Source organism: Amia ocellicauda, chromosome 13 (genome assembly GCF_036373705.1).
Source record: "Amia ocellicauda isolate fAmiCal2 chromosome 13, fAmiCal2.hap1, whole genome shotgun sequence".
In the NCBI taxonomy this organism is placed as follows: Eukaryota; Metazoa; Chordata; class Actinopteri; order Amiiformes; family Amiidae; genus Amia; species Amia ocellicauda.
This window is the reverse complement of record NC_089862.1, coordinates 13,012,851-13,134,746: the sequence shown is the minus strand read 5'-3', so window position 1 is coordinate 13,134,746 and position 121,896 is coordinate 13,012,851. Positions and strand designations below refer to the sequence as shown.

At 37.9% G+C, this 121,896-nt stretch overlaps 5 protein-coding genes across 14 annotated transcripts; 1 reads left to right on the top strand and 4 right to left on the bottom strand.

Annotated features, from left to right (window-relative positions):
• Window positions 1–2,818: 2,818 nt before the first annotated feature.
• Window positions 2,819–10,631, bottom strand: chst14 (carbohydrate (N-acetylgalactosamine 4-0) sulfotransferase 14). Of its 3 annotated transcripts, XR_010821744.1 has the most exons (3): window positions 10,059–10,145; window positions 7,643–7,806; window positions 6,686–6,825 (listed from the first exon to the last, which is right to left on the bottom strand). XR_010821744.1 is itself a non-coding variant. In XM_066719920.1 (2 exons), exons 1-2 carry the CDS (start codon window positions 10,327–10,329, stop codon window positions 6,007–6,009), a joined length of 1,086 nt encoding a protein of 361 aa, XP_066576017.1. In that variant the 5' UTR covers window positions 10,330–10,631; the 3' UTR covers window positions 2,819–6,006. The 3 variants fall into 3 exon arrangements, 1 of the variants encoding a protein (XP_066576017.1); XM_066719920.1 differs by lacking the exon at window positions 7,643–7,806 and having other exon boundaries at window positions 2,819–6,825; window positions 10,063–10,631; XR_010821743.1 differs by lacking the exon at window positions 10,059–10,145 and having other exon boundaries at window positions 7,643–10,050.
• Window positions 10,632–12,585: 1,954 nt separating this feature from the next.
• On the top strand, window positions 12,586–52,804 carry cracd (capping protein inhibiting regulator of actin dynamics). Of its 2 annotated transcripts, none has more exons than XM_066719917.1 (10): window positions 12,586–12,695; window positions 36,940–37,105; window positions 38,833–38,965; window positions 41,143–41,298; window positions 41,661–41,726; window positions 41,980–42,156; window positions 43,023–45,612; window positions 48,828–49,018; window positions 49,482–49,644; window positions 51,099–52,804. In XM_066719917.1, the coding sequence occupies exons 3-10, from the start codon at window positions 38,846–38,848 to the stop codon at window positions 51,257–51,259; spliced, it is 3,624 nt and encodes a 1,207-aa protein (XP_066576014.1). In that variant the 5' UTR covers window positions 12,586–12,695; window positions 36,940–37,105; window positions 38,833–38,845; the 3' UTR covers window positions 51,260–52,804. The 2 variants fall into 2 exon arrangements, with proteins under 2 accessions (XP_066576014.1, XP_066576015.1); XM_066719918.1 differs by lacking the exon at window positions 12,586–12,695 and adding an exon at window positions 30,828–30,903.
• Window positions 52,805–55,474: 2,670 nt separating this feature from the next.
• On the bottom strand, window positions 55,475–65,969 carry aasdh (aminoadipate-semialdehyde dehydrogenase). Its single transcript, XM_066719919.1, has 14 exons — window positions 65,311–65,969; window positions 64,873–64,993; window positions 63,094–63,419; window positions 62,374–62,566; window positions 61,664–61,905; window positions 60,839–60,945; window positions 60,587–60,759; window positions 60,043–60,241; window positions 59,458–59,576; window positions 58,548–59,319; window positions 58,262–58,425; window positions 57,429–57,554; window positions 56,391–56,522; window positions 55,475–56,082 (listed from the first exon to the last, which is right to left on the bottom strand). The coding sequence occupies exons 1-14, from the start codon at window positions 65,538–65,540 to the stop codon at window positions 55,702–55,704; spliced, it is 3,285 nt and encodes a 1,094-aa protein (XP_066576016.1). The 5' UTR covers window positions 65,541–65,969; the 3' UTR covers window positions 55,475–55,701.
• A 4,599-nt stretch (window positions 65,970–70,568) lies between these two features.
• On the bottom strand, window positions 70,569–91,000 carry exoc1 (exocyst complex component 1). Of its 7 annotated transcripts, none has more exons than XM_066719910.1 (20): window positions 90,824–91,000; window positions 89,361–89,492; window positions 88,744–88,874; window positions 88,278–88,437; window positions 87,558–87,575; window positions 86,703–86,890; window positions 86,183–86,410; window positions 85,524–85,656; window positions 85,092–85,201; window positions 80,540–80,689; window positions 80,116–80,221; window positions 78,626–78,670; window positions 77,791–77,981; window positions 77,196–77,297; window positions 76,806–76,885; window positions 73,838–74,066; window positions 73,452–73,635; window positions 72,951–73,153; window positions 72,545–72,739; window positions 70,569–72,394 (listed from the first exon to the last, which is right to left on the bottom strand). In XM_066719910.1, the coding sequence occupies exons 2-20, from the start codon at window positions 89,482–89,484 to the stop codon at window positions 72,242–72,244; spliced, it is 2,730 nt and encodes a 909-aa protein (XP_066576007.1). In that variant the 5' UTR covers window positions 89,485–89,492; window positions 90,824–91,000; the 3' UTR covers window positions 70,569–72,241. The 7 variants fall into 7 exon arrangements, with proteins under 7 accessions (XP_066576007.1, XP_066576010.1, XP_066576008.1 ...); XM_066719913.1 differs by having other exon boundaries at window positions 77,791–77,954; XM_066719911.1 differs by having other exon boundaries at window positions 89,361–89,489.
• Window positions 91,001–91,585: 585 nt separating this feature from the next.
• Window positions 91,586–98,644, bottom strand: exoc1l (exocyst complex component 1 like). The gene is made up of 3 exons (XM_066720970.1): window positions 98,431–98,644; window positions 95,434–95,564; window positions 91,586–93,032 (listed from the first exon to the last, which is right to left on the bottom strand). Exons 1-3 carry the CDS (start codon window positions 98,549–98,551, stop codon window positions 92,772–92,774), a joined length of 513 nt encoding a protein of 170 aa, XP_066577067.1. The 5' UTR covers window positions 98,552–98,644; the 3' UTR covers window positions 91,586–92,771.
• Window positions 98,645–121,896: the final 23,252 nt, after the last annotated feature.

Sequence of the window (121,896 nt, the reverse complement as noted above, 5' to 3'; positions counted from 1 at the left end):
AATCATTGGACACCTATTTGGAAGTTGAAAACAAACATTTTAGCACTTTGTCAACAATTATTAAATGATCAATATGTTTTGATTTTAAATGTAGCCAGAAATGTAATCAGAAAGTAGCAACAGAACTTGTCAAGGACTTTTAACCCAACTCCAACCACTGAATCTATTGAGAGCCTCAGAATATAGGTATAGAGGACACATACACATTAATAGTGTAGTAAGAACATTAAACTACACTATTAAACTCCAATAGAGATTACTACAATAGAGAATACTACAGACCAGGTATTCCAAAACACTTCAAAAGTTCTACCAAAAACAGTCAAACTTATGTGTGAGTGTGGGTGAGAGAGTAAGTGTGTGAGAGAGGGAGTGTGTGGGTGTGTGTGAGAGAGGGAGTGTATTGAATGAGTGTGTGCCCTGTGGCATACATTGCAGAGGTCTCTTTAGCTACCGATGTCTTTAAGCACAACTAACTTTTCAAAAAGTGTGGGATTGAAACGTCGTCGATGGGGCCGGTTGATCAGTCCAGCAAAGGAAAATAAACGCTCTACTGGAGCTGAGGATGGGATGATTGTGTTAAACCTCACAAGAAGGTGCTTGATTAGGGGATACTGCTCCAAAGATGGCAAGTCCCTCCTATGATCCTCAAAGTGCAAAGACTCCAGCTCTGCCTTGCTCTGAGTTGGCTTCTGGAAAACATCCACATCCTCTGTGACATGAACTGTTAAAAATTGTAGCAATTTATGCTAGAAATCGATGGAAAGCTGGCAACCTACACGTTTCTCACTTTGACCTTCTTCTTCAGGTATGGATGAATTTTCTGTTCTGATCTCAACAAGTCTGGGCAAATTACTGAGTAGGCACCAATCAGAGGCAGCATTTTTATGATGTCATCATGTAGACATCTCACAAAGTATCTTACAGTATTTTTAAACTACAAAATACAAAACACTAAAGTATTTTGATACAAAATATGAAGCCCTTTTCATCAACCCTATCAAATACAAATTTCAAAATCCTATTTTGTATTTGAAATACATGTATCATAAATACTGCCCATCCCTGGCTATTAGTCCTAAATTGCCCCTGTCCCAACTTTTTTGGAACGTGTTGCATGCATCAATTTCAAAATAAACGTTTACCTTCAAAAAACTATGCAGTTGATTAGGTAAAACATCAAATACCTTGTCTTTATATGTTTTTTGTTTAAATACAAGTCAAAGTACATTTACAAATCACTCCTCTTTGTTTTCATTAGCATTTTCCATACTGTCCCAACTTTTTCTGAATTTTTCTTATAATAGAATCATATTCTTTCTTATTTCTGATGCCTTAGGCACTCTGTATACAGTTAAAGATCCTCATGGTTAGATCCTCATGAATCTGATAAATCTGTTACATTTTTAAATATAATTCTGAAATTATTTGTTACTTCTGTTCTTAGCCTTATTCTGGTCTATGGACAATATTAAAAATGCAATACATACAAATCAGACATTTACCTTATATGACCTTCAGACGATACTGTACATATACATAAACACACAAAGCACATACACATTGATATCCAAAGATAATTCACATATCAGATTTGTGGCATATTGTATTGACCATGCAGTGTCTCAAACAGCCCTTATCATTTATTTTATTTTATTTTTATTATGCATTTTATTTATTTATGAAGCTTCATATTATTTAGAATAAAATCTAATCTCTCAATTATTTAACTACTACCGTTTTCTTGATCCATGGTGTTCAGGTTCTCTAAATTCTTAATATTCTGACAAAGACTTGTCGTTTTATCTTGTGTTTCCTTGATTCCACTGCTCTGAGTCTCCATCAAGACCTCGTGCCCCAAGTGCAGCTGCACATCGGGCACCCACTCTCTTTACCTTTTCACTCCACTTGTCCTGTCCTACTAACTTGTCTTTTAAAGAACAATTGCTTATGCTGTTCGTCTTTCAACACTTGACTTCTATCCTTCAGATTTTCATTCACATTCATATTATTATGATTCCTTTATCTGTTTTATCAAATTTCTCCTAATTCCAACAATCTCTATGAGTCTGTGTAGACCATTCCCTTTTCCAAGCATTATCTAACATTTTCTTATCCACTTTCTGATTTTTGTCCCGGTGGAACTCAATAATGCTTTTGTCCGACATTTATTTCTATTATTCTTAAACAAATTATTAGAAATATATTAATATTTGTTTAAATCACTTAAAATATATACTCCAGTAAGGAAATCCTCCTACAGAGTAAACAACCCGTATGAGACTGTGATCACAAACACCCATTCACACAGTCCATAGACAATTCTTAAACCCACGTTAGTCACGGACACCCGTCTATACAACGGACCGAAAACACCACCCGGGGACACATACTGAATATCGGTTCTATCACCCGCAGACCCTCCACGACAGTCTGATATTTTAGTTTTCATACTGCTTTCTAGTAAGAGTTTAGGCGTTCTTCCAAACACTGCATTCTAATTCTGTTGGGTGGTAAATGGAACCTACTCACCCATGGTTTAAGCAGTATTCAGGGGACTTCCTTTCCTCCAGCAGTATCCTGTTCACAACGCCAATTGTAGAACCTGATTTAAAATTTCTGTCAGGAGTTTCCCTTAATCCACTGCTTTAGAATGCACTTGATGAATGGTGTGTGTATATATGTATGTATTTAAAATAAATCTATGAAGAAAACTCCAATATCTTTGTCTTTAACCAAATATAAGGTGCATCTGTGTAGAACCTGATGTAAAGTTCTGTCAGGAGTTTCCCTTCAATAAGTCAGACAGAGAGAGTAGTAAGCATTGATCAGACACATTTATTCACATAAGCAGCTTGGGGAGGAAAGATGCACAAGGGCAGGCTCTGTCGGTTTCTCTCCAAAGTCACATTCTACAGTGAGGCATACAGTGGGGGAAAAAAGTATTTGATCCCCTGCTGATTTTGTACGTTTGCCCACTGACAAAGAAATGATCAGTCTATAATTTTAATGGTAGGTGTATTTTAACAGTGAGAGACAGAATAACAATAAGAATAACACTCTTAAAGAGAGTGCTCCTAATCTCAGCTCGTTACCTGTATAAAAGACACCTGGGAGCCAGAAATCTTGCGCATTGATAGGGGATCAAATACTTATTTCCCTCATTAACATGCAAATCAATTTATAACTTTTTTGAAATGTGTTTTTCTGGATTTTGTTGTTGTTATTCTGTCTCTCACTGTTAAAATACACCTACCATTAAAATTATAGACTGATCATTTCTTTGTCAGTGGGCAAACGGATGTTTCAGCTCTGTTCCTGGGGTACAGACAGTTTTAGGCAGACTTGACCTACGTTGAAAATACACGGGGCATAACACATTTATATAATTATGACATATTGATCCCTCTTTCCACAGTGGCTGTGGCAGGTTCACTCGTCATCTGTTGCTTGGGAGATGACAGCTTTTGGCGGTTTGGCTGCCGTTGCACAGACATGAGAGACATTTTTCACAGCACAGGGCTTAACCACATTCTTATCATATAGCTTGCAGGCTTGTTACACTCAGGTTACTCAAAGAAAAACAACTCCTTATATGACATTTCTCATCTCTCACTTCCAGTTAGGACATTTAATTAATGTCCTAACAAAAGGTCTTTTCATTCAGCCTTCTTCAATCTGCAAATGTAAAGCTTGTTTTTTTGTTTGTAATCGATGTATATGCCCGATTTTATGAAATGCCCTTTTACGATCTGTGAGAAACTTGCATATTAATATGCTTGCTAATTAGAATCGCAATCCTCATCACCGCATGCCTATAACCAGTGATGCATAAATCCCTATAATCCTGCTTTTGAAGAGAAAGCCTACTGGGTTTATTCAGATCTAATTTGCTAGATTGAGAACATAATAAATATAGAAGTAGCCTGCCAACACAGGTAACCTACTGGGCCACGCGCATGGGTGGTGAATGGCAAGCCAGTATTTCACTATTTGGTATAAGGTAAAAGAAGTTGATGCGTGGGAGAGCTGCCTTTTGCTACAGTTAGTATTATTATTGTTGTTGTATTTTGGTTAATAATAATTTATTTACATTACATTATGTACATTGGGCATAGACATGGTACTGGAACAGCTGAGTAATTACTGCAAAAGCAATTCCTGACAATTACAACTGTGCTTGGCTGTAAAAATGAGAGAGAGGAATTGATTTTAGATAAACGTCTGCAGGCAATGTTAAACTAATGGACATGTGCGTACTAACCATACATTCACCATTCAATTTTTTCTTTATAGAAACCTCTGGTTTTGTGGAATGTATATTTTACGGAGATGATTGCTCCTCTTGTATGGGATTAAGCTACATTGGGTTTCAGAGATGAATTAGGGTGAAGATGAGGGCAAGAAGAAACTGCAAGATCTGCTTTCCAATTACTGAATTACAGCAGTGGCACAAAAAGAGTCACTTCAGAATTTAAAGTTGTTTCAGACGATGTAGAATGAGTTAAGTACTAAAAAGAATCTGACATACTTTAGATTTATTACAATTGTTATAACTTGATGACATCTTTCAGTGGTTTAAACATTTAACTTTACAGCACAAAGACACGAATAACAAGGCAAGGTAAGACTATTAAGTACTTTTTCCCCACTGGATGTAAATGAATAAACTGCCATGTTTTCAAGTGGAGAACATTCCCTTTCCCACTGCCCATCTGAACCCCAAAAAATTAGACATCTTAATCATAATTTTTGATTTTAATATACTACTACCAATACTAATAATAATAAAAAACCTGTCAAGTAAATAAAACCCCACCTGGTGCATATGGTTTTCATCCCTATTCATATAATTTGTATTATCATGGGTAAGCCTGTTTACAGAGTGAAATAGGCTATTTATGACATATGTTTTATGACATTAAAGAAATTATGTTCCCATCACCTGTATATTAAAAAGAAAATACATATCAATTCTAGATTACTATAAAGCAACTTCCACCTTTCAGCAAAAAAATATCAATATACCTAAATATTTCAATGTCACCCTTTATCAGATTAAAATGAAAAAGTTGCTTTCTCGTATCTTTCATGAATTGCTAAATTGTCAAATGAGTTCTGCGTTTTAAATCGCATACTTAAAAGAAAAAAAAAGTATCAAGTATCAAGTATCAAGTTTATGAGGCTCTTCAATTCCAAATACAGATAGTCTAGTAACCCTGGGGAAATCTGACTTTTGTTTGCAATCCGATTGGAGGTAGGGTGGGTGGGCTGCCTGGGAAACACAGGGATCAGACTAATATTATTTCTTCAATGTGCACGTGTACTAAACTCTGTGAATTCTAAACACAGGGGAATCAGATTACTTCACGCTCGGATTATGAGACCGAATCTTCTGGTAATTGTAGTTAGATTACATATTTGTGCATTTTATGATTTTATCGTTGACTTTAGGCATGTGTAAAATATTAGCATCACTGTCTTATGAATTCAAACCTGTTTGGGCACTTGACACCATACAAAAACAAAACGCAATATCCGAGCAACATTCTGCAATGCATGGAGCATTGATGTTGTGACAAATTGTGATCGAACATTGTAGAGGCACGAAATTGAAAACTATTGCCAGCATTTCCCATCTATGCAACTGGTTGTGTTGTGTTGAACCTTAGGCACACCTGCATTTCACAAGTGCAATAAAAACATTCTTCCTTGAGGCATAAGGCAGCAACTGTACTGAAAACACCCACCTTCGGTATTCTCTGTACACGGAAAGGTTTCATACTTAAATACCAAGAAATCCGAACCATATTGGGAAACGGCACACCACTGAGAAGACCTGCTGGTATGAATAGCTCCCAAGTCTCTTTGCAGCTTTATGTACAAATATTTTTCCACCTTGTAAAAAATATTTCTCATAAATGTAACATTTCATATAAAGACACAGCTATCCACCAGGGATAAGAAAAAACAGGCATTTTCCAGTTTCCTTTATAAAACCCATTATTAATGTCTACAAAATTCACTTGTTGTATTGGGAAGAGAATAGGCAAAGAGGGAAAAATCCATTATATATTTTGGCAGCAGATCTCTAATAAGTTTTTGGGGCATGCTACACAGGAAGTAATGCAAGGTTTGTTTTGTTACTGGTTTGTACCAACTTTGTCTTTCCGGAAACTGGATGTGGGGAGGGGCTCCTATTTGCTGAAGCACATAATGCGCATCTGCTTGAAGTTTTTCATAGGAACCAATAAAATCGTATTTGACGGCACATGGCTGGCACAAATGGTATATGGGCATCCAGTGTTCGTTCATGCGCTCCACGTCTTCATCCACCAAATAGTGCATGAACTCTACAAACGTCACATCGTCTCCGGTGCTCTCCTTGGAGCTGGGCCTGTACCTCTTAATGATCTCCACTCCATACTTCTTCTGGTACGATTCAATCTCCCCAAACTTGTTTCTGTAAGCCGACAGCAGTCTCTCCATAGGGTCTCTCACAAATAAAAACTTGAAGTAGGTCTTAAGCCGGTATTTGATTTCTTCTGGTTTCAGGTCTGCAAGGAAAACCAAATCACTCTTGTGATCCATTTTTATATTCACCTCAACATTTTCCAAGGCGCCACTTAAGACTTTCATTACTCTCTTCCAATTAGAGCAGGCCACTTTAGGCACATAGCAATAGAGAAACTTGTGCTTGTCGTTCACTAAGATGTGTTGCAAGACGTTCTTCCTCTGGAGGGGGGATAAAGTCCAAACACTGTGAGGCATATTCTTCTGACTGCAGACTGTGTGAATGGTATGATTACGAATTTCTTGAAGAATCTGAAATGAAGGAAAGAAAGAAAAACAAATGTATGGTAAGAGTTCAGACTTTCCAAAAACTTTCCAAATATCACACAAACTCTTCCAGGAGTTACTGAACATTATATGAGGCACAGATCTCAGTCTTATCCTGTCCACCATATATGATCATTGGTGATTTATATAAGAGCTTAATTAAATTGATTAACAAAAGCAAAAGCAGTAATTTTTCATATCATCAAACAGCTTTCACAAAGTAAATACATGAACACAGGAAGAAATTAAAACATTGTATTAATCATTTGTAAATCAAAATGGCAATGCAATCTTCAAAGGTCTTTCCTTCAAATGGAAATGGACCCCTCTCCATTTTATAGTTATCTGGCTTAGTGTATGTGTTCAAAAACTAAAAACATCATAACATTTACAGCCTAGGTGGTTGCAGTCAAGATTAAGTGGGTTGATATTACTTTTAAAGCCCATCCTCTGTTGCCCCTGTTAAGGCAATCCTTCACAGCTCTTTTCCTATGGATGCTGTTCATTATATTTCTATACTAATTGTAGAGGGAGTGAATACTAGTGCAAAGGCATGGATTTTCTCATAATCTGTTGGCTAGGTTTGTCCTTGAGAAGTACCTCACTAAAGAGCAACATTAAGCCTTTTTATTTCAGTTGTGAAGCTAACCATCAGTGGCTTGGGAACAGTATTTTCTGCAGCTGCTTTCAAAGCTTCAAGCTATAATAGTTTAAGAATATTGCTCACCACATGCCCTTCATTTCATCCTTCACTTACCCAGTCAACACTCTGCATTTACAGCATTATATAAAGGCTCCCTACCCTGTCGTAGAGATCATATCTGCTTGTCTTCTCTGCTGGCCCAGTACCCTCAAATCAGATTCTTATGGTCTGTACAAGCTGCCACATCCGACAGCAATGGGCACTGAACTCCCAGGAAGCAGATTCATCACTTTGTCCGACTTGCTGCGACCAGGTATCTTGCTCTCACGTAAAACACAAAACCAATCATAAAGACCACTGTCAGATCTATACATACACTTCCCTTTAGGCATGAGAAGAGCAGGGCTATTAAAGGCGGATTTGTACGGAGAACAATGTACTGCTAGGCAAAGCTGGGGTTGGGTGATCACTACTGTTAAGCTCTATTCAGGCTCTTCAAAATTAGTTATCCAAAACATGACAGTCGCCTCCACCCCGTAAAAAAAAAAAAAACAGACACGGGCAGAATGCCACTGAGCTGCAGCAGTCCTGACATCTGATATGCTTAAATGTAAATTATCTAAAATTTGGAGTTCAAAAGGAGTGTGTTTACCTGACTGGACAGTTGGTGAAGCTATACGAAGCAAAGCATTGTGGACGATCCTATTCTGTAGAGTATTGAGTAACACTTAAAATTGCAGGCTATAGATTTAGCTCTTAACTCTAGCCACACATATTCTTTCCCAAAAAGATTATAAATATGCAGGTTCCATTTTTTCTCACAGGCTATTGTGAATTTAAAAATATAGAAAAGCAATAGTAATAGCACTTCACTAGCTCAATCATTTTTGGAATACGTCCCTTTTTATTTTGAACAATGAGCATCTTTAATCCTCATTCAAATGAAATCAACCAATCTTAATTGTATATAGTGGAACACTGTGCCAAAGAATATCACAACATTAAAGAATAAGTGCATCATACAATGAATACGTCATTCAAATGTTGCAGTATTGCTACAGTGCAGTACAATGCATGAATCACATTTCATCACGATTTAAGTTTGAGAATTATAATGCTAAAGTACATTTAAAACCCCCATTAAAATCAAGCTCCCACAGGTTCTCCCATTGCCCTACCGTTACATACAAAAAGTAGGAGTTTGTTCATTTGGCTGCATTAGTAACACTTCCATATTGTTTTGTTTGCACTTGCACTCAATCATTACCAATGTGCCTTCGTTGTTTTCAACATACATTTACTTAATATCTACTGCTTTTACATTTTGTAAAATAACTAAAACTGGTAAATTAATATGCATTTTGTGGCACTTATGTTTTAAGACAAAAATAATACAGTAGTATCAATCTACCGTGAGTATGAGTGTGCACACATGTACTCTACAAATCAAAGGCATCATTTATTTATTTTTGAGAATTTACAGCTTTCTTTTGCCAACTTTATGAAGTTTTTAAATGGTCGGAGTGATAAAAATGAATGATTGTGACCTTTTCTCCATGTCATACAGGAGATGACGGTAAACACAATGCTTTCCCCCGCGTGTTCAACAAACACGTCCATTGCTGACACTAACATCTCGTTCATGAAGTGCAGATTTCCGCAGTTCTGCGTGGATCTGCGCAGCTCCACCCGACTGCTTTTTGTTTGAGTGCCAACCAGTCTAGTCAATTGAGGGGCGGGCTGGCAATTAACTAACAATAAATAAACGCAGACAGTCGCTGAAGGATGTGCGTGCCACAAGTTAGCCATCCCTGGTATATATGGTGTTTGATTAGCTTTAGCTATTTATGTTTCTCTTTAATTTTACTCATGTATCCATGTCACACAGGTTTTACTCTTGCTGCATGAATATGATCTTGTTTTTCTTGGCTACCGTTTAGGCTTCCCTGCAAGAGCTGGGAAACAGCTTTCATACACATTGAAAAGTGCAATCAGCTCATCAACTCACAGCTGTATAACGGTGTATAGCTTTTCTTGTACGATCACTCGTGTGTGTGACCTTTAATAGCAAAAATAAATGAATAAGTAAATAAATAAATAAATAAATACACAATTTGCAGGTTGATTAAGTTAAGACAAAGGAGAATGAAGTGGCAAAGCAGTACACTGCAGCACATTTTCATGCTACATTTTGACATTACAAAACGCTGTCATGTTTTTTTATCAGAAATAGTAGTATACGGTCATTGAATCTCATCTTCAAATGTAGCTAAATAAATGTGGTGTGTTGTATTTCAAGTGTTGAGGCTTTCCGTGCCCAAGGACAGCGTGGAAAAGTCTTGAGATTCACTATGACAGATTTAGTGATAAAGTATGAGCTGTTACTGTTCTAGAGTTTAACATGCTTTATGCGTCACAGTGCTGCAGCGCAGATGTCCGCAGGTCTGCGCGGCTGCACCAATGGGGTCGGTGGGATTCTGCAAACCAGCGCAGAGCTGCGGACATCTGCGCTGCAAGAGACGCGACCAATACTGATGGTGAAGTCACACCAAAGTCGCTGGGCACAAACACTTACTTACCTGAGACTCCGCGTCCATCTCAACCCCTCGCCGCCTCTCGCTTCTCAATCCTGCCCACTTGCCGGCGCCCCCGGGCTGCGGGTTTTGCAGGTTGTTGAGCATGCCCTTCTCAATCATGAGCAGCAGGCCGCCGGACGCCACGATCACCGCAAACGTCAGCACGGACGGCAGCACCGCCGAGCCGTGCCTCAGAGAGATGGGGTGCATCAGCGGCCTCCAGCCCAGGACGGCAGCCCCTCTGCTCCTCTTTTGATTTCGAGGCAACATGGTTGAGACTAGAGGCTCTTTCTGCGGTTTCTCGTTTCTTTAGGTTTGGTTTTCTTGAGAACTAACATGTCAGGGGCTCAAACTAGCGCCATAGCAATGCATTCAAAGTCAAAAATAGTGTAAACAACTGAAATAAAGTTGAGAAAAAGTTGATGTCGAGATCAAAAATGAAATCAAATGTACAGAATTATAAGCAAAACGATATGTGAAAGTAAATGATGTTAAGGGAGAGCAGAACCCGTCTCTCCGGCTGCAGCGCAGGATATCACCGCCAGTTTCTCGGCTTTATTCCGTTTATTGGTTTTGGCACCGTTTTATTGTGAGGGCGGGGCTTAGAGGGAGGGCGTGGGTTTCCATTGGTCCACTGGGCTTGAGTGACGGTTCTTCCTAACCCAATCAGTGAGCGGAGTGGGCTGTGGTCGGCGTTGGCATTCACGGTTCAGGTCTGACACTACAGTGCAGCACATCTGACTTCACCCCCGACTGACCCAGAGACTGAGGGGGTGCAGCTACAGGGCATGGATTTAATTATATGCACGCACACAGGGGGTTTAATGAGTCGCTGAATCGGCGCTGCTGTTGAAACCGAGACAGTCGATTCACATCCCACACAGAAACCACCCAGACCAGCCCACCCTGCTCCCTGATTGGGTTAGGAACCGTCACTCAAACCTGCTGGACCAATGACCTACGCCTCCCTCGAAGCCCCGCCCTCGTGTTTTTCGCTCAACCAGTCCAGTCCGCTAACTTCTTTTCGGCTTTATAGCTGTGCGTGTCCAAGTTGGTGCGGGTATTTCTGGGTATTGTAGTTTTGCAAGAAATGGAGAGAATTACAATTTCCACATCTTTGTTAAAAAAAGAAAATAAAAAAGACATAAGGGGAAGCAGAGATGCGCTGAGGGAAGTGGCAATGGCAATTTAAACGTTATAGTCAAAACGTTGTTTGTTTACACAGCAAATCCCACTAGGGTTTATTTTACTGTCTGTCTTTTTTCAGTAAAATATTCCCTCTTTTCAGAATTATGTGACACTGTCCATTCACAAGTAAAAGTAAACACAAACAAGCTACCCTTGATGAGGATTAAGATTATGAATAATAATAACAGTACTAAAAAACAATTAACCAACAATCATACATAAAGATGCACAATATGACAGTGACAAAATCAACTACATAAAAACAGAAACTCTACTAAACCCACATTATACTATGATTAATTATAGAACAACATAAATACAATTTATTAACCATATTTAAATTGTTCAGGTGATGACATGCTTTGACAGGATGAGCTTTCTATTGTATACACTATTTTACTCCAGTTTGTGCTAGGAAATATACAGAATGACTGTGTGTTGCGGTTACATTACATTGGCTGTTGAAGCCAGTGACTAGCTTTATTATTTATGTATTTATTTAGTTTTTCTAGAGGCAGGCAAAAAAATTAAACACTCTGAGAATGATATGATCCCACTTGTCAACTTCAAGATGAAACTTTTATGGGATTGTATACAAATGCCAGGGCTGTGAGACTCTGCAATAAGGTGCATAAACTTGTACCAAAATTGTATGACAATGGGCATAATTGTGTAATGCTAAAACATATGAATCATCTGCTGATTCATATGTATGTACTCTATGTTGTTTTCTGTGACACCAACTATTTAAAATCCAAACTCTCCTCCCCAGAGCTTATTGAATTTTGAAAATCAGCACCAATCAATGATCCAAATTGAATTGGTGAATGAATATCTTATATTCTGTTGTTAATTATTTGTATATCAATGTTAGGGTTACAGACTCATACATTCATTAAGAATTGGTGGCCATTATTGTAAAGTGTTACCCTGAATTGCATCACATTTCCATTCAGGGGGTTGTGAGGTGAAATGCCCTGCCACCCCTCCTCTAACGACCCCAGAGGGACACTTAAACTCTGCCATGTGAGCATCCTAGTCAGAGTTGATGTTGGTGAATGACAATACACTCCGCTTCTCTCCAATTAACAAGGATACAAATGCACATTATTAATAAAGAACAGAAGTACATTATGAACAATTACAATTAAACGCCGCTATGGGAATTGAACTCAAAAGCAAGAGATGTCAGATATAAAGCCACACTACCGACTCCGCGCCGCCGCACACGGAGCTGATGCTGTGAATGCGCGCGCCGGCCGGCCCCGCCCTGCGCACTGGCGCTCGCGCAGCATCAGCAGCAGCAGCGCGCGGGACACGCACACGGCCCGCGCGGAGAGACGGCGGTGCGGGGCGGTGCGGGGCGGTGCGGTGCGGAGGCGCTCTGGAGAGGTGGGCACTGTTGTGGCTCAGATGATGCTATAGACTGTATTTCAGTAACAATGAAGGTAAGCAATGCCGTGGCGAGCGGTGCGGGAGCGCAGCCCGCACTGTTTTGAATGCCGACCGTGCCTGTGGGCTTTATTCTGTATGTCTCTGCATTAAGACAATTGACAGCTATGCGTCCGGCTGCTTGGCAATCCACACAATCCACTGGTTTTTAAACGGGCTTAAGGGACAGTATGGCATGCAGGAATAATAATAATAATAATAATAATAATAATAATAATGAAGGGAATCGTTTTCAGCCCAGGATTACGAACAAGATTGGTTAACTTCGATACATACATACATAATTTACAGAATATATATATATATATATATATATATATATATATATATATATATATATATTCTGTAAATTAAGAGTTCAAGCTGGAGCGTTTGTTTGCAATAGCCATGTATGCTGTTTATTGATAACTGCAGCACCCCATAAAATGTATTTATTATTGTATGGCCAGACGTGTTTTATTTCTTCATTTGTCGCTTTTCTTCGTTTCTTTTTCTAGTTCTCTCCTCGTCGAGCTTTAAGAGTGTGCATATCAAAGTAGACGTCTAGGATTCTGTACATTTATTTTTAAACATATTAAAGGCTATATATAGGTTGGTTGTTGTTTTTTGCAGAGTAGCGCATTTCCTACTAAATCATTTAATAATGGAAATTAAAAGCGTAATGATTCTGTCCCATGGGGACTTTCATTCATCACGTCGTCTATATCCCATTCGTTTATTACTTATTTTGGCATTTTTTCCATGTTTTTTAAAGCGTTAGTATAATAATAACAATTATTATTATTATTATTATTATTATTATTATTATTATTATTATTATTATTATGTCTACAGTTTGCTTTCATCACAATGGAATGCTTAACTCACGGCGTGAAGTCCATGCTGACTCACCTATGGAGTTAATTAGATTCAGTTACTGATCTTATTTAATTATGTGTATGATTCTTTATTTATAATTTCAGGTCGGTTGATTAATTTAGGAAAGAATAATATTAATAATATTAGATGTCTTATGCTCGTCTAGCAATCCTTTTGAAATATGGTGGTCAAAGAAAATAAAAGAGGTGAACAAAAAAGCTATAGAATTGAACACTTGCTTGTTCTTGAAGTAATGAATAGGACTAGTTTGCAGAAACCCCAAGTCCACATGCGATGGTGCCTTGTGAAAGTTTAATACGGATGACAATAGGCGTAGTGAAAATTGATCGTCTTGAGGTTGTGGGGGATGGGTAGGGCCACTGAGGGTACAGCAATTTACAACAAATGGCTTGCATACATTTCCCAATGCTGGGGTTACAATTCATTAGGCTGTCAGAGGAGACAGTGCGGTGTGTGAAAATAATGTAGTGTTATAGTGCTTTAACTGTACTTAAAACCTAACCAGACTTCATTATGCGGTGCGGAATATAAGAAAACCTAACAAAGAATACAACAAATGAAATTGATCAATTTCAAGCCTGGACAAAATGCTTTCTTCCTCATCACAGTGTTTGCATTTTGCGAATAAAATGACGTAATGATGGAATTATTTGCAATCAGGCAGCCAAGGTAATGGAATAAGTATTGCAGTTTCGTCAGTTTTTACTGTAGGCGCTTGCAACAATCCGTATTGCATTTGAATATCACTTCTATTCAGAATACATACTTACCAGGAAGTACACTCAATAACCTCTAGACATCCTTCTCAAATATAAAGGAGAAATACTAATAAATGTTAGATCTAAAGTCAAACACATAATTGTGTTACAAGACAATATTGTATAGTTGATTTGTTAATCTATATTATAGATCTTGTGTAGGGAATTTCACATGCAAAAACTTGCATATAGTAAATAAACGTTTGCATAGTATTATAAACGTTTGAATGACAAATATTGTCTTAAGTATTTTTAAATGTAACACAATTTATCTTGTTTTTAACACTATTTAATGTTCAAATGGGGCCAATAAAGTTAGGTACCAAAACGGAAAAATAATAGCAAAATAACGTTTTGTTAAGTAACTATAAATTACAATGACAAATGCCTTTTCCCCACAAAGCTGGAGGCTTATGCCTGAGCACAGACCTGTTTTTCTGTTGTTGTTTTTTTGGCTATTTTAATTGATAGGAAACGTTCAGTACTAAAGCATTTGTCTGCATTCATTAGAAACCAGGATCTGTTATATGGTACAATAGACCCACTTTCATTAATATGTTTAACACTATCACAAATATATTTAATTGAAGTTCAAATAGGGGAGCATTTAGTTTTAAAAAACTGCCAATTTGAATCAATAATAATCTAATCGTTCTAAAATAACATTTTAAGAAGTGCATCTCCATAAGCATTGTTGAGTAATCAAGTTTAACTGATCTGTGTACCGTATACCCACTTAATCTTGTACTGTGTGTATAATTTCAAGTATTAAGGTTTGTAAACCCTTGGTAAATTTAGATTTTGTAGAAACCTGAAGCTTCAAAACACTGTTATATTCAAACAGTTTCTTAGTCTATTTTTATAACATTCTCACATTTTCTGATGAAATATCAATGTCAGTTATTTTAGGAAGCTGCATGGCCTTTACAGATTCTCCAAGTTCTCCTAATATTTCAAGCATTTGAATGTTTTGTATATTTTCTGCATGTCTTCTACCTCCCAGTATATGAAAACAAAAGCCACTTTTGGAAACACAATTACTTTGTTGCATGATATTTTTAGCCACCTACTGTTAAAAGGAAAGTCAATGACAAGATCATTTATTTTCCTCTTTCTTGTTAAATTCATATTAAATTAACAATTTAATCATCCGTCAGTCCAGACTCACTATTCTAGAGAATCTTGAGGAACAAGAAAATATCTTGTGACGGTCCATTTTAGCCCTTTCACACTGGCATTTTTCTTGGGTCAGACCCCATGTCCTGCCTAACCAGGTGTGATCCTTCTTGGGTTTTGGATGTGGTTTATACACAGATACACTATGATAAATGCTTTGACAATAAGATGTATTTTAAACCTATAATAATAAGCTGTTTTCCTTCCCAAGCTGAAATGGGCCCATATCTACACAAATTGAGGTAGTTGTCTGTGATATTTCACTCTAATATACTTTACTAGTATAATACACAAGTAAAGTACCAAAAGGTTGTTAGATGGCAGAGCTGAAATAGCTCAAACTAATGTTAATATGTAGGTTCCCAGCCTTTTGCTGGATACATGTACATCAGTAACTAAAATGGTGTTCTACACATGGATGAAATTGCATTTTGGGTTGTAAAATACAAGGCATCAAGACAATGTGATGCAATAAACTGAAGAAGTGACTTTTAATGTATACAGTGAAAAGTCTCAGACAGGGTGGTTAATCAGCATTTTCCCACAAAAAAAACCATGTACTTATTGCTCGCTACCCAGTGTTGACATGGTCCAAACAGCTAGTGTGAAAGGGACTTTTTACTGACCTGATTCTCTGGTTGATTTTCAAATATGAACATTAAACTATAAATCTATTGTTGATATGTTTTATATATTTTAAAAATAATAAAATACAAGAACTGAAAATAACAACCAGTTGTATCCCATAGAAAACAATGATAATGGATGCATGAGTAGCATATATGCATCGGTCTCAGCAGTCAGACCCCAGACCCCAACTTCTGTCTCTGACACCGCTTAGCACCCAATCTACACTGTCAATAACAAAGTAAAAGCATCTGTCTGTATCACAAAAAATAAGAAAGAAAGTGGGAGAGATGTTTTGTTATGGTGGGAGCACTGCTTGGTTTTGCACAATTTCAATCATGTTTTACATTTTGAAAATGGCACAGGCAGTTGAGTTTGAAAATGTAGGTCCTTGTTTCTGTTTGCAAACTCTGTAAAATTTAACATCATATTTGAAACATATACTTTCTCAGTGTAATGTAATTTAGGAACCAAAACCTTAGATTGAGTAGTTACTTTCAAGTGACCCATTTTGTTTTCAATGTGTTGGTTATAATAACTGCGTAAAGATTTAAGATATTTTATGATATTTGAAGAAAATATGGTGTGTAAGCAGAGATAAGCAGACATTTTCATGGGGGTCAGGGCAAACACTCCACCTGGCATGCTCGTAAACTGTATATTGCCCCCCCTGCCTGGCTGTCCACTTGCACAGCTGTCAGATGTCTGTTTGCCCACAGAGTCCAGCAAATCCTTTGTCTTCAAGGTTGCATGGATCTGTAAAATGTAAAAAAGACAAGAAAATTAGTCTAATGTCTGATTTATTATATTAAATGGAGAAAGGTTCTGGAACTATGCCATTTGCACCAACACTCATTGTCTTAGTTGATCATTTATACCAAGACACAGCACAGTTTTGTATCTTTTGCTTTAGTGTCAGCTGTTATTTTTGTGGAGGCAAGTATCTCCATCTGTGTAAGACTTTAGAAGCTGACGCATACAGTAACCTGATTTTCCCGTCCTCAGTGTTTTTTGTATGCCGTTAGCAGCCTAGTCCCATGGACAATCTGGTCAAGTCATAAAAACTCCCAGGGAAAAATAGGGAGGGGTGGTGTTTTTGCCTGCCTTCAAAAATCCTGTTATTTGATTAAATTTCATGTCAGTGTTAAATTCCAAAAATGTATAGGCTGAAATGCTACAGGCTTTACAAGGAAAATGTAAACAAATCTGGGATCAGATGGATATTTTCATGAAAGCAAACACTTCAATATAATATCCTCCCCCTCCCAGATCTCAAGGATTGCATTATTGTAATTTGAATTAGTAGCATGCAAAACTATGGAGATAGATATATGGTGATATGAATATTTGTTTTTATTTACATTACCATTTTTCTTCATTACATTTTCTATTACTCACTGGGGAAGAGTCACAATTCACAGAGCAAACATAAAGTTTCACTTCTGAATGTTTAAGACCAGTCTGCCTCAATTCCTGCCCTTGGTGTTATTGAACCAGTGCAGTGTATAATGTCACTCCCACATAATTACTACCACAGACACAAGTCTAAATGTAGGAGTACCATATTTTTTCATTTGTAATATAAACTAATCCCGATTGAGGCAGTTCTGTTTACAATGAATATGCCTCCACTTATGCACATTTTCTCACTTTTTCTAGGTTTCAGTAAATGTGTTTGCAGTGAGGCATTTAAATCTGGATGTTAAGAAATAAACTTTTTTTTTTAACAGATGCTTTCTCCACAGAACTTGCTATGAATATTTGGCAGATATAGCCTATTCAGTTTTTACTGACTCAGATTAAGCCAGGGTAGTGTGTGTAGGCTGACTTCAGAGGAAACCGATCTGTGATCAAAGCTTGTGTCTGTACTGTATTATTTAACTATGTTTCTAAGCATTTAAAAATAAATAAAGGGCATTTATTGGATTTATATTAGTCAATGTGTAAGAGTAATGTAATGAACACTAATTTAATGTTCAGCAACATTAACAAGATGCATTGCAAAATGGTAGTGTTTCTCTGGACTTTTCTTAACTGGCTAAATGAAAAAATCAAACAGACAATGAATAGAACACTATTTGGTGTTCAAATGTGCCCTTTGAAGCTATGGATTAGCGAGCGCTATAGAACACAAAATACACTTAATGCACTGAAATGCTGCATGTATAGGATTGCCAGCTTTTTCTCTGCACCACTACAGTATGAGTTAAAAACACTTTTATAAAAAACATTTTCTAATAAGGATCATAAGTGAAAATGTTAATCTTCCATTTTACAAATGCGGATTGTGGAATTGGATGGAAATTCTGGTATAAAAGGTAAACAGAAAATAAAAACTTCTAGGAGTGAAACATCAAATGTATCTCAAATATACTGTGTAAATAATGTGCTTTAATTCCTTTTGGTCCATCAAAAATAAAATACTTAATAGTAAATATAGATATACTCTTTCTCAGCTGTTTCACACTCTTTGCTATAAATTAGGTCACTATTCATTACAATGTGCAATGTACTATAACATGCAAATATCACATCTGATGTTGTTGTATTCACATTAGCAGAGCTGTTTTCATTGTGCATTCATTATATAATAAGCACGGCTGCATGCAGTGTTTTTCAAAAGGAATGTAGTTCATAAATTTCCCACCTGGGGAATCTCTAGAAATTAATATTCTACTCTCCTTTTTGGTATGATTGCCCAGGTGCAAGACAAAATGTATACGTCTTTTACCATAGTACATATTTGAGAATATTTTGTTGTTTTTCCTTTAAGAAATGTATTATTTATATAGAGTGGCAAGAAAAAGAAACCTTTGAATTGCCTGGATTTCTGAATAAATTGGTCATAAAATGTGATCTGATCTTCATCTATGTCACAACAATAGACAATAGACACAGTCTAATAACACACAAACAATTATATGGTTTGATGTCTTTATTGAACACACCATGTAAACATTCACAGTGCAGGGTGGAAAAAGTATGTGAAACCTTGGATTTAATTGGTTGACACTCCTTTGGCAGCAATAACCTCAACCAAATGTTTCCTGTAGATCAGGAGGAATTTTGGACCATTCCTCTTTACAAAATGGTTTCATTTCAGCAATATTCTTGGGTGTGAATTGCTCTCTTGAGGTCATGCCACAGCATCTCAATCGGGTTGAGGTCTGGACTCTGACTGAGCTACTCCAGAAGGTCTATTTTCTTCTGTTGAAGCCATTCTGTTGTTGATTTACTTCTGTGCTTTGGGTCGTTGTCCTGTTGCATCACCCAACTTCTGTTGAACTTCAGTTTGCGGACAAATGGCCTTACATTCTCCTGCAAAATGTCTTGATAATTTTTCCGTCGATGATAGCAACCCGTCCAGGCCCTGAGGCAGCAAAGCAGCCCCAAACCATGATGCCCCCTCCACCATACTTCACAGTTGGGATGAGGTTTTGATGTTGGTGTGCTGTGCCTTTTTTTCTCCACACATAGTGTTGTATGTTCCTGCCAAACAACTCAACTTTGGTTTCATCTGTTCATAGAATATTTTGCCAGTAGTACTGTGGAACATCCAGGTGCTCTTTTGCAAAATTTGGATGTGCAGCAGTGTTTTTTTGGACAACAGTGGCTTCCTCCGTGGTGTCCTCCCATGAACTCCATTCTTGTTTAGTGTTTTATGTATCATAGACTCGTCAACAGAGATGTTGGCATGTTCCAGAGATTTCTGTAAGTCCTTAGGTGACACTCTAGGATTCTTCTTAACCTCACTGAGCATTCTGCGCTGTGCTCTTGCAGTTATCTTTGCAGGATGGACCCTCCTAAGGAGAGTAGCAGCAGTGCTGAACTTTCTCCATTTATAGACAATTTGTCTTACTGTTGACTGATGGACATCAAGGCTTTCAGAGATACTTTTGTAACCCTTTCCAGCTTTATGCGAGTCAACAATTCTTAATCTTAGGTCTTCTGAGATCTCTTTTGTTCGAGGCATGGTTAACATCAGGCAATGCTTCTTGAGAATAGCAAACTCAAAATTTGTGAGTGTTTCTATAGGGCAGGGCAGCTCTAATCAACACCTCCAATCTTGTCTCATTGATTGGACTTTATTAAACAATAATAACAACTTACATTTTAAGCATTCCAAAGTGGGGATACTTGTCCTTTGTGCCTTAACATGGTAATAACGCCCTTCTGTAAGTTGGTAGGCTTAAATATTATAACAGTTATATTGACAGAGGAAGGACTCTGTATGAAAATGTGTTTGGATTGAAAGGCTACAAATATTGACACTAGTAAAACACTGATGTTTACCTATCTGTCACTGCTGGTGGGACAAAAGGAATTTAATATATGTAGTAAATCTGTTAATTAAGCAGTGATTTATCTAATCATACACCTAACTAACAAGTAAAGACCATGGTTAGTTGATTCAGATCCACACAAGGATCATCTATATTTTGCCTGTACACATGGAACTAAATAACTATGTTTTCATTGTTCTTTATATACCAAGCATTGTATCTATTATTATTATTATTATTATTATTATTATTATTATTATTATTGTTGTTGTTAGTTGTCTTCTTTACTGTACTTCTACCAGCATCTGCCTCTTTTTCATGAAGTAATTACTTTATAATTATAAACATATATGTATGCTGGTAGGAAAATTCCCACTTTAAGTATTTCATTATATTCCAATGGTTATAAATCTTTAATAAAAGGATTCTATTAATAAATGCAATCACATGTAGCCCAAATGCTACCTTGGGGAAATGTTGCTCTTTGAAGTGTAGCTCTGCTTTGCTGTAAGTCAATGGCAGTCTTCTGCTGCTCCAAATCTGTTTTTCAAATTGCTCCTGTAAGTTTGCCATCTGGTGCCTGGACTTGAAGCTGGTAAGGAGCGTGCTGTTGGCAGACAGTTGGTGAGCTATTCTAGTTTGAATGTGGAAGTATTTTATGTTGTGTGTTAGCTGGGAAAGTACTTTCCAGGGGTGCCATAGACTTCATGGAATTAATGGAGCATGGAAATGTGATCTAATTTTTCGAGATCATATTTGTTTCTTTTTTTGTCTTAGCCACATCTGGATTGTAGTCCCTTTGAAATATATTTGTGAAACACCTACAGAACTATGGCCAGATTGATGTGAGTGATATTTCAGTTTCTTCATTGTGATTATTTTGAACGATCTGCATGACAATGACATGAAGACGACAGTCCACAGGGATGCTTATTTCCTTGGCTTAGCACATATCATGTAACACAACACCCACTTACCACACCTGTTTCCCATAGTATTGGAGATGCAAATACAATTATTATTGGCTTGGCATGACTGTCATCTGTAGCCTCTCACTGAGCTGGTTCTCACTGTGATAATGAGCACCATAAGAAGGAAGTGAACTTGCTTCCCATCTCACTTGGTGACTAAACACTCCAGTACTTCCCAGCATTAAAGGGCATACCAGAACAAATGGATGAAACAGTGACAGTACTGGAAATGTGATCCTTTCATCATTTACTGTACATTTCATTTTGAAACTCAAGAACACAACATTTTGAAGTCATTAGTCTATAATGATAAAATGTATAGTAGCAAATTAGTTAGCAATTAGCAATTAAATGAGACAGGATTTTTGTATGGAAATTTGATTTAATAGCCAGGAAATGCATTGGCTGTTATTGTGGATACTGTAGAAGGTGAACTCAGTCATTTGTGACCTACATGCAGTATCCTAAGCAAATGGGAACAAGATCCGCCTTGAATCCTGACGTGTCTGGCACTGGAATTGTGCTGCAGTACTTGCTCTGTGGATTGCATCTGGATTCCAGTGTCTTGGTTCGGACAAAGGGTTTTTAAATGTACATTGCAGAGAGAAAGGTAGGACACATGGTGCAACTGTTGAAACAGAGTAGACCACAGCAATGGCCTTAGTATTGGTCTGTGAAGCATAGTAGTTTCCAATTGGATTATCATTGTAAAAAACTGTGATTTAATCAATGCAGCCAGTCAGACTCTGTTGGATTAATGAGCTGTAACACTTGGTAACATACAGCCTCCAACTTTGGATGGTTTTCATACAAGGACCACTGTGAGTAGTGTGGAATGGGACAGACACAATTGAATCATTGCAGTGTAGTTTAATGTTGTTAGAGACTGCTGTGTTTTCTTCCTTTTACTGTGCACAGCATGAACTACAATATGCATCAGATGTTCTCACCCTGTTTGTAAAATCATTATTTTTTTAGCAAACCCAGAATACTACACCCATGATGTGTTGCTGAAAAAGATTCCTTTGTGGTCAGTAATGCTAAATATGAAAAGAAAATCAGCTGTTGGTTATTTCTGCAGTGGCTTGCCATGCCCAGCCCAGCTTCCGCTTTCTGTCTATAATCAGCTGGCCTGCTTTGCATGAATGCTGGAGAGCTTCTCAACAGCTTTGCTGCTGTGTGTTTCTGCTCTGCCATGCTTTGGATGTGCATGCAGCTGACTCGGCAGAACACAATAATCTTAACGTGTGTCAGGTATACTGTACATCAGCAGCTTTTATTTTGGAACAGATGAATGAATTAATGTTCTTGTGATTTTAAGTGGCTGTGATGTATTCAGGTGTTGCTAATTATTATTTTGATAATGATACATGTTTTATTATTTTTAACCTGGCCTCTTATAAAAGTTTGTAAACTTCCTTGTATGGGTATTGGGATTATTTTATTGGAATATTGTGCTCACACCATCTATTTCAGACTGTGTTTGATGAAGTTGATTCAATGATTTGAATCAGCAAACATTTTTTTTCTGGTATAGAAGAACATTTGTTTTACGCACATAATGCATATCCCTTTACAGACCTTCCACAGAGCCAAGTTTTCATGCTGCCGGAGCAAATGGTGACACACTCTCTGCATCACAATATAATTCAGTGTTAAACAGAGTGTGGCTGCTGCTACCTTGAAATCCAGGAATCTAAAAGTATAACAACCAGGTGAGATATAGTCAAAGACTAGGAGAAAAAAATCATCAAATGTGGTAGACGTGCAGAAGAAGGATTCAGACTAAACAAGGCCAGGTCCCTTGACGTGTTTCCTTTAACTTACATATTTAAGAGTTTAACGCATTTCCAATCACCAGCATTACTCACAGTGATCCCCAAGGAATGTCTAATTTACTCCCAAGAGCTTTGGCATGGCCAATCACATCTAGTGACGATTCATAGAGCCATGCAAGTCACTAATCAGACAAACTAAACGTGATAAAATACATGATCTAACTACGGGCTAACTAGTCTGTCACTAATGCTACAGAAAGACATCTTAAAAGAAAACAGACATATGAATAAATATGAAAATTGTACCAACAAAGTCAACTAAAAGTATTCATACAACTAAACACACACCATAATCATTAATGTATTGTGATTGAGTTGAATAAAAATTGTATGAAAAATGGTAGTTTAAATTTAAGTAGTAAATTTAAATATATTTGTAGTACTGTATTATAATATAACATATTATATGTTTTAAATATCTTTAAAATGATCCTTCCTGCTAATGCTCTACAAAGAGACAAAATATCTAGATAGAAAAGAAACTTCAGCTCATATCTGTCAGTCAGCTGAGCACACTATATGAAGGAGACAGGAGGAAGAGAGGTGTGAAAGGCAGACTCTTTTTGGGTCTCAGTCACTCACATATCGAACAGTCATTACCAGATGCACTCGTCTTCAGTGTTTGCCCTAACCTCTCCATTTGCCCTTACTGAATCTACTCTGAACCAAGGAATGGAATCATGCAAACTGGGATACATTTAGATAAAAACTGTTTAATCTGTTCTGTGATTCTTTAATCTTTTTAAAATATACTCCTTTTGGTAAACTTGGTGAATGGCCATTGCTTTAAAATATTGCCATAGTGATTATATATACAGTACAGTGCAAAACTTTTAGGCAGGTGTGAAAAAATGCTGTAAAGTAATGCTTTCAAAAATAGACATGTTAATAGATTATATTTATAAATTAACTAAATGCAAACTTAGTGAACAGAAGAAAAATCTACGTCAAATCCAAATTTGGTGTGACCACCCCTTGCCTTAAAAACAGCATCAATTCTTCTAGGTACACTTGCACACAGTCAGGGATTTTGTATGCATATAGTCAGGTTCTTTAATTTTTTTTAAATATACTCCTTTTGGTAAACTTGGTGAATGGCCATTGACCTCCACCATGCTTCACTGTTGCCTGCAGACACTCATTCATGTACCGCTCTCCAGCCCTTCGGTGAACAAAATGCCTTCTGCTACTGCCAAATATTTCAAATTTTGACTCATCAGTCCAGAGCACCTGCTGCCATTTTTCTGCACCCAGTTCCTGTGTTTTCGTGCATAGTTGAGTCACTTGGCCTTGTTGCCACGTCAGAGGTATGGCTTTTTGGCCACAAGTCTTCCATGAAGGCCACTTCTGACCAGACTTCTCCAGACAGTAGATGGTGTACCAGGGTCCCACTGTTTTCTGCCAATTTTGAGCTGATGGCACTGCTGGACATCTTCCAATGGCGAAGGGAAGTAAGCATGATTCGTCTTTCATCCAAGTTTCCTTGGCCGACCACTGCGTCTACGGTCCTCAACGTTGCCCGTTTCTTTGTGCTTCTTCAAAAGAGCTTGGACAGCACATCTGGAAACCCCTGTCTGCCTTGAAATTTCTGCCTGGGAGGGACATTGCTGATGCAGTATAACTACCTTGTGTCTTGTTGCTGTGCTCCGTCTTGCCATGGTGTGTGACTTTTGACAGCAAACTGTCTTCAGCAACCTCACCTTGTTAGCTGAGTTTGGCTGTTCCTCACCCAGTTTTATTCCTCCTATACAGCTGTTTCTGTTTAAGATAATGATTGTGTTTCATCCGACATCTTGAATTGATGATCATTAGCACCTGCTTGGTATAATTGTTTAATCATACACCTGACTATATGCCTACAAAATCCCTGACTTGTGCAAGTGTACCTAGAAGAATTGATGCTGTTTTGAAGGCAAAGGGTGGTCACACCAAATATGGATTTGATGTAGATTTTTCTTCTGTTCACTAAATATATTTATCAATTAGCTAAATGCAAAATCTATTAACATGTCTATTTTTGAAAGCATTATTACTTTACAGCATTTCTTCACACCTGCCTAAAACCTTTGCACTGGGTGTATAAATATGATAAAACTCAAACAGATATGCCAATTTGAATATCTTACAATTGTTGAAGGAGACAAATTAATGTCCTTTACGTTGTAAGTGGGGCTGTCATGTGGCCAGTCTTGTATAAGATCACCTAAGGGTTTTAACTGAGTAACATCACTGCAGAAATCTGAGAATGTCAGGGGTGCCCATACAGACTGGAAGACTCTTTTTCTGAGGATTGCAATATTGACTAAATGCAAACATTATTTATTTATACTTTGTGTTAATTAAAATCGGTAATCATTGTTTGCACAAGTGATGAATATTTAATTATTTTATGTAGATTTTACACATTCTTTACTTTCTGTTGGTATGAGTTGTGCTGTTTATAATTGAGTGATGATTTATCAATACAATAAGAAGTTATAAAAATAACGATTTGTACATGTAGGCCTTGTAGAAATAGCAGAATAAATAGTTCAGAAGTTGTAGTAAGACCAAATGGTGGTGGTAGAACTAATACTAGCAGAAGACTTTTTCCAGTGCCGTTTAGGACGCATACATGATGCTGAACTTAACATAAGGATCCAGTTATTTAACGAAAAAAAAAAAGTTAGTATTTGGGAGAGAAAGAAATATAAAATGAGCACACAATTGTGCAGATAAATATTACATTGAGACACAAAACTCAGACACATTCAAGTAAGCACTGACAAATTAAGCTATATGCCCTTGATATATTAAGAATATGAAATGAAATGCATAGCCTCAGGCATGAAGATTGCATGGAGAGTATGGCAGGATTGACAATTTCCTCGAGCTGCTGTGCTAATCCATTTTGATAATTACACTGACTGATATGAACTGATGGGTTCTCTGTGAGATTGTGTCGCATTGTGACCTACATAATAAAGTATTTGCCTGTTGTGTCAATAGGTTAACACAACAAATCGTTTTGCAGACATTATGATCAAACTTAGATGATCTTTGACATATATAAAGTACCCAAAAAATGTATCAACATAGCCAAAAGCTATTACGATACTAGGGCTGTGTGAAGATAACACTGTTCAGAATGGCAGAAGCCGTTCTCTCTGTCTTTTTTGCCCCCTGGCTGGACACAAGTCAGGCATTACAGTGGCCCTATCCAGAACCAGCTGTCTGACATTGGGACTGTACAGTCAGATTAATCTAAAAAGCTCAGAAAAAGGCTTGCTACTGTGTTTAATAATATGTCTAGTGGGACACCATAATACAATGAAACAGTTAGCCGTTGGATTTTGTTTTGTATGCTGTTGATTTTCAAACGCTCAAGTTGCACTCTTATCTCTTTCTATCCTGTGCTTCTTACTATAGACTAGTGCTTGAAGATGCTATGTGCAAAATGCTGTGTGAAACATATGTTCCCTTTTTGTTAATAAATAATACAGAAAATTAAGTGGTTAGGATTAGCTTTCAGATCTCACAGGGCAAAAAAGACACCCCGATCAACTGAAGCAAAATTCACAATAACACAGATATAAATATTGTTTTGCCATATTGTATATGTGAAAGCCCAAATAATTAGTGATTACAAAAATCATCTTTCTTTTTTATTGCACATAATGTCAAAGTGTTAGATGTGTGGAAATAGATATTGGTCTTAATTGTCAAGATAGGTCTTAATCTTCAAAGTCCTGCAGCTGTTTCTTGATGATATCACCTCCAGATTACACTCTCGTGACAAAGATAATGGACATCATCAAAAATTCCTTATTAAATGTGTAATATTACCTTTTATTTTGCAGCCTAAGCTCTTTTCAAGCACAGAAACACATGTAGAAAGTTTTACTTATTAGCACCAACATTGTCTTTTTCACTTGATTTTCACCTTCATATCAATCAGTAGTGCAGGGCTGTGCAACCCCGCTGCTGGAGAGCCACAGATACTTCTGATTTCTGTTTTCCCCAAATACCTTCATTCATTACTTGATTCAATAAAGTGTTCCAGGTGTATAGTGACCTGCAGCTAAGCTAACCTATGCTGGTGTGTCTTTCTTAGATCACAGAGAAAGGGAGGTTTCAATACTTATTTTTTTATTTCATGGCCCGCTTTAGTCTGAGTTTCACTGGTGTTCTGCAGTGAATAGGTTGGTGGATTAATCATTCTGTGTGGGGCACTGCAGGCTCAACTGGTACCGCTTATCAACAATAGACCTCCTGTAGCCAGCTGCCTTCACTGCCACAGTCTGAATAGCCTTTCTGTAATGGCAGCTATTTATAAGGATGTGACAGAGCAGTACATTTATTTCTGCACTGAAGGCTTGTATTATTAAGTGGCTAGTAAACAATACTTTTATGGTACAGTAATGGGACAGTTGTATGTAACATAACTGTCTCCCACCGCGCTTCTCCCTCTGCCTACCATGCTTGAGAAATGCATCTGAAACTGAGGGGGGATTGTATGAGCATTTCAAAGTAAATGAGGTTTTGGTATTATCTTTAAAATACAGGACTCTGAAAATAACCAGATGACACTGATGTGTACGGTTTGGAAAATCTGTAGTACTACTTACACATATTTACACATTCAAAGGCTCCTAATTGAGGAATCGAACTCAGAAACAAAGTTGCCATGGTGAAGATGTTATACAGATAGGTTTTTATTTGTGGTCCCAGAGAGAACAGTGTAAATAAAGGGACGGTTGTTTACACACTGAATATGTTCAATTATATAACAAATATTGAGAACGCACTTCGAATATGGATAACGTATTCATGCTTTATGATGCAGTTAAGTGCAATCCTGACAGTTAATGATTTTGTAATGGGACACTTAATATTGAAGCTTTCAGTTTGCAATCGTGAGGTCTGACCTGATCTACTTGAAAGCTTTTACTGTCGATGCGATACTGTACATACAACTGTAATATGATGTATTCGGACTCCAAATGAAGCTTGCATGAGAAGATGAAAATCAGTGCTTCAGTACTGCATGTGGCAAAACCTGGAGGAGCTGGATAGGAAGTCCAATATCCTTCCTTAAATTAGGCTGAACCTGTTTGAATACTACAGGAAACTCCCTTCTCGAGGTCATCAAAACCAAACGGGCAGCCATGACTATTGATTACTTTGAAAAAATGTGATCTTTGTGTATTTTGAAAAATATATTTACCTTTTTTCATATATTCTATCGATGTTAATAATATTGATAGTCGTATTTGTTTCACATGTTGATTTACTTGTAGTGAATTACTACAGTTACTATAGTGAATGTAGTGAATGGTGAATGTACACCAAATGCTCTTTGCTAAATCACCTTTAAAGTACACTGTACCAAAGGTATAAATATATTTGTGGGCAATTGTATACCTGTACCTATCTGCCTGTGGGCAACAGCTGGTAAAGAGAAAGCGGCCTGACTGAAGGCCCTCTCACAATGCACATGCGCAGTGACATCTGACTCCTAGCTTGTAAATTGTGCTGTTGTGCGGTGGGTGCCTGAGCCATAGCAGTGAAGCACAGCCGACAAGGACGGTAAGGATGACATTTTGAAGAAAACAAACTAACTTTGGAGAGATATTTTCTAGAAGCAATCTGGTCAAGATATTTTCTTGAACTCAACAACAGGTTTGAACACAGTTACATTTTGTTTTGAAATTTTTAGTATGTTGCTTACATCTAAATATGCTAGTAATCACAAACTGTTTATAAATTGAAAAAGCAGTCACATTTCCTGACACCTTACATTTCATATTAGCTACGATAATCAACTGTATAGGTGACAAAATTATATGGTAAATGAAATCAATAATAAAGTTTAGAAAACATAACATCCAAAGACTATTTCATAAACCATTCAGCAACACTGTGCTTTTATATGCATTACATATTTACACATTTACCTAGTTGTAAACTAGATAGAACTATTACCTTAGATCTGGTCTACCCAGAAACAAGAAACCAATGAACATTTGATACGTTGTGTTTTGTTGGGTCACCACTGTGTGTTGTGCTTTCTCTGCTCCACTGCGTCGCTTTATATATTCTTTGACAATCAGTAGATCCAAAAATAGCATAGTCACACATAAACTATTATAAATAAGCAATAACATGGGAGGAGCTCGTGAAGGATACTGTGTCATGTAATATGTGTACTCTCAGGTCCTAATGCTTTGTTACTAAGACTTGCAACTTTTTTTCCTTCTTCTTTTCAAGCTGAGCTGGCCAGTGGCATAAGGAGCAAAATACACAAGGTAAAAAAAAATATTGTTGGGTATCATTTACAGAGCTCTTCAGTTTGTGAGTTGAGTCCCTTATTCCCTGTGTGCTTGCGTGATTAATTGGTTGCCATGGGAGACTGGTGTGTGACACTGCAGGTCAGTGTGTCATCGAGCAGTGTAAGAGGTGCACTTACGCAGTGTGAATGTGCAGGTATATATTTGTGTTGTGCTATATTAGTGTGGCAATTGACCACCTTTTGTGCTGCCATGTGATTCAGGAAAATCCCATTGAATATGACGTATGCGTATTGTAGCAAAAGCAGACATTTTAGCTAAATGGTGTTACGACATCCTAGAATTACTAATCCAGAACCACTGCTTTCCAGAATTGAACACAAGGTAACAGTGACATTGGTTTCTGATGAACTACGATGTGTAGAAACATCCATCAGCAGGCCTAGTTCATTCTAATGTGCTGGAGAGATGTCACTGACGTATTTACCAATTGTTGGTGCAATGTATAAAAAAAAAAATGCTAATGCCAGATTGCATTAAATGAAGGTCCCAGTGATTACATTCTGTTACTGAAAGAGACCGGGATTATGAGGTGTCTTTCCTGCTATCTGAGTCAGTGTCAAATGTATATCCCTTGTGCTCTGTAAGGGAGTGTTTTGCTGAATGTTTTGTTGCCAGTTTTTCTTTAAGGTGGAGGGGCCTTCAACTCAGTGTGCACAATGACTTGGGTTGACGAGCTGTATGATTAATACTGTAGCATTTTAAAATATGTGGTGTTTCATCAGTGTTGATGCTATGATTACATACACGGGGTACAACACGACACAATTGAAATAGGCAAAGTATTATATTAACTATATTATTATTAATATTATCATTATTACATTTGTTTTTTACCTAATGAATGTTTGAAATGCTCCTTTAAATTACATCTCTCCATTATGGTTTAATTTAGGAAGGCACTAAGTTAATCCTAATGTTCTGCCCTACCAGTGCAGAAGTATGGTATAAGAAAGAAACATTGTACTGAAATGTATTGTCCTACTGATATTTATAGTACAGCAGTCACTCACAGTTCATACACCTAATTTGTAAAGCTCTCCTGAAATAAAATGCATATGTATGCTTTTGCCATCTCAGTCCAAAGCAAAGGATTTTTATGGTATTTGTATTTTTCATCTTATTGTGAAATCTGCATGTAGCTCCTCAAATCATGAGTGATTGATGACAGTTACTAGCATCATAATAATTCAAATCTGCTCTATAAAATGTTGTTTGTTTTTCTTAAGTGACGACTGAGAAATTGTGAATATTTCTTCTGTAAAAGCTTTGAGTTGAAGACATGCTCCCTAAGGTTTTTCTGCAGTGGTGCATGACATTGTGGCGGTGTACAGCTGAAATAGGTAAAAGGATATTCTTCTTGTACTCAGCAGACACTGCAGAATTGTACTGCTCTGGCTTCAACCTTGCATAAAGCCCTCATTTTTTTTTTCCTTCTTGTGCAGCTAATGTGCTTTCTTGCTAATTTCATGGCATATGAAGTTTAACCTGTTCATAACACATGGTAATTATTGCACATTTTTGTCATATTGCAGTGGCTGGCCTACCACTACGAATCACATTCCAAAAGCATTGCTGAGAGAGTGCAAACAGGCTAATCTTGTGTTCAAGTATGTTCATTTCAATTCCCCAGTGTTGGATTGATAAAAAAATGCCTTGAAGTTAGAAAAACGTGGGAGTTTTTTTTTTTATCATAGGTGAAAAGCTATATAAAAGACTGTACATTCTCTCAGCAATGTATTTGGGACATTAAGTGAAGGAATGGAGAAAGCTTAATGATATTCATTCTCAGGCTCACCCAAAAACTAACTGGTGGATATCACATGAATTGAACTGAAAACCCTAGGCTCCGAAATTGAGTTTCCAACAAGAACTGCACAATTATGCCATTTGGCATCTCAGGTGGAGGGAGGTGTGATATGGGCCTGGATGGAATATAATGAAATTAACTGAAATTTGACTGTACTGTGATTGTTGAGGTTTATTTTTAGAAAGAACAACAATAAAATGTTTTGTGTATAGGGTGGAGTGAAAGTGTGTCAAAAAAAAGACACATGACTAAAGAAAAATATGAAACGTTACAGAAAATATGGTATGTGGGATTGCATGAAAGCTAATAGATAATGTATTAGCAGCACTGAAATTTGCAACCTTCTGATTGTTAAGGAGGAGAAACACAGGGACTATATGATGCTGCTGTGGTGTATATTTCATTGTGATTTCAGAAAACAACATTGTCATAATTACAGCTTTGAACACTCTGACACAGACTTGGTTCTCCTTCATGAAGATTATTTCAGTTCTGCTTTGAGAACGACTGACATTGGTCTCTTCTTTGTGTTCTAAATAGCTGTTAAAAATAAAACATTGAGATGGCAATTCGGAAAAACAGTCGGTGGTTTTCCTTAAAGACTGTAGTGTGTTAGATGTATAGTGCTTTGTAGCTCTACTATATTTCTAACTCAGGGAATAACACACTCCTCTAACACAAATACTGTATAATAATAAAGTATTTTTTCCCTCTAAGGAATATTATTCCATTGACCTTTAACTCAATTACACAGTGCAAACTACACTTTTAATCTATGGTTTTAATGTTTCAGATACAGATACATGAGGGTAAAAATCTTGTTTTTATTTTTTACAGCCAAAGCTTGTTTTTACCATGGAAACAGGTAAAAAAACTAATCAAGATGTTAATTCAGAGCTATCGATTGCTGAATCACCAGGTAAATATAGTTCATACCTTAAAGAGACAGATTTCATTTTTATATTATTATTAAATAATAGCACCACAATAAATCGGTGTAAAAACAATTAGTCATTTAAACACAGATAAGTTATTGTTTATTTAAAGATAGACATTTTACTCACAGATGTCTCCAATTATGCCCTTGATATTGATATAAAATAATAATGAATGTTTTCCACACGCAATACATGTCTCTTTAAGACATGCATTGCGTGTGGAAAACATTAATTATTATTTTATATCAATATCAAGGGCATAATTGGAATGACTTATACTACCTGAGGTATTCTAAATTTAACAGTATTATGAATAGACAATGAATTTTACTTATATGAGACAAACACATTTATAATTTCCTTGGGAAAGAATTAAATCATTTGTAATTTAGAATACAGTGTATGTACCTTTGAGAAACACCATAATTATGCTTATGGCTGGGAATATGAAATATACATTATATGCCATATCTAATATAAGTATCTGAGAAATTATTACTATTTAAATGGTTTTCTTTTTGCTTTTTTGTGCCGTGACTGATACGTTTGCAGTGAGTTTTTGGTGGGGATGTATTGTTCTGTTTTGTCTGCTGTGATGTTTATTTTGGGTTTAAAAGGACTTTCCTCAATCTGGAGTAAATTGTAATACAGTGTCGTGTGTCTGAGACCCTCCCAGGCCTTGCTACAGTGTTCTCATGGGTCCACAATGGGAAACTAATTTGATGTGATTCACCTCAATTTTGGATATCCCTGTTTTCAATCCCTTTAACTATAATGCTCTTCTGTTACACTTTTGTATTTTTCTAGTCCTTTCATTTAACAAATTCCAGTGCAGAGTGTTTTTAATGTATTTTTCTAATTAAATTATTCTATTCTATATTATTCCTTGTGTTGCAACAGGGGATTGTTTGGAAAGGAACTCAAGTTGCCATTTCTAAAAAGTGAAGCCTGCTGAAATGCTATGCTGCAATATTATTAGTTCAAACAACAGACCTGGAGATGAGTCTACATCTGTCCTAATTTTAATGGATGAATGCATGCACATGCTGTAGGCAATGCATTATGGACAATGCACATTTCTGTTTTAAACTAGAGCAGGAGCAAATGGGTCATATGTTAACAGTATCCCATTTGTGAAAATCAAGTGGTCAGTAGCACACATCCCTTTTACCAGATTAAATAAGATCACACCTCACAAAAAGAATGCTTGAATTTTTTTTCTCTGTTGAATAACCTATAACAGTGCAGTCTTGAAGTGTTGTGGGATTTGCTTCTGATGAGAATAAGAACAATGCTTCCTTTCTGAGGACTCTTCTGCAGTATTGTGACATAATCTTCAGAGTCACTGCAGCCTTCATTTTCTGTCACGTCACAAACACAATCAGTGGAGCAATCAGTACATTTTATGCTGTACAAAAAATCCCTGACGACCCCAGTTTTGTTCCATAATGTCCAACAAAATACAGAATGTCTAACTGTCCTGGTTCACTGCTGGTGTCACATTTTGTTTGGCAATAAACACAAATATTTAAATGCAATTTCTGTTTTGCAAGATTGCATGATCTTTCATATACAAGTAATGGCAATCATAAACTGTAGGGATATTTATACAGGTTAAAGCTTAAGTAGGCATGTGAAACTGAAATACTTTACACAATGTTATGACTTTGATTTGAGTTGTTCATTTTTTACAGAACCACACAAATAAAATAATAATTAACTAATATTTGCATTTAGTAAATTCGATCAAAACAGTAATAATCATGAAAATGTATGTGTTGAAAGCTGGCCTACTCTGCTTAGACATAGAAGTGACTTGGTGACTCATTTGCCTCTCTTGATCAGAATAGGCTATTAATGCAAGAATAATGATACTCATAAGTGGTCAACATGAGAATACACTTGCCCAGTATGCCAAAGATTGTTCAATTAGAGTAGTTTAGCATTTCAGTGGAGTGTACTCAAAACTGGCTACACAGTAAGTGACATTTCAGTCTGTTGTTTAAATCAAGAATATGTGTTTAATGTCCTTTATGTCTAGCAGATTATTTGATGTCTAACCACATCAATGTCAAGGCTAATGTATACAGAATACACAGAATGACACAAAGAAGGTATCATTTGAATTAGGCACAAACTTTAAATCAGTACAGTTAATTTCACTGTGTAAATGTGCATGTTAGTAGGGCCTAATTACCAGGCTGCTATCACTGACCTGGTAAATTGTTCATATATGGCTATAACAGTAATAATGTACTGACTTACATAGGGTCCTTAATCCAATGAAACCACTCCCAAGACCAGATTTGCCAAACTCCTGTGGTAATGGTCATATACACAGGGAAGTCTGTTTAACCAGTGCAAGGATCCTGCAGTTTAAGATGTATGAGAAAGAAATAAAAAAATAGCAAACCAAATACGTAGAAATTGGAAAACAATACACAATCACAGCAATACAAATCATTAATCATCTCTTCCCACTAAACTTGTTAGCCTGATAGCTCTATTCAGGAATCAGAAATATGTAATTGTCTAAAATAGGTGATTTGGGTCACAAACAAAATGCTGTTTACTACATTCTCGCCTAATATGTTGGAACCATGCTGAGAGTGAACACCAGAGTGTGTATTTATGCTCTCATAACTGTTTAAGTGTGACAATTTAGGGCTTAAGTCAGATGTACTGGACCACAGAAAATGCATTCGTAAGAGAAAGCATGGAAAATTAACATTACTACCCCACAAAAACCAGGCATGTTCTTACAGTTGACTGTGTGATTGCTGATGTAGAATTATTTAAACATAAGATGATTTAATACTCATGCTTTATTTCTATTATAATTGTTTTGTACCTTGTATTTTCATTAGTCTTCATCCATGTGCCAAAAGTTCCCTTACATACACAGCACAAACGTCCTATTCCTAAGTAAATTATAAAGGGTTACACCTCAGGGAGCTTGAAGTTTCTCAGCTGTTATCATTGAGAAATAATTAAAATATACCCACTCTTAATTAGTCTTGACAGCACAGGAAGTAATACATTTTTAATTCAACAGAGTGGCAATGAAACACTGAATGAATGTGGAAGGAAGTCAAGAATGTGCATGAGTTTATACGTCCTCAGAAATCAGGCTGGCAAGTGTTACCACGGGAGACACAGATTGGGGTTATGGTTATCCTGACAAGCAGGTTTTGTATTAACCCAGATCAGGTATAATCAGTTGACTGAGAAGGCAGGGCAATGTCCAATTTGTGTCACGAGAAAAACTCTGGTGCAGTATTTACTGTAATTTACAAGTCAAGGCTAACATCTTTTTCGGTGCAGCAACGTTTTTGCTTAATAGTTTATAAAGCCATCAAGGTCATTATTATGAAGCTATCTCGAAGAATTGTATACTAAATAATATTAAAGAAGCTTTTTATTTAACATGTTAAAGGGAATTTTATTTACAGGCTGGTATTTTGTATCAATTTTTTACTACATTCTATGTTTCAATTGCATTCTATTCCTGTGTTAAGAAGCCTGTAATGTTTCCTAATAATGAGAACTTTGATAGGAAGACATGTCAGGGAAATTGCATTGCTGCAGCAGGTGAAATATAGGGCTGCTCTAGCGGGTTGCAGTCCAGAGCCAGCCAAACACCATCATTTTGTCTCTTAAAATGCAATGGATGATTTAGCAGTGTGTTCATTTATTTATTCTTTTACAAAAATAAATGAGTGGTGCTTCAGGATATGTTCCTGCTTAAAGGAATTCAATTGCTCACCCCTGATGTCAAGTACACGTGTGTGTGACTGCTGTACCAGCCTGAAACTATTATTGATCCACCTCTGTGCTATACTGTGGGGAATTTGTTGATTTATGAACGCTTTGTTTTTCTGAAGGCGCACATATCTCAGTTATTTAGAACAGACTTTTCATCAGACCATAGTATATTAATATAAAAAAATCTGACCTTCACATACTTGTTAGTGTATTCAAGCCTTTTCTGTTTTAAGTATGTACTTCTACCTCCCATGTCTTTCACTTGAATGACTCTGAGTTGGTTTGGTATATATTCATGCCACCTTGCTATAAACACACAGTTTCACTCCTGGGAATTTCCAGAGATTTCTTGGTAGGAACCTGTTTAAATTGGGTTTGTGTATGTGTATGATTGCTTGTGTAAGTCAAGAAAATAATGTTTGTATTTCTCTTTAAATACAATCTCTTCCTAAATACAGGCACTCCCCGGGTTACGTAACACCTGACTTCGACTTTAAGTAAAATTTCAGAGTTATGACATTTTCTTTACAAAAGATACATGAAGAGCAAGAAGTGCAAGTAATGGGTTTCTGACTTACTTACTTACATGGAGAGTTGTGGAACAGAACCCTTACATAAGTCTGGGAACATCTGTATTTCATATGAATCTGAAAACAGATTATATCCCTCACAATGCTCTGGCTTTGGTTTTATTCAGACATGAAAATCTATGTGAATGCGTTCTTAATACAAACACATAGATTCCTTCATCTCATGATTGCTCTTTGACCTTGGCTTTTCCTTGCATGCAGCCTTGCCATATTGAAACAGCATAGAAGGCGTATCAAGTAGATAAGATGAATATTGTTGTCATTGGTGCTCTGTAGAGAGGAGACGGCAGGGCAAATTCCAGCCACTCAAGAAACTGTTTGGGAAAAAGAAAAAGAGCTCCCCGACTGCCTTTGTGGAAGCTAAACTGAAGAGCAGCCAATCCACCGGAGAAATCTGCAATGGGGGGCTTTCGGAAGATGAGGAAACCAATGAGCATTTAAGGTAAATTGTGTGTTTTATTCATATATGGTTTTAATTTTGTTATGTGCACATATTGAAGTACACTTGCACAGCTGTTCCTGCATGAACTCTGCATTGAATGCCTTGTTGTTAAATGTAATGTAACTCATTCTTCATGGGTCTTATGTGTGTGGGACATTTATTCACTTGGTGGGACTCAGGCATGCACAGAGGTTTATACTTGTCTAGCCCCTGTCTAACCAGTCAGAGAGAGGCTGGATTACTGATGGAGCTAAAACTGATACAAGGTATTCCTGAAGTGCTGAGTTGAACATCCCCTTTACTGAGATATTCTGTCCTTTATAACGCACCTCACCCATGTAAGAGTGTTTAACTCAGCAAAGTTAGCAAATCAAAAGCAAGCTTGGTCTTAGTTGTTGTTTAATCACTGATTTCTTGTTTTGTGTTTCTTGTGTAATGATTATTTTAAGATGTGACTGTCTAACCATTATTATAACAAAGGTCCTAATTTAATAATTATACCAATCTGTGCATTGAATATAACATATATTTCCACAGAAGTAAAGTATGAATTTATTAGTGCCTTTAGGGAGTAACAAAGAAAATAAAACATAGCCCTAGATTGATACTTTAATGGATATCCCATAAATCTGTACAATCTAGAAGCCAACAGCTTATTATATGGCTATCACTGCTGATGGATAGTTGTCAGGTTCACATAATCATGCAGAGCATTAACGATACACGAGGTGAACAGGACTTATGGAACTATGGTTCCAAAGTTCATCTTCTGTACTTATTGAGCTCTTTTCATGTCATTTATATTTTATAATTATTTCTGAAAATATGTTACATGAATTTGTCATGTTTAATAATAACTTTAGCAGTGAATTAAGTTGTAATAGCTTACAACTTGGTGTGTAGTATGTAGCACAATTTACCTGTTTTTATGTTCACAATATTTCAATGTAAGTACATATTGACTTAACCTGGGTGTTAATGCCTAAGCAGGTACCTGTTGACATTTACCAGTATCAGTTTCCTAGGACACAATCTTCTCATGTCTTTCACTGTAACCTTAGCAGTTCATAAAAAATCATTTCATTGCAACTGTAGGCAAGTGCTTGTGAGAGCACACTGATTTACTGCCGTCTCCTTTGATGCAATGATTGTTTTAAAGAGATCACTGCAAATGGAATCAAATATGAATTGTGGTTAAATATATCCAAGAGCTCTTATTAAAGAACTATAATTTGAAAAGAAAACAGTGAAAAATGAGTTTGATTGACAAGGAATATAAAAATGTTAATATAAATGAATGCAAAAGTACTGCATGTAAGGATCCTGACAAGGGGTTGTTCAATTTGAGGCAGATTAGGCCACAAATTCTCAAAAGCGGGCAATACAACAGGTGGAAAAGGAATTACCTGTAACAAAGCGGTATATACCTTTGGTACAAAGAAACTCTGGAAGCAATTTGCATTAGAATGTGTATGCAATCCTTGTTGTCCAAATATTTCCCCCCAATTAAATGACAGGTATGCTAGGTTGTAATCTAGTTACAGTCTCTTTAATTTCCAAAGTAGAACTCCTAGTTGTTATTCAAATGTGAAAACATAAACATGATATGTACTTCATAAGCAGACAAGTCCTACACTTGGCACAATTTACAGTTTAATTTGATTGGTTTGTGACACACCTTAGCAACATGCTACACAGAGATCCAATACTCTTTTGTTGCTTTGCAGGTCATTAAACGAAATGGGTACTCGTGCTTTTTCACATGACAGTATTTTCATCCCAGACGGATCAGAAGAAGGTGGAAGCTCCGAGACAACCATGTCCCAGGAAAGCGTCTCTGACAAAGTTCGAAGCCTCCAGGTACATCACTCTGCTCATGCCTTACAAATGCAATTTTTTGTTGTTATGATAAAATTGTACTTTAGAAGCATGAAGAAGCTGAGAACAGATGCCTTGGGATTGATGGTCAAGTATGGTCATGTATAAGAGTAGCTGGAATCAGTATTCCTTTATTCTGCTAGGTTGACCTTTATTTTAGTGTTGAAATGTGATAGAAAATACAATATGCACTCCTTCAGAAGAATAATTTATAATTGAACATCACATTGAGGCTTCGCTAATGCATAATATAGTGTTCAGTTTTATTCTCACGTTTGTAATATTTAATTCCTTACATGGTCCATTGGGAATATCTTAACCCAGGTTAATCTGCATAAAATAAGTTGATTAACATATCAGTAATGCTTGTCAAAGTGCAGAATGAGGCAAAATCTGATATTTCTGTAATGAGATGTCTCTGGACACAAAAATCACATTTACAGTTCTGAACAAAATGTAGCATGTGTTCATCAGATATGATGTATTGGCAATACTGGCAGTAAAATGCAAATGGTATGGAGTTTTATTTTGTTCTGTTTAATAAGGACCGTTCTGGGGCCAGACTTGATTTAGCAGAATATACAATGCCTATAGCAAGTCTACACCTCCTTTAACTTTTTTCACATTTTGTTGTGTCAGTGCCTCTGCAAGGCTGCAGTGCCTTTTTATGCATTTTTTCAGCTTATCTACACACCATATCCACACTGTTAAGAGGAAAAAATAAATATTGTGAAAAACCCTATATATTAAAAATACAAAACTGAAATATCATAACTGGATAAACCTTTGGCAGTGATTGCAGCTGTTCAAGCTCTATCAAGTTCTTTGGGGAGTGTTGATTGACAGCAATTTTCAAGTCATACCACAAATTTCTGATTGGATTTAGGTTGGGACTGTGACTGGGCCACTCAAGGACATTTACCTTTTTTTCCTTAGCCATTCCAGTGTTGCTCTGGCTGAATGGTTCAGGTCGTCGTCATGCTGAAAGGTGAACCTCCGTCCCAGTTTCAGCTGTCTTGCAGAGGGCAGCAGGTTTTTCTCAAAGACTTTCCTTTAATTTTCCCATTACATTCATTTTCTATTCTTATCCTTCTATCTTGACAAGTGCAACAGTCCCTGCTGATGACAAACATCCCCATAACATAGGGGTGTTCTTTGGGTGATGCACTGGATCAGTTTGCACTACAAAGTTCAATTTTAGTTTTGTCAGACCACAAAACTTTTTGCCACATGGCTACAGAATCTCCAGTGTTTTTTTATTTTTGCTTCAAACAGGATTCGTGGTGCGCTTTCTTAAGTACCATGCAAGCCAGATTTGTGGAGGGATTGGTATATCTGTGACCAGTCTTGGCCATAAAAGCCTGTAGCTCTTGCAAAGTTGCCATTGGCCTCTTGGCAGCCTCTCTGATCAGTCTCCTTCTTGCTTTGTCATCCAGTTTGGAGGGATTGCCTTATATAGGTAGGGTCTTGGTGGTGCCACACACCTTCCACTTCTTAATAGTGGCCTGGACTGTGCTCCAAGGCATATGCAAGGCCTTTGATATTTGTTATACCTATCCCCTGATCTGTGCCTTTCAGCAACTTTGTCCCAGAATTCTTTTAGAAGCTCCTTGGTGCTCAGGGTTGAGTCTTTGCTTCGAAATGCACCACCCAGGAACTGGGTTTATCATGAAATAATGTGAATCAATACAATTTAACACAGGTTGGAGCCACTTAACTTGAAGGAAACTGATTACACCTGAGTTAATTTAGGATTGCTATTACAATGGGGGTGGACAATTAACCAACCAAGCTATTTCAATTTTTATTTTTAATTAATTTAAATATTTAAATTAATAAAGTATTTTTTTCACTTGGAAGTTGTGGAATAGGTTGTGCAGATACATTTAAATTGTATTTTTTTAATGCATTTTCATTCCAGGCTATAAGGCAACAAAAGGTGAACATTGTGATAGGGGGTGTAGACTTTCTATAGGCACTGTGTGTAAAGTTTGACACTTGCTTGTTGTGAACCCAGATGACAAGGAGTAAAAAGCTTTAGACATTTAACCTTGTGTGCCCCTTAATATTATAAAAAAAATGTGTTTGTAATATATCTATGTGGGGATAATAGTAATCAAGGTACTGTGTTGTTAATCTTTGTTTCGTTAAATTAACAGAGACAAATTGCCCACAGTATTAAATTTGGGCAGAAACCGGCCTCCTTTAGGAAGAGTACAGAGGCCGAGGGCAGTTCAGATGAGGAGGAGCTGCCAAGAAGTCCCTTAAAAGTCATTGCCCAAGTTGAGGCAAAGCCAGCAGAGGGTGAGACTAAGGTAAAAGATGGATATGACTATCTCTGACTTTGGATATGAGGGAGTTATTTGTTATGTTATTCTGAAAATAGTGAAGTGTGACATCCCAAAGCATACATTTTGTCATAAGGTGGCTTTGTGGCTGAGATGAAGGCCTTTTCATGTGTCATGGAAAGAGCATGCTATAAAGCAAACAGCAGTGGACTTGATCTGCCTTCTAAGCAACCCCAATGTTTCTGAAAATCAATGTTATTGTTTTTTTCACACAGTGACTGACTGACTGATTATCAGCTGATTAAATATGGGAATATTTATTGCTGTCTGGGTCAACGTCTTCATTATAGTATTATTAACTGTGTCATGTCATTTGTGCTTCGCTTTAGGGCACTGATCTTCCTAGAACAAGTCCCAGCTCTGAAGCAGGTAATGGGACATCTGAAGAGAAACAGGTACCTGCAGTGGCATCACAGAGGACTAACATGCAGCTCCTGCTTTAGGGGGCAGCAAGTTTGTACAATTTGTTTGTACTTCACTGCTATGACCTTTAGGGTATTGCATTTTTAGTTAATTAAAAACGTAATTTGAAATATAAATATTTTATATTGAATCCTCAGTATAAGTGGGCTTTCCTGAATATCATTTTGCAACCAGTCTTTTTGCATCAGTATTTCCATGGCTGAATATTATTCTTTCTCCTTTCAGGATACTCCAGTAAAATCTCCAAGGACAAAAAGAGCATTTTATGGCACTATAGAATCTATTAATCTTGATTCAGTCCCACTCTCTGTCCCCCGATTGGACAACGCTGCTGCTAAACACAAGCTAGCTGTAAAGCCAAAAAATCAGAGGGTATCCAAGAAGCACCGCAGACTGACACAGGCAAGATAAATTGACTGATAACGATTTGGTGTTTCCATACAAATAGAAATTTATATTTGTTAACTGTGGTGCAAGTTGTACATTGGTACATTGTTGGTGTGAATTGTTTTAACTCAACACATCTTCAAGCTTTAATATGTATTTTATGCCTTAACATTTACATTACATATGCAAGTTTTCTTTTGAAAGATTTACTGTGATCATACTTTTGGGGTGTATACCTGTGGAATAGTTACTCAGTGATACAAAGTAATAATGGATTAACAGTTATGAACCTGTACCTGTTTTCAAATTAGGCATGCTTTTGAATTATTTTATTGAAATTAGCTCTAATATTGATGCACATCTTGAGTACATTTTAATATTGTTTAATTCAAGCAGGGTTCAAGGTGGGCTTTCTTAAATACCATACAAGCCTCCAGGTGTCCCAGGCCTTAATTAATTAACTGAAGAACAAGTGCAATCACTTACAGGTTTGAGTCAGTTGCTAATTGAAAAGTACAGGGATCCAGCATTTAAGGACCAGATTCTTATTAATAATTATATCTGTTATTATTATTATTTTTGTAATTTAGCTGACGCTCTTATCCAGGGTGACTTACATTTGTACCCATTTATACAGCTGGGCATTTTACTGGATCTTGCTCAAGGGTACAACAGCACTGCCCCACCCAGGATTTGAACCAGAGCCCTAACCACTACTCCATAGTGCTGCCTATACACAGTGCTGTTAATGTATAATCTAATTAATCATTGTACTGAAACATCCCAGTCCAATCTTGTGAATAAAACAAAACAGTCACAGTAGAGGAGATAACAGTTATATGTAATTAAATATATAGCTAAGTGCTCTTTTTATTTTTTAGGATCTGCAAGATCTTTCTCTGCCTGGTACACTGCAAGAGGAAACAGATGTTCAGAAGCATGCAGACAGTCTGCCCAAGCCAGTGGAACATCAGCTCAGCAGATCCAAAGAACAAAGCACACATGATGAAGAACAAGGAATGGATTTCTGCATGACTGAAAATGAATCTCTGGAGGAATCAAAGAAAATTCAAGAAGAGTCAGGCCTGCTTGAAGACCTTCAGAGGCATGAGGAACAAAGAATACAGGAGGCTGAAGCACAGATACAGAGAGAAATGGAAGAGAAGAGACAGACTGAAATGGAAGAACAAAGGCGGTGTGAAATAGAAGAGCAGCAGAAGTTAGAGGCTGAAAAGCAGAGGCAGAAGAAGGAGGAAGAGCACCGTCTCCGTGAGGCGGAGGAACGTAGAAAGGAAGAAGAAAGGAGGCTGCGTGAGATAGAGAGCGAGAAACAGAATGAGCTGGAGAAGGAACGACTACGCAAAGCTGAAGAAGAGAGATTGTGGAAGGAGGAGCAACAGAGACAGAGAGAAATGGAGGAGAAAAAACAACGCGAATTAGAAGAGGAACAGAATCGGCTAGCTGAAGAACAAAAGGAAGAGGAGCGGAAGAAACGAGATGCTGAAAACAGACTCCGTGAAATAGAGGAACAGAGGCAACATGAAGAAAGGCTCCGCAAGGAAGCAGAAGAAAAGAGGCTCCAAGAGGAAAAAGAAGAGAAACTACGGCAGGCTGAAGAGGAGAGACTTCGTCTGATGGAGGAGGAGATGCAACGTGAAGCTGCGAAGAGAAAGCAACGAGAACTGGAGGAGCAGAAATTTAGAGAGCTAGAAGAACTGAGGCTTCAGAAAAAGAAGAAACTGGGAGAGCAGACTGCAGAGAACCAGGAAAGAATGGAAGAAGAGAGGAAACAATCAGGAGAAAAAAACAAGCATCTAGAGGAGCCTGAGAAAGCCACAGCCTTGCAAGAAGAGAGCCCCGATCCACAAGAGCAGAAGAGAAAAGCAGAGGAGCTGCGATGGAGAGAAATGGAGGAGAGGCAAACCACGCCCAGACCTTTCACATTTAAAGTGTCCTCGGGAGAAAAGCAGTTTTTATTTGAGAAGGTGAATCTAACACCTGTGACACCTTCAACCCAACAGAGTAGTGTCCCAGATGCAAAGGAGTTCAAGACTTCTCCAAAAGGTGCAGCCCCTCATTCTCTTCCATCTTCCTTGTATGTCCCCCACACAGCAATTTTGGTAACAGGTGCTCAGCTTTGTGGAACAGCAGTGAATCTCAACCAGATTAAGGATACAGCATGTAAATCTTTGTTGGGTTTAGCTGAGGACAAGAAAGCAATGGATATACCCCCAATTTCAAGTTTAAAGAAAACTTCACCTGAAAGGAAATCTAGCAAAACTAAATCACTAAACGAATCTTCTGGAGATCAGTCCAGTGCTGCAATGTTGGCTGAGTGGGCCAGCATAAGGTCCAAGATTTTTAAAAGTGCAGAAAATGGAACATTTAATGAGAAGGATATAAAACATCACAGCAGACCTACTAGTGATAATTATAACCAAAAAGCATTGTCGGGCTTACACAGCAGCCTTAGAAAAACCATGTCGGCGAATGCGAAGTTCTCTATCACACCTGCGTGGCAGAAATTTACAGATGGTAACAAAACAAATGAGAATAAGAGTATCAAGGCTGTGAGTCCAGAGGAAAAAGACAACTCAGAAATTGAGTCATGCTTCCCTGACATTGATTCAATTCATTCTGCTCCTTTAGTCTCTAAAACCCAAGACAAACCTAGTAAGTCTGTTAGGATAGCAGACAGCACTGAAGGGTGTGTATTTGCCAAAGATCTTCCATCTTTTCTGGTCCCAAGCCCTCCCCATGGTTCCAGCAAGGTTCGCTCTATATCAGAGCCACAGAGCCCTCCCGGAGACTCAGAGGATGCTGGAACCAACAGAAAGGGACATCTTGGCGAAGAGAAGCTCTCTCCATTTGGAATCAAGTTGAGAAGGACAAACTACTCCCTCCGCTTTCACTCTGAACAGCCAACAGAAAAGAGAAAGAAAAGGTACAGTGCTGGAGATAGCTTCGAAGGTATCCCAACTCCCCTCATCGCCACTGCGTCTGACAGAGGTGCACCTGTGTTTTCCAATGTGTCTAGTCCCACACCCTCATCTTTAAGAGAGAGATCGAGCAATAGTGCCACTGAAATGCCACAGGTCGCCACAGAGCCTAAACTGAAACCAAGTAAAATTGTCATTCCAGTAATACGCAGCGAGAGTGAAAAGCTGCTTTCCAAGCCCCCGTTGTACCAGAAACCTTTGCTAGCTCCCAAACCTGTCAGTGTAACTCCTCCTTCATCTCCACTTGCTAAAATGGACAAGTATAGTTTCGGTGACGTGGTAGCCCAAAGGACTACAACAGAGGACTTAGCCTTAAACCAGAAAAAGGAGGAAAGAAGAGGAGAAGCAACAGCCCAGCTGCAAAAGAAACAGCAAGAGGAGGAGGAGCCGAAGGAAAAAAGGTCATTTTTCCCTTCCATCAACATACCCTGGAGGGAGAAAACAGACAGGAAAACAGAGCTCATCAGACGAGGTCAGTACCAGAGCCTATTTTAATTTATTACGGATTGTCTGTGGTCTCCACACATTAAAATAACCCAACATTTGTTTATCTTTACTTTTTATTTATTTAATTTGTTTTTACACAAGACTTATTCAAACTTCTTAATTTTTCTGATAGCTTTTGTTGTTATAGTTATTTAAATGCCCTTAGACTCAGGAGTGCACTGTCTTGCACTGAGGGATATTTTAAATCTAGAAATGCAACCTAGCCTGATTATCCAGACTTATACTTGTGTCCCACTCATTACACATATCGCTTGCAACTCAATTTTCATAACTGAGCTTGTTGTGAAGCTTGCACTGAAAAGAATAGGAGCCCTTCAGCCTGATTGGACAGTGCAGCTGTCTGGGGTAGCGAGGTGAGGAATGTGTTATTAGGAGTGTTTGTGAGATAGTGGATTGCATGAATGAAGCAGCTGTGAAGCTTAGTACACTAGAACAAAAACAACTGAATGGTTGTAAGCATCTTTAGAAACAAGGACCGTATAAATATAAAGACAATCCTTTTTATGGTGGTAGCATTTTTTGTATTTTATAAATGGACTATTTTTTATTTTTATTTTTCCTCTAGAAATCTAAATCTCAGTTGAAACACATACAGATTCTGTATAGCATCTCTTATAAAAAAGCAAAAGTAAATCCAGGTAAATACATGTGTCAAGTATGCAATTTGGAAGTTAAAGAGGTCAGAAATGAAAAGTTACTGAAACTGTTTATTTATGTATTAATCTGTAATAATGCATACATTCCTGCATCTGATGACTATTTAGGTAGTCAACATATTGGTTTCTGGCAAGCTACAAAGCATTTCAGTGCTCTGCTCATTCAATTAGCTAGAGGAATCCCTATGATTATATCTCTGTTATTATTATTTTTTTCTTAGCAGAGCCCTTATCCAGTGCAAACATTTTAATGCATTACAAAGGTGCAGTAACACAAAATACAATAATTATATGTCCCAGTACAATGAGCTAAGAAGAGCAGACATATTTCAGTTAAATCCTAGATAAATGCCTAGGGAGAGGAAGACTTAGGTGGAGTCGCAGTAACATGATTGAAGTGCTGTTATGTTGCATAATACCTACAATGTTCCCTCATTATCTGATGGTCTCATAATTAACCAGTAGCTAATGTGTTGCCAACGCTGATAATTCTTCTTGCACTTCGCCAGCACCATCCCTCCCCCACGGACCGCACTTTGTCATCTTCCCCGTCCGACTTGTGCCCACTTAGTCATTTCTAATGCCCCCCCACCGAGTTCACCCTGCCGCCGGGACTGGTACATGTTGATCTGATCATGTAGAGGTCACTCTCCTAAAATGTTTTGACAATTGACACTAATGCAGACATGCTAGGTGTGCGGTAAAGCATGATATGTAAATTACTGATCGATTAAAGTCTGTTTGCCCATGTGTACGAGATTTTGGATGCTGTAAGGTTCCTTACTGTCCACACACTGTAGCGACTGGAAGAACGTCTCATGTAAGAGGAGAGTTCAGAAAGTCTACCAGTCACTGTGATCACTGAGGCTTTAGGAGATCATGCATGAAAATAATCTTTGAAGTTGCTGTTGGATTGGACAGAAGAAAACACCTTTTCACAGTTCAGACCCCTAAAGACTTATGTGTGCCTTTTCATGATTTTTCATCAAAGTCATTCCATTAGATTCCATTAGCATTCCAGTGTTTATTTTCTTTTAAAACAGAGTGAGATACCAAATGCTTGGAACAATCATGGAACCCACTTGATCATCTAGATACTGAAACCAGATTCTATATGGATCAGAATGCTTTAGGCACCTTTAATAATGCATCATATATTATGTAGTGTTTCATTGGCAGGGAGCTGAGATAAATTGGATGTCACATGGGACACAGAGAATTCAGACAACCACTTCTCCAGACGGTTGCACTACCATTTAAAGTGTACATAACATTCTTCGGGGATAATGTAGGGTAAGGACATAAAATGCAATCAAAATATGAAAAGCTAAAGGCATATAAAGTGCCTCTAGTTTGAAAGTTTGCTAAAGCCATGCAAGTAGTATAATTAATTAGAAAGTAGCAAAGAAATCTGCAAATTCACCCAACCTTCATTGAGTGTCATCACTTAGGCTTGTTCTCACATGGGAGATACAGTAGTGACCTGATAATCAATAGCGTCAGTTCCAGATTGGTCTTAACAATTCCTGGCAGTGGTGCAGCGTGCTGTAGACCGCTTGCAGATTCCCTGGCCAGAGGACCCTGCTCCCCCCCGCACTCTCTTTGAGCAGGGGCATCAGGTGCAACAGCCAACAAGGGTCATCCCACTGTGTCAGGACTTCAGATATGCTGAAAATTATGCTTTTTATCAGAGATAAAAAGGTAATAAATGAGAGGCTGTCTCTTGTCTGGTGGATCCAAAGACTAAACAGCAAAGAGGATGTTCCAGTTTGTGCTCCACCAGTTATATAAACAGGAAACAGGAAGGAGATGAACTCTTGTAAGGGGTTTACTGATCCATCTCATCACACTCCCTCACCCACCTATCCAGAGCTAGTCACTGTAGGCTGAGCACTGACTCTGCTGTTAATTTACATCGACACAGCAGGTATTGGGACAACAGACACAATAACGAAAGACATGTAATGTATAATGTCTATATTGGCTTCTGGAAATTTTGTATTTATATGGATGTTTCATAGATATTCCAATACACAAATCAATATATGCACATGTAGGACAATAGTTACAGAAAACGGGTACTTTTTCATATTAGATCATTATGGAATAGCAAAGATGTAAATGTGGATATTTAGGTGTACGGTCAAAATTACTGGACTAGCCCTACTATCTCTATTTCCATGTGAGCAACTTTTAATGAACAGCAGCAGGCCCAGAGCTCAGATTTTGCCTTGTCTATTTCCATAATACTCATGATTATATTGTTCTACAAGAACATGACAACTTGTACATTACGAAAGGAGCTGTCATTCACATTTTACCACTTATTGTAATAAATGCACATTTCAAAGATTGACTACTGGAAGTTATGAATGATTTATGCCCAGAGGAAGGCCGTGGAATAATAAAATCATGTCCAACTCTGAACTGTGTAGGTCGAAGAAGGAGGCTTATGTATATTATTTAATGTCTAACAAATCACTAAAGACTTCTTATCTCGTTTCTTTTTTTTTTCTTTCTTCAGAAAAGCCAGCACTTCAAAGTAGGCATTCTCTTGATAGCTCCAGGGTATCTGAGAAGGGGGAATCCAGTCAGCCTCTCTGGATCACATTAGCCCTGCAGAAACAGAAAGGCTTCCGAGAACAGCAGATGAGCCGAGAGGAGAGGAAGCAGATGAGAGAAGCCAAGCTGGTTGAAAAACAAGCAAAGGAAAATGTAAGCGTTTCTTGAGTCTGTATCTCATTTGCTTCTGCAGTCAAGTGAAGTAGATCGAGGAACCTGTCAAAAAAAAAAAAAAAAAAGTGTTTTGCTTCCCCTGTGAATTATTTACAGAATCTGCTAACTTGATATCTGTTATGGGAAAATCTCGACAAACCGTCAGATGTCTCTTTTTAGGAACTTAAGCTTCCCCAGATGCTCCTTAAATGTGACATGTCTTTGAATTTATAAAAGTTATGACAAATCAGTCTAGCTTGTGCGACTGGGATGTAACTCCTACTAAAGGGATGGAACTGATTTTTGTGAAGTACTATTTTTAATTAATGTTTGGAGAGCACACACATGTCATGATGTAATATCACACAACCAACAGCAGTGAAATCAAACAAATTAACACAAATAAAAGCATGTGTACCACCCCTGCCACAAGACGAATAACACGGATACTCTTGTGTTACAGACCGGACTCACTAGTCCTTCGGATAACAAAGGAAGCAGCAATAACACAGTGGAGCCCAAACCCCCCGCACAGGAGGAGGAAAAGAAACCAGACTCTCTTCTGTCCAGATTTGAACGAAGGGAACAACTAAAAAAATCCAACACTCTCCCCAATTCTGTTACTGGTATGTCTCTCCTAGACATGTGGCTGCATGTCCTACATTACATGTCCACACCAAAGACTGATCCTCAAATTGGAAGCTGTAGGCATTCAGGGTAATGTAAGTAGATGGATTATGAACTGGTTGATGTCTAGGAAACAGAGGGTGTCGATTAGAGGAGTCGCTTCTAACTGGAGTGAGGTTGTTAGTGGAGATCCACAGGGATCAGTACTAGGGCCTTTGCAGTTTCTAATCTCTGGGATAGTTAGCAAACTTGTCAAATTTGCATATGATACTAAAATAGGTGGCTCAGCAGATACAATCTTGGCAGCACAGGCTATTCAAAGGGACTTGGATAATATTCAGTTGTGGCCGACACCTGGCAGATGAAATTCAATGTGGACAAGTGCAAGGTATTACATGCAGGTAACAAAAATGTCCCCTGTAATTACACTATGGGAGGAATAGAACTAGATGAAGTAACGCATGAGAAAGACCTAGGAGTCTATGTGGACTCATCACTTTCTCCATCCAAACAATGTGGGGAAGCAATAAAAAGGGCAAACACAATGTTAGGGTATATTGTCAAAAGTGTAGAATTGAGAACAAGGGCAGTGATGTTCAGACTGTACAATGCACTGGTTAGAGCTCATCTGGATACTGTGGACAGTTCCGGGCTCCACACTTCAAGAAAGATATCACTGCTCTAGAGGCAGTTCAGAGGAGAGCAACCAGACTCATTCCAGGTCTGAAGGGAATGTCCTACTGAGAGACTGAGGAACTGAACCTTTTCACCCTGGAACAGATGAGACTACGTGGGGACTTGATCCAAGTCTTCAAAATCATGAAAGGCATCGACCACATCAAACCAGAGGAGCTTTTCCAGATCAGCAGGGACACACGCACCTGGGGACACAAATGGAAATTGGGCTTCAAGGCATTCAAGGCAGAAAACAGGAGACATTTCTTTACACAGAGAGTCGTCACAATCTGAACAAACTCCCCAACGATGTGGTAGAAGCTGAAAGTTTGGGAACATTTAAAAATAGACTGGATAGGATCCTTGGATCACTTAGATATTAATGGACACCAAACGAGCATGATGGGTCGAATGGCCTCCTCTCGTTTGTAAACTTTCTAATGTTCTTATGTTCTTATTACATCAAAACCTGAACCTGCCCAGCTACTGCAAATCCCAAACTAGGCATTTTAAATGTAGTTTTAGGTTTGCTAGACGTTGCCTGCTTCTGCCTTCTATCTTTTTCTGTTTGCTGCAGCTTACCAAACATGACAGTAACTATGAAACTGCATGTTCATTTTCTGATGCTCAGCTTCTTTCACTTGCTTTCAGAAGCACATATTTGAAAAGAGAATGCAAACAAATCTTGAGATTAAAATTAGATCTTGATTTGCTCTGAACACAACCTTAAAATGTCACGTTCTGCCCATAATGCTAACTCTGTTTCCTTCTGCTGCAGTTGAGATTTCTGACCCGACGTCTCCAGCTCCAGCAGTTAAGGACGTGGCGAAAAGGTTTCCCACTTCAGATTCACCGCAAGTCTCGACAGAACCTGCCTGGCTGGCCCTGGCCAAGAGGAAAGCCAAGGCCTGGAGCGATTGCCCTCAGATTATCAAGTAACCCAGTCCTACTATCACCACGTGTCACTACTGCTTGTTTACTAAGTTTCTATGTTTTTTATTGTTTAACACATCCTTACTCACCACTGATCACAAGGACTTCAAATTCCACTGTATAGCCCCTAGGCTTCCTTATCCTAACACAGAAAATGTGCAACTCATACCAGACCACCTGTTTACATCAAGTCTAATACTACAAGATGCCTCTTGGGGTATGAGGTCATAAACTTACATATATATTGGTATCAGCTGTCATTTAACAGCCAAATAACACCAACGGAGCCAAATGAATATCGTTTGATGTACTTTAACACACGTCTGTGAATCATTGAAGCATGTCTGAGATGCCTGTCTGAAAAAATGAACAAATTCTATCACTACAAAAACGATGGGTATATCTTTGGCTTTCAGTATTTCTTGTTGGGTCTCAGTTTTTGTTTGCTAATTTCACAATGATACCCTTATTGAGAGAGCAGCAATGTTTTAAGGGCTAGCATGGAAAGTGATAATTAACACACAATCAATTCCACCATTTAAAATCTACTGATTAAATCCACTATAAGCATGTACATGTAAAATGCAGTGGTTCCTGTTTATCAACAAACGATGCTTTTTAAATTATTTCCAAGCTACGTTTTTTAAATTAGATTTTCAAGCTTTTATTTATTTATGTTTTGGTCTCTGAACCTATTGTATATAGGCATATATGAGGACACAGTTTTTAATTTATATTTTTAGTTATTTACATTTAGTTCATGAGAAATAAATAAACACAATTGGTTTATATGCTAATAGTGTTATCCTGTGACTGCTGTTATATAAGCCATTGTTGAGTTTACCATGATGAAAACAATTTGTTTGAAACTTCACGTGTATTTAGCACTACAAATTTTGCACTGAAACACAAAAGTATTACTGTTCTGTGGTTTATGATCTACTTATAAATGCATTATTCTTGCACAGTATTTCATAAGCATCTTTCAAATTATAATCTCTAAAAACAATTCCAATTACTGTTTACCTGCTGTAAACGTCTATTTTTGTGTTAGCCTTCGTGGACTGCTCATGTTTGCAAACTGAAGACCATAACTGATTTATTTTGCTTCTTAATGTATCAACTTATATAACGTATGTATAGAAGTAATTTAATGGTACATTATAGTAGTTGGTGACACTTTAAAATAAGTGGCTATTTGTGGATAAATGTGGAATAAGTCCTGAATTCATGCTTAATTCATAGGCATTGAATATGAATTTGTTTGGAAACCACATACTACATCATGTATTATAACATTGGAATTACGGACACTTATTGTAAAGTGTTACCAAACAGTATGATTTTATTTTTAAATTATCCCAAAGTGCAATTGTTTGTTTGTTTTAACTTTATAACTGTGCAATAGTGTAGTGTAATCAAATGTTATCCGTACCAATGTTTTTAATAACTGCACTTTTTTTTTGTTCCACTTAGACTAACTCCCTATGGAATTCTTTTAAGTGAAGATGTTGTGCATTATGTAGAAAGATTAAATACAATACAATTTCACTTTCTGTGTTTCAGTATTGTGTACTTCAGAACTAGTTCTCTATATTGCTGGTTTGATAAAAGGTGGACCTATAATAATGTAAACAGCAGAAACGTGTTTAAATGAGTAAGCGACACACTGATAATGTTTACAATACAGACGGTATTTACTCAATTTTACTCATTTCACATGATGCATTACTAAATTATAAAATAGGTGGTGTGGCTACAGTAGGATCAAAAACGATTTTGGGTACATACATGACATAACATACAGTGAGGGGAAAAAAGTATTTGATCCCCTGCTGATTTTGTACGTTTGCCCACTGACAAAGAAATAATCAGTCTATAATTTTAATGGTAGGTGTATTTTAACAGTGAGAGACAGAATAACAGCAAAAAAATCCAGAAAAACACATTTCAAAAAAGTTATAAATTGATTTGCATGTTAATGAGGGAAATAAGTATTTGACCCCTTCGACTTAGTACTTGGTGGCAAAACCCTTGTTGGCAATCACAGAGGTCAGACGTTTCTTGTAGTTGGCCACCAGGTTTGCACACATCTCAGGAGGGATTTTGTCCCACTCCTCTTTGCAGATCCTCTCCAAGTCATTAAGGTTTCGAGGCTGACGTTTGGCAACTCGAACCTTCTGCTCCCTCCACAGATTTTCTATGGGATTAAGGTCTGGAGACTGGCTAGGCCACTCCAGGACCTTAATGTACTTCTTCTTGAGCCACTCCTTTGTTGCCTTGGCTGTGTGTTTTGGGTCATTGTCATGCTGGAATACCCATCCACGACCCATTTTCAATGCCCTGGCTGAGGGAAGGAGGTTCTCACCCAAGATTTGACGGTACATGGCCCCGTCCATCGTCCCTTTGATGCAGTGCAGTTGTCCTGTCCCCTTAGCAGAAAAACACCCCCAAAGCATAATGTTTCCACCTCCGTGTTTGACGGTGGGGATGCTGTTCTTGGGGTCATTCCTCCTCCTCCAAACACGGCGAGTTGAGTTGATGCCAAAGAGCTCGATTTTGGTCTCATCTGACCACAACACTTTCACCCAGTTCTCCTCTGAATCATTCAGATGTTCATTGGCAAACTTCAGACGGGCCTGTACATGTGCTTTCTTGAGCAGGGGGGCCTTGCAGGCGCTGCAGGATTTCAGTCCTTCACGGCGTAGTGTGTTACCAATTGTTTTCTTGGTGACTATGGTCCCAGCTGCCTTGAGATCATTAACAAGATCCTCCGTGTAGTTCTGGGCTGATTCCTCACCGTTCTCATGATCATTGAAACTCCACGAGGTGAGATCTTGCATGGAGCCCCAGACCGAGGGAGACTGACAGTTATTTTGTGTTTTTCCATTTGCGAATGATCACACCAACTATTGTCACCTTCTCACCAAGCTGCTTGGCGATGGTCTTGTAGCCCATTCCAGCCTTGTGTAGGTCTACAATCTTGTCCCTGACATCCTTGGACAGCTCTTTGGTCTTGGCCATGGTGGAGAGTTTGGAATCAGATTGATTGATTGCTTCTGTGGACAGGTGTCTTTTATACAGGTAACGAGCTGAGATTAGAAGCTCTCCCTTTAAGAGAGTGCTCCTAATCTCAGCTCGTTACCTGTATAAAAGACACCTGGGAGCCAGAAATCTTGCTGATTGATAGGGGATCAAAAACTTATTTCCCTCATTAACATGCAAATCAATTTATAACTTTTTAGAAATGCGTTTTTCTTGATTTTTTTGTTGTTATTCTGTCTCTCACTGTTAAAATACACCTACCATTAAAATTATAGACTGATCATTTCTTTGTCAGTGGGCAAACGTACAAAATCAGCAGGGGATCAAATACTTTTTTCCCTCACTGTACACCTCTGTTTATGAAATACATATTACCACTATTGTCCGTGATGCAAACACTATTCTGGTCACTTTATATTCAAACATTGTTTTAGTTTTTATTCATTGCTTCCCTCTAACACCTATAATTTAGCGTCAGCTGCAAATGGTATGTAGTAGGACTCAACACTCCACCGCTCTCTACCCCAGTGTGACAGTGACACTCAAATAAGATGCTTCTGCGTGAAATTCCCTCCCTGCCGTGGACTAGCAATCCAAATGGTCTTGGTCACGCGTCACTATTCCCAGGACCAGTCCATCAACATTATTGGCCTGTCTGGTCTGGCTTCCACACTGCTGTGTAAAAGGATCTATATTTAGTACTTTAACACATGATTTATAGTGTCCAATGTTTTTTTGTTGCTGATGGCTAACGTAGGCTATCCACTGTGAGCAGCAAGCCACAAATGCCAGATTTGGACTTGTCAATTATTATTATTTTGCCTAGTCAGGTGGCACAATACTACAGATATCCAGGGGTGTCTGTTATGGTGTTAGTTTGACACAGTAGAATCCCGGCAATCACCTTCACCGTCATTATGTACAGAGATGTGATCATCCATTTCGTCCAGAGACTTTATGCTGGTGCAGTCAGCCCTATCTTCTTATTGGTTGAAGACAAAATCTGAGAGTGAGAATCATCACTGCTTATCCTGAAGTGCCAAGCAACCAGCAGAGGTCAATCCACTGCAATCCAGACCTCTGCAGGATCAATTCCAGGTTAATTCTCTCAAATAATCTAGTGTACAACCGATACACTGTTTACCTGACTTTAAAACAAAGGAATAGTAAACAATATAAGGCAATGTGTGCTTTTATAGGCAGTTACCAGCATTACATAAAAAAGTCAGTCTGTTTAAAACACCCTTTTCAATCTGTTTGTGCTGATTTTTCAGTCTTCCAAATCCTGATCACATTTTGAAGCTTGTATTTGATATGCCTCGTAAAGAAAGCACATTTAATCATGTTGAAATTACGTTTATTAGGTGCAAAGTGCAAAACTAACGTATTTCCAGTGAGGCAGTTTAAAGGTCTAGACAATAGACAAAATCATTCCTACAGCCCACACACAAGCTCCTTTCCCACACAACCGGGGAAGAGAAAACTTCTCCTGGTAGAGAGTATGAAGTCTTTAATGTCCCGCTCTCTACATCAATAATCCACACCGTGCCATCTGTGGAAGCCACAGCCACCAGTGCCTGGCCACCCCAGTCAGGACCACCAAAACTGAACGGGCTGGAGAAAACCTTCCCACTGGTTTCAAACCTCCAAAGCAGGCTGCCTCTGCTACTCAGGCAGTAGACAGAGTTGTCATGGGATCCACAAACCAGTTTCTGATCAGCTGGGCAGCCCGTCGTAATGCATGGAGATGAGAAGACGGGGCCACTGGTGGGAAACTGCCAAAGCTGCGATTTAAGAAATATGCAAAGTCACGTTATTAATTTTTACTCCCGCCCCCACCCCGAAAGTTTTAAAGTAATACTTATGTATGCAAAAATATAATGGATTAGATAGAAATGCAAAAATGGATCTGAGATTATGCTTTACACCTCTGCACAGGGCTGGAAATGAGAAAAGTACCTTGAAGAATATATTCACTGAAAAAGCTATACTGGGGAATTTACTAACAATTGTGCTTTTTCCTAATAATGCAGTCTTCCAATGAAGCAGCGCACTAACAGCAGTGTGTCTGTGATCAGGGACAGGGACAGACCTTTTCTCCGGCGTGGCTAAAGCAGTGTATGTTTCCATCGACAGAGCCGACGCAGACAGACTCGTGGGAGCAGCGCGGAGAAGAAAAGAAAGGCTTGTCACTGGAGTGTTTCCAGACAGTGTCTCCATTGTCCTGCAATAAGGAAAGCTGTTAACTGAAGCAGAATATTAACAATTTATGACAGTGTATCTTTATACTTAAACTGATGGATTTGAAATGTGCTATATATCCCACTTACAGGCCATCTGCAGCAGAGATCCAGAGAATACATGAAATACACTGAAAATGAAGACTTTTTTTTCTTCTGATGAAACAAATACATTTAAATCTATATAATATATGGATTGATCAATTTAAAATACAAGCTTATATAGATATATACACAACACTTGTATATACACTATTTTTTAATCTTCATTCTTCTATCTTTAAAGTACATTTTACTTTTAATATGTAACGATGCAAAATGATTTCACTATAAAATTAGATTCCCACAGACCTTTTTGTACATTTTATGCTTTTTAAAAGTTTTGTCAAGGGCGTTAAAATGAGATGAGGTAGCAGAAAGTTAATTACTGTGGTCTGTTTAACAATTAAGTAGGGAAGAGTTCAAAGTAATATGTAATGTGAGTCTAATTTTCATTCCAGCCTTTACAGTGGAACAATGATTCTATAAATGACAATTTTAGATGCATAATACAATCATTTATCTGGAAATAATTACAAATCACATGTCAGATTAATAGACCCCTAGGAATTCAGATTTGTTCGTTTTGGAAACAATTTCAGCAATTACTAAAAACGGCTCTCTTCCCCCTCCAGTGATGGACACTTTTCAAAGGCTTAGCTGAAGTTAAACACTGCTGCTTAAAGCGGTTTACATTATAACAAGTGCTGACCTAGAATGCCACAATACAACATTAATCCATTTAATGTTTGTTATCAATCAATTGTGAGTAATAGCAGCATATATTAGACTAAACATGATCCACACATACACAGAAACAGCAGCATTAGCAGGGCACATGTTCCACCTACTGGATTTATTGCAAGAAACTGGGATCCCAGTGTCGCTACATACAGCCGCCTGGGAGAATCCTGTAAACAAGGGGAAGAGAAAACGCCGCCTCCGCCACAGTGTCTCTTCCAAACACACTGCTTGGCCTGTATAAGATAAACAAATTAAAATGTCCAAATGTTTAACATAATACAGTAAATGAGAGACTTCTAAATGTATATTAATGTATTGTAAGTTGATATGTTTTGGTGAAAGAGTCTTTGGGGAACAAAATAAAAAGAACTTTGAACTTAAATTATATTTTTCTCCAGGGCCACAGAAATTCACAATTTACACTGCAGTGTGCTTCACAATTATACAATCAGCCTTATACAGAGAGACAAGCATATCACAATTGATAAATCCATAGTCACGAGTAAATTAACAATGGTTAATTACACAAATTACACAAAAAAAGGAGCTTGCTATATGTTATTATGATAGCGTGTATGTCATTGGTCGTGCTTTAAGTAGAGTGAACTGTGATTGAGGTTCATCCTGCTCCACAATTCAGTTTTAAACTCCCTTAAGTAAAACAATGGCTGTAAAACATAACTAATAAACAGATAAATTGTGGGTACGTTACAAAGTTGGTGGCAACACTACCAACTTTTATACAATATAACCAATAAAGTCACAATATAGCCAATGTTTTAAAACAATTCTCTCACTTCAGAATCACCCCATCAACTATCACCCTGGATGTGATGTCAAGCGTAAGTATATTCAAACCATATGCAGCAGACTTGGACACTGTTCACTTTGTTTACACACACACACACAAGTTCATGCCACACAAGGAGCCCATTGTTACCTCTGTATTTAAAGCGTAGATGTGACCATCATGTGATCCTGCGAACACCAGCCCGGTCAGGAGGTCCACACAGGGACTGCTTTTCACCGAGTCCTCAGTACTGAACATCCAGTAGCTCTCTCCTGAATCCGCTCTTAGAAAATAAACCACGCCATCATAACAACCTGCCAGCCACAAAACATCTTATTAACAGAAACCTAATGAGGGTACATTTTATAGAGGAATACCTACATGTGTATGCTTCGCTCACAATATCAACACATCTTTCACAGTAATGCATACTAACCTACAACAACAAATTTGCCACATTTGGTCACAGCTGCTGAAGCCTCGATTCTGCCTCCCAGCACCCGCTCCCACCGCAGCTCACCCGAGCCCGTGTCAATGGCCTGCATCCTGTGGGAGTGAGAGCCGATGTAAACTGTGGCCGGTGTCTCTCCGTCTCCAGGCAGCAGCAGGACTGGAGATGCATCCACACACTTCCCAGTGTCCGACTTCCACCTCACCTTCGGTTTTAAGGACGCGTCCTCTCTCTGAGAGACGGGCTTCTCAGCAGGCTGGGCTTCCACCCTCTTTGTCCCATTTCGTCCTTCTTTGCTGTGACCTGCAGTTAAATCATGTCTGGCCTCGGCTTTCTTCAAGGTGTTAATGTTTCCACTAGTTCCTTCACAGGCGGGGTTGTGTAGTACAGCACCCACTATTAACCTCTCACCACCTTTTCTCACCACCGTGAAGCTTAAAAAATTGATTTGAATCTGAGTTTCCTCCTTTTTCGGAACCTTTGTATACGTGGGTAAAGAGGTCTCAATCAGTTGTCTTTTCACATTTGTTTTTTGGACAGTTTCTTCATCTTTTTCAGGGAACAGCAATCTGGCAGTGTGGTTATAGAGATCAGAAAAGGAGCCGCTCAGGATCACCTCCAGTAGTCCAGGAGTGCTCCTTCCCACAGCGATCTCAATTTCCTCTGAAAGCCTGAGAGATTTGAGTGAGTCTCCCCCACAAAACAAAAAGACAGATTCTGAAGGAACCACAGCATCTTCTGGCAGACTAAGAACATCCTAAGACAGGAGGAAAACACTATTGGTGTTTAGACTTAATATACATGCTTTAACCCAAAATAATGGGTTGTTTAAGAACTACAATCTACATATCCAGTTTTTAAGAAGTACGAGAGGTCATAATTAAGTACTGGTTACCTTCCACAGTGTTTGCAAGCGTTCCCACAAGTCCTTTCTTCCATTCAGACCTGCCTGTGACATTTTAGCTGCTCTTTGCCCTTCATAAAACTTCAACAACTCTTCCATGTTTACTTTTCCTGAAGATCGAGAAGTGAATCCCCAATACAGACAAGATAAAAATCAACATTAGTTCCAAGCAGTGTCATAATTATTCATTCAACCCTGAGATTAGGAAGGGTATAATAGTGGAAACACTCTTTCCACCTAAAACTAATGGAATATGACAATTTAAAACCTATAAAATACTATATCTATAAAACTATATGAACAATATAATTTTCTCTTCTTTAGTACAAAATACAAATGCTATATAAACTAGTTTGAGACCTAAAGGGGCAATCATCATGAAATATTATTTTAATTCTTATTTCAAAGCTCTTCAAATGAACAGACCTAAAGCTTCGAATATTGCCAGTATCAGTATATATACATACAAATGTCTGCATTTACATTTGGCAACACATACACTAAAATACAATTGCAATGTAATCTGTTTAAGGACACACAGATGTATACACACAGGTATAATGATATCTTCCTGACCGTGGGATGTGAGGGGTAGGGCTTCAACCCATACCAGTGTGTCTGGGATGCCGTGGACAGGCATGCGTTTGGAGAGGCTGTGAAGAATGACCTTGTCGATGTCTGGACTTTGAGAAGCAGCCACCACAAAAACCAGGAGCCTGTGCTCTTTATAGTGAGACACTGCACAAGCCTCGACCTGGCTCAGACTCTCCACGGCCTGACATTGAAGGAGAAAGATTAATTTGGTTACTTATCTTTCAAATACCGGTGGTCAAATAAAAACCTAGCAGAGACAAATATGTTTTATACAGACTTTAGAGAACCTAGTTTTGTTCATTTATGCATACATTTTTAAGACAAGAAAAACAAAATATATCCAGTGATTTATTTTTTTAATATAAAGTCAGTCTTTTCAAATGGCTATTTCTCTTAGTGATAAAGGAAACAAACTTTTTAAACCTCAGTTTTTGCAGCTGCTGTATAGTTAACAGCAATGTTGACTTGAACAGGAATAATGCAGGTGAACAGATTTGTATTTCATTGATCTATACAGGTGTCCTACCAACTGCAGTGTTTCCAGATTGAGCAGTTTGCCGTGCCGTTTGATGACGCGGTCCTTGCGGCCCATGTAGTACATGTGGGATTCTCGCAGTTCAGCCCAATCGCCCGTGTCACGCATCAGGCCTGGTGCCAAGACTGTTTCGTCACCAAGAAAACACACTCTCTCCGTCCCTCCTGCACCAACCAAGAGGAATTAGCACAGAAATGGGATGCATTATGACATATAGATGTGATAAAACAGACCTTTTCTTACCTATAAATACCTGTCCTTCCCCTTGAGTGATCACAGAACCATTTTGGTCTCTTACTTCTACAGTGGTTTCAAGCAATGGCATTCCCAAGGGTACAGAATTACACACACTTTAAAAAAACAGACAGAAAGATAGAGAACTGAAGGATCAGGTGTGCCATAAAATCTGTACAGCATGACCTGTCCATCACTACCAACTTCCATACAGGCCTCTCAAAGCACAAAAAGGCTGACAATTGGTTTCCACTTGCCAGGCGTAACATATTTAAATCCAGACATAAACGTACTTTCAAAAAAGATCTGGACTTGAAAACATCAAGCATGTCAGTATGACCCAATCCGGTTCACTGCCAGTGAGTATGTAAACACACGACTATTTAAAAGAGTATGGAACAAACTTTATATATCCATTGCACACACAAAGAAAATGTGATATTTAAACCATTGATAGATGAGCTGCAACAAAACCAAACAAAAACCAAACAAACAAGAGATCGAGGCCAAGCCTGGGCTATTGCACATAAATCACAGCTGCTGCACGGCATGGACAAGCTGGCACATCAAAGGGGCAACGTGGCCAGGGTTGGGCACTGCTTTAAGTACTCTGTTCTTTCTCAATTCACTCTGAAAACAAACTCATGTACAAAACATTTTTTAACCGTTCACAATAGCAATATGCATATTGTGAAATTTCAAGTTCCCTTAAAATGTACTCCACTCTGATTTGTGTGATCTCCCATTCGCCACAATGAGTAAAACTTTGCATCTTGTTTAACACAGAAAAAAAAGTGTTGGAATGACAGACATGGAATCAACAGTGGTACTTACACAGAGTTACCGCTGATAGCTTCTTCTGGTATCTTGTAACATGTTGCCCAGCAAGACACTTCAGTAATACCATAGAGATTAAAAAATTGGGTTTGGTTCCCGTCTTCCCTCCAGCTCCTGAGAAGAGCAAGGGACGGGAAAGCTTCCCCACCAAGCGCTAAAACACGCAATGGGGTGGCAGCTGACAGCACTGTTGAGTGGAGCAAACTGCTGCCAAATCGTTTGAGCAGGGTTGGTGTGGCCTAGACCGACAACAAGCAGGGAGAATCATTCCATTAGCACTGCAGGTCCACAGAGGGCCTTCATATCCACACATCACGAACCCTGCATCAAATATCTACTGCCTCACATCATAGGAATTTTGAAAACATTTGTAGAGCAAGCATATTGGAAAAAAACGTGACACATTCCTCCGAGCATCAGGCCCAATCCTTTTGATCATCTAACACTAAAGAAAAGGTTGTTTACATTTAGTCTAGGCTTAAGAAAAATATACCTGAAATAACGCATACATTGTTTTACAATATCCAGCTCTTGGATATTTATAAACTGTTCCTGTACTTCTATAAGTGTTTAAAACTCTGTTAAGTCACCACAGGGATAAAGTCCAGCTGGCAAGTGCATGCAATACAATCAAATTGATTAAAATCTGTTGCATAGGCCAATTAACTTTATCTAAATCTAAACAGCCTCATACAAGAACTACTTACCTGCATGATTGACACTCTGTGGTGTTTGAAGAGAACTTCAGCTAGTTTATTTGGCACCATTTTAACAACTGTCGGTACAAGCAACAGAGAGGCTCCAGACGACAAGGCAACAAACAGCTCGACCACGGAGGGGTCAAAGGTCAAAGGGGAAGCCATGAATACAACGTCTTGTGGCGTTACCTGAAAAAGAGACCTGGAGAGGAAAACTTCACAGTGGTTTCCCAAACATTACAGCAATATTTTTACAGAAACCAAGACAGTTTTCTTAGTATGTGTAATATGACACATTAAACCCCTCTGCCTTGGCACGGGTTAATGTTGAAAAAAGCACACGTCACCTCCAGTTAGACATTTTATTTTAATCTTTCATGTCTTCTACAGCTATGCAGCAGTACGATGCCAGGAAAACTGAATGGAATTTTAAGCTTTAAATGTCTTCAAAGGAATGAATGATACATAGAACTTGTTTTACAGACCAAGGGCGTGCAACCTTGGCACTACCATTTCATTTCAATGCAGAGCGTCTATCCTGCCTGTCCTTAATTCACATAATTGTCAATTAATTACTGCCCTGAAACTACTGCTGAAGTCTGCTTAATACAAACAAAAGCTGGAACAATGACTTGCAGGAGAACTGCAAGCCAATGCCGCCTGTCTTTAGACACACTCTCAGAGAAAACAAATCCATATGCTTATGAAACAAAAGATAGCAGACCTTACCTGAGGTGCACAATATTTGGCACTATACACTTGTGAGGCACTCGGACTATTTTGGGAAGTCCTGTTGTTCCCGAAGTGTGCAGAACATAGGCGAGACACCCAGGGCCTCTACCGCCCATTTCCTGAGTAAATGTCCGACATTGAACTGCTTCATCCACTGCTTGTTCTTTCTCTCGTCCTTTGTCGCTGACCTTTTGATTCAGTGCTTTTCCCGTTTGTGGATTGTTTGCTATTTTCCTTTTTATCTTCACCAGTGTCAAGTTCTGGTTTGGCAACACTTCACTGGCTTCAAAGTGCATATAAGCAGAAAACGAATCCCGGAAGCTCTAGGAGAAAGTAGCAGAAGGTTCAGTATGACTGCCTTTGATTTATCTTCAGGCAAGTTCTCAAATAAACAACTGCCCTTATTACTGGTGTTTTAAAGAGTCCTGGTAAAGCTATACAAATCAATGAAAGATTTTTGAGGATGGACAAAATGTATATACAATTTTGTACAAACATAAGTAGCAATTTAACCTAGCTGTCTTCTTTGATTAAAACAGTTTGCACATTATTTTGACATAAGTGCAGTTGTGATTCTCACTGACAAAGCCACCCTCTATATCCTGCACAAACCATATCCTTTAATGTTATTTGACTTACACATAAGTGCAAGCCTAATACAGAGTAACATCTGCTGAGATGTGAAACAAATTATCAACAAGTATGGATATACAGTCAAATACGCAGTCGTAGAAAAGGCTTAGTATCCATGAAGTTAATAAACCAAATGAGGGATTATAATTCAGACTACTGCATCCTTGATCTGTTATCAAATGATCTCTTACAGTAGAAGGCCTCCAAGCCACATAAATCAGTGCAATTCCCCAATCTGATGATATATCTGGATGACACACAGCGGGATTTTATTGCACAACAGCAGTTAAAAGCCTGGCCTTCAGTCCAGCAGAGAAAAGGAAAGAAACCGATATAGACATCTTCATCGGATAGTTATTCAAAGTGGTAAAGAATGAATTATGTATGAATATGTTAGGACTGTAACCACAACAATCAGCTTCAGTTTCAGCTGTTTTGAAAAATCTTCAAACAGCAACATGATACAAAGTACAAGCCTTAGAAACTTGTCTCACACAATAATCTGCAGTAGAAGGCACGTTATCCATTACAAAAGTTACATGTATGAATTTAAGGCTAAGACTGCCACCTGCAGGCCTGTCAAATGAATTTCCTGAACTCAGATGTACAGCTGCTCTCAAAAGTATTCAACCCCCCTTGGACTTTCCCACTTTGCATTGTGTTACAACATGAAATCAGAACGGATTTAATCAGGAGGTTTTGCCACTGATCAACACAGAACATGTCCATAATGTCAAAGTGAAAAATATAATCTGCAGATTGTTTTTAAACTCCAGTAGAAAATCATTGAAAGCATAAGTAATCACCCCCTTTGCTATGACACACCTGACTGAGCTGTGGTGAAACCAACTGTCTTTAGAAGTCACGTAATAAGTTATATGGAGTCCACCTCTGTGCAATTAAGGTGTGTCACATGATTGCAGGTTAAATACACCTGTCTCTGGGAGGTCTCTACTGTGTCTTGTAAGGTTGTCTGTGGTCCCACTTTTACATTATTTAATAAATGTTTTTTTCTCTCTCTCTCTCTCTATCATTTTCTAAGGAAGAAACACTGTTTCTACACTGACTGAATGACAAGATGTTTCTGGAGCCAGGATATTTGTAAAGATAAAGGAGCTGAAAAAGTATGGGGCAAAGACGTACCTGTACCAGACTGCTCTGAGTGAGGACATACTCTAGATTGCACTGCTGCATAACTCCGGCGGACAGATGTGCTGGAGCATCAGGGTCAATGGGGACATAGGCGCCAGGAATCTGGAGAATACTATTGGCACAGGAAAGTGTAAGCAGGCCTAATGTGGACATAATAATAATAATACACCTGAAGCAATTGTTATATTATATGATAGTCTGATTGTTTGACTTCCTTCCTTTGCATTCCACATTACACTACACTAATACAGCAGTATAATGTCCAACAATAAATTAGGATTTTAAAACATGTTCTATCTAGGCCTAAATGTGAAGTACATTTTCTAAAAACAGTCAGTATTGATTCTTATATTGACAGCTAACTGTGAGTCGATTTCCTATTTTAGGTCTCTAGCACAACAACAACAATCATAAAAATAATAATATTACCCCAAAATCCAGCTGGCAAGATTTAACTCTGTGTGAGTGTATAACCCAATAGCGACGTTATCCTGCAAGGGGCAGCGCATGTGCAGTAGGCTGGTGAGCTGCTTGGCAAGAGACAGCAGCTCTCGGTAGCTCTGAGACGCGCCGCCGCCGCCGCCGTCAAATCGCACCGCCGGCCTGTCGGGGTGGAGGGCGGCCGCTGCCTGCAGCAGCCCCTGCAGAGCCGTCTCCATCCTAAAACACACATCCGTTCCCTTCTACTGCTTGTAGTGAGTCACAATAGTATTTTGCATGCTAATAATGTATAATACGGAGCATGTTTGATGTAATTAATCCGACATCGCTTAAACAGCGCGATATAATACACTCAAGCTGCGATTCTATAAACCGTAATTGGCCGTAACTGAGGATGCCGTACAGTGAGTGATCAAACACATGAACACACAAACACACGACGCACGTTGTCATCAACAGGCGCCTCTAATGGCCGGATACAGTGACATGAAACGCCTGTGGGTTTCGCGTTGAATCCCTGTCGGAAACGCATTAGCAACACAGCAAGTAAAAAACATTTTGACTGTTGCAGGAAACAGAGAGAGATAACGATGTTACTGCTGCCATGAGCGCAACTGTAAACCCCGCCTGTGTAGCAGGGCACTTCCGCCAAGCGGTGCATTGTGGGATTGAAGGAGGTCATATATATATATATAATTCAATGTTTTAACATAGCCTTATTATTTCAAGGAGCTATGTTACCACATTATTAATTCATCCTGAGGTCACTGTACATAGTGCAGACACATTATGATAAATCAATATTGTTTCCAGTTTAATTTTCTCTTCCCTTTTCCCCTTAAAGAGGAACTCATCTTAAACCACAGATACACAGCTATTAAGCATCAGATTAGCAGCTATAAGGGCCAGTTTCAATCTCTGAGAGGCATCTCTGTGCTGACTTCACTGACATTGATACAGACAGAGACACAGACTCCTTCAACCAACTTCAAAAACTATATTTTCAGCCTGGATTTCTTTTTTTGTAAACACGGTATGTGTGTTTATTTTTCTCCTGTCTGTGTTTAATTTAGGACAGGGTAGCATAGTCAAAAGTAAGGAAAATCCACTATACAATTTTAACATTGCAAAAAAGAGTTGTCTCCAATCGATGTTACAGAGTGTTATGGCAGGTGCCTGATCTCTGCCCGGCAGATTCCCTCCCCTGGAGTCTGGGGAGGTGCAGAGCAGTTCAAAGGTGGTAATGTGTTTAAAGGAAAGAGGAAAACCCATCTTCTACACTATCAGCTTCTGCATTTCTTTCCAGCTTGTTTCAGCTTGTGTCACTGCCTGATTGAAAGACCCCAGATTTTAGTGACATGCATCTCACTTTGTGTCCACATGTCGGTCTCTGAGGGCCGCAGGAGGCTGGTTTGTGGCAGAGAGTCCTCTCGGCCTTGACTGCCTCCTCTAGTTGATTGCAGGCAGCAGTTTTTCCTGCAGGTCAGTTTACTTTCCTCTCCCTTTCCGGTGCTAAGGTGAGCCTGGCCACCTCGGACTGCAGGCTTTGCTTGTCCATAGCACTTTCATCTTTGAGTGACTGCTTGGTCAGATTTGTACTACATTAAGACAAATATATATTAGCTGTATGTTTGTGTGTGTGTGTGTGTCTATATACTTTTTCAGAGATTTGTACTACATCTACAAACTCACACCCCGTACCATCATTGTATGGCAGGTCTGGTATGCCCTACATCGTGTCATCTGACTGGAGGGAATCATCCATATCCTCCTCTGCATGTCCCACCTAATTCAGAAATGGTATAAAATGCAGTTAGCCATCTGTCCTTATTAGTACAGATATGCACTCTGCTGCCCTGTAAGTTTCAATTCAATTTCTACTCTCTCCAGGCTTCCTCCTGCCATTCTAAGCAATGCTGGCCCTCATCTTCCTCACCTCCTTGTCCTGGAGCTCAAGGTGTTTGAGGAGACTCCCCTTGATGTTGTGCAGTCTGGTGACACTTTGGAATTTCATTTTCAGTATGTTAAGTAAGTTAATCTGATTCTGTCCAACCAAAATGAAATGGAAAAGGTAATAATTCATATTTAATTCACTAAATTATGCTCTATGTATTGGTGTATTATTCAGTTTATTATATATATATATATATATATATATATATATATATATATATATGTTTTTGGTTCACAACATACATTTACACACATACAAATGTACAGGAAAGAGTGTTCTTTATATTGTGTTGATGTTTTTTATTCACTGATCAGCAAAGGTTACATTAAAATGCATTATTTTAATACATAATTTAGTGCCTTTGAATTGATTTAATTTACTTAAATGTGTTGATTATGAATAAGAATAATGATAATGTATATTTTAAGTTATTTGACTATTTAATCTACTTAAAATGTATTTTAAAATATTTGTTGAACTTTTTTCATAATTAATTGTATTAAAGAATACAGGGAATTTGCTTACCTTTCTTTCCATGCTGTTGGAGAAAATGTTTTATGATTTTAGTGTATTAACATCGCTTTTATAACTGCCTTATTATTTGATAAACCATCTTTAAAAAAAATAATCAACACATTGCTTAAAAATATACAAAATGTAATGTACATATATTGATGTTAAATATAAAAATATTGTCTTCGGATAATAAATCTATATCCTTCATTCAGCCTTGGTTTTGATGAATAGGACTTGACCAAAATTGAAAACCCTAAAACACACAGATATATATATATATATATATATATATATATATATATATATATATATATATATATATATATATATATATATACATACACTATACACTCACCTAAAGGATTATTAGGAACACCTGTTCAATTTCTCATTAATGCAATTATCTAACCATCCAATCACATGGCAGTTGCTTCAATGCATTTAGGGGTGTGGTCCTGGTCAAGACAATCTCCTGAACTCCAAACTGAATGTCTGAATGGGAAAGAAAGGTGATTTAAGCAATTTTGAGCGTGGCATGGTTGTTGGTGCCAGACGGGCCGGTCTGAGTATTTCACAATCTGCTCAGTTACTGGGATTTTCACGCACAACCATTTCTAGGGTTTACAAAGAATGGTGTGAAAAGGGAAAAACATCCAGTATGCGGCAGTCCTGTGGGCGAAAATGCCTTGTTGATGCTAGAGGTCAGAGGAGAATGGGCCGACTGATTCAAGCTCATAGAAGAGCAACTTTGACTGAAATAACCACTCATTACAACCGAGGTATGCAGCAAAGCATTTGTGAAGCCACAACACGTACAACCTTGAGGCGGATGGGCTACAACAGCAGAAGACCCCACCGGGTACCACTCATCTCCACTACAAATAGGAAAAAGAGGCTACAGTTTGCACAAGCTCACCAAAATTGGACAGTTGAAGACTGGAAAAATGTTGCCTGGTCTGATGAGTCTCGATTTCTGTTGAGACATTCAGATGGTAGAGTCAGAATTTGGCGTAAACAGAATGAGAACATGGATCCATCATGCCTTGTTACCACTGTGCAGGCTGGTGGTGGTGGTGTAATGGTGTGGGGGATGTTTTCTTGGCACACTTTAGGGCCCTTAGTGCCAATTGGGCATCGTTTAAATGCCACGGCCTACCTGAGCATTGTTTCTGACCATGTCCATCCCTTTATGACCACCATGTACCCATCCTCTGATGGCTACTTCCAGCAGGATAATGCACCATGTCACAAAGGTCAAATAATTTCAAATTGGTTTCTTGAACATGACAATGAGTTCACTGTACTAAACTGGCCCCCACAGTCACCAGATCTCAACCCAATAGAGCATCTTTGGGATGTGGTGGAACGGGAGCTTCGTGCCCTGGATGTGCATCCCACAAATCTCCATCAACTGCAAGATGCTATCCTATCAATATGGGCCAACATTTCTAAAGAATGCTTTCAGCACCTTGTTGAATCAATGCCACGTAGAATTAAGGCAGTTCTGAAGGCGAAAGGGGGTCAAACACAGTATTAGTATGGTGTTCCTAATAATCCTTTAGGTGAGTGTATATATATATATGTATACAGGGATACAACAGTGAATTTTAATTTGAACACACTGAGCTCTAGTTATTGTGTAGTGTATTTGACAATTCAACATTCAAAATGGCAGGGTGCCAGGGCCCTATACTACATGAAGCAGAAAAATGTAGCTTGTCTCTACATTTATAATCCTCCCTGAAAACGAACAGATTGTAGGTAACGTGTATTTATTTTACAAGAATGACAGCAGAGGAGTTTGGTTGTGTATAGTGACCATTCGTCAGGTTTTATACGGGACGGTGCGGTTTGCAGCTGGTCTGACCCCTGTCCTCTTGATAAGGCAACGGATGCCTTTTATGTCCAGTATTTTCTATTTTAAAGAAAATACAGCAGCAGCCTGTAAGAACCTCAGCTGAATGTTATATTGTTTTCATTAGTCTTATTTCATTTCCCAGTTATGTCTCTTTTCTCTTACTAGTCAAAATAAATGTGTTCATTCCATAAGGAAGCAGCAGATGGCAGGAAAGATCTGTTTTTATATCGATGCTTCCTCAGAAGAGAAGTCTGATCTATTTTAATTTTTTTCCAGTTACTGCTGGGAAATACGAGCAGGGTATGCACTAGAAAGGACTCATGATTAGACAAGTTGCAACCAATTTAGAATTTGGAAAATCATTTAAGGTTTACATTAGAGTAATAAGAGCTACATGAATGAGAGTAAGCATCTGTTGCAATTCTGGAGGTTCAATACACTGTACCTTCCAATTTGCCATTGATTAACTAGAACCCAAATCCACTAGAGTGAAGCTCTGTGCAGTCTGCTGCTCATTCTGAACTCACTACACAGCACCAACGCCATCCCATTCTAGTTTACTAGAAATAGACAACATGCTGTGAACAAAATTGCACATTTCGTTAGGCGTTTCACATATATAATGTCACATTCAAAATCCAGTAATATGTTGGATAGCATGAAAAGATATATGCATTTTGTGTTTTAGTTAACAGAATGGAACATTGGGGAACATTGTTTAAAAGTTAAAAACATTGGTAACAGGAACCATTAATAATGGTAATAATTGTAGGCTGACAGCTATAGGAACTCTGGTTTAAATACAACTTGAGTTGCTTTCCAAAAAATCAATGTAAAAAACACTTAAAAATATAAATATATTTTAGGACCAAAGCATTAAAAAACATTAACCAAAATGACACCACATTCCAGAAAAAAGAACATATCAAAGCAGGAAATGCATGTTTTATTAAGTGTTTGGCATTACACACAGAATTCCACACTTGCAGTTTACTCTGCTAATAGTGTACAATCAAAGAAGTTATATATTAAAAAATACTGTAGCTACAGTAATCCAGAAATGCTTTAGCACAATAGTTATGACTCAATAGTTAGGACAAAAAGTCAATCTCAGGTTATGGTGTACACTTGCGTTGCTCATTAGTCACGATTACAATTGACTATTTAGCGTTTATTTTTGTGACTTTTTAGAATCATGGTACATCTTATGTTTTCATGGTACATTATCTTATCAGATATTTTATTGTCACCAACGTTCCAGTATCTTAGGTGCTGATTGAATGGTAGACTTTTACAAATAGACATTTACTGAGCAGACTAAAACAATTAGGTTAAATAGACAATCTTGTATTTTTCTCTTTGACTGCTCTGTATTTGTATTACTCTCTTTACTCAAGTCTAAGCCAGCCCCATCGTTTGTACTGTAGTTAAACAATGACTGGGCCTACCGAGGCATATTTTAATGCTGTAAGTGAAACCTGTAACAATTTATTTTTGGAAAAATGGTAGGAATAGTGTTAGCAAGACATCAAATAGCTTGTGCAAATGTAACCTTTCACATTAATGCCCTGACAAATGCTTACCAGTAACTGGGGATTGTTCAGTAGTGTTCACCAACCTCAACAGCAGAATGATTATAGTTTCTACTGTCTACTATCACAATTATTCTCAGGAGATGCACAATATTTTCCACATTCAAAACAAGTGAACATAGAAAAGAACAGTAACACCTTAAATAAATCACACCCGAATGAAAATATTTCTGAAAAGGATCTTTAAAGATATGAAAACTGGGCCATTGTTGCTCCTGTGCCCATTTCATCTCCAAAAGCCCTCAACTTCAAAGATGCCTCACCAATACAAGCGACACATCAATCTAAAATAAAATTATTGAACCCATTCAGTATAACATTATTTGTTCAAATAATCCTCCAGTCTGGACTGCCCTGGTCTGTGTTCACACACATCTATGAGCTGTTCTCCATGGTATCTCCCCCATAAACCGAACTTCTCTAGATATAGTCAGTGAAAGGAGCGAATTGTCCTTTACATCTTCAAAATGTTTAAATGGTGAGTTTAGATAGAAAATGCCATTTGTCCAGGGCTATAGGCAATATCTTTGACTGAAGGAATGAATAAAACGTGAGAAGAGGAACTAACCACTGTTTAACTGCTGATTGAGAAAATAACAAACAAGCTATGTGATGCAGAATGCAGCCATTGTTTTCTAAACAAAATTCATAATCTGCCAATTTTCTTTACCTTTATGCTCGTCACCCCAACAACCCGTAGACATCATATGAACAAATATGAACAAATATAATGGTTGCCTGGGGAAGATCCCATGGGATTATATATTAAAAGTGCCTGAACTACCAGGGGATCGATAGAAATAGGAGGTTCCTAGAAACTGGGGGATTATTCAAGATTTTACACCATATAGAACATAAATAAGAAGTGAAATTGTCGGCTGTTTTCATTATTTTTTGAATGTCTAAATGTCTTTTATTTAAATAATTGAAGTGCACACTCTTGCTATGGCTAAGGGAGTGTTTTTGAATATCGCAGAGCACACCCATGCAGGGAACCGATCAATGAGACTGAGCGATGCTGGAGAAATACTCCAGTATGTCCTGAATGGTAAAGTCCATTGTAATTCCAGAGCCCGGGTAGCAGCGGGCGATCAGCCCAACAAAATGCTTGTACTGCCGAATGAACTCGTCCTGCATGGAGTGCCACACAACCTGGGGGACGGGAAAACAAGAGTTCAACTGCCCAGAAATTACTTAAATTAACAAATTGATATTTTTCTTGAAAAAGAGAGCATGGAATGGATCACCATTGGAAATAGACTGCATCACTTCAACACTGAAGTCGATAACATGTTTCATTACCTGTAGCAGGCTTTCCTCCTCACACAGGTGCTTGTCCACCTTCTTGTAGAGGTTGTCCAGCCCCTTCTTCACCTCCTTCCCAGGGTACTCTTTGATGACCTTGCGCAGCTCCTGCTTGTTAAAGGCCAGCTGGTAGCTCACTTCCTCCTCTCTCACCCCCTGAGACACACGAAACTCGATGCCCTCAAAGAATTGCTGAAAAGAGTACAAGAAAACCATAGTCAATACCTTCACTAACACCTAAGAAGGGCTAAGTAGTGCAAGATTGTGAGCCTTCAGTATTCTCGATCTGTTAGAAGATAGGCTGGGTCTGCTGGACCAACACTATAAAGTACCTTGGGTCCCCTAGTGGTCATGTAGGAAGCTCTATTAATGCAAGTGCGATCGCTCACTAGTGGACTCTTACGTTGAGTTTTTCCAGTGGCTGTCCCAGAGAGACAATGACGTAGGACTGCAGGTGATCAGTGTACTTGTATTTGGCTTCTTTCCTCTCCGTCTCTAGGCAGGAGATCTTTAAACGGGACAGCGTTGAGAAGATGTGGTGGAAGTTCTCCATCATCACTACATCCCTGGGAGTCTTCTTTTGGCTTTCACTTGCAACCTTCTCAACTTAGACAAAAATACATATATAAAACACAAAAAGGAGTACATTAAATCATTGTATATAGTGTATCAATACACAGAACATGACACCAAACAAGCCAAGCACTAGGCATCTAGAAATTGCAGGTTATACATGGGTGACCAATCTATGTGTCTTACAGTAAGTAAGCGCAAGGGAAGGTAGCCAGAGTCCGAGCCGCCATTTCATACAGAGACCATTACTTTAAAAGGAGGAGGGGTTCCCCTTTATGGATTGGCAATAAGTTAAGAGAAAATACAACACACGGCAGGTTAGTTATCTTACCGTTCATAAACACAGCCCTGATGAGCTTGACGTAGGCTTTATCCAGGTCCCCACGGCGCTCCGCAGCTCTAAAGATGGTTTCTGCCAGCTCGGCAAACTCCTCGAACCCAGTAACGAAGGGAAGAATGCCAACCTTGTTCTTCTTTGAGATCTTGACTTCCTCCATTTGTCTGATTTGGTTCGACTATGAATGATAAAACAATGTTAACTGATATGAAACAAAAGTAAAGCAATCGTTTTTGGTTTTATTTCTTTGCTCTAGAAAAGCACTTAAGATTAATACATGGCATGACTTCCTCAAGTCCTAAAATTCATATTGAGAACATGACAGTGACACAGAATCATGATCTGCTGCTGAAAACATTATCATATTGAATATTTCTTACAATGCATTTATCAAAATTCCTCTTGACTGTAACCAGAACATTTCCCAGAGTCGTGCTGAGGTAGGAGGCCGGGTCCACGTTCTCTGCTGTCCAGACATGGTGGCTCATCTTCACCAGCATGTACAGAGAGTTGAAGCTGTCAATCTTGTCACCAAGAGCAATCAGGTTGTTGAGCTCAATCTCAATGCAGTGGAAAATCTTATTCATCATGAGCCGGACCATGTCTTTCCTGGGAAAAAGATGACAGGCTTGTTATTCACAGTAAATAAATGCGATCTGGTTTTAGATGGCCTTCCAAATTCTGAGTGGGTTACAGATGCATCTTTTTTCAAATGTATGGGCTAGATGTACGCAGGGTTGGCGCACTGGGCAGAGGGGTTTGCACGGCACACATGGCTATCCCAAAAAATGCACATTATTTGCCATATTCAAAACCCTGTTTTGCACAGTGCAATCCATTCTGCACTGTTCACCCTTTAATTGAAAGATGAAAGCAGCAATGTACAGAGACATCCTTGATGAAAACGCTCTGGGGCGAAGGTTCTTCCAACAGGACAACGACCCTAAGCACACAGCCAAGATAACAAAGGAGTGGCTACAGGACAACTCTGTGAATGTCCTTGAGTGGCCCAGCCAGAGCCCAGACTTGAATCTGATTGAACATCTCTGGAGAGATCTGAAAATGGCTGTGCACCGACGCTCCCCATCCAACCTGATGGAGCTTGAGAGGTCCTGCAAAGAAAAATGGGAGAAAACGCCCAACAATAGGTGTGCCAAGCTTGTAGCTTCAAAAAGACTTGAGGCTGTAATTGGTGCCAAAGGTGCTTCAACAAAGTATTGAGCAAAGGCTGTGAATACTTATGTGCATGTGCTTTTTTAGTTTTTTATTTTTAATAAATTTGCAAAGATTTCAAACAAACTTCTTTCACGTTGTCTTTATGGGGTATTGTTTGTAGAATTTTGAGGAAAATAATGAATTTAATCCATTTTGGAATAAGGCTGTAACATAAGAAAATGTGGAAAAAGTGAAGCGCTGTGAATACTTTCCGGATGCACTGTAAGTTGCGAGGTGGGGCCTCCATGGATCGGACTTGTTTGTCCAGCACATCCCACAGATGCTCGATTGGATTGAGATCTGGGGAATTTGGAGGCCAAGTCAACACCTTGAACTCGTGATTCATCAGACCAGGTCACCTTCTTCCATTGCTCCGTGGTCCAGTTCTGATGCTCACGTGCCCATTGTAGGCACTTTCGGCAGTGGACAGGGGTCAGCATGGGCACCCTGACTGGTCTGCGGCTACGCAGCCCCATACGCAACAAACTGCGATGCACTGTGTGTTCTGACACCTTTCTATCAGAACCAGCATTAACTTTTTCAGCAATTTGAGCTACAGTAGCTCGTCTGTTGGATCGGACCACACGGGCCAGCCTTCGCTCCCCACGTGCATCAATGAGCCTTGGCCGCCCATGACCCTGTAGCTGGTTCACTGCTTTTCCTTCCTTGGACACTTTTGATAGGTACTGACCACTGCAGACCGGGAACACCCCACAAGAGCTGCAGTTTTGGAGATGCTCTGACCCAGTCGTCTAGCCATCACAATTTGGCCCTTGTCAAGGTTGCTCAGATCCTTACGCTTGCCCACTTTTCCTGCTTCTAACACATCAACTTTGAGGACAAAATGTTCACTTGCTGCCTAATATATCCCACCCACTGACAGGTCCCATGATAATGAGATTATCAGTGTTATTCACTTCACCTGTCAGTGGTCATAATGTTATGGCTGATCGGTGCATCTTGTCTACAATTATTAGCTCACAAATGACAATGCAAGGTAAACAAACTCATTGATATCCAGGTTACAGTGGATCATTAATCGAATTCAGCCAAACTAAATGTAAGAAATCAAAAACAATTACTTAATAATGATAATAATAATAGGACATCCAAATATGTACTGAATTTAATAACACTTAAGTAAAATAAATAAACAAATTACCCCCTTTGTGCAGTATATTTTCAAAAGATAAAAACAAGCTTACTTATGGAAATCAAAAAGGATATGGTGGCTACACATCTGTTTTGGACAAAGCAGCAGTAATGTAAATAATAAGATTATGTTTGTGTCTGTGACAACCTCCATACATACAGACCATTATGGGTATTGGATAATATTTATTACTACACTGTCCCCAATATTGTGTTTGCAATAATACGTGTATGAGCCTCATTGTTTGTCAATGGCATAGAGGTGTGCACTACTATATATTACCAAGGAGGTCTGCATTCGGCATGTGTCCAGACTCAAGTGCACTGCACACTGTGGACTGATGCCAGATGTGATTTTGAATGATATGTGTGTGTGTGTGTGTGTGTATAAATAACAGAACGTGAAACCTGTCCAGCACTGCCTTCATTCATCCACCTGCAGAGTCCTGTTCCTAATGCGGTGCGTGGCTTATTAACATATGGTAATGACTCAGTGATATGAAACATGAGATGTATTCCGGGCTGACATTAAACATGTGCATTGCGCAATCGAATTTGAATTGCATGAAAGCCTTAATTAGACTGAATATACCAGTTTTTACGCAATGTGTGGCGCATTCATCCTATAACTTTGCAAAACTGTGTTCAAACAGTGGGGATAACAACGCACTGTGGAGTGGAGCAGGCGGGTTTGCGAGGCGCAAACAGGTTTGCGCGACACAGGAAAACAATGCTATATTCCAATGTCACTCAAAGATTTGCGCAATGTTTGAATCTCTCTCCTTTTTTGGTCGCATATTTTTTTCCACAGAACACATTTTGCGCAGAAATTGCATGAAGTTTAAATATCGGGCCCTATTAGTTTACAATAGAGTACTTTTCCATATTTATACAAGCTGATGATCAGCACAGTAAGCCATTTATTGATGCCCTCAGAGCCGAATGATTTAAGTGTTGTGAGGAGAAAATTCAAACACTCACTCGGATGAAATAGACGGCCTTTCCGCTCCAGAGTGATGCCTTGAATGTCCAGTGCCATCCAAATCATCGGCATCGGCTCCCTGGAAACAAGAACATCACGAGACATTTTAAAATGGGACTAGCCAGCTGTGTACTTGTCCCAAATAAAATAAAGTGTATTGCACTGCACCTTGAGAAGGGCTATGAAAAAGAGCCAAGAAATTCATTTGAAAACTCCTGCACATAAAGGATGCCAGTCACTTAGCTGAAATATTCCATGTGTATTAGTTTGTGATCAGAAACCAGTATTTCCATCTTAAAAAAAATAGATCCTTAACCTATGGACTTTGAGGATACATGTTAAAAACTGCTGAGTGTAGTGTGTGTCAGGGTTAAAGACAGGGCTCTTACAGCTGCCCCAGCGGGGTGCTGCTGCAGTTTGAAGAATTTGCTGATGAAATCCTGTTCGGCCAGACACAGCGGCTCCAGCTCACTCAGAACCTGTTCAAAGATCTATGGATACAAAATACATCAATACATAAATCATGTGCAGGTAGGACATGCCCAGTGTGCTCCTGGGTGCTGCATTTTCTCTTTTTCCTGTTCATTTGATCAGTTCATTATTGTGACACATGCAATGTTATAAATGTCCAATCTTGATTTAAGAATGCGAAAAAAATATATACATATGACTCTGGTACGATTTCTAGGTGACCCTGACATTACGATCAACGTTTCTCATCTTCAAATACATTAATTGAAACAATTTTACGATACCCTTACATTATCCTGTTCTCCTGAAATACAAATCTTACCTACCTTACAGCTGTAAAAGCTCTTAACATTGCCCTGCCGATTTAACTTTTATTTCAATGTCCACAATTACTCATTTACACACATTTCCTAGCCCTCCTCCCTGCCCACAGCTAGAAATAAATTCCTCTTCCACATTTCATGAGCACGTACTGACTGAAGAGAGTCTTGTGTAGGTTTAGGAGGCGTGTACCTTGTCAAACTTGGTTCTGTCGGCCACATCCAGGTCAGAGGCGGACATGTTGCCCATGTCCAGCAGTGAGGAGGACTGGGACCTGCGGTTGCCTGAGCCCTGGACTGTCAGTTTGTTCAGGCTGGAGGTTGAGCCAGTCAGCTTTCCTGAACTGCCATGGAGGCCTGACACAGCATGGGAGAGAAGCCCACCTTTAGAGGTAATTTGTTTTGATGTTTCTCAGTTTTGTATTGTCTTGCATTCTTGTTCTTGCTTTTAACTTTTTATAATGCAAAGTGTAAACACCATCAAACCTTAACTGCTTAAATGAAAGGCACTTGATATGATATCACATAATGGTAAGCTGTGGTAATTTAATTTAAACATACACCATCTCATCCAATTTAAGAAAAATAGAGTCAAACTAATTAATGTGGGGAAACAGGCTTGTAACAGGTAGAAATGCAAAGCAAGCAGGATGAAACAGCCTCGAGTTCATGCTGCATAAGTCTGGAACTGATATAACATGGTTTGGTTACAGCATAATTGATTTCAAGTCACTCGGGAAATCACACAAATACTGCTTTATATTTATTTATTTTAAACCAACTACAATTTTCCATGAACGTATAGGGAGAATTCAGGCCACTCTCAGTGCAATCAAGTACACTTGAGTTGTTGTGCATGATAATTAAAAACAAGCTTTGTGTTTGTCACCAAATGGGACTCAAATGATCAAAACATCCTGTAGGAAACACAAAGTACAATAACTAGATCTTTCTTCTTTTGCATCGGTAGAGTGCAGCAAAGGACTGCGATTGACTGTGAAAAGGTTTAGAGGCTGCAGAATACTTACTCTCTGTCTCCTGTTTGACAGCGCTCTCTTTTCGCGGTAGCGTGGCTGGCAGCAGATTAGAATGCAGGCATCAAAGACAAAGACAAGTTAGCAAATGGGCGTCACATACACCATGCAGCATGTTGCAAGTTAGAAGTTAGTTTAGAGAAAAAAAAGGACATGCAGCTGCGATACAATGAAAACTACACTTACTTTACACAGTCAAAGCCATGAAACAAATTTTGTTTCCAGAAGGAGAGCTTTTAAAAGATAGCATGCAAGCTATATGTCGGCAGTAACAATTCTGCAAACTATGGCTAGATGATTTAACAAATGTGAGAAATTGCAATTTTGCGCAATTCGCACCTTTGTATCAATTTGCAGTATGCAAGCATAATATATACTTTCAAGAGACGCATAAAGTGACATTACAAAAGAGCTTTATTAATGCAGAGACAAAGCTGTAATAGTAAAATATTTAGGAAGTTTCAAGGCTTTCTGATGACAACCCTTTACTTTATCTCATATACTTACTAAAACATGCAAAAATATCAAACTTCTTCAGAAAACACTGGCAACAATGACACATATATGTGAAAAGATTCATTGGAGAAAAATGCAAAGTATTTAAAGTGAAGGTGCTGACTATATATGGCAGAAAAAGCACACAAATCATATGAGAAATGTATTATCTCACAGTCACACAGCTTGGGAGTGGGAGTTCTCATGTAAAAATCTGTTGCTAGCTTTATCTGAATTTTTAATCTGTTAATTTCATTACACTTATCCTCAACCCAACCCACAACTTCAGCTGCAGTAAAATAAGAGTTGGAATGCACTCTTAATGGCTCTGAAAGTCAATGTATAATGTGAACTCTTACCCTAACCTCAGCTCAGTACCTATTCTGACTGCACGACCTGAATTTCAGCATGGGATTTCAAAAGTGAAAAGTGTAGTGCGGGAAAATAACACTGATATGACAGTAAGTGAATATATTTTGTTTCATCTTTTTAGACAGTTTTGACAGCCATACTTGATTGATTCTTGTTCAAGCACAAATGAGGATGATGGAATGTACAATTGTGCGTTTCAGGAACGCAATAAGAAAGGCCATCTTTAATGCAACTAAACATTGACGTTTTGAAACAGTGAGTAAGGTATTGGTGAACAGTTTGAACATTCGCTATAGTAACCTTTAAAGCTTTTTTTCTGGCAACATTAATAATACATTTGACAAAAAAACATAAAATACCATTTACGGCACCTAGCCAATACCGACATAAAAATATTAGAAAGCAACGATAGTGAAATAGACAAAAAGTACACATAAAAAAGTCAGTAACTAGGGATTTTTCATTTGCTAGTCAATTCATAATTATATATGTTTAATGTCAAGTGAAATATGTATAATAAATAAACGAGCACTCTGTATGCACAAGCACACTCAAATCACTGAGCAGGCAAATTGTTTAAAGACAACAATAAATATAGACATTGCAAATAATCTTACCAAATTTTTTTCCTTCTTTGGTCGTACCCGTCATCTTAATCTTTGCTACTTCAAAAAAGTCTTTAATTTCCCGTTCATATAATCTTGCAATATAATCAACGTAATTCTGTTAATGAATAAAAAAAACAAACAAATTACTTCAACATCCCTACACAGACACATGACCTCACATTTTCTAAACATGTAAAACAGCAATTTAATGGTGGCAGTATAAAAAAATATAAATTAGGTCAAGACCAAATCATAACTTTAATGTACCCATGAAAATTAGCAGCTTGTATGTTATCCTTTTGATCCTTAAATTGTAGAAAGTTGCCTGATGAGAAATTAAACCATCATGACAGGTTTATACTTTGCTCTTCTCAGGTAAGTCAAAGTTTTAATCTGGTCTAGCCCTTAGTCAGCTCATAACTAAGGTTCTTACCCCTGTTAAACCCTCATACTTCTCACGCTGGGTGCTCTTCAGCCAGTCCATCAGCCTGGCATACCGAAGCAGATCCCGGTGCAGGGGGTTGTGTTTGGGTAAAGTCAGTTCAGCAGAGTGCTGGGCCAGGGTGGAGCTCTGGTCGTGACCCTGCAAAAAAAGACTAATGAAGTTGTGTCCCTGGACTAGTCCAGTATTATATGATACAAGAGAACATTTCAAGAGCAAAAAGCAAACTAGGAGTTAGTGCAATACCGGAAAAAACTAAATACGATTTAAAATAACTCTGAGAATCACAGTTAAAGTACATTTAGATAACTCTTGAGGTCTTTGATCTCCTGCAGATGTAGTAGGGCCACAGGTCCCACAGGCATACTTTTGCTGGTGTGATTACACTGTAAAAGCAGCAGGATCCCAATCAAGGCTGCTGGAGAGTATTTCAATTAGGAAGTTGACAAGAAATTATCTCTCAATACGTTTTCAAAATCTCAGCGCCCACGGACAGTACACTAAATAGATCAATAGACTGTAAAAGTAATTAAGAAACCATCTGCAAATCGATTCCATACATTAAAATTCTAAAGTAATAATGCTAATTACACTGCATGTAATTTGTTATATTAATATTTCAATCTGACTGATCAATAAGTCATCTTTTATGATCTACCGGTCCTGTACATGAACAGAACAGGCCGAAAAGGATGCATCACTTTTACAACCACATACAAACATTTACATATACACTTCTGGACAAAATGATGAGTTTCCCCTAATTACCTTAATGATTCCTACTAATAAAGAAAGAACTATGCATAAAACAGTATTTCTTGAAAATTTTACCAATTTCCAAAGAGAATATAACAGTAATTAAACACCAGTCCCGTCATGGGATGTTCTCGACAGCTCTATCAGTGACGTCACTGTAAATGCTCACATATACAAAATGGGCCCTGGGAAATGTACAGTTTGAGCAGGAAACTTAAATCACTGCCATAACAGTAAATATAAAATAAAATAAAAACTGTGGAAAAAACAATGTATAATCTTTTTTCCAAATTAGATTATTATAGACAGTACTTCTTACTCGAGATGCTTCGTGACAACAACAAAAAAGTTGCATTTTAAGATTAGGAAACAGAGTACGGCTTCAGCAAAGATGATGGAAAGTTAGATAAAGTCCTCTGCACACAGATTAGTGGGAAGGCAGGCAGGCAGGTCCAGGGGTGTGTACTCACAGGCAGTGACAGATAGGAGGCCCTATAGTAGTGGGGAATGCTCAGACTGAAGTGACTGAAGTGATTGAACTGAGTGAAAGAAAGGCAAGGAGTGAAATGAGAGACAGGATGAACACAGACAGGAACAGAAAAAGGTCAGCTACTCTCTGGGCTTTTCATAGAGGTAACAAAGAGGCTATTAAGCAAGGATTCGCCACTCTTCAGTGCAGCCCACCTTAATCAAACAAGTCAATTTCATATTACATAAACTCTATAAATATTTGTACACTGTAGCTTTTTAACGGTTATAATTATATTATATATATATATATATATATATATATATATATATATATATATATATATATATATACATATATACACAGTGGGGGAAAAAGGTATTTGATCCCCTGCTGATTTTGTACGTTTGCCCACTGACAAAGAAATGATCAGTCTATAATTTTAATGGTAGGTGTATTTTAACAGTGAGAGACAGAATAACAACAAAAAAATCCAGAAAAACGCATTTCAAAAAAGTTATACATTGATTTGCATGTTAATGAGGGAAATAAGTATTTGACCCCTTCGACTTAGTACTTGGTGGCAAAACCCTTGTTGGCAATCACAGAGGTCAGACGTTTCTTGTAGTTGGCCACCAGGTTTGCACACATCTCAGGAGGGATTTTGTCCCACTCCTCTTTGCAGATCCTCTCCAAGTCATTAAGGTTTCGAGGCTGACGTTTGGCAACTCGAACCTTCAGCTCCCTCCACAGATTTTCTATGGGATTAAGGTCTGGAGACTGGCTAGGCCACTCCAGGACCTTAATGTGCTTCTTCTTGAGCCACTCCTTTGTTGCCTTGGCTGTGTGTTTTGGGTCATTGTCATGCTGGAATACCCATCCACGACCCATTTTCAATGCCCTGGCTGAGGGAAGGAGGTTCTCACCCAAGATTTGACGGTACATGGCCCCGTCCATCGTCCCTTTGATGCGGTGCAGTTGTCCTGTCCCCTTAGCAGAAAAACACCCCCAAAGCATAATGTTTCCACCTCCATGTTTGACGGTGGGGATGGTGTTCTTGGGGTCATTCCTCCTCCTCCAAACAGGGCGAGTTGAATTGATGCCAAAGAGCTCGATTTTGGTCTCATCTGACCACAACACTTTCACCCAGTTCTCCTCTGAATCATTCAGATGTTCATTGGCAAACTTCAGACAGGCCTGTACATGTGCTTTCTTGAGCAGGGGGACCTTGCGGGCGCTGCAAGATTTCAGTCCTTCACGGCGTAGTGTGTTACCAATTGTTTTCTTGGTGACTATGGTCCCAGCTGCCTTGAGATCATTAACAAGATCCTCCGTGTAGTTCTGGGCTGATTCCTCACCGTTCTCATGATCATTGAAACTCCACGAGGTGAGATCTTGCATGGAGCCCCAGACCGAGGGAGACTGACAGTTATTTTATGTTTCTTCCATTTGCGAATAATCGCACCAACTGTTGTCACCTTCTCACCAAGCTGCTTGACAGGTGTCTTTTATACAGGTAGTGCTTTTATACTCTAGTGCTCCTAATCTCAGCTCGTTACCTGTATAAAAGACACCTGTCCACAGAAGCAATCAATCAATCAGATTCCAAACTCTCCACCATGGCCAAGACCAAAGAGCTGTCCAAGGATGTCAGGGACAAGATTGTAGACCTACACAAGGCTGGAATGGGCTACAAGACCATCGCCAAGCAGCTTGGTGAGAAGGTGACAACAGTTGGTGCAATTATTCGCAAATGGAAGAAACATAAAATAACTGTCAGTCTCCCTCGGTCTGGGGCTCCATGCAAGATCTCGCCTCGTGGAGTTTCAATGATCATGAGAACGGTGAGGAATCAGCCCAGAACTACACGGGAGGATCTTGTTAATGATCTCAAGGCAGCTGGGACCATAGTCACCAAGAAAACAATTGGTAACACACTACACCATGAAGGACTGAAATCCTGCAGCGCCCGCAAGGCCCCCCTGCTCAAGAAAGCACATGTACAGGCCTGTCTGAAGTTTGCCAATGAACATCTGAATGATTCAGAGGAGAACTGGGTGAAAGTGTTGTGGTCAGATGAGACCAAAATCGAGCTCTTTGGCATCAATTCAACTCGCCCTGTTTGGAGGAGGAGGAATGAACCCAAGAACACCATCCTCACCGTCAAACATGGAGGGGGAAACATTATGCTTTGGGGGTGTTTTTCTGCTAAGGGGACAGGACAACTGCACCGCATCAAAGGGACGATGGACGGGGCCATGTACCGTCAAATCTCGGGTGAGAACCTCCTTCCCTCAGCCAGGGCATTGAAAATGGGTCGTGGATGGGTATTCCAGCATGACAATGACCCAAAACACACAGCCAAGGCAACAAAGGAGTGGCTCAAGAAGAAGCACATTAAGGTCCTGGAGTGGCCTAGCCAGTCTCCAGCCCTTAATCCCATAGAAAATCTGTGGAGGGAGCAGAAGGTTCGAGTTGCCAAACGTCAGCCTCGAAACCTTAATGATTTGGAGAGGATCTGCAAAGAGGAGTGGGACAAAATCCCTCCTGAGATGTGTGCAAACCTGGTGGCCAACTAAAAGAAACGTCTGACCTCTGCGATAGCCAACAAGGGTTTTGCCACCAAGTACTAAGTCGAAGGGGTCAAATACTTATTTCCCTCATTAACATGCAAATCAATTTATAACTTTTTTGAAATGTGTTTTTCTGGATTTTGTTGTTATTCTGTCTCTCACTGTTAAAATACACCTACCATTAAAATTATAGACTGATCATTCCTTTGTCAGTGGGCAAACGTACAAAATCAGCAGGGGATCAAATACTTTTTTCCCTCACTGTGTATATATATATATATATGTTTTTACCTATACTTGTTTTTTTATACATTGATCAAAGGCAGCATACATATTTGCCTTCAGGATACTTTTAAGCTAAAACAAATAGATTTCTTTACTCAGATTTTAACACTTTTTCCTCAGATGAAAAACTAAAACTAAGCCTTAGAAATTGGGTTTAGTATCAGAGTTTTACATACAATACATGGTAACACTTTACAATACCGGATTTCCACTAATTCTGAGGTTGATCACATTTATAAGCCCTGACCCCAAAGCTAGTCTGTAACCCTTTCCCTTACCCTAACTCTGACCTTGCTACAGGTGTGATTAGCAGCAGAACTCAGGTGACTATTCTGTCCATTTTGGGGGTACATCACAAATCCCTGAAATAATGTTTGTGCGTAAAATACCTTCACCTTCATTATTTGAAATAGTGACTGACAGCCAAAGAAAGCAAAAGATCCTCCCTTGTGTACATTACCTGGTGAACAAACACATTGTTGAGATGGTTAGTCAGTCGCCGTGCAAACTGCTCCCTCAGATCCGTGAACAGATGTTGCTGCTGCTTCACTGCTTGGAGTTTGTCATGTCCTGCCGTTGACAGAGAACAAGGCACTTAGCTCACTCCTCCACATCATGACACCATCAGATACATACACACACAAACCCGAGCACAACCATTTCATTACATGGTCGCATTGTTCCAATAATGTATTTTATAGGTTCTATTTTTTTTGTCAAAACTATTGCTTAATGGAAGAATAATGGTAGGAGAACTGGGAGAATGTATGGTAACATTGTATTTAGAACAAAATGAACCAATGGCACGGGATTGTTATACAAAGTGACAAAGCGTAAAGCTGGAGAGTTGTAGGAGTTAATCTCTTCACTGAATTCATTAAATATACAGTACCTGGTCTGAGTGCAACATTCATACACTGTAGAAGTGCTTCCGCGGCGTTAGTGCAGGCCTCGATGCCTTTCGAAGTAGAGAGATCGCCTTCCTGCAGCGCCTTTATGTGACCCTTAGACAAGTCCATGTAATTCTGAGGGAACAGAAGGAGCCGTTGCAGATGTGTGTGTAAAACACCAAGTCACAACGCAGCACACTGCTTTGAAAGGAAAGTCAGTATAAGGGTCTTAAAAAATGCCTCACTGTGGAGCGAACTGGAACTGGTGTGACCTGAGATCATGATTAGCAAATCTGTCCATTTCAATCTTTTCCCAATCAATTTCAATATAGATGTTTCTAGTAACAACATGAATGAATAATGCCTACCCATAAAATGTACTGCAAAGGTAAGCAATTTGCAGCACATGATTTTAAGATTTGGATTGAAATCACTACCATTCTGAACAATCTTTTTCTTTTGTCTTTTTATGTACTTCTGCACGGAAAATATTCCGCCCAATCAATGTACTATATGCATCATGAATACAATTACATTTTCATCCAAATGCTTTTAATCGCATAATTCATTTTAACAAACGCACGCATGTTGTGGTTTTCAACTCAGATATTGTGGTTCATAAACACCAAGCCTGGTGGATTTGTGCCATCGGCTCCCTTACCACAAGGAACTCGATCTCCTCCAGCAGCCGCACGTTGTTCGTGTTGCTGAGCTGTATGAGGTGGTTGCTCTGGGAGATTTGGTCCATCTGCTCTTTGACGCTCTGCAGCATCTCCTCATAGCTGCTCAGCTTGCCCTCGATGGTGTCCACCTCATTCAGGGCCTCATCCAGCAGCTGCATCAGGATGTTCACCTGCTTCTCAGATGCCATGATTGACTGAATGTTTGCCTATGATGAACAGGGAATGTAAATTTAGTTCAGTCAGACAGCAGATGGCTTTTACTCCAATTTTCAGTCTTTACAATGACACATTTGTATCCATGTGTTGCACATTAAGTTGTCAATATTAGCGATGTAAACTTTGATTTCCTCTTCTGATGCAAACATCCACAACCCAACTAGGACCCTATAAGTTGAAGACTACCTTAGAACATGCAGACAACCAGATACACTTGTGGAGAACATTGATTTTTTAATTCATTAACCCAGAGAGTTCATATACCAAAAAAAGCCATCTCACCCCATCTAGCACCTGCAGCTCTCTGGACAGTTTTTCAGCAAAGCCTTCAGCATTAGAAATGGCATATTCACATCCCTCCATCATGATCTCGATGTCCTGTTCCTCTCGGGCACTGAGTTCCTGGTAATCATCCAGGGTGTCTTCATCTCCTCCAGCAACGCTCTGGTTCTCTCCACTGGGGACGGACTCTTCACAGAGAACACGGGACACAGGACACTCATTAAGACAGGTAAACAGCAGGGAGTGAAATGAATAAATAAACTCCCTCTAATTCTACACATATATATGTCTAATTTGTTTTAAATCAGTGATGCAGAAATTTGACAATTAGGTCCTTAACATCTGACAATCAGCCTTCAGATGCTGTTCTGGTCTTTAATAAGCTCAGATTTGTGGCTGCAATGAAGCCCCTTTAGGCATTAAGCCACATAGCAATCACGCTAATAGCTGGGACATTGAGCTGAATCCAGAATTAAATTATAGGAAGAGATGTAATCTGCACAGCTTTTAGGTGTGTCCATTAGCACCATGCATAACTGTATCCCATTGTTTTGTACCTCAACTTTAATGAATAAGGTGATTACAGTTACTGAACAGCTTTCAGATATGTCCAGGAGACAACATTGGAGAAAATAACCAAGGAAAAAATAAAATAAAATAAGCTATTCTACAGGGTGACTTTTCCCTTTGTGGTGAACTCAACTTACTAACACACAGCTAGAAAACTAAACTCAAAAAAAGGGTCTGGAAAAAATGAAAAATTATAATGAAAACATTTTCAGTTTAGAGAAGAAACAACATAATTGATGGCAGGAGAACAAACACAACAATGGGAAGGACTTAAGTGTTACCAACCTTCAGCTTTAGGAAGCTCTGGCCAGTGAAAGGTAAAGAGAAAAGAGTAAAGAATAGAGATTTATTATAGCCAGAGACTGATGAAGTAAACTATGAGTTAACCCTCTACTGCTCAAAGCCTTCCGATCACAGTCACCCATGGAGAAAGAAAGAGAAGCAGCTTTTGTCAACAATACATTCTGAGCAACTCAAGCAGCAGGACCAAACAGAAATAGTGTTTAAACTACATCTATGATCTACGTGGAGGACAGCATATGAAACAAAGAGGAAAAGAACTACAGGAGTCTGAAAACACAGGTGTAAGAAAACGAAGTCCACAACAGACCCATTCAAGCCCCTGGTGGCCATCTTTGTAAGATTTGAAAATCAAATTAATTTAAATTAAAATAGCTTGTTATTTCAGTTGCTTTGCACTTACAGGTCATGCAACAACAAATTTAGACATGATTGATCAAAACTTTCATGTCCACAAAAAAAAGATACAAATATTTAAAATAGTACAGTTCGCTAAGGAATGCAAACCAAATACATTTTCAAGGAGATGCAGTGCTATTATTTGGTTGATTAGAGTTGTATTCCCGCTAAAAATAGACTTTAATAATAATAAGACAAAAAACAAAACTGAGAACAATCCCCAATTTCCAAGTTCTGCTTTACAAAAGGTTAATAATAGCAAAGGAAATACCAAAATGTTTTGTTTTTCATACTCTTACTACATACCTTCCAGCAGCTGGGAGCTCACATTAACAAAATCTATTTTCTTCCTCAGGTACCTCTGGTTTAATTTCCATATGTAGGAGATGAATGAATTCTTCTCTGCAGTGCTGCTGGCAACCCACTTGTACACTTTTTCAAAATGCAGGTCAAACTCCGGGTTTTCCTGTTAAAGAGAAGAACGGCGGAAGAGTCACTGACAAGAGTTACATTTTTCTATGCAGTTTCTGCTAGAAGTAGCACACAGACACCACTGTTCAAGTTAATTGTGCTTATATACAGATATTTCTGCACTAAAGAAAAACAGGAAGTGGAGGAAAAGGCACTTCACTGAATTTCTGTGGTAACAGAATGTTATCATAGACAGTAACTATCTAGCATCACACATATTTCCTTTGCAACTATCTTTTTTGTCAAATTTCATAAACCACAAAACAGAAAAGGCCAAAATGTTTCTGTTTCATCTACACACCTTGTTGGCATCTTTGGCATCCACTACTGCCAAGTCTCGCAGTTCCCAGGCTGTCTGTCTCTTATAGGAATCCCCCTTGTCCGACTTCTTCACTTTCACAACTTTCACTTGCACAGGTCGCTCGGTGGTCACTGGAGTGGGAGGAAGACATAAGCAGTTTTACAAAGCAACCTTTTATTAAAACATACAAAAAATATGAATACGATAAAAAAAACAAAAAACAAACAAAAAAAAAAACATTGACACAATTATTGACCAAGAACACAACTATTTAAGGCAATATCACTTATTTGAAATGATACTGCAAATGCAAGCATATTACATAATTAAAGCTTGTTAATATGAAGAAATATTCAGCTATTGATTGCCTTCATGACAGCAGTCTGTTCTAAGACCTAAATATAACCAACATTTCTTAATGCAAAAAAGTACATTACACTGAGTTCAAAATGTACCATTGAAAAGTAGAAGGCTAGATTGCAACAGGTTATATACAGCACTTTAGAAACCCGTGCTAACTTGACAGCATCTGGGATTGCGCAGTATATGTGTTGTCTATTATAGTGTATGGGATGGGGGTTTTCAAATACAGATGAGCAGGAAGGCAGGTAACATACCTGTGGCACACAGAAAGCAGTTTTTCTTCTTCTTCCCAGCTTTACACACATTTACGATGCTTAAGAGCCGCTCGTCATTGGGGGTAAAAATGTCTCGTTGCAGGGCATGTTTTATAGCCGTCATTTCTCCTGCTTTAAAAAGGACATTTGTACTTCACAGGGAGGAGTGCCAACATTTACAGAATGGGATGGGGGTATGTACATAAGTGAGATACATACACATATTTAAACATTGGTAAGACTAACTTAAAATGTATATAATGGTCAGGATATTACAAGATTTTGCACAATATGGGGTGTATTACTGATATGGATTAGTATCAGTAGAGAACATGTTATAAAATAGATAGAAATCATACCTAGTGATAAACCATGCATAAGAAACTACAGAGCAATAGGATGTAATGAAGAAGAGGAGTACATAGCAAAAAGCTGACATACTGTAGAGTGGTAAAACGAAGCAAAAACTAATAAAGCAACACATTAATCAGTACAACATGACATTCAAATATAGCATTATTTTATATATTGAGCATGCAGACGTTACATATTATAGAGCAAACTTACATAACATAAAAATAGGACTAATTAATGATCAGTACATCCCCATTTGAACTGCAGTTAAAGTGGTTGTTTATGCCTTCATTTCAGTTGTACACTTTCATTTATTTTCTCAACAGCCTCAGATGGGTTTCTGTACACTGTGACATCCGATGTCCGTCTCTATTTTTATCTATTTTGGTTCAAACGTTGATGACGGCATACTGCACATTGAAAGACCATTTGTAATCATGCAGAGAAGGTGACAGATGCACCATTTCTTTCATTTGAATCTCTACTGAAACAATGTTTTCCAAAAGCAGACCATTCTGAATAAACCCAAACCTGTACTGATATATTTAACATATAATGATCTGGGTGATAAAGCCTACTTCTGGATCAGTGTGTGCAGAATAACAGATCCGCTAGTTTAAAGGACATTGACAATATCATTATTTGTGAGAAGCAGTTCAAAGATTTCACTCCTGTTAACCTAATTCAGTGCTACAACAATATACAATAAGTCTTCACCTGTCTACCACATTATAACCACCAGCAGCATGCAATACTTATACGATGACTTTGGACTAGATCACTGTCACCTCCGTACAGATATCTAAAAGTCAATGCAATTGAGTGCAGTAATAAAACGCTTGGCTAAACATGCTGTTGCTCTTGGTTTAAATCTAAACGAAAACATTTGCATAAGGCCTTTAATTTCTGCAAGTACAGGCATGCAAAACGTCTATATTTCAGATATAAATAGCTCAAATGTAAAACCCGAAATAGGTTATCTTAACAAATAGCCAACAACAGAAAAATATATACTAAATAATCAACTAAGCCTGTGTAAGCTAGACATTTTTTTTATTTTCTACAACAATATTCCCAACTGTGAATTAAAATCTCTAGAATACGCTTACCTTAATAAAATAACGATTCGTTACTGGTATCTTATGTCTGTAAAACTTGCTTGTTTTCAGTCACTGTCTCTTGCCATGTAAACAAAACATATGAAGCTCTTTTCTATCATATATAAACAATGTATTTCCAACTGCATTACATACAGCAGCCCAGCCCGGTTTCCTGTTTCCGGAAGCAAAACAGGAAGTCACATTTTACCATCATGCTTAGCTAAAGGAAGGCGTGAGTCGCCATGATGGTAAGGCCAAGATGAACTGCATTTCATAAATTTGACTTGAAATATCGCGTATAAATGCAGGTGTGACGTTTAAATGCAAAATCTGCTTTCACTGCTTTTTCTGCTTTATGTCCCTGTGGCTTTATAATGGCTGAGATTGACTCTGCGATCATGTCATGGGTAAATTTGATATGCTATATGTATATAATAAGTAGACTTGTCAAGGTCCACTGACTTGTGTAGAAAGTCTGTTTACTAAAGTGGTTTAATCTCTGTATCTGCTTAAGCAATTACTAAAACCATTTTTAGACGTGTCACCTAAGTCATGAGATCAAACTCTATGATTGATCTGTTAAATAATCAGGATCATTCTTCACACTGTCTCCTGGTTGAGAAATTGTTTGCAGATGACAACTAAGAGTATTTGAAGAGAAAATGTATTATAAAATAAGGCACACTTAAAAAAAGTAGATATGATATGTATTTATTATAAATAATTGTATACACCAAACAAAATAAATAAATAATAATACAAAAAATCGATGAACTTATATTAGGTGTTTTCTACAAGACTCTTGAAGAAATTATACCAAGATCATGCAGGAATGTGACACATACATTTTAACATTCACCACATTTCCTTGTGCAGTCCGCAGGAACTCGGATCCATAAAAGGTCACTGAATAATAATTGAACAATACCCTTTCATCAGCCCGACAACATGAAGCGAACTAATTATTTTGCTAGGATGTACAATTTGACATCAGCCTCATCAAAGTGTCTGACAAAATATCTCATAAACAAACCGAACTATAGAGAATTGAAATAATAAGGAATTGAAAAATATGTTATTCCAATACTGTTACATTGTTTTATTGGTTTATTTATTATTATTTTTATTTTTAATGTGTCTTGTTGCTAAATGCATCATCATAATGTGTTGCTCCTTTAGAATGTTTGATTATTTTACATACTGTATATTTTCAAAACACAAGAAGGCATTACAAAAGCCAATTGTTTTACATAGGAATTCCAAATTAATGGCAGTGTCCATTTCTCATTTAATTAACACCCTTTCAAATGTAGATTATAATACTTTATAGTTGACTATACATGAAATGTTGACTTAAGAAACAAGAGTTTCAATGTAATAGTTTTTCATAGACTTCAAACGATTATTTAAAACGGCAGGAAGAATCACAAAAGATGTACCTGATTCGATACATCAAATCATGTTTTTATAATTTTATTTTGTATTATTATAATGAATACCCATAACCTTTCTCCAGAAATCAAACACACCGGGGTTTTAAACTTATTCTTTTGTGAATGTATTTTGCATATTTTTCATTTTCACACGCTGAGCCGGGCTATATTTCAAGACAACTGAACTGTGGTTATAAGAAAAGGTCAGTTCCAACATATGTCTAATGAGGACTTATAAGTTGTAATCTTTCATCGTCTTTCGAGGCTTGGCATTTGAAATGTGCATTATTTTCACAGTTAATACACTGTTACAGTAACATAAAGGAAATATTTTGACAAGTTTGCCTTTTTCAAGTTTATTTTCCTGTATCTCTGTACTATGTAATGCATGCATTCTGCAGAATCATGTAGTGTCTCTTGATGGATTGCTGGATGTCTATACATCAATGCATCTAGATCAGCATTCAAAAAAGGAAAACAATTTTAATTGTGAATTATCTGAGTTTTGTTGTTTTGGAAAACAATTAAGGAACAGGACACAGTGACAAACACACAAGATTGAAAGCATAAAAACATATTTGCATAAGAACCATACAGTCTCCTCTGTTTGATGATATAGCTGTGGGTTTAATGTATGTAAGGTCAAAGTTCACAAGCTTGATCTCCTTCTTGAAGTACCTTCCACTTAACCGTGTCAAACAGCGAGCAAGAGAGTATTTGGCCGCACAGCTTAATGCCTCCAAAATGTAAACTTTGTCGAAATGCATTTCAAAATATGGATCGTCCTAAAATGGATAAGAGATAAAAATAAAAACAGAAACAGTTAGTTGAATACACACATAAAGATGCTACAGACAAATTATGACATTAAATACAAAATATATATCTGCATATGTATAGATAGATAGATATTGATATAATTTAAGTAAAACAGTATAAATGGAATTAATTATTTTAAAGAATGGAATCTGTACTGCAGATGAAAAGGTAATCAAAGCCATCCAAACATTTTATAACTTTTAGAACATGAGGAAAAATAATTGGTTGTCAAAAACAATATTTCAGACATTTACAAATTCAACTGGACAGTTATCACCAATAATTAAATTCACGTAAAAAGTGAGATTCTGGGCATCTTAAATAGTTAATACAATCTTAATTCTGTTTATACAAAATTGTTTAAGTGTTTATCACTCTAATATGTTTCTATACTGTAGTTATCCTGTACTTTCCCTTACAACAACAGTCCTGAATCAATCATCTGGTTTTAAAAAGCTTTGAAATGTTCCATTTACTTTATAAGCAACTCTGCCAATGGAACATGAACTACGGAATATATATTGTTTTTATGTGCCTTACAGCTATCCCAAGTGCACATATTGTATCCACAAATCAATAGACCATTAAAAGACACCTTTAAAATAATAATAACTTTCTGGTAAAAATACACATTGTCCAGCAAAACTATGGAATGACAAGTTCTTCTTGCTAAACTATGGAATAAGTCTTACCAAGTATTTATTTGAAAGGGGAAATAATATTACAATGCATTTTGTGGTCAATGTTTCCTGCATTTCTGGAGAAACCCCAGATTAACAACTGGCAATATCATCAGAGGTACAGTGCAGAAATAGGCACTTTCCTCAGCTACAGTGGAATCTTATTTAAACCAGTGGGTACAGATTTATCATAGTGAATAAATGCATTAGACAGCCATTAAGAGCAGCATTAGATGGACCAGTAGACATGCCTCTCTTTGTGATTCTGTGTGATGTAGGGGAAGTGCAGAGTGCTTTGAGAATCAAGTGGGAGCCCTTTCTCTCGCTGCCTAATAGTACAGCCGTTTCTTCTTCATAAATTCTACACTAGATGCAGATAGCCTTAAAACGGACAATTTGTTTTGTTCGCATAATTATCAAAGATACTGGCTGTACTGCATGGTTTAACCCCAGGAAGACAAAAGGTTTTGTTCATTCAGTTGGTATGACATAGTGGTAACATTTTGAAATAAGGTTATGACATGAATTGGAGAGAATTTAGACTTACATACACACTGAACAGTTTTTTTCACTTGACGTTTGATGGATGGAAACTTCTGAATATATTTCAATCTGAACATACATTTCTTCTTCAAAACATTTTGTTTTCTGAAATATATTTGGTTTAGAGAAAGATTTGGGCAAGGATTCACATAAGTGATACTCTGGTATAAATGTAGATAAACCCTGTAAAAACATGTACTGCACTTACGTGTACAATTCATATCGATCACTAATAGTTAAAGGGGGAGATCGGTTACCACAGTATTTAAAAAGTGGAATAAAAACAACACCTGTGTTGGTTCATTTTCATTTTTGGTTAGCTGTGAAGGCACATTTGCAGAAAGGATTATAGAATGTGGGAGAGAGAGTATACTCTCCTATTTGTTTTAACAGCAGACAAATTTACATAACAAATTATTGTATAGACCATCATTTCTTTGGCTACACATGTGAGAAACTTTAAAGTGAACACCTATTCATGGTCCATATACTTTTAGAAGGGAACAGACACAGGGTCCGTAGTCCTGGATCTGGAAGGCTGGCAGCTTCATTGAAATGCATTTCCAAGCTTTAACATTTTCTATGACATGCAAATGACTTGAACACGGTCCTTTAAACACAACATTTTAGTCACTGTGTTGCTTAACACTAGTAGTAATGCTGGGAATGTGGAAGGTGTATATCACACATAATGTTCATGCTTTCACTACAATCTACCTATTCATATATTATTACTAATAATATTATATAATCATATTATTACTATTTTTAAAAGAGCGGGCTTCATATCTTAAACAAAAAACGACCTGCTGTATCAGTATCAGTGAGAAAGAAAACCTGTGCTGCAAACATGTTTGAATCACTCCAGTTGAGACATTGATGTTTATATAGCACTCCAAACTGAGCTTTTAAATTAAAATTACTTTACAAGAATGTTGAATCTTTAATCTGATAGCTCATACATTCGTAATGACCAATACAGTTTGATGGAATTATAGCCTATGGCTTGTTCTACCTCCGAGACACTATAAATAATGCACACCGACTTTAGAGGCTGCACTATATGTGTGGATTTAGCAATTGTGCATTTATTTGGAGTAACAATAATTAAAAACCGATAGTACATAAGAAAGAGCATGCTTACAGTATCAGATTCTCTTCCATCAAGTAAGATGAGGTCTTTTAGATACCATGTTTGAATCCTCACATATGTGTCATCCAAACCTGATCGGATGTATTTCACCATAGATATCTGGACTTCCTTGCCTTTTGTAACTGCAAACAACACATGTATTACAATATGAAAGGAGCAATATTCTATTCAAATACCAAATACAAAAGGTACAGGTGCTTTTCAGTTTTAACAATAACAACAACAACAACAACAACAAAATCTAATACAATTTAAAAATGGACTTAAAGGTGAACTAGCACAATTTCTAAAATTATGGTTTACTTAATGGTATAGTGTAACATGTATAGCAATTTCCCAGTTGGATTGTATCATTTAATTTTAATACTTTACATTTTACAACACACCAAATTATGGAGTATGTCAAATATGTATGCTATTTAAATGCTCCACGAAATTCCAAGTGAAACATTTTAAACATTTGAGAAATGCATAAACACTCTACCTTATAATATGTGTCAAACATTGAAATGGTGCCCTATTTTAACAGGCATGTTTTCTGTAAATTAGTCAATTGGGAGATGCCTATAGGTTACAAAGGCAGATACTGGGATGTGCCAATTTAAAAATCGTCAGCCCCTGTTTCAGTCCCTCCAGTTCCATTTAACAACTGCCTTTTGTTTCATCACTCTGTGAAATAAGGAAATTGTTGGGTCTGTCATGTCGCATTGTTTTTATTTTACAGACAGGGAGACAAAAATAAATTGAAAAGCTGTGACAGTCAAACCTATATCACTTCTATGTGGACAGCTTTTTTCAGCTTCCACAAAACTGCAGCTGTATGTCTCGACAGTTGTAGCAGCCGTCACATGATGTGTCTTAGAAGTGGCGGTTCCAGCAAAAAGTAAAGAGGCCAAAAGCAATATATTGTCACCTATAAAGGTACCAATCATCGGATGTCTTTTTCACACTTTAGACTGCATAAGAGGACTCTGATAGCCTATATGGCATTTGCATTATATTCCTATATCAATGTAAAATACACCAAGTTGAAAATAAATCGGATAATATATATACACACACGTTCAGACTGTAGTTTAAAGCTAAAGTTTTTTATCGTCCCCCCCTGTCCCACCACCAAAAAAAACAATCCGTGTGTCACATCAACATTAGAGAGAACTCTGTCAGCTGTCGATTGAGGTCTTCAGACAATATATGTACAAGATATTATAAAATGGGTATTGCATTTTCTGAGAAGATATTGCTTTCTTGCATTGAATGTTTTCAGGTTTTTCACATATAAACATGGAATGAATATCCACATTCCTTCAGCTTGAAAGGCCTATATATATATATATATATATATATATATATATATATATATATATATATATATATATATATATATATATATATATTCATAGCTAATTTTTTTTTGTTATACAACTTACAAAACTATTTACTTTGTGCAGATTGTACTGGAATAAAAAATATACTACTTAACTTCACACAATTAATTTACTTGCACAAACAATCTCCACTGTTGTAAACGAGAAAATATTAAAGTCTTCACTGTTTGTCCCAAAGCTCTGGATCAGGTGATGCTGCTGTCTGCAGAAACTATACGTACTATCAAGAATTAAGTCTGTGAAACACTCAGTTGACTTGATTATAATGACTCATGGGGAAGATAAATCTGGTGTTTTTAGAGTTATGGCCTGAGACATCCCGAACCACTGAAAGAACAAACTGTCAAGGCTTTTGACATGCGCCATTATTTGGTGAGTTCTTAATTTTTAAATGTTAAAAGTTGCTTCTGTGATAGAATCAAACTATAAAAAGGACAATACATCTTATGTATACAGTACAGCAACATGTAACATGTAAAACCATTTTTTTTTTGTAGGAACTGTGCTAATTCCTATTTAACAGTACTTTGCTGATATATTCAATTATATCCTTAAGATAACTAACAACCAATAATGTATGTATCTGAACACAGGAAAATCTAATTGTGGGTTTTTTGGTTCCTTTTTAAGGTTATAATTCAACCTCTGGTATTGTGAATTATTTTAAATATACCTTCACAATAAGCTTAACATATATTTTTGTACATGTTCTTATCAGTGAGCAATTATTATTCACTCAAGCACTGGGGCCTTCAAACAATTCAGTATTCATTTCCTTCTATAATGTTATAAAAAATACATAGTTTTCACTAAAATAAATAATATATTTGTTTCTATTTGTACTCAAATGAATAAATAATTATGGAGTCATTTTATAAAGAGCAATAAATAAAGTAAAATTTTTAAAAGATTAATATAATTACTTATTTTTGTTTTATAAAAAAATATAGCCTTTTACAAATTATCTTGATTTTATTTATTTCTTGGCAGATTTAAGTTCAATCTAGTAAAAAAAAATATAAAATATTATAAATATGTTTTAATGTTTTATATTTTATATTTAAACAGCAATTAGTGACATTTAAAAACACATAATTGTATAGTAGTATAATATACATGCATGCTTTATTTTCTTTCCTGTGTAGAGAATTCTAAATAAAACATAAAAATCAATGTTTACTATATTAATTGTGTAAGAATATAATTAAAATATTGAGCATTGACCACTAAATGATGTACCAGTGTCATATAATATTAGCATAAAGCATGTGACTTTAAAAAAGGCAGTCCTTAAACAGTATAAATATGTATTTTATCTCAAAATATCATGCTTCGCACATTCACAGAGAACATAGAACACTGTTTCAAAAATATACAATTCTAAAATATTTAAAATCAGAGTATAACAGCAAAGTGAACAGGACTTGATTAGATAAATATATTACTTCATGCATTTGCATTACTTTATTGAAAAAATAAATTTAAAAATAATAATAACAATGAAGAAAATGAAAAATAAACCATCCATGCAATAAGAAAAGAAAACTTGATTTATTTTGTATGATTTGTCCTACAAAAATAGCTCTATTAATTTTCTTACCTGATACACATAGAAAGTATCTCCCTTTTGTGGAATAAACAATTTCAATAAACTCATTCAGTCGCTGTCCTTCTGGTCTGAACAACCTTTTTTGCATTTCTTCTTTCAGTAAGGATGACATTTTTGAACCATCAAAACAGAAAAAAAAAATAAAGCAAAAAAAGCAAATGCAAAGAGATTGATTTACTCCACAAGTTTGTTTTATTTTTTTGGTTTTCAAAACACCAGCAGCACAGGCATTTATATCAAGTGAAAGCAGCCCGAGCACTTGTGCAGTATAGGAGAGCACAATCTTGATTTATTATGATTAATGACTCGTAAATATGTCCCAAGGGGAATATATTCCAGCCAAGTCTGAGTAGTTTAGCTGGATTTTTTCAAAACAGATATTATTAAAGCTTCAATTAGATTCCATTATAATCACTGAGAGCCTGGCGGTGTATTGATTCGTGGAGTTTTCCATTAAGGATTTAGTGCTGTTATATTTGAAGACATGTCATTCATAGCTCTGATCTCCCAAACATTCAGAGGCCGAAAAAGCAGAATACAGAAGAATATCAAAAGGCTTGCTCTGAAGCAAAATCATACGTATACCTTTTAAAAGTTACCAGTGTGGAGGTGTTTCCAAAAGTAAAGCTTCACATGTTTCCTAACATTAATCTCAAACTGTTCCATTCTACATCAATAAAAATCCAATCACAGCAAAAACACCAAGTCATTCCAAGTCATTGGTGTAAATAAAGTCTGTTTGTGTCCCTAGAGATTCCTTGTTAACAGTGATATATGAGATATCAGACTCACTGATAGAAAGTGCCAATTCCTGTCAATGGCAGATTGTTAATGTATGATTCATAACAATGAATCTTGACGGACAAGACCAAAGGACTCCTTATATTGACACGATTGAGTGACAAGGGAAGATAACAGTGATCAAATGGCAGCTCATTCTCATTTCTCCAACTGTAAGAAATTATTTGAACATTCTGTAAATTAAATATCAGATTGGGATTCCATTTCAATTCAGAAGAGCTTTTCTGTGTACTTTGTAACTTAGCAGTGATGTAAGACAATAGTGTTTTATAAAACTATTAACTGACACGGATGTTATAAACGTTCATGTATAGAACTTCCTTTTATGATTATATTTGTGATTATCCATGTTTCAGCTAGAAGCCACCTTAATAGAAAGCAACGAGTCTGTACACCAGATTGGAAAGAGGAGGAAAGAGTGAATACATCCGTCAGAACCTTTTTTCATCCACAAGTTGCAATTTATCTTTAGACTCTCGAAAGTCAATAATAGACCAACATTTATCACCAGAAAATCACAATCATTTTTTGATAATATTGATTAAGACATAGTAATATCACTTTATATAAATGTCTGTAGCTACTGCTGCTTAATCAACACGGCAATACAACTTAATAAAATGACTAATTGTGATATTATTAACCAATAAGTGGTTTAATTAAGCAGACTACATGGCATGTGTAGGGAGGAATGAAGTGCAGCCTTAGAAAGCAGGTCGCATAAGACACAGAGCCCTAGTTATCACTGCCCTTGGTAATTCATTACTGAGCAGAAGCAAGGACTTCAATTGGTTCATTGTTTCACACACAGCAGAGCATATATGTTGTACGCCAGCAGTGTTGGCTGACAACAATTCATTTATGGCTTCCTCTGCTTTGGTCATCAGAGAATACATTGAAAGCACTGACAAATGCCTCCAAATTTATAGGAATATAAAAATGCAAGAAAGGTCTCCAGACATCAAAGTATAATGCATGGCTTCTTACACAGTTCAGGGAATATGTGTCACATTAAATGTAGTTGAGAAAATATGTTGGGGAAAAAAGGGATGATGTAGTCATATCAAATCTATCTGTCCCAGAGAGAGAGTGAGGTAATGTAGACAAAAACAGTGGCGAGTCAATAGATCATGAGTGCTTCTCATGTAACCCATTAACTAGAGACAAGGTTCTGGTAGCACAAAGATAATGTAAGCGTAAGTTATTATAGAGGACTTGAACAGACCGCATTGGCCATGTCAGCAACGTGGAAATTGTCTTGCTGTTCCACGATGGCTCTATTGACACTGGCCTGACCCTCTATGAAGTGTTTACAGATGCTCCCTGGCTTACACAATCGTTCAGTTCCGGAAAGCCTTGCATAACCCGAAACTGACATGTCTGTATGTGTAGCTATGTACATTTATGTATGTGTGTACAGTACAGTCCAGTATAATATAAACATGACAATGCAGTATCACTGAAATAACATGATGCCACAAGTATCTAATCGGAAACAACAAGGACACGAGACTGAGAGGCTGTGAGAGCGCAAAGACTTGCCTTGGAGGAGATGCTACGGCTGTATTCCTGCACACACCACACTACTTTGCATTTCGTACACTATGCAATATTTTCCACACATTTTGTGTTTATGCCTTATGAAACTATACGAATTTGCGTAAGTCGTATTTCGCATAACCCTTTCCGCAGCGAAAGGCCCTTATCACTTCCAGCAATGACTGTTGTGGTCACAAGTTCTTTTCTCAGGATCCCTAACTTTCAATTATGTTCCTGGCATAATGCTGCAGTGGAGAGTGGAGCCATTGCAGTCATATGAATATTTTGTATATCAAATTCAGCTGCATGTGTTTTTAATGTGTTCTCACTCTACACTAATTCCCACAAGCTCGCCTCTGCAACACATTCTTACTCGGGCTGTTCTGTTCCTACATGTCAGAGTTCCAGTAGCAGTGAGTAGCTCTGTAGTCTGAAGTTAATGAGTGATGACTCTAAACTCAGACCATAATGGATAAAGGATAGTTCCAGGCTATTTTATTTTGTCACAATTTTCTGTACTATTCCTTTGAGTTATATTGCTATTTGAGAGTCTGTTGTGTTAACATTCCCAGATCAGTCAGTGCCATTCCCTCAAAGGAACTTAACGAATCCAGCAATTTTATTTTAATTTGTATCTATAGTAAGAAGGAATAAAAATATACCCTTTGTCACTTATTTAGTTTTCTAAAATAATAGTTTTTTTATGGAACCCTGAATGATAACTTGCCTATATTGCAGCTAACCTATGATTTTATTATAACATTTTGCTCTGAGTGGAACTGAGCCACATCTGTCAAGTAAAATGAAGCAAACACATCACAAAAGCATACAGTCGAATGTCTCTGTTGAGATCTCTTGAGAGTGCTCATATAAATTAAAAGTGAGAAACACAAAGAACACGATTTCTCGAAGGACAAATTCTCGAATACAAAATAGGGAGTGTCATCAAAATCAGCTCTTTTTTCTTCTTTTTCTGTTTTGTTTTCTTTTGAAAATGACACAAAAATGTTTATAACACATTTATGTTGAGGTGGAAGAAAAGACATCAATGGGCTTTTTGCATTTTTACACCCTGCGTACACTTCCCTGTGCCAAGTTGAACATAAAAGGAGTAGGTCAGTGTATTATATTACAAAAGCCCCCTCCTCTTCTGCATGTTAACAATGAAACCCAATAAAAAAGAAATAAAACCCCTTGGAATTTCGAATAAGACATTTGTATGGTGGCTTTTTAATAACACTGGCTGTCAAATCCTGTATGGAAATGCAACAGTAGAGTATGCATTTTATATGTAGCAATAGAGAAAGCCTCCACAGGGGCTTGCCTACCTGGGTTGAAGATATTAAACATAATATAACATAATATCTTTCCTCTCCATCACAGTTCTCACAAAAAGTCTTACACATGCTTCCAAGTTTTTAAGTCATCCTTAATTAATCTGCTGCCCTTTAAATCACACATTTTATCAGGCATGTCCTCTTACAATTAAAATTCCATATAGATTCCAGAAACGAATCCGTTACACAGATTTGAAAATGCTCAGGCCACCGACAGCTGAGGGTCAAGGAAGGGACCTGATGAAATATCCTGGAGCTTTGACGTTTACTACTTTATTTTCTTCCTACAAAATATAGATGAGTGCTATTTTCAGACGTTGTGGTACAATTTACAGGAATATACCAGCTGTGTTTCCCTTCCTTTTTCCATATTGCCTGGCAAGGTAGTATTGTGTATTCTTGGACCTGCTCCAAGGATGTGCATGTAGGTACCCCTCACTGTGCAGCTCCACCATATTTGCTATTTCTCTATTTAAAATGGTTAAAACTGGACAAGACACAAATTTAATTTACTGGTACTAGTATTTGTACTTTACTACCTATGCTTTGCTCAGCTTTTAAATATATAAACCAATATACTATTTAATATACCATACTAACCAATATATTGTTTAAGACTATTGGAGAGATTTCCCAGGCAATGTCTGCTTTCTTGTGAGGACACAGTTCAAAGCTGGACAATGGATCTTGTCTCCAAAACAGCCTGAGTAATGCACTGTAGTTATTTCCATTTACTCTGGCAGTGTAGTAAAAACTCCACATAATACATTTTTGTTCCTCAATTAATTTATGGACCCATTATTTTCTAGTTGTAAAACTAGGTCCTAATGGTGTTCCTAGGATTTGAAAAGGAAAATGGAAAGGCTGAACTATGAATCCCATTAATATTACATTATATCTGTTTTTTTCAGAGTTTGTTCTCCTCTGTACTGTGGGGAAATGAAAATTAAAAGCATTTAAAATAACAAAAGGTTAGAAAAATTCAACTTGCGTCTTTGTCTTTCAACATGTCTGCACTTTTCAGAACAATCTAATTACTAAAGTTAAGCATCAAATACAAGGATGACATCATATAGTGCCCACATGTACGTCAATGAGCCCGTAATGAAACACCATGGACCTCTTATTTGTTTTTATTACTTTACTACAAATGGTATTGGTTGGGGGCTAATTGCAAAGATAGCATAATAACTTACTGTTGTTAATTTTTTATTTTCCATGCGGGAAATAATAAACCAGATTAATACAATTTGGAAACAGTAGAAAAGTTTGACATTCTTGTTCCTGCCATTGGGGACCATAGATTCATATGGAAATGTGCAATATTGTCAAGGGTTCAGGAGCACTAAATGATCATATGGAATTTTGTAAGAGAATATATAAATAAATACGTACATAAGCAGTATACGCATTCTATCACATAGTCGGCTGAAACACTTGTACAGATGACAGCAGACATTCGGCATTGGTATTTTCATGAATAATAGTCCTATAAGTATTGCAATAGGCAGCAGCTCCTGTGTGGTATTAAACTACCTTGCATTGCAGGGTGTCTGGAATGAGTTAGTATATGTGTGAGTGGAGTGCATATGAATATGAATATATAAAAAATAATATTTTAAATAAGAAGTATACACTACAGTAATGAAGCTGTGTGTGCACATTGATCATTGATGGTGGCTTGTCATTGGAAGCTATAAAGATCCTGATGAGAGAGTACTGGTCAGTATGAGGCACTCAAACCACTGGTTTCACTTGACTGTAGGATGCATGACTTACAGGCATAGACAAAACATAACAGAAAACCTCCTGACAGGAAGGCGAAAACCACCATTAACAAAATATATAAAAAAACGATAACTATTTGAATTGAAAGCTTGCTGTTGGGCATAAAACTATTCCCCTTTCTGGGAACTTAATAGCATAAAATACATTTCAGTGGTGAAACAAGGCTGAGATTTAATCACAAACCATCGCAAACAGGCACTTTTTGTATTAAAGACCTTGATGTATTCCTGTACATGCTATGATGTGTGTAACTGAAACATGAGCCCTTCCATTGTGTTCGCCCATTGCATTTATCACAACTATGGCTTCATGTTAAAAGCAGCAGAATCTAATTAATCGAAATAGCTTCCTAGGTTTAAGCACTTGTGGTCTTCTGATGGTGAGAATTATGAGAAGAATGAGAACCACAAATTAATTTAGTCAAACAGCTTGTACGAAGCCAGAAGATCACTTCCACTCGAATCCTATCCCTGCAGCCGAGGTTTTACAGCTCCAGACCAGGAGTGGAGCGCTGTGTTGGGCTGTGAGAATGGCCTACAGCTGAGAGACCCAAGAGGCAGTTCACAGAGATGGCATCAACCTATGTTAAGGACCTGTGCTGGAACTGTTAGAAACCCTGTGAGACCCATTGTGAGGCACATTTGCAACATGCTTTTTACCCTCCTCCAAGCTCACTTTTATCACATGTAAATTCACTGATAAATTCTACCGATATAGCATGATTGCAGTACTTGAGCATTCAAAACTTTATTACCTTTAATATCTGTATACCTGCATTGTTTCATATTTACAGGTGTGATTTGTTCATGAAATAGTATGAAAGGCATCAGAGAGATGCTGTGAATGTTACAATTTTGAATAGTTCATCTAATGTTTTATTTCTTTGTATTTTTTTAAATAGCTGTTTTTGTTACTGTTACATGAGTTGTTTTACTGCAATGATTTGTAGAGTGTTCATCCTTTCAGGCCAGGTGTTTTGATATTCTACATTTAAAAAAGAAAAATACTAAAATTGAATTAAATTAAATTAAACGTTTCCTCATTTTGAGTCTTATAATGAATACATATTTATATTGTATTTTTTTCAATTGTTTTATATGCTTGGGTCTCAGAGGGTTAAAGCAGAGAATGCCTTAGCATGAGCATTCAAAACATCACTTAACTATAGTAGAAGTAGGCAAGGGACAGTACAGCTGATCTGAGGCTTTGTATAATTGCAGGACAAGAAATAAATTAATATAAATTAGGACCATTATAAATTGTATTAATTATAAATTACTTACTAGTGTGTCCTGTTATATATATATATATATATATATATATATATATATATATATATATATATATATATATATATATTGCAGAAATATTAGTGGAGTGTATTAACTAACAGTAATACAAAGAATACAGACATCTTTAGAAATATTGTTAAATTTATTTTATAAACCACAGTCATTAAAAGTATAAATTATTGGAATTTATGTTTAAAGTTTTGTTTTGCTTGTGCAATTAAAACCAAATATATCCCACTTTGGGAATTGAAATGGTTAATTAGCTTGGCTCCAAGCTGAACCTTGTACCAACATGGGAGGAATGAAAACCACTAAAATGTATTCAAAGCATCCACAGTGGGAACAGCAGAGCTAGAACACAATAAGGATGCACACAGACAGTGTATATCTGAACTATGATGAACATATGAGAGCTACTAACAGCCCCACATTCACTTGATTATTGACTGAATAACCCCTTTGTTTAACCTGTTACCAAAAAATCTATAACAATGCAAACCTAAATTAGTTGTAGTCAAAATGTGATGTGAAATGTATAACCACAGTGCTGTCTGACTTTACACTAGAACTGTATCTATTACCTTGCTTGCTCATATAGTAATACAGTTCTTCCAAATACACTTGCACACAATGTATTCATATAATCATTATATGATATGCTTGTGCCCTATTATTCCTTAGAAGTATTTACTTCTAAGCAATACTTCAATATTGACTTCAATAAATATTTGTCATTGTTTTTAAAAGCAATACTGTTTCTGTTTGTAGGATTGTTAAAAAAAAGGTTACCCTCAATGATGATGCTAAAATGCACACTTTCAATTCCAAGTATTAAGTATGCTGATGCTGTGGGACTTTTAATAGCATATGCAGTCACTATTCGCAGTGGAAAATGCTGGCACTAATTGCATGAATTTGACCTAACATACCAGTTTCCAGGAAGGAGGTGCGTGAAAACTAGTACAGTAAAGCACACTATTATACATCTTTAAGTATGATGTATAACACTTTTCCAGTTCAATTCTATCATATGTGCAACTTTTAAAAACTTTGAAATGTAAAACTAACAAAATAATAGTGTATGTCAAAAGCCAGCAGGTACGCTCTTTCAGGGTTTCAGGATCTGTTGTGCTGTGACTTCCTGGTTAGCGAAAACACAGTGGAAAACTACAAAAGCACTGGATTGGTCTTCCCCGTGGCAACTCAAGTCATTATTATCAAGTCAACCAAGTGTTAACATTTCACGGTCTTACTCTTGATATTAATTATAGTTTCTGTAGACAACATGCAGTGTTTTTGTGTCCATTGCTGTGGGAAAAACAAAGAATATGGATGTAGTTATTATTTTTTCCTTTCCAGCGACATAAGAGATTAATGCACAGTGGGGATGGTTTGAGCAAGGAAACAATCCCCCATTCAAAATTCAACTTAAGCACAAATAGAAAGTACAGTTAATAAAAAAATATTATCACTTCTCAATTGTATTGTTAATGCAGTTTTACCCAAACTGAAATTAAGGTACCCAAACAGAACGAAATTACACAACAAAAAACAACCAAGGTACAAATGATTTGCTTACATGTTGCCAGGATTTGTTGTTCATATGTTACACTCATTTTCCACATTATAATAATAACCGATAAAAAGCCTGTGAATTGCACGTCATATGTGTAAAATATAGACTTGAAAGTGAAGGAGCAGGAAAGCCATACCTTGTCAATAATGTAATACTCATATAGTATACTGTAAACTGGAGTGATACTGGAATATTTTACATTTACACTACAACAAAAATAGTGCCTGTCTCCATGCACAAACAGCCAGGAGAGCCGAAATACTAATTTGTCTTTCTGAAATATAAAAAGGGTGGCTATACTGTACAACAAATCTCAGAAGCATCACCTTTTGTCAAGTTTTTGTTGGTTTTATCAGAGTGATTTGAAAAGCTCTTAATCTAACTACATGTGTTGGATATAGTGTTACCAAAACGCATTTAATAACCCTAACAGATTACATCGAGTTAGTGTCTATGTAACAGGAATGTTGTGTGATTTTGGATGATGGAGCACTGGATCTTTTGCCCAGGCCAGCACACCTTTCCTCCACTTTTGTCAGACAAGTAAAAGAGGAGGCAGACAAAATCACATTCCGGTATGTGAAATGCTCAGGGACATGGCAATGACGAATCTGAGTCATATGATGTCTTGGGGAACAGTATGAATAGACAATTCTGAGCCAAGACTATCATGTCTATTATGAATAATGTTAAGATATTACTATAGGCCTACAATGCATAATTGTGTAATTAAATGTATTGTTTTTGTGACCTAATGAAAAATCATGGTATTATTATCACTAAAGCGCCACTGAATGTAATGACTCAAGTTGCCATGGGGAAGACAAATCTGGTGCTTCTGTAGATTTCCTGCTGTGTTTCTATTATCCAGGAAGTTATGACATGACACATCCTGAAACCCAGAAATAAAGCAGGACAGAGTTTTACATCTGCCATTATTGGTAAGTTTTAAATGTTCTAGTTTTAAAACTTGCTTATATGATAGAATCGAACTGGAAAGTGCTCTACATCTTACACTATAGCAACAGGTAAAGATACAGAAAGCAGTAACTTTAGGACACACACTAGTTCTTGTAAGTATAGTTATGTGTATTTAACAGTACTTTTCTTGTCCCTTGTTTCTTCATCAAAAACAAACTTACAAACAATATAAATATGCAATTGCAAGACATTTTGTGATATTTAGAAACACATTCATTTACCTTTCACTTTTACACTATGGTGAAATACTTTTTCTTTTAAAGTACATTTAAATGTAGTTGACCCAGATAAACAGGTTACTGCGATCAGAAAAAAGATATAAAAATATTTAAATGAAATATATATCTGTTCTGTTATCACATTGCTTTTCATATTTCAGGATTGTGTTACTGATATTACCTCTGATGTTTTGAGCATAACACTGCACAATTGTTTAAAAATGAAGTGCAGAATATGTATGTGGTCTGTATACAGTGGAAAATATGAGCAGAAAGTACCATCATAAAAAATATAAATCCATTCGTATTAAAGCTGAAGTCAGGGGATTAGCAAAGCAACATACATTTCTTAACTTTGCTTATGGAAAATATTTCTAACTTTGGAACTCAGGAAAAGCAACGTTGGCGTAAATAATTTAAAATACGCCTATATTAATAAATCATTACTTCTAATATGCCCTGCTTTATTATTTATTGCTTCGAGATATTTTTGCGGTTAGAACGATTGAAGTGAGCATGTTTAGGTTTGCTTCCTCGTCAAAAGCTTTCACTGGTCTTAACGTGCTGTTATCATTAAAACTTGCATCTTAACGAGGACCAGAGAGCAGCAGGCTGGTAGGATGCTCGGTCACAGCTCTCCAGGCTGGAGGAATGACTCCAGGACTGCTGCTCCATAACAGCCTGGTGCGATCCAGTCACCCATTTGAATGCCAGCAAGACAGAACCAGCTCTCCTCCAGCAGAACTGAACTGTCACATCCAGGAGTGAACAGGCTTGATAGACGACAGGTTGTCAACGAACCATAGAAAGGCACCCAACAAGAGGGCACACATGTTTATAAGGTGTTGCACTCACTATTTGGATTATTATGAAGAAGATCATCCCTATCCCGATTAAGGAATAATAGGCACTCATGACTATACTGTTAAAGGGGCTTGGGATCATTGCCAGTACTGCAGGAGAACTGTGTGCCATGGAACTGCACCAGAGGGCTTTTAATTAGATCATTATTATTAATAATAATCTACATTTGTTGGCTTAGTGAGACATAATTGTCTGCAGACAAGTAATCTGTATATTGCGGCAATAAACCACTTCCATTGTGTGTGTGTGAGAGAGAGAATTTGCAGGTCAGAGTCAGACATGTTTGAGATATAGCATGTGATATTGCCAGATGACAACTATTGATCCCTTGTGCACATAAAGGGAATTGTGTTTTTTCTTTTTCTTTCCGTAGGTTGCGTAGTTTCAGACAGAGCTTGTTCCGCATGTGACGCCCTGACTGACTCGGTACTTGTCTCTGTATGATTAGAGGTTAGAGATTGTCGCTACAATTATTCAGATCTTCATCACTAGCAGTCTCCTTACTATCATCTGACTTTGTCATTCTACCAACCAGTTTGTTATTGTGATTAGTAAATATTTCTAAATGTTTTCCACTAAGCAAAATGCCTCTGCTTACAGCTACTGGGATTTTGATATGGCCATTTATTTTTTAATAAAATCGTCCAGGAAAACTAATCCAGCAGAGGGAGACAGAGGGCTAACTTTTTGTGTACAATATATATTTTCTAAGTCATTCTGTAGTTTAAGGTTTCTATTAAAAGATTCATCCATTAAAAATGGCACTGCATTAGACTGAACCTAGATTAGGAAGAGGACTATGTACACATGGTCAACATGCTTCTCTATTACATATCCCCAATGATCTCAGACTGCAATCCTTTGTTACACAGCAGTGTTTTGGGAATACAGTCACTTGGCCCAGAGGTGCTGTGCATGCTATTGCTCATTCATTGCGCACTGCACCTATGACAACAGTGAGTGCACATTAAGAGGGCATGGTCACCGAGTTCCACGTCATTGTGTGTGTGTTTCCAAAGCAGACTTGTGTACTCTATGCAGTCTGGGAGGCTTTACTATCTATTCATGTTGGTGTAGAAGACAGAGGTGGCATTGCAAAGACTCTTGATCTCTCTACCTTAGAAAAGTGCCAATAAGAAAGCATATTTTTTTAATACTGGAATGAAGAGTTTCACATACACATTCTATTTTTAACCTGTAGCATGTTGTTGTTATCCTGACTTGGTGAGACATAAAAAAAAAAGGTTAAATGTGTATAATTTACTTGATATTTGTATGTACATTGCAGAGGATTGTTTTGTTTGCCTGTTTTGTGTAGTTTTGATGATTAATAGGCACTAGATGGCACCATTTAACCAAGCCCATTGACAGCAATACACTAAACCCTAAAACTCAGAAACTGAACACTAGTCCACAAAAAAAATCATCACTTTTGGGATTAAGATATAATCATTTCTGTCATTGTGTGGTTGTTGTTTTGAAGTAGACAAATAGCACCGTCAGAGAGAGACTGCTGAGTTGTCATGTCAAAATAACTTTTTTCCTTAAAATCTCAGCTGTGAAGAGTTCTCACAGTGTAGACAACAGGCAATAGCCATTGAACAGAAATGATAGTTATTGCTGTTAAACAGGAATGTGATAACGATTACTCTTACAGTTCCTAGATACTCGTCTTTTATGAGTTATGGGATGTTGAGAAATTTGTGAACACTTCCAGTACTGGATATCATTTTGCATGAGCTCCTATCTTTTTAATGTGAAAAACATTTTGACATGTGAATATGTATGGAATATTTTTTACATTTAATCAGTAGTTAATACCTGCAGATAACAGTCCCTTTTTATTTTACATTTGTAAAAATCATGAAAAACAACTTAATTTAAATCCCACACTAAGGTTGGGAAGTGAAATTAAATTGATCATCTTTTGAGTCGAGGATACTACCCAAAGGGGGAAAGGGGGAGGGGCCTATGTCATTACCATGGGCCTACATGGCCAGAGCACAGTTACATAACAGGAAACATAAAGTTTCAAAACGAGAGGAGGCCATTTGACCCATCGTGCTTGTTTAGTGTCCATTAAAAACTAATTGATCCAAGGATCCTATCCAGTCAGTTGGCATGGTTGTGCAATATGATAAGCCTGCTGGCTCTATACATTGCCAACCTAACGTAGACTGCAGACCTGGACCCCGACTCACCCTAGAGTGGGATCACAGCAGTGGCAGACATATTGGTGGAAGTCACGTGCCATGGAGTATGTGCTAGCGGCCGTTCCCTGGCAGCCATTGTGGCAGCGTTGCAGGCTAGGAGGGTGCCAGACTGGACATACAGTTTTATCAATGTGTCCCATGGCTTTACTTTTGAGCAAATAGTCAAGGCCATACTTGATTGCTCTCTACTTGTTAGAGAGAATTTGAGACAGCTAGTGCAGGTATACACCCTTGCCAACCCTCCAGCATATAGCCTCATAGGCAGGTGCCACAACCATGGGCACCCCCACCAACTCCCAGCACGACTTGTGGGACTGCAGCTCACCATGTGGTACCCTGCCTTGAGCCGCCCTGACCCAGGATCGACACATGGCAGGTCAGGGACGCCTCAGCTCAGGGCATGCTATGGCACCCAAACCCAGGCCTGTTGCAACTCTGGGTTTGGCCCCTGGGCTGGGCTGTCTGATGCCATTGTGGTCACCATCCAGTCGATGACAGCACCTTCCAAGAGGTTGCAGTACTCTTTCTGCTAGCAGACTTTCCAGATGTGAAGTCTGGATAGAGGACATGACCTGCAGAAGCTATTGGACAAAGGGCAAGTTCCCATCCACTCTCAAGGTGTATCTAATGGCCATGTCTGGATTTACAGTGAGTCACCTGGAACCTATTTCACTGGTGTCCTGCTCCTGGTGTGTCAGACAGCTGATGTGCAGGGGCTGTAGACCTGCCCCCATCTCTAAATTATTGTATATATGTATATATACTTTTTCTAATAGAGCAGATATTACAGTCTTGTTCCTGGAGTGTCTGACGAGTGGTGTGTGTCGTTGGCCTGCCCCCGTTCAGTGTTGTTTTTATTCACAGCAGAGCTTGGCTGTTGGCCCTTGCACCTGGTCTGTTATGGTTGGTGTGGGGGTCCCTGTATGTTCCCTGCCTCTTTCTCATAATTATTTTATATAGTTTTTGGTTTAAGGTTAGGCATTTCCCTTTCCAGCCTGTGGCCTCAGTGTCTTCCTTACCACTCCACTGCTGGCCTCCCATGCAACTGCTTGGTTATATGGTAACATATCCCCCTTTGGGTAATATCCTTTGCAACCCTGGTTATCCGAGAAATAGATACTACACAAGAGGCTGTAAGGTCACGTGCGAGTCTCTTGGCTTCCAGCAAAAAGAGGCTGTTCCACAGTGCATCATGGTCTTTATAAAAGCAGGGGAGGGCTGCTTGAGTGACAGTGCACCGTGGCCAATAGGCAGCTCTGTTATACAAAATGTAATCTGTTTCTAATATCAAATTCAGATACAAAGTGTAACTAAAAGCTTTACAGGTACAGTTCATACAGAACACATCCACATATCCTGGCAATTAAAGCAGTATTAATTAAAGTTTTGTAATAGAAAAACAGATGTAAAAAACTTTCTTCCACTTTTTTCTTTTTTCAGTTCTTTCTTCTGTCCCCCAAATCAGCAACTGATAATGATACACATTGCTCAAGAGACTTTGCTTTGTATGAAGCCTTTCTAAGACTTCCAAATTAATTGTGCGCCCTGCTCAGTATTTTCATCATAAAATGTATAATAATCCCTAATGAAACGACTAAGAGAATTAAATCAGTATCTTGTTTAACTGACATTAAAGTGTGATTCACAAAAGGGAACTCTTTTCTTTTCTGCTGTAGGGGACATTGTCAGCTGATGACACATCTGCAGATGCCTGAAGGGAGAGCTGATGGACAGTGTGAATTACCCAGGCACAAGGACTGCCAAGAGGAATCCCTGGAAATGTTTGCCTCTGGGTGAAAAGGATTCACCTTCCCACAAATAAAGGGAAATTCCTTCAGGATCTACATTAATGATTATATCACTATTAATATAAAAGCGAACTTTAATTGAAAAGTACTTACTTACAAATCTCGCCCTGGATAATAACAAAAAGATTGATGTTTGACAGAACTAAACTACTGTAGAGAATATATAAGACAGATAAGTATCATTGCATTTGTATTGTTTTTTATTTTACATGTGTCAAAGGAAAACAGGAGAAAATGGAGGTAGTGCAGGATATAATGGACGGGGATAAATTAACATTTTATATAATGCAGATATGTTTTATCACAAAAGGATGTTTTGATCATTTGAAGGGATTTATAGTACACCTGGAAATCTTTAAGATTTGAGAGTTATGGACTTTATTTACACTGGCTTTGATTGACTGAGTGGTAGGCTTTTCTTTTCTTGTCAGTGGAAAACACAGGCCCTTATTATAATTGTTGTTGTTGTTGTTATTTGCAGTGTTTCACGTGTTGTATTGTACAGCTGCACAACAGAGCTTGGAGAAAATAATGTCTCTAGTAGCTGTTGAACACAGCAGTGAAAAGCAGTTAGGCAATTCCACCCACACATAAAAAAAAAAAATGCCTGATTCCTGCACACATCCTGAAAGACGTGTTGAAATGCTGCAGGGTACAGGGGACGAGTCTGTATGGATTACTTCATCCCACAGGACTGCTTCAGGAATCTTTTATTGTTCCTGAGGAAGTCGTGCAGGATATTTACAATAATCCATTAGGATTATGAGTTCAATATTTTTTTTAATGATCCTGTAGGATTTTTTTCTTTGTGCATGTGTGTGTGGGGGGATGGGGCAGCACTGGGATACAAGAACCTGACCAAATTATCTCACAGATATCAGAAACGTTAAATTCTTCTGTGATCCCTTTTGAAATAGGTAGGATAATATATAGGATATAGGATAACTGTATGTTATACTGTGAAACAAAACAGTCAACAGTCAACAATAATTGTCATAACAGAAGCCAACGTCTGTGACTAAAGAAAATCAGTGGGATACTGAGGTTTCAATCACTCCAATAGTGTAATGTAACCAAATACGAGTGACTACAGATCAAAACCATTGGTATCTGAGCTGCCAGAATCGAATGTCTCCCGTATGCCACCCCGCAGTCTTTCACTTAGTAATGAAGTGAGTACTCCATAGCTGGAAACTATAATTGTCATTGTTTTTATTATTAGCAAACATCTTCCAAAGCTGACCTCTTATATTTTTCATTAGTAGTCTGGGGATTAGCCTAACCTTTTCATTCACATTCATGTTGAACAGAGAAATATGTCTGTTTCATATGTATGCAGGTATTAATACAGACTGTCAGTTTATTTATTTCCAAGTGCTTCTGTTTTGATATTTAATTTCACTATCCACTCATGCCTGACTTTTACACACAAAAAAATTAAGAATTAAGAAAAGTTTTGTAATGTTACAGCTGTCAGTAATTATAATGCCATTTTGTCTGTGGGATGAAGTGTTGACACAAAATATAACCCAACAGTCTTAATTGCTATCGGTGAGTATAACCATAAGGCAAGGTGTGAATGTGCAGAAAGGCACCCATTGAAATGCATGCATCACATTGTATTGACGAGAGTGTGTGAATAACCCATGCTCATTCGATTTTCCAGAAAGAAGGTCATGACACAACACATTTTGGAAAAGACAATTAGTTTTAACACAATTTCTATAGTGATGAGTAGACTGACATAGACTGTGAAGAATGTGCAGGGGTTTCTCAGTCTGATAAATGGGAATGGCTGTTCCACATGGATTAATCCCCCAGAGTACTACTAACACAAGGCAGGACTCAAAATAGCCACCATTTCAGTCACCACAGTGACATTTTTGTCTTAAGGCAGACATACATTTTAATAGATAGTGTACACTGATCAGCCATAACATTATGACCACCTGCCTAATATTGTGTAGGTCCCCCTTTTGCCGCCAAAACAGCCCTGACCCGTCGAGGCATGGACTCCACTAGACCTCGGAAGGTGTGCTGTTGTATCTGGCACCAAGACGTTAGCAGCAGATCCTTTAAGTCCTGTAAGTTGCGAGGTGGGGCCTCCATGGATTGGACTTGTTTGTCCAGCACATCCCACAGATACTCGATCGGATTGAGATCTGGGGAATTTGGAGGCCAAGTCAACACCTTGAACTCGTGATTCATCAGACCAGACCACCTTCTTCCATTGCTCTGTGGTCCAGTTCTGATGCTCACGTGCCCATTGTAGGTGCTTTCGGCAGTGGACAGGGGTCAGCATGGGCACCCTGACTGGTCTGCGGCTACGCAGCCCCATACGCAACAAACTGCGATGCACTGTGTGTTCTGACACCTTTCTATCAGAACCAGCATTCACTTTTTCAGCAATTTGAGCTACAGTAGCTCGTCTGTTTGCTCTACCAGCCTTCGCTCCCCATGTGCATCAATGAGCCTTGGCCGCCCATGACCCTGTAGCCGGTTCACCGCTTTTCCTTCCTTGGACCACTTTTGATAGGTACTGACCACTGCAGACCGGGAACACCCCACAAGAGCTGCAGTTTTGGAGATGCTCTGACCCAGTCGTCTAGCCATCACATTTTGTCCCTTGTCAAAGTCGCTCAGATCCTTACGCTTGCCCATTTTTCCTGCTTTTAACACATCAACTTTGAGGACAAAATGTTCACTTGCTGCCTAATATATCCCACCCACTGACAGGTGCCATGATAACGAGATTATCAGTGTTATTCACTTCACCTGTCAGTGGTCATAATGTTATGGCTGATCGGTGTATATCATATTGTTTCATTTTCTGAGGGAGGAAAGTTGAGATGATATGCAAGTTCATGCCTGAAAAATATGTTTCTAACATTTTTAACAATCTACTTAGTATGAGGATTTTCACTTTTCATATAGAAAAAACTCCAAAAGCAAAGCAAATGAACAAATAAAAAACTAAACACACAGGTGGCTTATTTTCATGTAGAAAAATATGTTTTACTGGTTCTGTCTAATTGGAAGTGAAGTACTGTGACCACTATTAACAAGCAGACTATATTTTCTCATAATAACAAAAGTCTGAAAAGCACACCCTTGAATGTTACCTCTCATTGCCAATAATGTTTTCCAATTTTTGTGGAATCCTCAAAGATGCAGCGCTGAGAGACAACATGGATTGTTAACACTGGGAAATTATTACCGGGCAGCTTTAAAAGAACCGCCTCATACAAAATACTGTGGTTCAGCTAATCATAATAATGGGTTTAGTGAACAATGGTCCACTTGGACATTTACAAGTGCTTATTAATCTGAATCTTAACATTGGATGCAAATGCTCCAAAACGTGGGGGGAGATATGATATATTTTTTGTTGACAAGACAGTACTACAAAGATTTAAATTTAAATTACATAAAAGATGCTCAAACTTAATTACCTGAGCAATTTGTGGGAATTATGTGGGATATTTGGTCGTTTAAGGTTAGTTTTATGATAAACACACTTAATATATGTTTTGACAATATTTATATGCAGTTTAAGTAATTTTGCATTCGTGTTATTATTTATTTGCTTATGTTTATTATATCAATGTGAGGCACACACTTTCCTAGCATTTCCCTCATGGCCAGGTTATTGTTCCCCTTTTTCAAGGGAGTCTAGGCCAAAATTAACTATATTTACATTCTACATACATGTGTTGGGGTTGTCCGAACTCCCGAAACATTATTTGAAAATGATAACAATGAGAAAGCATTCTGTGCAGATGCTCGGAACTTTTTTGCATTTTTCTTTGTATTGTTTTGTTCTTATAATTATTTGTCTAAATATATTGAAGCCCCATGAGAATTGCATAACAATGTGATTTGTCAAAAATAACAAATTCTAGCATCTGAGTTCCACATAAAGGGTAGCAGAGAGAGTGAGAGACCCAAGAAATGTCTGCACAATACAATGTGTAGAAGAAGCTGTTATTGCTAAAGTGCTTTTAACGTTTTATTTGTTTTGTTTCCCATCAATTCCACAGAAGTGTAACAATTTTGTATTACATGAAAGAAAAATTGAGACTGTAACCACGGTAACTCATGCTTTTACTTTGGGCTGTGTGTTCAACATCAAGTAATTACAGACTAAACCACCATAAACCTAATGCATGTGGCTAATCATTTTTCTCTGTTGTGTGTGTATGCTGTGAAGAAAAGTACCTACAATATTTGGTGAAAACAATGTAGAGGACATTACATAGAACATGGGTTTAGAATAGGCCAATAGTCTGGGTATATGTGTACTTTCCTAACTTAAAATATTAGAAAGTTGTCAAAATTAGTATTTAGATGATTAAAGGAATGTTGATTTTTCAACAACCTTTTTCTCTTGGTAACAGCGTGTTCTAGAATGTTCTTTAATCCTTTCCTCTATGGGTTTTCACTTTATTCTATCACTTTTGATGACAGGGGCTTCCGGAGTATTAATGGTTAAATATTTCACCAACTGAATATGACACACAAATATAAAGGGGCAGTTTATACTGAAGGACTGTGTTTGGCAAACTGGAGATAAGATTTAAAAAACATAATTAAACACCAGATCAAGTCGTATGTCTTGCGTGTGACACTCAGGGAGATAAAACCGACTTTAGCTAGTGGGTTGAAAATGGAAAAACCTTCAGAGGTTCTCATCAGGAGGTTGTACTTTCAAGGGCCCTGGTGTGAGCAATATAAAAGGTCTTTCTTTTCACAGTTGGTAGTCGTAGAATTGAATCTCCATAGTGGTGTGTCTACTATTACTTGCTCTGAATTGTGAGTTTCATTTAAATAACATTTAAATAAAGGAAGGGGATAATAAATAACATAGATGGCAAAGTGATAATTTAGCACAGGATCTTGATATGACTGATGGGAAATATTGAGGAACTGCGATTAAGTTATGTTGTGACCGTGACATAACAAATACCCACATCAATTTCACTTGATAAACTCTGTGCAATTACACATACATTTGATGGGGTGACTAAACATCTTTACACTATTTAGGCTATTTTATTAATTTGCATATATCCATGGACATCAGTTTTAGCATTCCTTGTTTTATAAATTCGACTCATAGCTTTGCTTAAGACATAAGACAATACATCGACTGTTGGAATTATTCATTAGAGTATTAATATGAGTCAAATACAGCAGAACAGAATAGAAACATTATCTTTGCTTGCTTTTTATAGATGCTTATCTTGATCTTAAATTGCATAGCTATAGTTGTTTATTAACTCAAAGAAATCAAACAAATAATTTTCCTAAATGTCTGTGCATGTCACCAGCTCTGAAGACAGTTTTGGTATCAATCGCACTTTCTCCTTCAAAAGAGATTGGATAATTAACCTTTTCTCAAACCTCTGGTGACAATATTCAGAAAGGTCCCTCATTATCTGCAATACAGTAAAACAATGAATGATACATAATAATCAAATAGAAAGAGCATTTCCCTGTATCTGGTACTGTGTTATTAACTTAATGTTTCCTGTTTTGTTACCAGGCAACAATTAAATGCATTTGAAGACTTGTGGGGGAACAACTGAAAATGCAAGCACTGACTAGATGTATTTTATCTGTGAACAGGGATGGCAAGCACAGTCATTTGTTATATACAGTGTTGTCCACAATGATGTATATTTGTAATTACACCGCAAAACGGTTATTTCAATAGAATAGAATTATGTAATTAAAATCTGCATTCTGTGGAGTTACATCAGCCCAATTCCATTTGTTGAACGTGGGATGTGTAAACTTCTGTTCTTCTCAAAAACTCAAAAACTGTGTAATTTGACTGTAGCTAGCTTCAAATTCTGTACATACAGCTCTGGAAAAAATTAAAAGACCACTGCAATTTTTTCTTTAATCAGCATCTCTACATGTTTGGTAGCCATTCCATTCCAGTGTCTGTTGAATTCCAACACAGGCACACCTCATTCTACTGAATGAGCTACTGATTAGGTGATCACCTGAACCAAATCTTATTTAACGAGGAAAAGTATAAAAACCACTGCTGTGGTCATCACTATCCTCTTGCAATAGGACCAGCTGGATGGCAAAAACAGTGATAGTAGTACCTCAAACGTAATTGGAATCAAAAGATAACTATTGACCATGCCAAAGGAGTTGAAAAGGAAAGTTTTAAGTGAGGAAATGAAGGGTTCAATTCTGGCTTTACTGGCTAAGGGATACAGTGAGCGTCGGGTTGCTTCCATCCTTAAAATTTCAAAGACAGCGGTTCATAAGAACAAGGTCAAGCAGCAGACATTGGGGTCAACAAAGCTACAGACCAGCAGAGGTCGAAAACGACTCTCCACTGACCGGGATGACCGCCAACTCATTTGAATGTCACTCAATAACTGTAGGATGACATCAAGTGACCTACAAAAAGAATGGCAAACGGCAGCTGAGGTGAAGTGCATGGTGAGGATGGTTTGAAACAGACTCCTAGGGGCAGGGCTGAAGTCATGCAAAGCTAGAAAAAAGCCCTTCATCAATGAGAAGCAAAGAAGAGCCAGGCTGAGGTTTGCAAAAGACCATAAGGATTGGAACATAGAGGACTGGAGTAAGGTCATCTTCTCTGATGAGTCCAATTTTCACCTGGCCGTCTAATGGTTAGACGGAGACCTGGAGAGGCCTACAAGCCACAGTGTCTCGCACTCACTGTGAAATTTGGTGGAGGATCGGTGATGACCTGGGGGTGCTTCAGCAAGGGTTATTCCACCAAATATTGATTTCTGAACTCTTCATAGAATAGCCTGAGCTTTCATAGAATATTAAGATTCTATAGTTCTTGTGTTTTTTGTTGTTTTTTTACATTCTAAATCCCAGTGTAATGCAACTCAATCAGGCATTTGCTTTTTAACACGCACAACTGTATAACTATTAATTACTGCATTCTGATCACTTACAGCTGATAAAGTATAGGCACTCCCACCACCGAAAGGGATTGCGCCTCCTGAGGACAATAACTCATTGTCTGAGTTGGGGTGTGGTTGGCTAAGGACTTATATTGGTTATAGTGGGTTCAGAGAGGTGCTATGTGATGGGTGATTGGATTCACCTGGTTTAATTTGCACCACTCTTCACTGTATTAAAGATGCTCCCTAAGCTCTCTAAGGCTTAAGCCAGTTTACTGGAAGTGAAGCCCAGTTTGTGTTTCTTAGTTGTTGTTTTATTTCTCCCTTTCCTTAAGTTGTGGGGGGAGAAATATCTATATTAATTAAATTGTAATATATACATTAAAATAGTGGATTCAATAAGTGATTGTGCAGCAGCTGTATAGACCCTTGTTAAGTTTTAAAAACGTACAACTCATCTGGATACATTAGATATTCCTTACTTAAACAGCACACTGACTATTATTTTATTTCTTCCTTAGATTTCTTCCTTAGAGTGCATCTTAATCTCGTGAAGATTTTTTTTTGACAGAGGCCTCTGCCAAGTCTCAGCAGGCTGCACTAGAGGTGGTGATCAATTATCCCACAGAGAACATGATTAGAGACAGCTATGTTATACTGCAAGTTTGGAGCCTCTGCAAAACCAGACTTGTCAGGCAAAGGTTATAGCAAACTACAAGGTGTTGATTCGTAACCAACCAGATGGAAATAAGCAGAATTTACTTTCTAACATTTAGTGGTGGTCAACTCACATGCAATCACATACAAATACCTGTTAAAAGTTAAAATACATTAAATTAGAATTTGATTTTTCTTGTGAAACATTTATTTTTTATACTACGAGTTACTGGTTACAAATAAATCCCACTTCTCACTGCAACATTTGTAGCATTTCCACTTGCCACTGAATTCAGAGTCCTGCTTTTGGGATACTGTGTAGACCTGTACCTCCTCAACAAACCTCTGACAGGTTTTGTTTCTTTTTTATGTTTAAATGATACACCAAAGAAAAGTTGGTGGAGAAAGTGGGCTCCAGCTGAATAACTAGTTTCAACACTGGACAGCTCCTAACTTCTGCCCCTTTCAATAGCTTGAGCACCATGGAGATGCTAGAGGCCAACAAGGGACCAACCAGGAACAACTGAAAGCATATGTACACCAATCAGCCATAACATTTTGACTACCTGCCTAATATTGCGTAGGTCCCAAAACAGCCCTGACCCGTCGAGGCATGTACTCTACTAGACCTCTGAAGGTGTGCTGTGGTATCTGGTACCAAGACGTTAGCAGCAGATCCTTTAAGTCCTGTAAGTTGCGAGGTGGGGCCTCCATGGATCGGACTTGTTTGTCCAGCACATCCCACAGATGCTCAATTGGATTGAGATATGGGGAATTTGGAGGCCAAGTTAACACCTTGAACTTGTGATTCATCAGACTAGCCCACCTTCTTCTATTGCTCCGTGGTCCAGTTCTGATGCTCACGTGCCCATTGTAGGTGCTTTCGGCAGTGGACAGGGGTCAGCATGGGCACCCTGACTGGTCTGAGGCTACGCAGCCCCATACGCAACAAACTGCGATGCACTGTGTGTTTTGACACCTTTCTATCAGAACCAGCATTCACTTTTTCAGCAATTTGAGCTACAGTAGCTCGTCTGTTGGATCGGACCACACGGGCCAGCCTTTGCTCCCCACGTGCATCAGTGAACCTTGGCCGCCCATGACCCTGTAGCTGGTTCACCGCTTTTCCTTCCTTGGACCACTTTTGATAGGTACTGACCACTGCAGACCGGGAACACCCCACAAGAACTGCAGTTTTGGAGATGCTCTGACCCAGTCGTCTAGCCATCACAATTTGGCCCTTGTCAAAGTCGCTCAGATCCTTACGCTGCCCATTTTTCCTGCTTCTAACACATCAAGTTTGAGGACAAAATGTTCACTTGCTGCCTAATATATCCCACCCACTGACAGGTGCCATGATAACGAGATTATCAGTGTTATTCATTTCACCTGTCAGTGGTCATAATGTTGATGTTAATGCTGATCGGTGTACATATAAAATCTTTATTTCAATGCACTGCATATAGTCTAAAATTGCGGGG

Bases quoted from the DNA above. Each gene is read 5' to 3' on its own strand.
- aasdh (XM_066719919.1), bottom strand. From the start codon at position 65,540: ATGGAGACGGCTCTGCAGGGGCTGCTGCAGGCAGCGGCCGCCCTCCAC. The intron at 64,994-65,310 runs GTAATATTATTA...CTGTGCCAATAG, and splicing joins CTTGCCAGCTGGATTTTGGG to TATTCTCCAGATTCCTGGCG. The intron at 60,760-60,838 runs GTAAGAAAAGGT...TGGTTGGTGCAG, and splicing joins GGAAGGACAGGTATTTATAG to GAGGGACGGAGAGAGTGTGT.
- exoc1l (XM_066720970.1), bottom strand. From the start codon at position 98,551: ATGTCATCCTTACTGAAAGAAGAAATGCAAAAAAGGTTGTTCAGACCA. The intron at 95,565-98,430 runs GTAAGAAAATTA...TGTTGTTTGCAG, and splicing joins ATACTTTCTATGTGTATCAG to TTACAAAAGGCAAGGAAGTC. The intron at 93,033-95,433 runs GTAAGCATGCTC...TATCCATTTTAG, and splicing joins ATGGAAGAGAATCTGATACT to GACGATCCATATTTTGAAAT.
- cracd (XM_066719918.1), top strand. From the start codon at position 30,843: ATGCTCCCTAAGGTTTTTCTGCAGTGGTGCATGACATTGTGGCGGTGT. The intron at 41,299-41,660 runs GTAAAAGATGGA...GCTTCGCTTTAG, and splicing joins CAGCAGAGGGTGAGACTAAG to GGCACTGATCTTCCTAGAAC. The intron at 45,613-48,827 runs GTCAGTACCAGA...TTCTTTCTTCAG, and splicing joins AACAGAGCTCATCAGACGAG to AAAAGCCAGCACTTCAAAGT.
- exoc1 (XM_066719910.1), bottom strand. From the start codon at position 89,484: ATGACGGCTATAAAACATGCCCTGCAACGAGACATTTTTACCCCCAAT. The intron at 88,875-89,360 runs GTATGTTACCTG...CTCCCACTCCAG, and splicing joins CTGCTTTCTGTGTGCCACAG to TGACCACCGAGCGACCTGTG. The intron at 88,438-88,743 runs GTGTGTAGATGA...TCTCTTTAACAG, and splicing joins ATGCCAAAGATGCCAACAAG to GAAAACCCGGAGTTTGACCT.
- chst14 (XM_066719920.1), bottom strand. From the start codon at position 10,329: ATGTTGCCTCGAAATCAAAAGAGGAGCAGAGGGGCTGCCGTCCTGGGC. The intron at 6,826-10,062 runs GTAAGTAAGTGT...CCTTCATTTCAG, and splicing joins AGATGGACGCGGAGTCTCAG to ATTCTTCAAGAAATTCGTAA.